The 144,179-nt window shown below is 39.5% G+C and overlaps 1 protein-coding gene across 50 annotated transcripts; it reads left to right on the forward strand.

Annotated features, from left to right (window-relative positions):
* The first annotated feature begins 25,685 nt into the window (after nt 1–25,685).
* Nucleotides 25,686–119,437, forward strand: adgrl2a (adhesion G protein-coupled receptor L2a). Of its 50 annotated transcripts, none has more exons than XM_044201145.1 (28): nt 25,686–26,528; nt 46,960–47,144; nt 64,925–65,138; nt 76,443–76,552; nt 78,102–78,161; nt 82,172–82,186; nt 83,291–84,091; nt 94,460–94,759; nt 95,498–95,601; nt 96,269–96,454; nt 97,064–97,102; nt 99,082–99,265; nt 100,021–100,143; nt 100,675–100,880; nt 101,527–101,703; nt 102,646–102,852; nt 103,621–103,841; nt 104,478–104,544; nt 108,401–108,492; nt 109,826–109,870; nt 110,178–110,204; nt 110,972–111,140; nt 111,348–111,476; nt 112,277–112,373; nt 114,012–114,140; nt 114,962–115,013; nt 116,203–116,241; nt 116,870–116,979. In XM_044201145.1, the coding sequence occupies exons 2-27, from the start codon at nt 47,069–47,071 to the stop codon at nt 116,210–116,212; spliced, it is 3,840 nt and encodes a 1,279-aa protein (XP_044057080.1). In that variant the 5' UTR covers nt 25,686–26,528; nt 46,960–47,068; the 3' UTR covers nt 116,213–116,241; nt 116,870–116,979. The 50 variants fall into 50 exon arrangements, with proteins under 50 accessions (XP_044057080.1, XP_044057081.1, XP_044057079.1 ...); XM_044201146.1 differs by having other exon boundaries at nt 116,203–116,255; nt 116,870–116,929; XM_044201149.1 differs by having other exon boundaries at nt 25,687–26,528; nt 114,962–114,979; nt 116,870–117,010.
* Nucleotides 119,438–144,179: the final 24,742 nt, after the last annotated feature.

Here is a 144,179-nt window from a genome sequence, read left to right on the forward strand (position 1 = left end):
TTCAACAGAGGGATCAGAAGATATGGTCAGCCAGAAACCTGCACAGCTGTAGTTCGAAGGGCTTCAGTGTGTTAGCTGAACTACACTGTGACAGGGCTCGTTTGCAGGGAGCTGTCACTTCCCAGTTAGAGAATTGTGTTTCAAAGAACAAAGTCGCAGTAAAGCTCAGTTTTTCCCTTCTGTATTTTCAGTATTTCTACCTCAGATCTAGGACCTACATTTCTAAAACTTTTACTAAACTAAGCTACTACTATTTCAAGTAGTAAATGTGTGATGAACTTGTTTCTCTTGCATAAGTTTAACAAAGTTTGGGTTTTAAATCTCTGGAGTCACAATGCACCTTGGAAGATCATAATAGTATAGCCATATTAATTGCAAATATTTTTTGTATTCATCTTTTTCTTTATCCCTACTGGACTTCTTTGCATTTAGTTTGTTTTTTTTCAAACCCAAAAAAACCCATATTGTTTTGCCTATTGGTATCTATTAACATATACAGTAGAATGCAAAACAATTATTTTTATTGATACACTGATTTTAATTCATCTACAGATTTTTCTACAGTTAATCATTAAATGTCAGTTTCATCACAGTTTCCTAAAGCCCAAGGTGGCGTCTTCAAATAGCTAACCAGAGAATGTTTGATATTTGTGATAAAAAAAAATGTAAACAATTAATGGAATGATCAAAATAGCAGATTCATTTTCTGTCGATTAACCAATCAATTAATTGACTAATTGTTTAAGTCCTAATTTCAAGACATAATTTGAATATGGTAAAGAACTGTTACTGGTGTTATAGAAACAAAAACATTTCAAACACACATCAGTTTCTAGTTAATAGTAGCTAATAAGCCAACAAGAGATCAATAGTCATTCACTGAAAGTTTAAGTATTGCAAGCTTTCTGTTAGATGAAGTGGGTCACACATGAAGCATATTATTCACTCTGACGAGGCCATTAGTATGCATGGGACAGCACTTAATCATTGTTAATCAATTTAAATTTTTTGACTATCCACGTTGCAAATGTGAAACAAACGGTAATGGTTTCATTGTGGAAAATGCAGGTGATGTGATGTGATATCTATTTATCTAATGTTAATTGTATGATTGTTTGAATTTTCTTTTACCTAGGTCTTGCCAGTTTGTATCATGCACCATCTGTTCAGCGTATGCTGGGAAAAGCGCAACTATCACTGTGAAGGAGTAGGCAGGTATAGGAAATTATTCAAATAGCAGCTTTATTTGAATTAGTGTGTGTGTGTGAGAGAGAGAGAGTGAGAGAGAGAGAGACTATACAAATTTACATACATCAGGATGGAGCCTGTTGGCATATCTTGTCTGCAGACAAAGAGTTTAAGTCTTTATGCTTGTTTGTCCATCCATCCATTTTCTACCGCTTAGTCCCGTTAGGGGTGACTGGAGCCTATCCTGGTTTGGGCCTTAGGCAGGGTACACCCTGGACAGTGGCCAACTCGTCGCAGGGCTAACACAGACACAGACAAGGACAGACAACCATTCACTCTCACATTCATTCAATACGGGCAATTTAGAGTTATCAATTAACCTACACATGCATGTCTTTGGACGGTGGGAGGAAGCCGGAGAACCCGGAGAGAACCCACGGTAACACGGGGAGGACATGCAGACTCCACCCAGAGAGATTGTGTGATGTTGGTCCGGTCCGGGGATCGAACCCACGAACCCACGATCTCCTTATTGGGAGGCAGGAGCTTTAGCCGCTCTGCCACCGTGCACCCCCTATGCTTGTTTGTGATTTGTGTAAACTTTTTTTCACCATGGGCTCAAGCGGGAAGTGTCATGTCCACAACACGTCCAGCAAAGTACATCTCATGTTAATTTCCACTTATTTTCAACCATTGACCACTAATCAATAGAGGTTTGCCATTTTTTTATGGAAGTGGCAGCAGTTTCTTTTGAGGATGCAGTTGAGGCATTCAGAAAATCAGCACTCTGTTTGTTTAACAATTTGTGGGCAGCCTCTCTTTATATGCACTCGTGTGAGTAAGGCAGCCGTTTGCTACTGTGATTGGTCTGGATCAGTTTAGACCGACTGGTCCAGGCAACAATGAAGTTTAGAAAGCTGCCTCAAAGACAAACATACCAGTCCAATGAATCACAGCTCACAAATGGCTTGCTAAGGTAAATGAGTGAAAAACAATTACTTAGGAGGGAAAATAGAAATAGGAGATTCATGAGACTTGGATCCAGTCTACCGCTTCCACCCTGCTCTACCTCAGCATCTCTCCTGTCTCCACTTAGCCACCGTCCTGTTGTTCCTCTGCCACTCTGCTGCAGTTCCAGTTTCAGTGCCATCCTACATTGTGCCTCTTTCCATTTCTCTGTCAGTGAGGTAATTATAACCAGAGAAGGTGGGAGAGAGTCAGTGCTGGAGGGTTAGCCTTGGACCGGCCCTCTGAATTGTGAGCCACACCATCATCTCCATGTCCATCTTCTGGGATGGCTAGCAAGCTTTACAGATGACCGTGCCACTGGTCTTTCAGAAATGACAGAACAAGCCAAATGTGAGCCAAAGTGCCACTTCACAAGTTGACATTTGTGAACAGCAGTAAAATGAGTAAAATTTCTCTCAGCACCAAGCTTAAATGGTGTAACTGGCTCGAGTAGTAAGTCATTTGTGATTTATAATTTCAGCAACTGCTGTTAGTAAAAACAAACTAAAATGCAATATTGTGCAGTTTTCCCAAGAAAGACCAGTTTTAAACCTGGGTGTTTAAAACTGCAAATGAAAAAGCTTTCCTTAACTGGAGATATGTAGGTGGAATTACTAATATGTTGTGCCATTTCCTGATAGACTGTAGCTAAATTCATTGATATGAGAATGTCACAAATTATGACTGTTTGTTTGCCTTGCCACTCAGGTGATTGTGGGTGTTAATAATTTTCCATAAACTTTGTAGTGCTACGATTAATGATATCCATTCAACACTACGTTGATTTTTTTTATCAGCATTTTTATGTGCAAAGAACATTCTTGGTAGTGCAGGCAAAGTGGCAGATACTTCAACAAAAAGTAAAGACTTGCACATACTGAGTCCTTCCACTATTTATGAGACATCCTTTAACTCATCCAAAATAGATTTATATATAAAACATCTTTCATGAACATTAACAATACAATAATAGGAATAAACAAAAATAGCAGGCAACTTATTGCTGCAACAAGCTGCTCAGTGGCAGATATATTCAATTTTGTGTGAATGTGATACTTTGTTATGGTCGAGCAGTCACGGGATTTAGTTACATAGCGAATTGGACAAAACCAGGGTAATCGTGTTAAGGTAAAATAATATTAGAGAAAGAATCAGTATTTTGTAATAATTTTAAAATATTTGAGTAGTAAAATGAAACAGTAAGGAGGGGAATGTTTACCTGTTTCAACTTTAATTGAGGACAAAATGCATTAATTCTTGTCCCCACAGAACCAAGGTGCTATAATGTTCTGCTATTCTCATGACAAGTTTAGATCCAGGGCCTCTAGATCTTAAACCAATATATAGCTTATTAATAGAATTTATGTGCCATATACCATCTTCTCAGGGATGGGCTGCCTAATTATCCCACAAGCTGAATGATATTGGTGTGCTTTATTAATGTTCCATGGTATTGCCAGGCACAACCAATAAATACGGCACTGGGGATTCCACCAAATGAAAAGGGAATATTTCAGTCTTTTAATAAAGCACTGTCTATGTGCACCACATATACCCTTATTTAAATATGCACGTGATCCTTCAAAGACATTTTATACAAAGGATGGGTAAGTGATGGTAGCTGACTTGCCTTTTACAACCGAAGAGCTGCTTTGAGCCGCCTTGGGTCCTTCCTCATAAGAAAAACAACAGCATTGCATACAGATAAAATTCACTGCATCTTTTTTTATGTTGATGATATTGTTCACTAGGTGGACTTAATGAGCACCTTGGGGCCCTGACATGACTTAACTATCTTTTTCAGGGTGTCTAATACTATTGGAATTAATGGGGAAAGTTTACATTATGGACATTTACAGCAATAGGTCAGGACATCAAAGTACCAGCCATGGGTTTCTCTCACCTTTCATTGGAACATAATGGAAAATCAAACATCATTATCAGTACATCGAGCCATAAAAGACAAATGTGTGTGTTACTGCTCACACTCTGTTTTCCTCAGTGTTTTATGTGCTCCCTTAGGAGATGTTAAGGCCTGTTGCAGATCGGCCATAAATCCCAAACTTAGTCTTTTTTTTATCGCAAAGGGAGGTTGCTGTCTGGCTGAAGATTGACCATGGCTCAGGGCTGGATAGAGACCTATATGACAGGCCCCACTGAGGACTGAATGGACAGCAGTGTCTGATGAATGACCTGCCTCCTTCTTAATCACAAAGCACTCACACCAAGTGAGACACCAACAAAGACGAGTGTGGTAGCACTAGTCCAAGGTTCTCAATATACCTTTGGTGACACGCTCTGACTTTTTGTTGTATTTCAACGCTGTGCCTCTTTCATGACTGGTCCTACTCAAGTCAGTTCAACAACTGGCAAAGTTGCTATTGGAGTATGGCCAAAGCCAACAATGAACTGATCCTACTAACAAGTACTGTCTGTCTATCCAAAGCCTGACATAGCTTATTCCTCTGTGCTATAGGCCTCCATCATTGTCTAAAATATATATTTTTGTAATAAAACGTAATGAGCCACACTGTTCCCTTGCGATGAAGATGGGTGCTGTAGTCTCTTTTGAGTCAGTTCAGCATTCACCGTCCTGCAGCTGTAAATACTCACTAGAGCACCAAATGTGGATTAATCCACAGTTGAAAATATTCCTCAACAAATGCATGTTTTACTCTTGTTTGGGAAATGTTTGCTATAAGCTGCAGTGACCTGCTACTTTAGGAAATCAATGTTCAACTAACGTTTTTTTATTTATAAAACTGTATTTGTTTACGTCTTGGAAAGAAAGGAGTGAGCTCACAGATGAGTATTGAAATGCGGGCTAACACATTGTTGGTTTTGGTCTTTTCACAAGGTTTGTTAACATTAAGAAATATATAGAATAACTGTCTTACACTGTATAATGCTAATGTCTGGGTTTGCTTATAAATTTAAAGAAAGTTTTACAAATACCGTGTGCATTGTGTTTTCAAGAAAAGCTTTTCTGTACTTGAAATCATGCTATTCTGAGTCCTATTTAACACTGAATTGCAAAATGTAAATTTTAATAGTCAGAAAAAAGGCTTGTGTCAGTGGAAAAAGGTGACCCTAAATACAACCTTCACTGTCTGCACATTGATGAGCAGAAGGAAGCAAAATTGTCCTTCAGAGCCTGTTATTATTTGAGCAAGCTATTGCAATGCACAGTACACAGTGAGCCTGGAGCATGGGTTACATTTGCTGTACACTCCACTGCAAAATGAGACTAGTCAAGCCCTAATGTAACCAGAAAAAGCTGGATAAAAATCTTTACAAACTCAATTATGAATCAATTTGAGTTTGTGTCAGACAGTCTGGTGCCAACAGAGTGGATTTTTTATTAACTTATGGTCTGGGAAGAATGAAACACTTTTCATTTGTGTACTTCAGTATGTTGCTTCATGATTCAGAGTATGGGTGTTCACACTTCGTCTTGGGGGGACTTATCTCTCATGGTGGACCGAGTTGAGAGGTACAGCGTGTCCTAATTATGAAATCAAAATGGTTTATTTTCCGTTTGTCACTTCACTGCTCAAGATTGTCATATTATAAAGATGTGAGGAGATAGAGAACCCCTTTTGCAAAGCAGAAGGTAGTTTAACAGTTGATTGAGTAATTAAAATTAAATCCCTCCCACACTGATTCATATTACCACATTGCTGTAGTACATTTGAGTTCAGATGGATTTTTACCCTGCACCCCACTGTCCTGCTCTAGCATATCAAAGTAGGTCACAGGCTTGAATATTCATGATCCTCTATGACAACTCCTTACTATTCCATGTCAAGACCTATGTTAATTCTGAGATTTGCACATTTGAGTCTACTTGAAACCCTTTAACTTCACTACCTCAGATTTTGAGTACTCTGACAACTGTAGCACCTCTGAAAAGAAAATATTGTGGTGCACAAGACTCATTTAATGTTCCTAACATCCAGTGTTTAGTGCAGATGTAAGCAAGTTATTTCTTTGCTTTACTGGACATATGGCTGCCATTTTGGAGGGTCACTCAGGCAACAGCTGTGATAGCTTGAGATGTTATTGATTTGAACAAGATTTGGCCAGGTGGCCAATGGGATTTCCAGAGAATGTGGTTGTTTTGCACATAGATAGATTGTGCTCTAATTCTCATGTGTCACTGGAGAAATGACAGTTGAGACTTGAATATTATGAAATGTAGTAGTCAGTTAGACCCACAGCTCATCAACATTACAATCCATCTGTCAATCATTGTCCATCACGTCGTTATCATCAGCAAGTTGCCTTCTCTATTATATTGTAGTGTGTGTGTGCACATACAGGGACAAAGCATTCTCACCTGCACACAAACACACACAGGTCCCATTGGTTCCATTAAAAGTTGCCCTATAGTAGTTTGTCCTTTTTTGTCCCTAACTCATACACCTGCCACTTGCCAGGAATACCTGGTCTGTCCCTTAAGGTCAATAAAGCACTAAAGAATTGCCCAACAGAAATGACAGCATTTTCTCCTGACATTTATACTCAGTGTGTGATGACCTCTCATTAGTAAGAAAGTAGGTCATATAGGATCTAGTGGTTATCAGTTCTTGAGTGAGAAACGGAAGCTGTGTATACTTCATCTTGGGAAATAAAACAACCCTCTTGGTAGTCATTTACTACTTTGCTGCCAAGAGCAGAATCATTAATTGGAAATGGTGTGGAATGCTTGGCATGGTCCTTTTCTAACAAGTTGACTGAGAACTGAGGCTTTCACAGCCAAACTGTGGGTGTGTTCAGCACAGAAACAGTAGGGCGGAAAGCAAATGTGATGGGAACGTGCAATGTTAGATGAAAAAAAGGAACCATTTTAAGAGGAAATGTAGTTAGGAGAACCATAATTCTACATGCAGTAGCTCGCTGTAAATATACTGTCCTGTTGGGTTTTGTCACTTCTCTACCTTGGTTTTTTTTTCCTGTCGTTGCTGTTTTCGTTGTTTGTTTTTTTTAAGTCGTTAAAAATTACAACCGCCCTGTTGATGTATCTTGAAGATGATTATCCGCTGAGATTGGGCTTCTGTAGCTGAACATGCCCAGGGGAGCCTCATCACCCCCGCTGTAATAGACAAGAACAAAAGGAGTGGAGAGGGAAGGAGAGGAGAGAGGCAAGAATTCCACTGAGCTACAACAAAGAACACAGTCAAATCTTCACCCCCACCCCCATCACACCGTCTACGGCAGCCGTCCAACCTGCTTGCCGTGAAGATAGCTCGATCCTCATCTCACCCTGGGAGAGAGATATACTGAGGCATATTGATCATAGTCTGCTTACAGCTGTCATTAATTCAGACAACTCAGAGCTTAATGAGAACTTTTATTTCTGCCTCTCAGTTCCTTTGTTACTCTGTTGCATTAGATGCCAGCCCCACCCCCACCCCCACTTAGTGTGACATAGATGCTGCCCCTCTCCACCTCCCCCTGCCAAATCCAACATTTAAAGATTTATCTCTTAAATGAGAACCTGTGGTAAACAGGCTAATCTGTTTGGCAGCACTCACGGTCATGGCTGAATAAAACATTTGACAACGCTAAGCTCCTGAATCTTCCTATCTCTCTCTGGCAAAAGGCCTCTCGCTGCCTCCCTTCAGGGCTCCTTCATTGTTAATCCTGCCGATCGCATTCTTCTAGCTTTTTGCCGTGCTGCAGGGGTGTGGCCGGACTTTTGTCTCGTCTGACAGAGAGTTCATTATGTGATTGGCGAGGAGCTAATGCAATAACGCTCCTCACGTGCCGCTACCGGGGCCAAGTCCAGCCATTCATGCAGCACTCTGTTCTTCTTCCTCTCCTCTCTCCCCCTGTCTTGTGGAGGCAGCCTGCCACCTCTCCTGTGGTGACAGGTTCCCTCTGAGGTATTTAACCACTTGTCTTGCAAAACCCCTTTTAATTGAAATTACCCATTGGCTGATAAGCTTCTGGAGCCTTATCAGGGAGGAGATATAGTGGTTAGGTTGTTTCATGCTGGAAGGTTTTGCTGTAGCTTGGTCTTCTTGCTCTTTTTCTAATTGTCTTTTTCTGTCTTTAGTTCTCAACTCCGGTCTATCTCCTTTTTCCCCCCAAATGGACGATTGTTTATTTCTGTTTATTTGTTGCTCACTTTGTTTCCTTCTTTTTGCTTCTCCTCCACTTTTTCCACGCTTGAAAGTTGCCCAGTCAAGCATCCTGTCCTGTCTCTTTGGTGATACAGGTGCTGTTGTTGAGGCCTCGCAGCGTGCAATATACTACATGATCCAGTGAGCACTTTCGTTTTTATCTGACATACCTATGAACCACAATGACACACCTCCCCTGTTGGGAGCTGTCAGGAGTCACCAGTTAACAAAGCTAATGCTGCTCCAGCCAATGTCACTAGCCTTGTGTGTTTTCACATCAAATAGCTTTGCAGCGGTCTCATCAGTCAGCACACATTCAGCTGGTTCAGGCACATTACACACTAATGCAGAAGTACCATAATTAGGTCAGTAACAATCTGTTATTTAAATTCTGTCACAGTCAGAACTTGACAACCTCCCTCCCACACACACATACACACTCCTAGAGAGACAGCACAATCAGTGGCAGAATTAGTCTTTTTTGAAAGTGACAGTGGAAATTTAGTGATGACATCATTTTGTTTTAAACAACTCACCCTGTTTTTCTCAGTCAGCTTCTGCCTAGCTGAAACCGTGTGTATAGAATGATCTTGGATTTGGTACCCTGGAGCATGCAGACTTCTTTTGTAAAACACTGAAAGAAGAATGATGTTATCAAGTCAAAGATGTCTACAGTGCATTGGTTTGCCAATAGAAATGCACATTAGCTTGGTTCACTATCCCCTCTTTCTAGATGCAGTACAGCACACTGCACTTTTGAATGGGCTCCAACTCAGCAGGCTAAATTCAATATGAAAATGCAATCAGCATAAGGCAAGGTAAACAACCTCAACCGTATCCTCACTTTTCCAAAGATGATATGAATACAAGCACAGTAGGAAGGGCTCATGAGTACACACAGCTCAAAAGGCTGCTTGTATGTTTAACAAAACACATCGCTGCTACCTGGAAAGATAGAGCCAGGGATTTTTTTTTGTTGTTTTGTTTGATATTCAAATACTTTTCTTGTGAGTCAGTAAATAAACTTCAGCCTCTGCCCTGTTGAATTTAATTTGAAGGCTATGCCCTGCCGAATATAATTTGATGAGTACTTACTATGCTGAAACCCACATCACTCTTCAGGCATGACACAAATGAGCAATTCAGTGGTCATTTATAATGAAGAGGCTGTTTTTATCACAAGTCTTGGTATGAACAAATCAATGTGACACCAGTGTTACATCTGAATAATTCATCAGCAGTTATAAGGCCCTTTCATTTACATGTACTAATTGGAACAACTGCTGCACACGCGCCTGTGTGATAATAGTCATGCTTAAGCTGTCAAATGCATACAATGGCCAATAGATCTCTCATACTTTGTGCTTTATATGTATGTGCTGTAACTATTTGATTGCTGAAATGATGTGAAGGGGATGTTTGATTAGCAAGCAGCACATGGCTAATATTGACCTTAACAACTACGATGGAATTCAGTTTGATGTGTTGTGATGTTTAGTTTTATACTTGACTTTTACTGTCTTGAACATATTCTTATTGAGACTTTTTACATGTATATATGTCTTGTTTTATTTGTATGTTTGTTGTGTGTGGACCCCAGGAAGAGTAGCTGCTACCTTAGTGGCAGCTAATGGGGATCCAAATAAAGAATAGAATAAAGAATATGAGCCACAAATGAGTTTTTTCCCCCTCTTTCTTTCAGAACATTAAATACAGACTTAATTCAACTTATGTTAAGTGAACCTTATGACCACTCTTGAAACGAATTAGCATATATTCAAATTGAAATATTTAGCTAAAACCTGACAAAATCAATACAATGCATGATTAGCACAATTTAAATGTAGAGACATTTATTTATTACAACCTCCAGTTTTTCACAAAACACATTGCAGCCCTGTATCATAGAACTTACAACATAATACTAATTTTCAATAGCAAATACGTTTTGACAGAAACATAATGAAAAATTTTTTATATATATTTTAACAACCTTCTCCGTCTATCAGCATAAGGAGGAAATGTTGTTAAATAACATATTTGCCAAATTGCAAACTGCTGATACTGAATTTATCAGCCAAATGTTCACTGACAACGTAATTCAGTTTTTTTCCCTACAATTTCCACACCAGCAACTAAAGCGTGATTTTAAATGTTTTTAATGGTAATGCTAAGGCACTCACAGCACTTGGCTATGGTTAAGCAAAGATTGTGGTCTCGGTTAAATACTGAAAAATTAATTGATTTGAAGAACAAGACACAACGTGTTTACTTTGTTAAAATTTAACAAAAAACAAAACAAAACAAGATATTTATTAGCCTTAACTAATGTGCGTTTTTTTGCCTAAATCTAACCTAGATCCAGTAATGGAAAGTAAATAAGTACATTTACTCAATTACTACACTTAAAGGTCCAGTGTGTAGGATTTAGTGGCAACTAGTGCTGAAATTGCATTTTGCAACCATTTGAATTCCGCTCCGATCATCCTCCTGTTCCAAGCGTGTAGGAGATACTACGGTGGCCGCGAAACTCAATCTAGAGCCAGTGTTTGGTTTGTCCGTTCTGGGCTACTGTAGAAATATTGCTTTGCAACATGGTGGCCTCCATGGAAGGGGACCCGCTCCCTCTGTAGATATAAACGACTAATTCTAAGGTAATGAAAACACAACGATTCTTATTTTCAGGCGATTATACACTAATGAAAACATACTTAAATATACATATATATACATACAATAAATAGTATATTCCATTTCTGCCAATAACTCCTGCTAAATGTTACATACTGGACCTTTAAGTACAGTTTTAAGGTACTATATGAGTATGTCCATTGCATGCTAATTTATATTCTATTTAAGTTAAATATTCAACTTTTTACTCCACTACATTTATCAGACAGCTATCATTACTAGTTGCTTTTCAGTTTAAGATTTTAATTTTAAAAAGTTCATAAGCTTATAAAATGTATTATCGATGAAATCAGTGGTCCAACCTTTTTGGCTTGTGTCTAGCCCTTTGTCATGTTTCAGATGTCTATGAGTTGTTTGCAGTTCCAGCATAGAGACAGTTCCACTCTAAACTTCTCACATGGTTTCATTTAAATTACTGTTTGAGGCCCAAAGAGGTAAATATTTGACATTTTTACATATTTAACAAAAAAGCAAAGATTAGAGAAAAGACCAAGAAACTTTGTGTCACAGAACTTTTTTCTTTCTTTCCTTTCCTTTCCAAATTAATCATCTCACGATCCCCCAGATTTATCTTGACCCTTTGGAGGGGGCCCGACCCCTAGGATGGGAACCACTGAACTAAACTGTATATAAAGTAGTTAAAACTACTGTAGCCCCACCTCGACCAGCTACAACAGTAACAACAGTACTTAAACATTGATGCATCAGACAAAATCTAATAATGTCATTTATAATAATATATCAGTCACAGGGGCCATTTTTCTGCCGAAATACGTTTGATACTTTAAGTACACTTTCACTTGTAATGGAGTATTTTTACTTTGTCATATTCTTTCTTTTACTTAAGAAAAGAATCTGAATACTTCGTCTACCACTAAACATATCACACCACATACTGTATACAAAAAGCACATAGAGTGTTTTCTACCTGTGTGCATTCCAACAGACTAGCATACAGCTGTAGTGGAAGAAGGTATTTTTGAGTGTGACCAACAAGCTAAATGAAAGCCTTGGCCATTCATATTTGAGATTTATTCAAGCGTATTGCAATGAAACTAACTCAGGGGTTTAGGTGGTAAAATGAGCAGAAAAAAGATAGTAAAGACAGGGAAAGAGAAGGAGCAATGTGCTGCAGATGGAGAGGAGTGTGGAAAAGTGCCAGTGCTCCAGACGGGCGTGACCTGAGAAACACCATGTGGAGGTAGAAGGGCCCACTGGAGCCACCTGAGCCTTGACTCTGTCTGAAACAGGAGTGCTTCGTTGACAAGCCATCATTCAGAGACTCTGACAGGGCTTTCAACAGACCCCCGTCCTCCCTGGCCCTTTTCCCCACACCAGCCCCCTGACACACGCTCGAACCCTACACCACAATGTATGTCAGCACTATCATTAAGGTAAATGCTGATTACATCCGCAATTGTCTCACCCAAGTCTGGCAAAAGTGCATCAATCCACAACTAAGTTTTCTTACATTTGTGATGACTGGTCTGAAAGGAGATTGTTCTTGATGTTGACTTCTTTTTCTATAACAAATAACATTCCTCTGGTGAAAATGGAGGGACTTTTCTTTTTATGGACAGAATTTGTTTTACTTTGACCAGTTTTAGTGTAATATTCACACCCTTCCCTCTCTTGCAGACAGAAGAGTCGTGTGAGATATGACTGGCCAGACGTCACAGGCACAAGATGAAAACTCACAGCAAATGCTTTCGTTTTGAGGCCTGCTGATGGATAAGTGGACAATGTGTCACAGACAGGTAGCTGTGAAAAATTGCCCTTGTTATGCATGTAGACAGTCAGGGTATCGGTGGAATTCAAAGCGATGAAAGTCCTTGCAGGCTTTTTTGACAGTCTGTCTTCCTTAGTGGTAACAATAGCATATATTAAGTTTGTTGTTTTTTTGTTTGTTTTTTACGTGGTCTATCATAGCCGACAGTCTCTCCATTTGAATTGTCAGAGATTAGTCAACTGCCCAATCAAAAATTAATCTGTTTTTTACACCCTTAATATCTAGTCAAATTGGTCAAATTACAATTTAATTATATCTTAATTTTCTTCCTGTATCCATTTTAAAATGTTTAAACTGGAGCTTTGGCAAGCTTAGTGTTGAATGTTTGGGATTAAAATCATGACCAAAGACTCCCTGTTCAATCAAACTACAGTGTCTGAGTCAATTTACATGTACATTTTAGACTGATGCTTACAGAGGGGCTTACAGTGAAAAGGCAAGTAGATATTCTGTGCCTTGCTGATGGAAACTTTTTTTAACTGAAGTTGTTGTTTTTGCACATGTGACCTTTCTGTTACAGGACAGCCTCTTTCTTTTACAGGACAGCCTCTTTCTGTTACAGGACAGCCTCTTTCTGTTACAGGACAGCCTCCTTTGATGGAGTGCCTGAACAGGTGTGCCTGTCGAAGTAAAGCAGCAGCCTCTTACACTCTGTCCAAAACATCGGTTTAATCAGCATTTTCTTTAGGCTAGCGCAGTCACACTAATGAATATTGTATTTGGAGACTAAAATCAGGTCCCCTTGTTAAAAATATATGATTTCATAACAGCTCCATGATAACAATATTAACCCATTCAAACAAAGGTTCATGTTTGCAATTACACCAATCGGGTGTGATATCAAAGGGAGGGCATGCTGATCTGGCCTTCTGTATTCAGGCAACCATTTCCTTATCATGTTGATTTCAGGTGATCACTCTGAGTTGCCTTCAAATGTGTTATTTACGGCTGTTTGTGATCATCACTTGAGTAGAAAATTGCTCCTGCCTCATACCTTTGTGCTCGCCTGTGTGGTAAGGGCAGAAACTGGTGGAGGTGGTGAGGGCAGAGGGAAAGAGATGGCGGTTGAGGTGAGTGGTCCTCCATCAATACCAGATGATGAGTTTATGCGTCCTCACTCCCCAGAGGCCCTGAGGCCATGACCTTCCATCCATCCCCTTACGCTCTCATTCATTTCACTTTCATAAGGACCAGTAATGACTTCCCTCCAATGAAAGGCAGAGAGCAAGGAGGCTGAAACACTTGTTGGGGAGAAGTGGAATCGTCTTTCTGCAATGGCAATTGGTTGTGCTCTTAGCCCTTAAAACGCTGCAAGGGGATATATAGCCATTACTGAGGTCAGGAAGGACAGGAACAACAATCATGTACACACACGGCTTTATGCAACTGGCACTCAAACAGATTGACACATGCCTAAACGTGCACATGTATGCACATAGACTGGTAATTCTCACACTCACACAGTGGCTGATGGACCGATGGCTCTATGCATTGTAATATGCTTGGGAGCCTGTACACGGATTAGCAGCTCATTTCAGTGGCTGCACAGTTGGCCTTCACAGTCTCCCAGAGGAGGGAGACAGCTGGGTGCGGGTGCTGTTTAGAGAGTGGTTAGCAGTGTGTGTGTATGTGTGTATGTTGAAGGGGAGGGGGGCACGGCGTATGCTTATCTGACACCAAGGGGCAAATTTGAGATGGTCCAATACCAGCTTAACCAATACACACCACTGCACTTAACTGAAACGGAACCAAGCAAGTGACTCCCGCCTCTCAGGAGACGTCTTATCATATTGCTCCTCACTTTAAACAAACTACAAGTTTGTGAGGATTTAGAAAGGCTTCAGCACAGGCATGTGGTGAAGCATGAACGCATGTGTTAGAGAGGATTTGTGATGATTAAAAAAAAAAGACCCTCAGAGATCCAACTTAATTTTAAAGTAGGTTCCAGCTAATGCGAAAAGATAAACACAAACATTGGTTTCTTTTTTCAACAAAGTACTCAGGGCGCACAAGGCCCAGGCTTTGTTGTGATAATTACAAGTGAAACCACTAACTTTAATTACATTTTGCCCAGACAAACTGCTCTGGTGACTTCTGGTGATGGAATCCAGGTGGACCTTATTATGAAAGTGCGAGAAAGGTCTTGAGTGACGAGGGGTCATGTGAAGATGTGCAGTCATGATCTCACACAAAAAACTTGTCTGGAAAGAAACAGGAGGTATCTGCAGACACCTAAACACAAATAAATATTTAAGTTGAAGTTAGCTCCTCTGTCAACTGGAGACTAAGTTTCTTGACCTATGGCTTTTGAAGTGACAAGGTGTGAATTATTAGATTTGATGACCTGCACTTGAGCCTCTTTGACTCTTCCTGCACCCATTCTCTGTTAATGTAGCCTTTTTTGCAATATTTCCATGTCTCCGTGCTGTTTTTAAAGCCATGCATTAGAGAAATACTGCTGCAAAACACTTTCCTGATGAGGATTAAAGTTTACACTTTAACATGCCAACATGTTTTTAGCATTTATGGCTGAGGTTGTCCTTGTTGCCTGTAGTATAAATGCTGGATCGTAGAAACTTTGTTGTTACAGGTTAATGTTTCATGCTTGCTGGTGGGCCAGCTTCTGCTATCCTAAAACGTCAACATTAGCTCCAAAGCAAACACTGCCGACTCCAGGACAGAAAGGAAAAAGGAAACAGAACAAATCCAGAGTTCAGCACTCCAAGAAAACCTCTAGCAGAGTAATACACTATGACATGAGTCAGGGACTCACTCCTCTGGTTATTTCCCAGGCGCTCTGAGAGTTTTACAAAAGTGAACAACAATGATCCTCACCAACTGATGTCACCGTCTGTAATTTTGCAGACAAAGGAACCTTTTACTGTGTTGTATCCATTCTATTATGTCGGGCACCATGAACTGTTGTGGCATTTACATGAGAAATGGGACTGGTGGTGAGCCTGGGCTCCATCTCACAGTTAGTTGTCTCTCTAATCCGATCTAGTGCAATGGTGTTGGCATTGCGGTACCAAGGCTGCAGCAGCAGGGGACTGCTTTGTGAAGAGAGGAAGGGTGTTATAATTTTGAGACCCCCAAACCATGGAGAGGTCACTGGCTTTGCTTCTCTGGCTTCCTCTTACTGTGTCGACATGAGGCGTGAGATCGAGTGGGGATTGTGAATTCAAAGGCAAGGTTTTCTTTGAATCACTTAAGACATCCAGATGGGAAAGAAGACTAAGAAATAAAAATGTAGTATAAGAAATATTTTCTCCATTGATTGTGTGCTTTGTGCAGCAAGAAGGAAATTGTCAACAGACATGTTCATCTATTGGACAAGAGGAAGCCTATTCAAATACGACCTTCCAGTTTTTATGCCTCTCAAACTTGGATGCAAAACCCATAAATATTTACTAAGTTAAGATACAATTGCTTGCCGTCAGACCTCCACCTATTGTAGTGCTTCCCCACTCTACAGCACATCTTCTGCTGAGGTTTCACTGTTTGGGTGCTGGAGAGGTTTGAGAAGAGTCCTGGCCTCATTGTTCCGAACACAACAGCTGTGACTTAATGAGTCCATTCCAAAGTGCTCACCCTTTGCTCAAGTCTGAGCTGCTTCCAATGCTGCCTCCTCATTGACCACATGACCATTGTCACCAAGGTATTCACTGGGTCTTAATGGTAAGACACACAAGAATGCAGCAGTGGCTGAGCCTTTGCCACCTCAGAGCGATGGTGGGAAAGCTGCTGAACTCAATTCCAACGGCTTATGTTTACCATGACAAACCAGTGACCTATGGGTTGACTCTAATTTGGGGAGAACCTCCCACATGAACACGCATACATACTCACCCATTTCTCTCTCTCTCTCTCACTCTACAGCTCCATTTATTCTGCCTCACTGTGTTTTTGTATCATAACAAGGACATTTACAAAAAATCTGACACAAATGCTGGTTTAAAACTGTGTTTCTTACTTTCATTTTGAGAGCTAATAGTGTCTGAAATGGAAAATTCAACATTCTCCTTAAACATTAACAAAATAACAAGGATGAAATTCTTGGCTCTGTTTCTGTCAACAACATAATATCATTACCCATAAAAATGCGCTAGTTTCTAACTGAAACTGGGTCCTCTGTGATCTTCGTGGCTGCAGTTTGTGTAAAGCTGAAAAGGAGCAAGACGTGATGTAGTACAAACCTGCTGCCTGGCAAGGGAAGTTAGGATGTTGCCATAGCAATTGAGATGAAATGCACAAGTAGTGTTTTAATTAAATCCAGCCTCCTTTGTAGATTTGACAGTGAGTAGAGTGGTGACAATAGGCAGCCATAATAATAAGTCCATCATTAGACAGTTCTTGTGGAACCATGCAAGTAAATTCATTTTACTTCCACACTGAGGCGATTTGACTGGGACTGCTGGAAACAAGCTTTTTACGAATGAATTATTCACACAGATGTGGTGATCTTGGCTCATAACAGAGTTGCAAAACAGAGGCTTACATGACCATAAACCCTTCTTGTTGTCTTTTATTCCACATTCCCTTCAGCTGAGTTATACTTACTGTATGTTACAAGGCTAGCCATGTTGAGTGTTTGGTAATCGTTTATCCTTGAGGAGGGAAAGAGCGCCTGTCAGTGCATCGTGTACAAAGAGGTGTGCTTCTTTATTAAGGACTATACAAACAAGACTGTATTAAGAGCCAGGGGCAAAGATGATGCCTGGAGTTACACACCCTTAACCCCAGGAATAACACAGCATGGATCTGTCATCTGAGTCAGGTATCATTATCGCGGCAGGTCTGAATTCTTAGTGAAGGCTGACAGCTTTATGATTTGACTGACTTGTGCTGTGAAGTAATTAAAAAGACGGTAGCACTAGAAAGTCGAATATGAAAAGTAGACACCTGAACTGGTATTTGTGAATTCTATACAAGGTATTACTGCATTTCAGTGTTTTTAAATGATCTGTGGTTGCAAGTGAATGCATGCAACCTGTTAACAGTAAATCCATGTGTTTCAAATCATTCTGCATATACAGTAAAAGATGCATGTCATGACACATTTGTGGATTAATGAAAATCAATCACGTGAACGGTATGCCTTGAGTCTCTTCTCTTACAGCCACCTAAGAGCATGCTTAAAAGACATTCATAATGACCTTTTTAAAGGCATTTTAATTAACCTTACCCCTTTTCTATCACGCCACCATCATTGCAGATCATGTTGTGAATTGAATTCCAGTCATGTGTCCTCCAAACATACTCTGAATCAGCTGGGGCAAAACTCAGTGTGTTTGATCCAGGACATGAACTTCAGGGAGAAAAAAGCTTGTTGAAAGCCAGATGGGCCAAATCCATGATAACCTTTCCCCCTCCTGAGGTTGTGCTGGAGAGGTTCTTCTCCCCGTCTCTCTTCCACTTGTCTCCTGGACATGCCATGCAAAGTGAATGACATGATATTAAAGCACTTCCTCATCAAGACTGAAAGGCGTACATTCTTTTTTTTTTTGCCTTCAAGCAGTCAATTATTTGACAAGTACACATAATGAACAATGCAAGACTAGTCGGAATTTAATCAAAAGGCAGAGACAGGGACCCAGTGCAGATGGGAAATGATTAACACAGTTAATCAAACATCCCAGCGTTAGGTTAAACATGGCAAGCCTGTCCCATCATCTGAAAAAAGGATGGGATCCGTTGCAAATTTCCATTTTTCCATTTCCTTTTGCCTGTGAAACATTTATTGCATTTAATATGTTGACCCCTATTTGTTCTGCTTCTCTCATAAAGGTATTTATGTTAGTCCTGACTAATTTCCTCTCTTTGGTGAACCCTAATGCAGACAAATGTGAGGTAGCAAGCTTTGGAGTCTAAACCAAGTGGTATTTATGTAAAGGTTATTTGATTGTGCTTCTCAGAGGGCTGCTATTGAGAACGTTTTTTGAAAAACACCCACACAGAGTTTATAACGCAAGCTCTCCAGTGAAAATCCAATGGATCAAGCAGGTCAAAGCATAATAGGTGAGAAACTGAACAGACATTTCTCTTTGATCCATAGTTTTTCTTTTGCATCAGATTGACAGAAATTCATAACAAAAAAGGTGCCAACTTTGTCAGATGGACCATAAACTTGTATATTATCACAATTTCACACTGACAGTAATACATATACATCACCATATACTCAAGTACCATACTTAAGTACAAATTGGAGTTACTTTACTCGAGTGTTTCCATTTCATTGCTACTTTATACTTTTACTCCACTAAATTATTGTACTTTTTACTTAATCTATTTCACAGCTTTAGTAACTTGTTTGGCAACTTTACAGATTGTGATGACATGTGATGATCTTAAAAAATATGATAAAAAAAAGTTTTATATAATAGTATATAAAACCATACAACCAAAACAAAGTAGTCCTTTGAATAATATCCAACACCTCATCCAACTACAACAATAAATGCTGCTTGCACATTAATGGATCAGTAATTGTAATCCATTGATATATTATAACACCTGCAGGGGCAGATCCTGAATTATGAGTCATTTTACTTTTGATACTTGAAGTATATTTTGCTATTAATACTTGCGCACTTTTACTTAAGGGATATTTTCAATGCAGGACCTTTACATGTAATGAAGTGTTTTTATATTGCAGTATTGCTACTTTTACTTAAGTAGAGAATCTTAATACTTCCTCCACCACTGCACAGTGGTATATTTGGTCTATACCAGTTAATTAGTATCTGTCAAACTCCTGAGGTAGAACTGTGTGCAGTGTGGAATATAAAACATTGAGACAAATTAAACAGTAAGTAGGCATTTGTTTTTATTTTGTCCTCTGCAGTGTTGAACTTGAGAGACAGTCTCAGGTGTGCAGTAATGGAACTTTTGTAAATCTTCAAAATATCTCTATTTTGCACCCTCGTGGAAAGTCTGGAACAACGACTATTGTTCCTTTCCCACTTTACCATGTAACAATAATTAGCCATGATTACAAAGTATCTCTTGAGAAATTGGGACAGAACAATTTAGTTCATTGTCCTCAGAAATTGGAGTTGCCTTTCCTTTCCTTGTCTTTTTCCCCTATTGGATTCATCTGTTCTTCAGTGTGCCAGGAGGAACACACCACTAATCAAGCAAACTATTTGATTGGCTTGGAAAGATTTCATTCAGACTAATTTGGCTTAATAAACAGTTGTGTCAAATGATTTGGACGGGTGCAATTCCAAACCTATTAACGAATGCGTATTTAAGAATGTGCTTTTGGTATTGGCAGCATTTGCATACGACCTTGCACATTTGCAAAAGCTTGTGCTTCCTGAGGCATGTGGTTGGAAACACACCTCTAAAAAAGTAATCAGCCCTCAAGAACAAGTTGTTTAGTCATATGTGCAAGTTTTGACAAATTGAAAAACCTTCAAAGATTGTTGTTGACTTAGTAATGCATTTAAGCATTTACAGCAATAGCCAGCATAATTTTGGCCATTTTTTTATGCCTTGGTGAGCAGCCTCTGTATTTAGAACAGTAATGTTTTATGGAAATAAGCTATATGTATTTAAAACTTATAATTGTGTTCCTTTATGCTGGCACAAAGCAGTTACTTTTAAATTAGTAGAATTAATCGGAATGCAAAATTGAAGGGAGGAATGTCTGTCCACAATGATGAATGCTTAAGTAAGATTTTGCTTCAATTAAAATTTCAGGCAATTATTCTAAAAGATTATTGACCTCTAAAGGGACTGGTGAGGTCACATGTTTTCCTCTGTCTTTGCAGTATAGTATTCATCTTCATTAGAGAGAACAATTGAAGGCGTTTTCCTGTATTAACACAGACAGATTATCCCCTGCACACTTCACTAATAAAGTTGATTTCTATTATTGTCTGTCCAGGTAAAGGCAGATTTTGAAGCATTGTCTTCTTCACACTGACCTACTCCTCCTCTTAATCAAACTTTCTTGTCCTTTCAGCAGGCATAGGAAGGTCATTTTTGTTATGGTGTCAATATGAAGAAAACTGTATACTGGTTGTTTTGTTCTGTCAGAAAGTCATTCCTACTTGGGTTTTAGACTGGGAACTTTGTTAGAGGCAAAATACATTCAAATACTGTCTAGGTTTAATGGAAGTTAATGTAGGGCTCCTTTGAAAATAATTATGCTATGAACGCTGAACTGAAGAACCAGACATATTTTTCTTTTTACTACATCTGATTGATGCATTATTGCAACATGCATAACACGTTTGGAGTCCTACACTTTTCTCAGTGCTGTGGGAATATTTGGGGATATATTAACTTTAAATCTGTGGGAGACAGTTGAAGAATAACTACGTTGCAAAAAAGCAGTTAGCTTATTATTTCAGAGTTCCTTGAAAAATGTAACAGTGAAAAACATATCACAGATGTTCTTGGTTGCTGAACAACTCTGTTTTTAAATTATAATATATCAACTTGATTAATTATAATTGTGATAACATTGTGCTTGACAGAAAACCTGCAGTGTCAAATGTGTTCATGAATAAATGGGTCTTTCTTTCAACCCAGTCATTTCAAAGTATACAGAGAATTCACTTGGTTTACAGTGAAAATGCCACATCTTTTGTTTGAAAAATACGTCCACATTTACACAACACAGAGCACAACACAGCAAAGTGAAGCTAATTGGAACCGTTGGCCTCTGCTGAACCATATTACTGGTGACCATATATCATTTTTTTATAGGTCACAAGTGAAGCACATCTGTTTCCACTTGGCTAAGTTTCCATACAAAACATTTGAATAGAGATTCTTCACCTATGTCTGATGCTCCCCTATGCTTGTTTAAACCAACATGTGTCTCATACATCAAACCTCAGAAAGAGCAAAAGGCAGTTTTGTGCCAGAAAGTGTATTTCTGAAAAGGTTTGATTATAGCACACAGTTTAAAAAGCGCTAAGATTCTTTAATGTTTACACCGCGACACAGTTTGCTTTAAACGATTTGTTTATGTAGTGTGGTCTTTTAACACCAAACTTATTTGACAGTTGTGCAAGCCAGAGCCCAACATGCCCACACTGGACCTTGCTTTTTTCTAATTTGATCTCAAAGCCCCTCGTGTGTTTGACTTCTTTTTAATTGCTTCCTGTCTGCTGGGTCAATTATAAGTCCTGGGCCCTTTTAGGGGGGACTGACTATAGCTGCATTTTTGAACAGACGCAGTGATTAAATAACTGAAATTCGAGCAGAATGATGAGGTCACTCATTGGGACTTGATTTGATAATATTTTACTTGGTGTGCCAGCTCACAGCATACACATGTTGATTTACGTTTAGACAGAAGTTGATTGCTTGGGATGGCTTTCTTCAGTCTGTTTAGTGAAAAAAAGGGAGGGAGTCAAAGACAGTGTTAGTCTTCTATCCATTATTGATTTTGGGTCAGGTGCATGCCTGTGTAAATACCCCATTGGTATTGTATTTAAAACAAAATATGAGCCTTGAGAAAAACCCTCAAAAGATTAACCAGTAGTCAGAAGGCGAATTAAAAACACATAAAAACAGGTTTTCAGTAACATATGGTAATCAATTCATTTTTAATTAACCCCAGCAGCAAAGTAAAAGCAAAATAATGTCTGTGTCAAGCTGTACTCTCACTGTCAAATACTTGTGAAAATAACGGTGGTTGATGATAATGCATTTTTTCAAGATTTCTGGCAACAGTTAGATAAAGTGTGCAATCTTAAGATATGACTTCAAAAGGAAATTTGTAATAAAACTGATAACATATTCATGTCAAAGTATTGGTAAAAGTCTCCATAAATAAAGCCTGTTGAATGAACTTCGTATTCAGCTGTCCTCTCGCGCCAAAATCCATATTTACAAGCAAGACTAACAACCTATTTTCAGTAGAGAGCTTTGAATTATATATTATTTATTGTATCACCAGCCACAGGCTGAAATTTAACATCCTCATACACAACTTACAGAAAAGCTTTGTAAGTATTCAAACTTACAAAATTAACATTATACACAACGAAACCTCCATTTTTTTGTTTTCGGGTTGTCCATCCGTCCGAAGTTCATTGTGACCTGAAAATAGGTTTTTAGCTCTAAATTAAGAATGAATTGGGCGATTTCACACACATGTTGACTGGGACAATACAATGAGTAAACAATAACTAGCACAGTACGGGCTTTCCTCCATCTCATCATTCTGCCTTTCACTTCCTGCCTCATTCTGATTTTCAAGCGTCATCAGAAACACGTGACTGCAAACAACGTTGGAGCGCGCCTAGCTAATCATGATCCTATGAGTGAGTGAGTTCCAGTTTAGCCAAAAAATACACTTTTTACCTTGTATTCAATTCCTTCCAAGTATTCACTACATATATTGACAGACATGGATGTAAACTGCAACTTGACAGTGCGGTAATTGTAGTTTTTTTATCAGCCTATACAAGCCCTGTTGCTTCCCTAAATAAGTTCTGTGTCTTGTTCAACCAGTGCATACACATGGCAGCTCTTCAAGGTGCTGCAGCAGTGAGGTCAAAACTCCAAGCTGAATGGTTGCCAATGGCTACATAAATATTAACTGAGTCTCCACTGTGTAGAGAGGCCTTCTTTGATTATGAGTCTACTCCGAGTTTGATATCCAAGGAGACTACTAAAGCCAGCTTGACAAAATTGATGAGAGAATACGGAGAGAGTCGGTGTAGTTGTGAGTTTCACTTGGTTTGGAACAGATCAAGCTGCTGGATTTCATGCAAACTAAGCAGGGAAGGAAATATCACTAGTTTGCAGTTCACATACTTGAAGCTTCACTTTGAACTTTATGCTCTCGTGGTTTGGAGGGATGTAGCGTGAAGAAAATAGGAAACCCCTTTCAGTATCCTAAAGCTGATTCCTTTATCAGTACAATTAGTAAACTGTAGTAAACTTAAATGATGTCTCAATTACAGGAGCAGTTCAGCACATTTAGTACATGACACAAGCAAACTCTGTTGATGTCTTGGTCAAGCCCAAAAAAATTAAATAAAAGGACAAAATGAAGAAGGTCAAAAAAGTGATCAAGGTTTGACGTGGCTTTGTTAATTGTGTTCTGAAGCATATAACCTGGCCAAATCTTTGTCCGTCATCAGCGAAAGGACACTGATTTGTTGGGGTCAGCAGCAGTCATGTGACTGGTCATATGCACCTGAAATGTCAATCATGTGCAAATATTTTGGGAAGGAACCAATAAGCATTGTTAGGTTAACAATAGAAGGTTAAGAGGCAGGCTTGGAGCCACATGGGAAATAGGGAGACATGTTTGTTCTCACCATGGATGACTGAGGTCTGTCTAAAGCATCTGTCATCATTTTCAACGGGAAAACATATGAAAACAGACAAACATTGCAGTTACATCTTTACTATCCTACAAATGTACAATTACATTTTTACTTTTATTGGAGTGTATATATACTTGATATTTTAAAATGATGTCATAATTCCTGTCCTTGTTTTTCACCTTCTGAATGTTTTTTGGGCTGCGTAAAAGAGCCAGTACTTATCATGCGCCATTTGGTGAGTGATTATGTGCAATATTGTGCCGCCTTTGCAAGATATGATTATATCACAGTTTATCATAAACACTTGCACATAAACAATTTATGTGCAACCGCTGTGACTCGTCAAAGAAATGACTGCACAAGCTGGGGTCACACACACAAGGTGGTCTATAATTAGCAAAATAAATTGTAATTACTGTGTGATTCAAACTGATATCTCTGTTCACCTGTTTATCTGGTTGTGAATTTTACAGTTCTATGAATTATGTTCATTCAGAAGAACAGCAATAAGTCTAATGCCCTCTGTTGACAATCTGAGGAAGCAGATTGAAATGAATTCATGCAAAATGGTAGTTTAAGCTGTTCAACACTGCAGCCATAGAGACACCACATGTGTTTTTAGTCTTGGCTTATAAATAAACATTTCTCCAGATATGGATGCCTGCCACTGGGTGACCTTTTATTACATCTGTTTTCTCTTTTTTGTCCCTTGCAAAAAAAATTGGCTGTATTATTATGTAAAATTATGCTTATGAAAACACAAGTCTGCCCCTCTCCTGCGTTCACCTTCACCTGGTAAGCATGACTCAACTTCACATTTCCCCATAGTGGGTGAAAGACAGTTTCTATTGAAGCCAGGTGTGCACCCACATCTTGCCTGATAATATTTCTGGACAGAATTCCTCAACCAGATCATAACATGCGTCCAAGTCTTCACCAAATGCAGAAATAAACATGAAACCATTATGACCTGCACGTTTGATTTATATATTTTTTAGATATTCTGATTCAAAGATAGAGGCCATGATGAAAATATGGAAAATAACAGCTGCATTGGAAATTAGATTTTCTAACTTGTAGAAATCTTGTACAGAATGAAAAAAAAATACTGCATTATACAGTGAATACAAATTCTGGATCAACTACATAACATGCAGCATACAGTAAGAGGAAAGAGGTGCAAGGGTCAAGGCCACAGCAGCCTGACAAAATTCCCTTCACTGCCAAATGGTGTCATGAATCATGTAAAAGAAAAGTGTAGGGGGGGGGGAAACCACACACTCACATTTGAGTAGAGATTTTTGGTTTGAAAAACTACTTGGTTCCACACACACACACACACTTAGCTCTACACACCACCAGCAGCAGCTTGACCACTGCTGCCCGGGCCAGTGTGTTATCATGTGAGGCCAGTTGGAGTGAGGGGAGAAAAAAAAAGTCTGCCTGTGCTTCCATGTTCCTTTTGATGCTTGGTAGTATTACAGTAGAATAAGTCCTCTGCCATTGGTTGAATAGGCTGGACTGCCTACTGTGACAGAGCGTGGGCCTCTAGTGCCCAAAAGGAAGCCAGTGTTGTATCTCTAAACAGAAAAAAGGGGCCAGAAATTAGGGGAAATATATTGATAACCTCCTTCCTTTCAGTATGACGTAGCTGAATCTTCTCTTGAAAAAAAAGCTGAGCTGATTTCTGCAGGGCATAATAATAAGTTGATGTGATTAGTGCCTTGCACCGCTCCAGACTCCGAGTCAGCGCGGATGTGGAGTCCATGTCAGGTTTTAGTGGAGTCCTCAGCTCAGACAGCTCCTGCAGACGGCAGCCTGCTCTCCACTGCACTGGCGCTGTTTACTGGAAGCCCGCTCCGCGCTGCTTCCACCAAGTGTCTCAACACTGTGAGCGGGATCTTTTCCAGAGGCGAGCCGCTGAAACTTGCCCACTCTTCACACTCTCATTCAGAGGAGCCAGGAGAGCAGCGTCGGCGGCTAAAGTAGCGGAGAGTGGGAGTCTCTTATCCCCCTTCATCAGACACTGAAAGCCCCACACTCTTGTCTGTCCCTCTCAGTCACTGGGTCCCCGAGCTCCGCTTCTCCTCCTCTTGTTTATTGTTGCTGCTCCGGGAGTGAAGGCGCGACAGGAGAGCCGCATTAGGTGTTGATGAGTCAGGACTGAGCGTAGAGCAACACCTTGCTTGCCATGGAAGTGTGTGTCCGGTACAGGGGAATGTACGGGCTGAGAGGGGGACCTGCCGCCTGATAGCCAGCCTCTGTCCCAGATAAGGGGAGCATGCCTCAGACCTGCAGACTCACTCTCTTCGCTGCAGACTGTCTTTCCACAATCTGACTTTTTTAATTTATTTATTTTTATAATTCACATCCCTACTCACTTCATTTCATCCTGTTTGGCTTCACTGCTTTTCAAGAAAGGTAAGTTTTGTTTTTTTCTTTAGTCTCATCACCACTTTATAAATCAGACCCTAAGCAGTATTTTGACAAGTTGATGTGGAGTGTAGTAACTTTTCTTTCTTTGCTCGGTCACTTCAGAGCCTTGCATTCGCTTTCGGGACTTGATTTGAAATAACAACACATTAGTGTCTTACAGTGCATTTGAGCTACTTTATAAAAGTAAAAGTAAAAGGTCAGGTTTTACTAGGAGAAACATAGTTTGGTTTGAACAATGAATGAGTCTTTAAAGCAGGACACCTCGTTTAGTAGTGATTGAAATTGTCTGAGGTGTACCGTGGTTAATTGAGAAATGGTTAATCAAAACATAACCAGATGTGGATTGAGTGGATTGCCGAGTTTGCCTGAGTGGAAACTATTAAAAAGTGGGGGAGCAGCTCATTTATGTGAACCAGAACATGTAAAGCACCATTTAATTGGAATTTATGCCTCCAGAGTTGAAGTGTAGCTTGCTGGTGGTACTGGTCACCGAGGCTTTTAAATCCACTGATGGTCTTGTTGGTTTGAATAGGGATTTATGTTGGGAGCTGTGACCTGAGAAACGATGTCGCTGCGATTCTAGAGAGCATTCACAGGCTAATCCATTATAATTGGGACTGGGCTATTTGTCCAAAGAAAGAAAAAATCAGTCAAGCCTCGCCTACCAATGTAATAATTAGTTTTGGCCAGAAAGTGCCAATGATGCAATGGGCTACAAGCGTAGAAAATGTCATGGAAATCCATCACAGGGAGAAATAAAAATGAAAACATACATAAAAGGGGACGGATTTGGCTGCTTAGACTTAACTCAAACCCAGTGGCGCAGAGTAGCAGTAAAATTAGATCCTCTTACTGCACATTTATTATTTAGGCCTACCGATTCCGAACGCGTCTTGTCAACCATGTGTTAGGCAGCAGAAGCGCACATGCGGTGCGGTGTGTGCCTCTCCTGGCCCGAGAAACACACACAGCGGCCAGCCGGTGATGCATGGCAGCCTGGAGCAGAGCGCCAATCTTCAGTGATCGATCAGTGGATTGGGATAAATTTAGCTCCAGTCTTCACATGCCCTCATCTTCTTCTTCTTTTTTTTTTTTTTTTTTTTTTTTGGTTGTGCGCCTGATCTTAAGAGAGAGGGAGCTACGAAATCCTGCCTGGATTTGATTCCACGAATGTGTATCATTCCTGTGTTTGATCTCTTAACATCTCTGTAGACCACATTCATCATAGCTGTCTTATAGAGGAATATATAATTCCTGTAAAATGTGACATCTGTTGAGTATTTAGTCAAATGTGCATTTGTATGATCTAACCCAACAATCCTGATTGAATAGGCACAACCTTTTTGTGAGGTTTTATTCTTGAAATGATAGAAAATAAAAGAATAAACCAAGTGTTTGGAGGATGAAGTGGTTTTATCTCCCTCGTCATACATAACAAAGTGGCATTCAGTTAAATACAAAGGCAGCCTATTTGTGAATGAGTACTGAGTTTTCAGGAATGTGTAAGAAATAAGATAATACACTCTTTTATCAGGCTCCAGAAGCTACACTTCTTATTCAAGCCTCTCTATTGGGAAACTCTATTTTCACATGTTTGTGCATAAAAATGTTTGAATTAATGCAATTGAAAATTCCAGCTGTTTGGAAGGAACATATTAGCATTTCAAAGTGGCCAGAGCCCTTACACAATGGAAGGAGTCGTATTTTCTGCCACTGGTTTTTTGGCTGAGCCTGAAAGGCTTGAGAATGAGTGTGTGAGCTGGTAAAACTGAAAGACTTGTGTATCTCCCCCCTTTCTTGTAAGTAGGTCCACATGACATCTTGTGTATAACATAATCTCACTTGTACTTGTTTTTGTGTTGGTGTGAGAGAATATGTCAAAGCTTTCGCACAACAGGGTAATTGTACAGTGACTCACAAAGCAGTGTAACATTGGGAAAAAAACATTTGGTTCTTAGAAAAATAATATGAGCTTTACTTCTCTGAATTCTTAATTAATACAGAGCAACATATTTATGCTCACTGGAAATAATACAAACTTCTTGTGAATGTGGATTAAAGAGGGAAACTATCTTCTTGGATGTCTCAGTGCTTAATATCTTTGACTCAAGCCTTTCATTATGAGCATTTTCCCGTTGAATCCAGCGTGAGAGAGAGTGCCTTTTTCAGTCTATAGCTTTGTTTCAGTGGAAGTGCGTCCGGTTTCAAAGAACTACAGCTGCTCTTGATCTGCCAGAACACCAGATTGCCCCTCTTTGCTCGTGCGTTCATCTCTTCTCACAGATCAATACAGCCCAGCACACTTCTATATGGGTTTGGGGGAGACAAAGTGCTACATATCGCTCTATTCTCAACTCTTTATATCACGCTCTCTGTGGCACATGAGACTCTTACAACTCAGGGAGTGTGAGTGGGTGAGTGGGTGTGAACGCATCAAAATTTGTGACATTACGGACTGTTGCTTCATTTTGTGCTGGCACATATTTCCCCCCAGAACAGCAGCTGAGGTTTTGTACTATCCACGGATATTTGACTGGTGCATTCAACAGATCATAACGCAGCTATCAGAGCCTCTCCAGTTTTTAAATTATCACAACAAGCCAGGCACTTCCACTCTGGCTTTATTAAGGTAATTTGTTATTGATTTAATTCAGTATAAGCGCGCACACACTGACCAGTGGCAACATTTGCTCACTTTGCTTTTGTGTCGTACTCTCTCACAAGCCTGTTGTCTTTGTCTGAGCAGCGATTGGCGAATCCATATGATTCATTTAAAGGTTACGTTGTAGCTGAATGGATTGTTTGTGCTAGCGGTACGCTACAGGGATGTCGTGCTTTTATTCGCGGTGAACACCACCAAAATTTAAGCTCATCTTTTTTTTTCTTTTTCTTGAGCCATCACTGTCTTTGTTGCCAAACAGTGTGTAAGGAACAATGACCAATTTCAAGTTGCAATTCTTACAAATGATGTGTTAGCTACAAAAGCAAGCAAATGATGGAGGTTGTGAATGCGTCAGAAGTGGAGGGATTGCAGGGAGTTAAATAATTTAGATTTACATCCCAGTGCTTATTTGGCGTGTAAATTGTGGGTTTGTGTTTTCAGATGCAATCTTTTCTGTTGCTAAACCACCTACATGGAGCCATACTGTGCGGATAACTGCTCACCATTAAAGGGAAGAAACACGGCTGTAAAAGAAAGCTATGGCAAATTTGATGTAACGTGCAGGCCTTTGGTGGGCCAAGATACCTCCCCTTTCATGACTGATTTTATTTTACGATTGGCAATCAGTAAAACGCTGTGCGCCAGTGTGTTCCCCTCCCTGCCATTTTGTGAAACATTTGTTTCCACTTGCCAAAGGCCTCTGGTGCGGCAGGGGATTCGGTGCCCCTGAAATGGCAGGTGAAACTTTCTGCTTGCCTAAATAATTTCCTAGCAGAACATTACACAGCAAGGACATAGTGGGGGAAAGTAAAGGATCAATTCAAACTCTGGTGACAAGAAACAACATGGATATTAGCCAATGGCTCTCATATAGCTCTCTGTGCTCTGGTTAAGTGGCAGCCTCCCCGAGCTTATCTGGCATCTCTTTTTTTCATTGCTTCACTCATTTTGTGCTTCTCTGAAAGGTATTTAGAAGAAAAGGAAGTGCAAAGTGCAAAACGGAGTCGTAAAAACTGTCCACTGGTCATAAAACGATTGGGCGTAACACTTTGGCCTGGTTTCTGATCGTAGCTTATGTATTTCACATCATGTTGAAAACACTACGGTGGGTTTCGGATAAGATATGCTGTGTGCTATTAGCAGTGTGTGTTTAGGTCACTCCCAATACGAGAGAAAGAAATGTCTGTAAATATAGAGTTGTGCAAGAAAACTTCAAGGATTTTTTTTTTTTTACATATTATGTTAGAGATTCAAATTAGGGCCGCCATATCAGTAATAATTAGTCTGTATCACTTGGATAATTTTTAAGTTAATAAGGCCATTATAAGCAAATTTGTAATTGTTGAAAACTGTAATTAAATAATTACATTTTATACATGATAGTTGTTTTTGTTACATTTATTCTTTTTATAATTTAAAGAAGACTAAGACACAAACACACACACACACACACACTGACCCTATTCTTTGTGCTATGTGAACATGACTTGTCCTTATCTGTGCACAGCTGCAACACTATTTGGGAAAATATTCAATTTCTGTGTGACAGAGGAGAACCTGGGAGGCAAGGCTCTAAGCAAACAGCAGTTATTGCGGCTCTGCCATAGCAGCCGAGAGCAAGGCCTGGCTGGGAGAGAGGGGGGATCTGCGGACGTCTGCCAGGGGAAGGAGTAATGTCTCGGCTGGATTATAGGAGAGGGAAGCACATCCACACTTAAAAGCCCCTTTTCCAACAAGACAGGGCTGTTATTTAGGGATGGTGTGGGTAAACACGCCAAAGCAATATATTTCCTGCATATAGGCTGCTGTTGTCCTTGAGAGTTGAGACTCATTGCAAGTGAGAAGTTTTGCTCTCTGTGCCTTTTTTCTTCTTTTCAAAAATAATTTCATGTTGGGATGTGGGCGTTCTTCAGTATATTCAGATTCACATTATTCCAGCGAAGTGCAAAACTGGTAAGCAGTGTTGAACAATAGAATATCATTTTACTTTTGTTCAAATGGCTGTTTTTTTATTTATGTTTTTTTTGTTCTGGTGGTGTACTTTAGATGTAGCTGTGGCTGTCTGTAAAATGATTTACATACCTATTGTGTTGAGTTACATACTATTGAGGAATTAAGTGAACTACGATACTGAATGCAAAATTGAAAACAGTCTGAGAGATGGCACCAGTAGGAAGTAGCAACAACCCACTAAAACTATCTAAAAAAAACACCAATAGTATGTCTTCCAATGGGTGAAAATGGAACTAAGAGCAGTAAAAAATATGTGTTTCGTTCTTCTTATGTGTGTGTATTTTGATATACTGATAGCGCTTTACTTCAGAAAACTACAGTAGACGCTCACCTAGATTGAAGTCTGTATGTTGGAATGCCAGTTTTCAAAGCAATGTTGATTTTGGATGATCAAAAACACCAAACAGTAAAGTCAAACTGTGAAAAATATGAGGCATGTAAGTAAATGCACTCTAAAACACTGTGTACTGGCTAATTTGCAGTTTAAATCCTACCAGATACATATTACATCTAATGTTTGTGCTCACTGTAAGTATATGCACCGCCGCATGTTTCATTCTATATGCTTATTTGGTTATCTGGTTGGTTTGGAAGTCTGAGGCTTTGATAAAGGATATTTTACTGTACAGTATTTAGTTGGGGAGTGTGGAAGCTTTGTTCTTGTAATGTAGTTGCCAAGTCAGATGGAGTTGAGCGTCTGGTCTGGGAGTTTCAGAGGAATATCACAGGCATGGGAAGTTGCTAAAAACTAAGCTAATCAACAAAATAATTGTCTGTTCAATTGCTAGCATGCCAGAGACATCAAACACAGCCGAGGTTGAAAAAACAATCAAATTATCTCTTAATGATTGCTCACGCTGACAGATGAGCGCTTGTGAGTTGGTTTTGTTTGTAGGAGACATATGTGAGGAAGAATGAAGTTTGTGGTTGCTTACTTATAAATCCTGTGTACATTTTCATAATCTACATAGATATCCATCATCACCTGTAATGAAAACAATTTTATCTTATTATGTGGTTTTTGGCATTGAAACAGAGAGAAGTGTATTAGTCTATTAATTTCCTGCAGTGAATCATGAATCCTGCTGCTTTTATCCTTGCAGTACCCTCCATGTGTGGTCCACAAAAAAATTTCTGTTTCCTCTTCAGACTAAAGTTTGGCCCCTATGTCTGCTCTCCTCTCTCTCTCTCTCTCTCTCTCTCTCTCTCTCTCTCTCTCTCTCTCTCTCTCTCTCTCTCCCTCCCTCCCTCTCTCTCTTTCTCTGTCTTTCTCTGCGTAGATAATGTCTCTGCAAATGATTTAACCGCCCTCGTTGAGGCTCCTTCCAGTAATTGAACAAGCAGAGACAGGAAAACAATAGTCATATTATCTCAGATCAACAAAACACTACCTTGGATTGGACTTGGCGGACTACTTCGAGGGTCTGAATTGAAGAAAAAAGGAAACAGGTTTGCTTTCTCTCCACACAGGGAAGAAAAAAAAAGTCATGGCAAAATGGATGCCATTCATTTTCTGTAGGCGCGATATATTGAAAGTGTTGCATGATTGGAATGCATGTCTTGCAAGATCCACCTGGGGGTAAAGTGCAGCCTTGGGTGGTACTTGGTTGACTTAGGAAGCATGCGCGTGAGAGAGGCTTGGTAATAATTCATCAGAAATGTGTTTGGACAAACAGTGACAATGCTTGTAGCAATAATTAGCAGAAAATGTGTGCTAATTATATAATTATATATCATTAGAATTATAACATTGTAAATAAAAATATTTACATTTATGCATAAATTACACACATTATTATTATTCTTTTATTTTTTTTTAAATTGCTTTAGACACACAAATCGCTTGACAAGAAAATATGGCTCAAACCCCCATATTTCAGTATGATTGCTTCAGGTTGGAATTTGTTTTGTTTTTGGCAGAGCGGGGGGCACTTTGATTGTGTTGCTGTGGAGCAGATTTGACCTTGTGTGTCAGAATGAGGTTTTTCTACGCCTTGTTTCATACAGAACACTCTTAGACTGAAATGGCCTTAGGAGGAGTTGTTCTTGACAGAGATGCATTGTTTCAGGCAGCCAATAAACCACTACACTGAGTGGCTACATCTGTGAACCTCATCTTGACTACAGTGTGGGGCTAGCAACAACACGGCAACTGTCACAGCTGCACCTGCTGCTGTCTCAGTACAGAGCCTCCCTCTCTGTTGCCCACAGAACCGCATCACTCTTCTCTCCGTGACAAGCCAGAGGCAATGGTCTCCGCTTGGGTCAACTGGAGAGAAGCTTCTTGGGAAAACATTTGAAAACAGAGGACAAAATGTCAGTCCCGAAAAGAGATGTTAAAATAAAATTTCTGCCCTGAGGGCCAGGATTTGGTTCCGTTGGAGCTTGGGTATAAAATCCCTGTCTGTAAAACATAGTGGGGTTTAAGAGCGCTGGCTTAGTAACACCTGACCACCACTTGAGTGTTCATTCTTCAGTGCATTTGTCCAGTTACAGTAACAGTCTGGGGTATGATATGAAAGTTGTCTCTCCCTGATATTGTAAATGATGAATACAGATAAATGGAGCTGACTCTTCTGTACACACACCGCCCTGCTTGTGTATTGAGGCTATTCAGAAGATGATCTGATCAGCTAAGAAGAGATTCAGGAGCATTAAAGGCTTTTAAATCTCATATGTACTCATATTTGCTACGCTGCAGTTAAAAGTCACAGAGCTAGCAGCTAGTATTGAATAACATTACCTCCATTTTTTGCATACACTTTATTTGGTTCAGTGAATATCTGAAAGAGAAAACAAGAAGTAAGAAATATCTTGCAGAAAATGACTATTGGATTATCATGCTGTCTCAGAAAAAGATTATTGGTGGGGAACAATGCCGAGAAGATTTTCAGCCAGGAGAAGTGATGCAACATGTCCACTTTGCTGCCAAATTGAACTTAGGAGTGTGAAAAACAATGCAGGGACATGAGGAGAGGGGCTGACGTGAATGCAGATAGTGTGGGATTAACACAGGGGAAGATTGAGCGACAGTGGCCGGTGACGTCTCTTTACAGCTTTGCTTGTACAGCTGTGCCAGGCCTGGCATTCACTGCTGCCTGTTGGATCCTACTCCTCCTCCACTGCCAGGGGGTTAGGTAATGAACATCTTAAATACTGCAGATAAGTTGAGCTCCTGAATGTATGTGTATGTACATGGAGACATCAAATTATTCATGTATTTATAATGAAAATTGGAATGCTTAATATTGACACCTCAGTGTGTCTCTGTCCGATTTGATCTTTTTGGCATTTGCACAGGAAAAATATACATACAGGCTGCCCTAATAATTCATCATGCCTCCTTCTAAATGAGGTGTGAGGCGGCTCTGCTGGTGTGAATTCTGCTATAAATCACACATACCCTGACTGTTTTATCCATTAGCCCGACCTGTTTGTCTCATTCAGCCATTCTGTCCTTAGCAAGCTGGTTTTGGAAATTAAGACGAGTGTGAGAAAAGCAGCTTCTACTTCCCACCTGGTATGTTACCGCTGGAAGCGACACACAGATGTGGAGAACCAAAAAAAATGCTATTAGCCACAAAATGACAATCCAGTTGAGTAGGCTTCATTATAGATTCATGGATAGATACATGGATACTATATGCATCTTTTGATGGCGTAAATAAAGTCGTTTTTTTAGGACTAATATCTAGATGGTTATTATTTTTACTCGCTGGTCACCTTTCTTTAACGAAAGTCATGCTAAGAATTTAAAAGACATTCAATATCATTATTGCGTCGCTGTCTTATGAAAACCACATATCTCCAAAACATCAACTTTTATTTTAAGAAAAACAGCCTTATTTCCAGCTTTGTGACAATGCATTTTTCAGCTAAACCAATTGATTTTTAAATGTTTTTTTAGCTGAAGAAATAGGAGTATTTTTTTACAGTCCATAAAGGAAAACATGATCCTTCAGTTTATCTGAAAAAGTCAAAATCCCCAATTATGGAAATACATGGTGTGTTTCTGGTTTCTTTGGACAGCAAAAAAATGGACATTTTAGCTCCTAACTGGATGTCAAAAAGTTTTTAGAATAATTTTAGCTGTGTAATTAGCCCTGTTACGCTGTGACTGCGAAAGTGTAATTGTATTTCGTTTTTTTAAAAGTCAGGTTTCAGGTTTTACAGACTGTTTTACGTAGCCGACTGCAACTACATAAAAACACTTTATAAATCCTGAAATTACCTTTTGAGGAACCTTCCTTATTTGGAGATAGATCACACTGATTGGTCGTCATCATCTACTTAATTAATAGCCGAAATCGGCAAGCAAATATAATATTTTTAACCTTAATCTACAATATACCTCTGTTTGTGCTCTCATAAGAAACACCAACTAGGAGCATTAAGCCAAACATGTTTTTATCCTTATGAATCACCCAGTGATACAATCAAGCAAGGTTAAATGATGACAGAAAGTTCTGAGCAACGTGCACAAATTCTCGAGTATTGCATCTGTGCCCGGCAACACACGTTTCATTTTTAGCTTCAGCATCAGCAGCTGAACCAGTGTGATGAGTGCTATTCTTTAGTAGTTGATGGAAATGGGGGGAAAAAGCAGTGTAAAGAGGACAGTCAAATGGGGGGCAGAAACGGGTGCATTTTGTCATTGCAGTGGAGCCAGTGGCATTTCCGTCATTCATCAGCCTGAGCTGATTACTAGTGAGTCTGGAGTGAGCTGACAGGATGCAGCTCCTGCAGCCATTACCATCAGAAATAGGTCCAGCAGGCCCGGGGGTAGGCGAGTAGCTGCAGCTCAAAGAGGCCGAGACCTGCCTGAAGGATGGAAAAGTTTGCCATGTTTTGCCCGATAACATCTATCTAGTATAAAGGTGAGGTAGTACATTTTGTTTCGATATTTAGCTTGGCTTTAAAAGATCTGCCGATGATGAACCCCAGGACTTTTGCTCTGTAAATTGTGGTGTTGAAATGTAGCTACCAGAAACTGAAGTTGAGTCTAACAGTGAGAGATGGTGAATGTTGCAGACACTGCAACGCCTACTCACTTTACTGCAAGGGCCAAAAGAGGGATCTTTTATTCTCTCACCTGAAAAGGCTCGTAGGCTCCTGTGCGTAATGGAAGCAGTGTAGCAAAGGGAGGGGTGTGCAGACATTACTCGGGGACAGTGCAAAAATATTCTGAAGTCACTGCCACAAGACTCTCTCAGCTGCACACTTGGTATTTAAACTTTAACAGAAGTTAAACTTTTTGCGCCAAGGCAAAAATGTGTAATGAAGCTTTCATAACACAATTCATACAACTGGAGCATGCAGTTATAGCCCCAAACAAAAGTGCTAATTGACGCCGTGGATATTTTGGTGTATAAAACATAGAAGGATGACAGAGATGGAAAATATTCACAGGACAGGGCTGAATATATATTAGCTAGACAAGAATTTCTCCTTTTGAAGTTACAGTGTATCACTGCTTTTAACCTGTGGTTGTTAATCGAACACTTTGTCACATTTTAGTCAACTTCATGGAATGCAGCTCAAGACATTGCTTATAAAGCCGAGATTTGTAAATTTTTTCTTTTCATTTTTTAAATCAGTAAATCATTAATATATCCATTTGTGTTTGAGTATTGTCAAACACATAAGATGCTCTCCACATGAGAAGTGTTGATCGGCTTTTCATGGATTGTTAGGTCATTGACAATAAAGTATAAAAATGTGTTTGTGATTAAGCATAAACCCAGTCTTATCACACTTAACTAGCTGGTGCTTTTCCGTGTTTTGCAATGAATGATTTTCTAACATGTTCCCGCCGCTGCAGAGGGCGGTGATGGCGAAAGGTTCAACTCTAACTGTATGTGTGAATTCAAGGAAGTGTCGTACATCTAAGGCAGCAGATTTCACTGTTATTTAACAAGAACACATTAATTGTGTAAAATGCAAAACTCTTTGGGCATAAGTAAGTGCGTCTCATTCTCATATGTCTCTTTTATGTTGATTCGTATTCATCAGATCAAACAACTGTTGATTATGCCTTGAAACCGGTCATGAAAAGGTAAAACTTATTCTGTGATATAATCAACCAGCCATTTTAGTCAAATAAAACATAATCTTTCATCTACACGGCTAAGTGCATTATGTTGCTCTGAATGGTGTGTAGTGTTGAGAAACCACCTCACAGATGTTTCTTGTTGTTCAGAGGAGAATTTTCCTCCCCAGCAAGAACCCTTGTCGAAATATTACCTTCTCTCCCAACATGGGCCTTTGTTATCACACTCACTTCATATTCATAGTGAGTCTTTTTTTCCTGTCATTATTTTGTATAACTTAGAGCTGTAGCAATTACACTTCAGTGGATTACCTATGCAGAGATACAGAGATTAAAATCTCTGCTTCATACTACCTTCAGCGCGGCAGTTCAAAGGTGCGACCTGTACTGCAATCCACTATCGTTTGGTAGAGCACGAAATTGGTCAACCTTTCAGTGTTTGTTTGGGAATTTGAATCCCTTTGGTATTCAAAACAGGAGGGCCTTATGACAGGGAGATAATTTCCTAGTGAATGTTTTATCGCAGTCGGCTTGACAGTCTCCTATATCTGCCTGCTCTCTCTCTCCTTGTGTCTTTAGATTCCCTGACTTTGGTCCAGTTATTCAGAGAGAAAAAAAAGACCAAAAAAAGAAACCCCTGTTTGTTTCCCCCCTTTTGTTATCACAAAAGAGCAAACACATATTAAACATACACAAGGTGCAGACGCAGTGATTGCTGTAGCTGCTTTCCCACTGTGGGTGGCAGGGGACGATAAAATAAGCCACAGAACCATTTACATATTTTTTTAATCATGTCAAGCCTGAATCATGGCCAGTTGGAAGCGGGACAAATTCTTCTACCTATAACAAACATGATTTTTTTTTTTAGTTTTTGTCATCTTTCACAGCAGCTCCACTGTCATATATTGAATGTAAGCCAATTGTTTGCTTGCTTGATGACATCTCTTACATCCAAATTGAAGTTGAAACTTTTCTCAAATTTAAAAATCTACTCTTTCTCTCTCCCTCAGTCCCAAAGAAACTGATCCATTGTACAGTGAGCAGGCAGGAGTAAGATCCTATAACACCTTAGTTATTAAAAGAGGGGGTTGGACTGAGCCAATCTGAGCTTGTTTGCATCACAATCCCCCACACAGTGCTGATGTTATGCTAATGAACACTGTGGAGAAGGCTCAGCCCCAAAACTGTCCTCTCTTTCACGGCTGAAAGTGGGGAGAGGGCAAGGAGTAGTGACACTAAAAGTGCACATGGAAATCTAATGATGCAGCCTGAAAATTCAATGCAACCTAAATGACTCTATTTTGTCATGCTACTGTGTATAAATGTGGTTTTAAAAAAATGCTAGATGCTTTTTTTTTTTTTACTATTCTTTCATTTTTTGTTGAGAATACGTTTCATGTTATTGTGCTGCCAAGCGTGTAAAGCATTCATTTCTGAGCAGCAGCTAAATGCCTTTTAGACATTTTCTGTCTTTGAAAAAAAAAACCACACCAATATACCTTCATCAGTTCTTAACAAGCACCATTACCTGTCAGGGCAGTACTGAGTGAAGATTTAGGGCTGACAAGTGATTGCATTCAGTAGAGACTACACCCATTTCTTTTGTCTGAGCTTCCTGACGAGACACAGTGCTATACCTTGTTTTAGGTTGACATATACCATTTCCCCTGTCTGACAAATGCATTCATGCCATATTTTTGAATTTGAATAGATTGAAAATAGATACAGCAGCACTGGGATAGAAATGTGCTAGGATAAAGTAGGCTACAGTAGATCCACTCCACTGCTGAAGTAATTTGTATAGTATTACTTCTGCTATAAGGGTTAGGTCCTTGTGCTGTTTTCTATTTTAGTGAGGACTGAGATTATGCGGTGTCCCTTATTTTGGCTGTGTTTGTCCTTCCTCTGAGCCGCAGAAAGGTTAAAAGCCTCAATTAGACACTGAGCCAAGGTCGGCCACACTATGCACAATGCCTCTAATCTGAAAGAATTAGCACCCTTCAAAAATCAAAATATCCACCACTCTAGAAACATAAACCCTGCTTTCCAAGCATTTCTAGGATTTATTGAGTCATTTTAGAAATATTCAAAGACAGACCATCTTTCTTGATGCTTTCTTGAACAAATGTGTACTGAGAAAAAAATATATGACGCATGCTCAAGTGCAATGATGGGGTGAATCCAGGTAAATGCTGTTTTTAAGCCATTTTTAAATATACCAGTCACAAAGGAGGAGATGTAGCTCAACAAGCAAAGCAAACACAGAAGAGAAGGATTTGGGAGCTTTTAGACCATTGAGATGTGGATTGTGCAAAATGGGCTATGACTCAATATCAGGATTGTACATTCAGTGTAAGCCAAGGATTTACTTAATGACACATCTTTTATTCAAGGTGGAGTTAAAACGTTCCTATTTTGGTCCCAAAGATAATTGCTCAGTTTCTTTTTTTTTTCTCATCGCTTAAATGAGTAAAGACATGGATAAATGGCTTATTTTCCTACTTGCTCCACTTCCATTTTAAATGTGTCTTTCACAAGTCATCTTCTCCATTACCTTCATCATGTTTTGTGTTGCTGCCCACTACCTTAAAAATTAATCATCATGTTTAATAACGCCTCGCGACCACAGTGCATTATTGATGGCGAGGTCCTTAAGAGAACAACGGATTGGGGTTTTTAACCATTCATCTGCTCATTTTGAAGGGGGAGGGAGGAGGGTCACAAAAGCTGCTTACTGGTGCATATCTGAGTAAATACAGCACATTATTATCATAGACTAAAACCAGGTCCTGTGCATCCCAAAAGGGCTTGGTCCCCTTTCTACAAACAAACATGTTGTGTTAGATGAGTGGCAACACAAAAAATAAATAAGTTACACAAGCTGCCAAACCCAATAATAGTTTTTCAGAGAATTTGACCCCAATGAGCAAATCTCTGACCTCAGCTGTTAATTTGTTCACCATAGTTCAGTTTCAAGCAAGCAAGGAACATGAATGACTCAGGCACTTTTTACCTGACACTAACCATAGTTGTGTGTTGCTGTGAATGTGTGTAGTTGCATTGTATTATTTTTGCATGAACACAACAATGATCTCATGCTGAGAAGATGAGTCTGGAAGAGTGTCTTGGCCAACTGCCGAACTCAGTTTGTATAATCCTTGATTTGTTTTAACTAATATAGCCATGGCAAACTGGATCACACAACAAATGTTTCTTTTATGGTGTCCTAATGTGCTCTCTAAGCAACAACTCTTCAAAGTCTTTATGTGCAAATACTAATTAGATTGAATTTATGGACAGGGGAGTATAAACTACATATTTCATACACCGTGTATTCCAAGGTGAATCATGCCGTGTCAAGGACTTATTGGACTTGATTGGCAGGTACTATCACCATGAGATGCCCATATAATGGCAGGTCTCCCATTCCTGACCTTCCTATTTATCTTGCTGTATTAATGTCAGCCTATTAATTCCTAAGCGGAGGAACATTTGGCAAAGACACCATTTAACGGCCCTGGCTGAATCATTCTTATCTCAACAAACCTGAAAGGAATAGTTTTGTGCTATCAGCAAGTGGAAATGACATTTTGAAATTTCATTTGAGATAATCCACTTCACTTCCCAGTAAAACATCAAAATTACAACTAGAAAATGTATGGAACCTGTATTAAAACTTTGTTACCGTGGCAAATCATCTGGCTATAATCCATGTGGACAGACAGGTGTAGGTATCTTTCAGCACTAATAGGATTTTTGTTGCATTGCTAAAGTGATTATGAGGCTATGGATTTAATATATATTCAGGCAGAGGGCAATGTAGCACTTAGTGCCTAGGGATACAGTTGAAAAATAACATGTGAGACTAATAAAAAAACATATTATATATTTTAAATTAGGGAGTATTCACTGATAAACATGGGTTTCTCACATTTAAAACTACACCTAAAATAGATATTTTATAGAAAATAGAATTGTTTTTTGACAATGCTTCCATTTTTGTCTCCATAAATGTATTGATGAGTTGGAGCGTTCCACAGTTTGGCGCACGATTGCTTTATTTAGTAGCCATATGTCCTGACCAGTGGGAAGTACTCTAATTGGTTAATTGAGTGGCCCATAAAAATGATCAATGATGTAAACACTAAGAGAAATGAGCATGACAAGCACCACGCTTATGTCACACGCTCTGGCTCTCTCTTGCATGGTACTGTATTTTCTGTGGACGTGTGGCTTGCATAAGAGCTAGGTAAAGATTCATTTAATCCAAACATTATGATCCACAGATTCAAAAACAATTGTTTTTATGTACTCTCAGATGATGAAATGGGTTATGTAATATCTGAAAATGATAAGTGACTATGCAACACAGTGTAACTGCAAGGGATGTGAAAAAATAGCCATTCTAATCAGACATCTCTGGCCATAATATCAGATTTTTTTACTATGTTCTGATAAAATGTTATATAACAGCTTTATCAGAGAACCCTCCAACCAAAAAAACCCATTATCACCCCCAAAAGAAGCCGAGCTGTCCTGTTGCGCAGAATGCGTGTTTGACCTGGTATGTCACTGGCTGAGCTCCTGTCAGTGTCAGGGCCTGCGTTTGGGGCACCAGCAGTCACACAGTGTTTAGTTGGGTGTCATTCAGCTCCTCTGGCACTGTGCTGCTCTCAATCATTCCCTTAGCAGAGGGGTCAGCGTCTGATTCCTCTCTGCCCCATATCTGACTCAGTGGGGCTCCAGACTCATCAGATGACCAGCCCAATCTCTCCCCTCTGGAGTGCGAATTTTCTGATTTACGCTTGCAAATTGTACATCTTCAGCAGTGTCAAAGCAGGAACACAATCTCTTTTGGGAATACATTTCTTCCACAGCTGTGGCTGAGTGTTCTGTGACTGTGTGCTCCCCAGGTATTTCAGTTTTTCCCTCAAAGTGGGTAAGAGAAACAGAGATAAGAGGAGTCTTATAGTATGCATGAATTCATGTATGAGGATGCTGTCCCAATAGAAACCAAATGTGCACCCCTCATTCAACATGTGGTGGTCTGTTGGTTCTGATTTACATTTCAGTGAATCGCCGGCCCCATATTTCCCTTCCTTTGCATCCCTGTGATGTTCCGTGACAATTAACATCCCAACTCTTTCTTGAGGTTTGTTGAAAGCTCAGGGGCTAATTTAAGGGTCAAGCAAGACTTGCAAGCTGTCAATCTTTCATTGTAACTCAAGCCCCCTCCCCCACTCAGGTTCTTTATTCTGGGTCCCCCCTCCATTCTCCCAGACCTCATTTATTGAATGGCCCAACTCTTCTTCTATTTCCCTGTGGCCCTCTAACAGCTAGAGAGGGACAACCAGGAGCTTTGTCTAAGGAGCCCGGCATTCTTTCACATCTGCCTCTTGTTTTCAGACCCCCGCTGCATTCAAATTTCAAATTCAAACTGTCCTTTCCTTTTCAATCAACCCTCCTCCCCTCCCTTCTAATAACCCCCTTCCTGCCAGTTACTAAGCCTTTTTTTTCTTAAGAAGGCCAACTGAGCTCCTGCAATTCACAATTTTGTCACTCAGTTGTCAATTATAAAGCATTCTGTTATATTGCAAATATATCAAGTACACATATGTTCAAAGCCTCTGGGCCAATGCCCCTGTGGCTTCTCCATTTCTCAGAGTACTTAAACATCTGTCTGCAATGACTTCATATTTAGCCAAAACAGTGTGATGCCTGTTGACATTTTAGCAATCTGTGCTTAACAATCACGGAAAATTGCCTCGATCATGTGTCTTATGCGTTAGAAACAGCCATGTTGATGATGATGCTCTTCATCGTCTGTCCATCCCCCGTATAAACTCCAAACATCCGCCCCACAACACATTGTGGCAGATGCTAAAACCTGTTCTGAGATCACACCCAAGTCGAGGGCTATTTAAAAAAACAGTCAAGGTATGATCACCGGCGGTTTCTGTTTCAAGGCGGAGAGAGAAAAGAAACCCCCAGCTGAGAGGGGAGACCTCAGCACGTTTAATGAGGAGAACGGCAGTCAAGCAGTCTCCCTCCAGTCTGCACCTTTGGTGTCTCAGCATGTTAAACACTCACAGCATGATACAAAATATATTAAAGTATAGGACTGTTATCATCGATTTACCGAACACCCGTCCCCATGTACTAGGGATTTACATTCTGCATTTTTTCTTCGTGCCAGGGGGTCTCGACTGCCTTGGAGGCAAAACTGTTTAAAGGCATTTTGTCTTTGTCTTCACATTCTGACACAGGAGGTCTGTTGAGCGCACTGCCTCTTTTTTTTACACTAAGCAATGATGACAATGGAGCAAGAATAATCATATTGATTCAACCCTGTTATCTCAGGCTGAGACGTATAATAGTTTGTTTACATATGTAAACACAAGCACCCGCAGCCACCAAAGAGACACAAATATACTGAACTGCACGCTTTTAACCTGTTCCAGATTTAATTCATGTTGTACTAAGATATCTTATTTAATTTGCAAAAGTGAATAAGAAAAGAATACATTTAGTTTTGAGGGTTAAGGAGCCAATGTGATTTGACAGAAAACTTTTCAGTGTTGTCCAGATAGATTTAAACAAGTTTTAGGTATGGCACTTAATCCACTACATTAATCTCAACTGTGATGAGAAAATCAGTGTGTTTACATGCACTCTAATAATTCACTTACAACCAAGGTAAGGCAATGCACCAGTTATTGCAACTATCATGTAAGGACCTTAACCAGGTTATCTTACTTCTGTCAAGGTCGTAAGCCGAGTAGGCATAGCAGTCTCATCAGTCTTTGAAATTGCACTTGGCACGTTTATCCCATAGTGTCTGTGTTTTGATTCTGCACACGCACCACAGAGGTCACGGAGTGAACCAGATGCATAGTGGGTCTATATGATAAAAGAGTGACAAGGCTAAGGATGGTGGAGAAAAAACTTTTTTTGTGAAACGAATATAATGCTACAACTAACACCTCAAGTGATAGAGCCTGTATGAATCAACTCTGTAAAATGTTATGTTAAAAACAATTATCACCAAAGATGTCTCTCCATTTTCCTATTATATTACTATTTTCTGTTGGCCTGTATATACATTTAGATATCAAACAACTCATGTAAACTTACTGTATTATTACTGGGGAAACTGGGTTATTGTGAACCATGTAAACACCTTAGTCAAACTGTTACTTTAATCTGAGCTTTCACAGTAAATTATTTTGTGCATGACAATATAATGATTGAATGGGATTATCATCACTCCGATCTCAACACATGTAAATGTGAGTGTGATCTAAGTATTGTCTGTCTCACTAAGTGGACAAAACAGTAAGAGCTAAGACTTCGTGTGCACAGATGAAGATCCTTAAGCCTATATGCTCACTATGCAGCTTTATTGTTGAGGCAATCTGCTTAAGGCCTCATTGTACTGTATGGACCTTGAGAGGCTGATTAGCCACCCTGATAAATTTAATTGGTGCCACATGCACTGATCAGCTAAATGACAAGGGTTAGGGTTTTGTTGGAATCCAATATGTTTGGTCTCTGTAATCAACTTTCATTTGTCGAGTCTCATGCCTGCATATTATTCCATTGAAACTATATACACTGTGGCTGTGTGTACTCAGCTCCTGTTAACCTCTTTTAAATGGCTCCAAAATTAGAGTTCTCAGGTGAGGCGTAATGTCATACTAGATGAGCTGATTATGGCAGGCTTAATTATAACTTTGTTGGCTAATGTTTGCGCTCAGCATGTTTTCTCAGTGATGAATTATTACACTGTCTGAGAACTCAGACAAAATAGATCAAAGACTCTTCAGGCCGTGGATATTCTCCAGTGTGGAGGAGCCAGCCGAAGCTGATTTGTGCAGCTCTGACTGTACATGACAAACAGGATTCCTCACCGTCTTCTCAGTTGAGTTCTCTTGTTAGCTGCTAGTATGATGGATAACATTCAGTCCCTTGAATCTTAACAAACAATTGCAGGCTGTAGACACAGAAAAAAATGGAATGTTGTTTTTGAATGTGCTAAAAAAGAAGAAAAAAACAGTTTCTAATGGGGCCCTATGTGCCTTGTTGCCAGAGTGATGCCATATCCCATGGTGAATGTGCTAATGGTTCATGGGAGTGAGAGGACTGAGCTTAGCCGAGCAGTGTAAACACACAGACAAAAGGGAGCCGTTAGTAGTGTGAAACGCATGCCTGGGCACGCAGGTGGGCATTAGGTTTCACCCTACACAGCTCCGGCACTGTATCCATGACAGGGAGGAGGCCATTTGCTTTTGTAGCGAAAGAGGAAAAAAAACAAACATTCAAACAGACTAGTACTAGAGGGACAGGTATGGATGAGGTGGGGAGAGAGGAATTCTGGTTTGGAGAGATGTAAGGGAGAGGGAGGGGGTGTGGAGGGAAAGGGCTGGAGAGATAAGGTGGTTTGTGGTCACTCACTATAGAGAGAAGTGACCATTTGCTTGATAGTGTTTCTTTATTTGTTTGTTTGTCTAGGGTGCGGGGGTGGAAAGAACCACAAAATATCAGTCAATTAGAAGTATTGTTACTTTTGAACCTCTGCTTAAGTAGAAGTGAAATTCCTATAGTAGGAAATTCTACTTAAATAACACTATAATGTAGCTAATTTAAAATGTCCTTGAGTAAATGCGAGTGAGCAGTTACACACAATCTTTTCCACATTTTGTAAAATATGTGATGCTGGATGTTTAATTGGCCATGTAGAAATTCTAAAAATAACTCCATGTTAAAATAACATCAGCATTTGACCAAACAAGACATAGTATATATCCACCTCTATTATGAAATAGAGTTTTTCCATTGAATTCTCAGACACCAACCAAGCTAATGCAAACCAATATGACTGTAGCAGGATGAAAAGCTTTTTGGCTAATGTTCACCAAGCTATTACCATGGATAATTTTAGCATTTAATGTTACTTGTCAGTGAATTTTAACATTTCCGCCGTGTAGGTTGTAGACTTTTGATGCCAAGTCAATTTACAGTTGGTCAGTTCCTGATGCAACTCTTCTGGTGAGTCGACAGACTCTTTTACTCTATAGGACTGATTTGAAATTTCAATCTCTTGAAAGCTTTTGTTCCATAATACTGTAAATTTCAGAAATGGGAAGTCAAGGCACAAGGTGAAGTTGCTGCTATCAATCAGCATCACTTTAATATCCCTACTGATATGTCACTTTTTTTATGGGAAAGTAAAAATCTTACATAATTTAAATATTTGAAAATGCTCAGAAAGGTATGTTCTTTGCAAAAGGTACAAAAAATATAATTTGACATAGCAATGATAAGGTTAGCATCACTTGCTAATAGGTCCCAAGGAGATGGACAGGGTGGTACTTATCTGTTTGATGACAGCGCTGGTCCCACCCCACTCCCCCTCCCTGCCAGTGAAATGGTTAGCATTCAGCTACCATAACGGGTTTCCCTTCTCAGGATTATTGACCATCTGGGCTTATTTTAGTGGCTTGCATGAGTTTGTAGCATTTCACAGCTTAAGTTTTGTCACATTTCTGCAGTGGAATGTAAATGTAGCATCAAGTGCCTTGTAATAAGAGTGTGACAGGGTGAATTCCTATGTAAAATCACACAGGGACAGAGCTTGCATGTGGAATAAATTTCATCCCTGAACTGAACATCTCTCTCGGTCTGCTCCACAGGTGAGAGGATCAATGATGAGCATCTCTGAGACCAGTTGGCTTGGACTTTTTTAATCAGAACCTTTTAGTCACAACACAGACCTGCCACAAACCATCAACACCAGGCGCCATGGCATGCTCCCTGTGGAAACTACACACCTTCTGCTGGTTTCTCATCACACTAGCCCAAGTACACTCCACAGAGGGTAAGTACATATGAAACAGTCGTCTTTGTTTTCTCTAAAACATGAGATGACATGCATGAGAACAAATTTCTAGTGGTTTGTTCTCATGCAAGTATTTTTATAGAAACTTTTGAATGAGTATTATTTCAGGCTCAATGACAGTCAGTGCTAGAAAATATTTTTTGCTATTGTCTTGTTTAGGAGTATAGCATGAGCAGTGAAATTGTGGCTCAAGCCAAAGCTGCTCCTCTGAGTGCAGGCAGTGCTTGTGTAATGCAGCTCTGAGGACAGTGGGCACAGGCGGATGGGGGATAATCTTGAGTGGTTTCATTAGTTGGTAAATTGTGATTTGTCTGAGATTTTCTGCTTGAAAGCGCCAGTTGTTCCCAGTGGCATCAGAGCTGGATCCATTTGTAAATTCCACGCTAAAATGTTCTGTCTCATGGCAGGCACACACAGATTTCACACCTCGAAAAATATAAACCTTGAATGTGTTTTAATCATAGTGCATTTAGCTTTGATTAAATCACTCTCAGCTGTATCGTAATTACAAGATTTATGCATCCAAACCATATCTCATAAACTGTATCCTTAACATGTTAGTGTTTAATCACAAGAATAGAGGTGCAGTATTTTAGACATTTGATGATTTTGAATAAACCAAAGTTGGCATCTTTTCAGTGCAATATATCAGAAGAGCCATTACAAATTTGGTTCATTGGTGCCAACTGTTGAAACTCTAGCCAACTGTTCACTATACCTGCTTTATTGATTTTTCAAAAAACTCAAGAATGTAGGATTATTGATTCAAGTTTGGAAGGTAATGATTTCTCAAGATGCTTAATTTACACTGTAGCAAGTCACACTGCCACGTTATGTTACCATATGTGTTTCTCATGTATCATCTGGCTTAGATTTGATCTTTCATAGAAGAAGTGTGAAATTTGAGAAGTGTGTGGTCTCTATAGGTTTCAGTGTATTAAGGAAACACAGAGAGTCATGGAAATCACGTAAAAGTGGCTGTACATAATTATATGTGTCCCATATATGTCAGCACTCTGACATATTGTTTTAGAAACCTCATGCAAAGATAAGAGCTTCCAATTTCAAGGCCAAGTAAACCTATGTAGGGGGCTGGAAAGATAGTCACCACCCCAGTGAGTTTCTGTCCCCAGTGGCCTCGCCTCTGGTTTCACCTGACTCTCCATAGAACTCAGTTGGCAGTGTTTGAAAGGTGGGAAGCCAGTGAGGGATCTTGACACTACACTATTAACTTCTAATGGTTGGTCAGGGTGCATCTGCCAAAGGGGATGCGATAGGGTGAACTTTCGTACATATTATGAGACTCCATGCTAATATGTGATTCGGAGGCGACACATGGAAGTCTAAACACACAAGTAGTAAGTAGTGACTGTAGTAGGAAATGCTTATTCCAAATCAGGGGAAAGAAGGACTAAACGCAACTTAAAAATAAGCCCATTTATTGATGACATTTATCATTCACCTTTTCCTCTTGTTGGTTCCCCTCCGCCCTCACCTCCTTCCCATTTCCCATCTCAGCTGCAGAGATCAGCCAAGAAACAGTTCATTACAAACAATATCCCCAAGTAAACATGCTTCATTAAACTGCGTCTACCCCTAATATCTTTTTAATGCATTTTTATAATTGAATTAAATGGGTTAGTGGAATGCTGTAAATAGTTTAAAGTTAGTTTTTATTTCCTCGTTTTTTGCATTTGAAGGAAGAGATACACACAGCCAAGATTGAAACTGTAGCTCTGGGGGGGTTGTGTTCCTCTCTGACCTCCTTCTATACAATACATTTCTCATCCTCCACATTTGACTCCATCGGTTGGATTTATGTCCACAAGTATACATGTCTTTGATCTGTATTTGCTCAGCTGACTCACTGCTATTCAAAGCCTTTCATCTCCCATTTTCCTTATTTTCTTCACATCTTAAACATGAAAAATTGCTTGTATGCATCCACAACCCCAGCAGCCTGTCAGTTTCTGAAATTGATTTGGTTTTTTATTTTAATTATGCTATATATATAGTGTAATGTATATCAAAGGAAACCTGGAGCCTAGAGCTTTTGAACCTAATGATATGGAATTAACTATGTTATACTCTGCTGTGTTTTATTACAGTCAGTACAAAAAAAAAAATAACTAGCACTGTAGAGATATCTTTTTGTCCCCGTCCCTTTTGTGAACAGCTACTCTCTAAGTGCAGTATTGTTTACAGTCACGTACAACTGCTAAAACTATTATTATTTAATAATTATTTTGTTGTAATACAGGTAGTAGTACAGAGGTAGTTTTATACACTGATGATTGTTTGACAATCCTGGAACATAAATTTGAGCCAGTGCTCTTGCAGTATGTCTGTAATAACGCCCCAGAGGGCCTTGTTGTGACACAGATACTATAATCAATATCAGTATCAGTATGGACATAATGATATGAGACAAAATATCATCTGGGATTTTGATTTTAACATAGAACTCAAACATTTTTCCAGTTTTAAAAGGTCATCATGTGTAAATTCTACAATTTAATTCTACAAGTTCAGTTTACAAAATACATTATTGAGTTGCGGAGTCTGCATGTCCTCCCCGTGTTACCGTGGGTTCTCTCCGGGTTCTCCGGCTTCCTCCCACCGTCCAAAGACATGCATGTGTAGGTTAATTGATAACTCTAAATTGCCCGTATTGAATGAATGTGAGAGTGAATGGTTGTCTGTCCTTGTCTGTGTCTGTGTTAGCCCTGCGACGAGTTGGCCACTGTCCAGGGTGTACCCTGCCTAAGGCCCAAAGTCACTGGGATAGGCTCCAGTCACCCGCGACCCCTAACGGGACCAAGCGGTAGAAAATGGATGGATGGATGGATGGATTATTGAGTTGCATTACGGAAGGGGTAGGAACCAGTTTCTTAGGAGCTTGACCCATATTAGGGACTAAAATACAGGATATCTTGAGCCTCATTTCCATTGCATGGTATGGCTCAGCTCGACTTGACTCAGCTCCAAGGCACTGGCTTAGAACTGGAGTTTGTCTCCGGGCACTGCACAGTGGCTGCCCACTGATTGTGTATGTGACAATAAAACTTTACTTGACTCGACTCGCTTTTGGTACCAGGTACTTTTCTCGATTTCTTTTTCCACTGCAGATACTGCCCACTAAATATAGTCAGGATTCTTAGCTGATCATCATAGCGACGCCTCGTGAAACGAAGAGATGGTGTTCTTGTGACTGTTTGTCACAGCAAGGAGACAAACTTTGTTTCAGAAAAGGCTGAAGGCAGCAGGTTTGTGCACAATGTCCCGTGTCGTGCAAGTGGCAATTCCAGTGACGATTCTCTCTGACCAGTCAGTTGTCTGCAGTGTTTTAACTCCACCTTTTAGTATCGGCTCAGTTTGCTTGGCCGAGGTGCCAGGTACTATCCATAACCTTTACCGATGGAAAACCAAAAAAGAACAGTTTAAAGTGAATTGAGTCGAGTCGAGGTGTGCCTTACCATGCAGTGGAAATGAGGCATAAGTGTCTGCTGCATCAATTTTAACTTTTTTTTATCTGTCTCGCAAGATTCTCAAATTTGTTGAAATACTGAATTGCTGGAGTGCCCTTTTAAACCTCATTACTTATGAGAAAACCCATAGTTTAGATTAAACAGTCTATGACAAAAAAAGTGTCTTATTTGATTTTCTCAATATTTTGTATGTCAAAGTAGTGAGCAGTATTCTTATATTCATTACCCCAACACAGCATTTATTTATTGTGTAATTTTCAACACAGATGACCATTTTAAGGTAGGTAAGGAAGTCGAGGACACCTCTGTCTATCACTTTAATCAGCATGCTTTACTCTGACCTGCTTTGATATTGTTTTGCATCAACACCAGTTTGCCCTCTGGCATTCAGAGTGATCTTCTTTGAAGCAGCAGGTTTATTTCCTTTTGTCCTACTGGTGTCCTCTGCGGATGTCACCATAGCAACACACCAGAAATGAGGTGAAGGTGTAATTTATGGAGTAATAATGTTTTTTTTTGTAAAATGTAAAAACTGTGGTGATTTTCCCTTGCAACACATGGTTAAATCGGATCACATTTCTTCCAAAATAATTTAGTCAAGTCTGGTGGGGTTGAAAGGATTTGTCTGTATCAGCGACAGAATAACAATTCACATCAAGCTCAGCCACACGCTCTCTTCAAAGGCTTTCTTGAAGATTGTTAGAATTACGGTGATACCGAATTAGAGAGCAGAGCAAGGAGTCTGTGTCAAGAGGTAGGGAGGGCGAAGTATGCAACATGCAAGCCAGAGTGCCAAGAATATATCAGGGCAAAACATCTGTCTCTGTTACATTTCTCTGGTATTTATCTTGATACATCTCGCCTTATTGTTCTCAACTTTACTGTTTTGAAATGGTCAGTGATCAGAAAAATATGACCAACTGATAAATAAAATCACTGTATCACTGTAAATGATCAACAATTTTTTTCTCTAGATTGCATGTTGTCCTTCCATTACTACGGGGCCTGTGCTGGTTCTGTCTGTGAGGTTAAGGGCACATAAAGAGTTTCCCATGATATTAAAGCTGCGTTTCAGTGGCAGAACTTGTGTGAACAAGTCTGACACAGAGAATTTCTTTTCCCTCCACACACTCTGAAACCACACGATTGTTTCTTCTCAAAGCCTGAGATTTCTCAAGGGCAACAGGAAAGGGCACCTTTAAACGTCCTGTTTTTGTACCATGTGAAAGGAAAAGAGAAGAGACTTAAAGCCTTCATCTCAAAGTGAATGGAGTGAAATAGACAATCAAGGTGTTTTTGAAATGTAATTACTGGAAGTAAAAGCCCAGGGCTTAATGTGAGCCAGAACCTGCAAGAACAGGATCCAGCACCTCCCAGTGCTGTGCCGCCAACTATTTGCTCTGGTTAGCCTTTTCTTGTAACCATGAAAGCATATTTCCATAACTTGAAGATAGCCATTCCTTTATTTTTTTTACACTCTGTGAACTTTTCCTTTGGCTTGCCCTCATGCCACACCTAACTATATTAGGGCAGGGTGATAGTGGTCATGGAAAGCAGATTAGTATCAAACAGGTAAATCCAATCAGGTAAAGTATACATCCAGATATCATAAAACTATTCTTCAGAGGCAAAGATACTGTATCTGTTTTTACCAGTGATCTGCTTTTCATTCCACTAGGGGCCTCTTTTTCAGCAGCTTTGCTTTTGCATGTTATCTTAAAAAAAAACATTTAAATACTGTCTGACAAGTAAGCATTTATGGAACCATGGGCAGTAGGCCTGTTCTTTTGAAGTACTAATTTGTGGCAGAGTTGTGTCCTTGGAAAAGAATAGTACCCCACTGCGTTGCCATACTCCTGTTCCCTGACCACTTAATCTGGTATTTAAGGTACTTTGAAAAGGCTGGCCCATAGCTAATTTGTTAATAGAAACAAATAATTTCTCAAGTAGTTATTTTATGAAACACTTATTTGCCTATTAAGCTAAGTTTTTACAGCTTCCAATTTATTTCATATTGGAAACAGCACTAAAGCAGTTAAGGCTAAAGGGGTGAATTTTTCCTTTGTCTCGTGTGTCTTTAGTAAACAACTTCTGTTGGTTTTGTCTTTCTACCTCCTGCTTGATGTCATCCTGGTTGTTTGCGGCAGACTGTGGAATCTGGCTTCCTGTGGAGCCAGGCAGGCGTGGGGCCTGTGCACGAAGGCCCACCATGCTGTCATGTCTCTTTCATCGCCAGCCAGGCTTGGCCAATAAGGAGATAAGGAGACAATGACTGGGAGAGCAAGCAGTGGCAAGGTGTAACCAGCCCCTGGGTCTCCTCCCTGCCGAGCACTTCAAATCCTCATTAGGATTTTCAGCAAAGGAAGGAGGGATTTTCTGGATTAGGGCTTTGTCACTGCAGGCTCCAGGTTGGTGTTTGTCATGCAAGAGCATGGCGGGGCTCTTGACATCTTGCCACCCTCCTCCCTCCCACCCAAACACAGACCCTACCCTTCACCTGGCTACTGAGGCAGTTCAAAGATGTTCCACTAACCCAAAATGTATGAAACTCATAATTATTAACTCACTGCCCTTGCCAAAGGTTTTTAATGCCATTCTAGTGGCCTATGTTAGGTGTCTGTGGGTTTGGGCTGCTGCATCAGCATTCTTCTTAATGGTTATTTATGCAGAAATAACCTTGGGAAATATCCTTAGTTTGTTGTGTGCTGTCGTCGTCCATAACTCATGCTGAGATCTCGGCCATGACACCGATGTGGCAGTTCAGACAGGAGACAGGGTGCCTTGTTTCAACTCCAGTTACTCTCCTCCATGTGTTAGTTATGGCAGGGACACTGTAAGTGGTATTTTATGAAGCTTTTTATCCCCCAACTTCTTACTTATTTCAAGCTTCCTGAGTTGTATGTTTTTTCCTTTATAAACCTAAACAAAGAGTTTTTCTCTTGCAAGGATGTGGCTCTTTGTTTAATTAAGTCGTGAGTCTTGTGGACTTTTCACACAAAACAACAGGACTGTGTTTCTCAACATGGTGCTCAACCTCTAACATGGTCCTTAATTGGGTTTCAGACTTGTCTAGGAGAGTGGTTCAGCATGACAGAGCCTCAGACTTAGTGTGAAACCTACCTTCTCCCATCATTCTCGGTGCTGATCTTTGTGGATAATGGGCATTCATACAGGTCCCACAAGGCCCTCACTGGGTGGGATCTCATGCACCATAGATTAGTCATCTACCCACATGTCCCTATCTGCCTTGGATTTTACCGTCATGCTTTGTCTCATTTTGTTCTTGCCCAGGTAGAAACATGTGGGCCCCTAACAAGTATATCCCAAACAATTTACAAAACATCTTCTGATAAGCCATCGAGTCTCCTCTCTGGATCCCACATACAGACAAAAACAAATATGACTTATCAGTCTCCAGTGCAGTGGTCTATAACCAAAGACCTATTATTCATGGAACATTTATTGTTTTGTGCTTTTGTTGGTTGTCTCTGATCTGGCCGTGGCAGATGTGACTAGCAGTATATGGGCATCTTTGTATAAGCAGGAGTCAATTTGTCAGAGATACGCCTTCATTTTAAAAGTTGTCTTTTTGTTTGCTCCTGTGTTCTATATTTGTTACTTGCTGTGATAGAATGAAAAAGTGGCTTTAACTTGGGTTGGTTGCAGGATTTGATTTTAAAGGTTCTGGTGTATGTAGCGCAAAAGGCATGTGTATTAAGAAAACACCTAAAGCTACCCATATGATAACAGAAGTAGCACAAGATATTTAGTTCTTTAATATTTTTATGTTCCTAGAGCCTCACGCAATGCTGATGAAGTGCTGTCTGGAAGGGGCAGATGAGGAGAATGTTTTTGATTATTCAGTGTAGATGGTATTTCAAACAGGAACCAGCATTTACACCTTGTGCCAGACAAATGAAACAGCTCAGCTGGTCAAAGAGTAAATGTAGCTTGGTTTCCTGTTTGCTACTGTAATGCTATGGAATTTAAAGGTGATTAGACTGCAGCGTTCAGGTCACATGGAGTGAGGCTGTTGCCAACTGTTATGAATGAACTGTTAATGTGCATGCTGTGCAGTTTTCCTTTATACAGTGAATTACATGTATTTATCAATCAATGTGAGCAATTCAGTCCCTCTGCACCTTCTGATTTCAGCAAAAAGAGCAACTGAGGGATGAATGCATTGAAGTGGTCTTATGAGAACTGCTATTTATGCAACCATTGACTCATGCCTGTGAGTTTTCCATTCCATATAAGCTGAAATACCTAATGTAAACAACAACAATCTGCAGGTGTTCAAGGGGTATGTAATCACGTTTTCATTGTGAGGATGCTGTTCACTGAAGCACGGGGAAGTGTGGTTACGGTTTGGATGTCATGCAATGAAAACTGATTGCAGAACATGTAATGACATATTCTGTTAAAGATAACATAATACATCCAAAGGCTTATGATTTCACAGTTCACTCTCAAGAGTCAGATGCGAGATATTCCTGCTTGCCCTTAGTGGAATCCTCTTTGTCCTCTTGCTTTCAGTCCTGATTTAGAGCAGCTATAAATCCTGAAGAGGCTCCTGTAAACGGGGGGTGGTGAAACTACGCCCATAAATATAAAGGATTTAGATCCAGGGCCTTTTGAAGGAACCCTGAGTGCACATTTATGAAGCTTGTTAACTTACAGAGTTTCACTGGTATATTCAGCATTTTCCCCTTTTGTTCAAAGTTCTTATAGCCTTTTCTTTATAGTAAAGTTCATCCAAAAACCTGCTTGACCAAAGGCAGGCTGCTAAAATATATTGTGAGTCAGTAAATTAAGTTGTTGTAGCTCATTGTTCCATTTTTGTCGGCCATTATTATAGTGTCATGAAGTGCTGGTTTACTTGTTGTCCAACATAACACAAGTCAGGTCGGGCCATTTGTGCTCTGGCAGATCACTACGACTTGATCGTGTGTGACTCAGCCTTTGACCTTTTGAGTCATAATGACCCCTGAGTGCGTTCTTATGTCAAGGGCTTGGGCCTCTGCTCTCTGCCCCCCTCTCAAGTAAATGATGGGCTGACGAAAATAGTCATCAAAGACAGATTTGCCCTGTGGAAACATTACAAATCAATATAAAATGAAATAAGTAATTTTGAATCAACCCCTCTTAGTATATAAGGGTGTCTTTTATAATACTGACTCAGCTCAGCTGGACCATTGCCTCTTGCTTAATAGTTGCTCTTGTACCCTAATTTCCATCACACACAAGTCCCCAAATTATTTTTAAATAGCCAACAAGCAATAATTAAGGCCGATAAGCATGAGAGACATCTGATAAATCCTTAAATGAGAACTTCAAAGTGCCCCTGCTGAGATGTGTGAGGGCTGGAAACAGATGGAGGAGTGAGAATGTTAGGAAGAAGGCTTAGTCTGTAGACTTGATTCAAATGAGGTTAATCCAAATCTGAAAGTTTCTAATAAAATATATTGGGGGGGACCTTCTTTTGAACATTATAATAATCAGTTCACTGAAGGGAAAAAATACATGTGGGATGGAAGGTCATCAAGATAATATTCAGCCTCTGTATTATAATGAATAGCAGCCAATAAATCCTTGAAGAATTGAAACAAGAGTAAAATTCAATTTTAGCTTGGCCAGCTATTTCTTCAAGTGTTATGAGATGGAATCCTTGAACTGCAGGAAATCTAAAGATAATAGTCCCTTGATTTAAAAAAAAAAAATCATCAAAAATAAATAAATAAATACTATTGTTTCCCTTGTGTTTGTCAGATAAGTACTCTGTAGGTGTGCAGAATATGTGCATAACCTTGAATGAGTCAAGTCAGGAGACAAAAGCCTAGGAGGCCAATGTAGCTGAGTGAAATAGCATTGTGTCACATAACAAACTGCCTAACCTAGAAGTCTGCAGTCTAGTCTGAATAAGAGCTGCATAAAGAATTCAGTTGGAGCAGCAGTCATGTCATCAGGGCATGACTACCCGTTGGTCAGGGAATTTAAATGCCAGGTGGGGGTCAGTTGAAGCACTAGCTGAATAATGTGGCACAAATGCATACACATGAGAGCCGAGTCTCAGGAAGAGGAACTACTGCTGTGGTCTGCTTGAGGAAGTGCACTTTGGGAATGCAAACCAAGCAGATGGACCCTTCTCATTTGTGTGTACTGCCACTGGTGACCCATTGGGAAATGCTTCCTTATTGAATGGAGGAGCATCAAACGCTTCATTGGAGCAGAGAAGGGAGTTTGGCTACCCAATGTATCTGAGTCCATTTTTTTCATCATTTGTAATGGAATCTGTGGAAATAATATAGACCAGAGGAAGAACTGAGAAACACATAGCAAATCAAGTCTGAAAGATCTTTTTTTTTTAAATATGACTCACATCCTTATCACATCTAAACTCTGGATCATTTGATATCGTCACTGATAAGGCTAAGTAATGAGGTCCAAAGAGCTTGCTAAAAGGCACCATAACTCTTAGCAGCGACTGCACTAACCCTATATCAGTTCTCATCGGGATGACTCATAGGATCCGTCCACCACTAATCAAACAAAACACATTTAAAGTGCAATCAGCTCACTTTCAATTTGTAAAATTTTAAAATTTAAGAAATCACAGCTCATCTAATACTGAAAAAGCATTCATTCTGTGTCATTTCTTAATTTAGTGTAGGTTTGAAGAATTTTTACGTCCTGAATTTTTAAAATTGCTCCAAATTTACCTCAACACTGTCATAGTAATGACAGCCTTGACCTATCCTTGATAATCTGAAAATGTGTTGTAATTAAAGGCACAAATCTACCAGTGACCATTTGTTAAGGACCATGGGACAAAATTTACAGTTTGATGGTCATCGCAGCCATTTCATTACCAGAAGATGTCCTTGCTTTTTTTGTGTGACCTAAAAGCACTCCCCTCTTCTCTCTCACACACACACAAATGCACACACACACATACACTGCCTGGCCCCAGGGCCATCCGATATTAGACAGTGGGATGACATTGTGTGCTTGTGCGAGTGCAGTCAGCCGACATGTGCAGATGACGTGAAGTCAATAATGCATTATGAAAAAAGGGGATTTATGACCTTGATGAGCCCCATAGAGCTTAATTAGGCCTTAAGGTTGATTTACATACAAGTGTACATGGAATTTGATGAGGCTGTGTTTTCCTGCTGGTGCAGTGCATTTTCATTTTGTCTGGCAGCAACACTTGATGCCTTGTATCTGTTCAAATTCTTCTAGATTAGAAAAAGAAACATAAACCTGTCTTGGCTACCAGACTTTGTTAGTGTCCATGTTTTGTCTGAACACCGTAAAATCATCAAGTACTAAGCTACAGGATCATGTTTCTTTTCTGTGCAATGATGGCATTTCCTGTGCAGGCTCATGCGTCTACAAGTGCTGGTTGGGGTTGAGGTATAGAGTAAATCTCTGACAGGGTAAATTTCTGCTTAGAGAAGTGCACCGTAACACCAAAAAGGGGAGGGGGAGGGAGCAGAGTCTTTTTTTTAAGGTGTCTATTCATAGAGAAATGACAAGATCTTTTACAGAGTCATGTACCTATATCAAAGATGCTCCTGATAGCCCCCCTGCTGTTGCTATGGAAGTAGCGGAGATGTAAATGAACTGGAGTGAATTGGATGGCGGAGAATACAAATGAGGCTGAAATGCTCGTTCCCCTGCTGCTCTTTGCCTCTTCTTCTTCTCCCAATATCTTTCTCTGTTCCCGTCTCATTCTCTCTGTGCAAGTAGCTTTCAAAGACCTAACATGAACCAGTATTCCACATATTTTGACACTACATAGTGTGATACGGGATCTTCTCCTTTTTTATGGCTTTTTTAGAAAATGGCTTCAGATCTGTTTTACTGTTAAAATATTTTTTAAGGCAAGACCACTATGGCTTTGTGCAAATTCCTTTTTTTTCAGTCTGGCACTGTGCATCATGCTGTTGGATGGATGAAATAAGAACAGAAAAATCAATAGTTTTCCCTCTACAGAATAACTTTGGGTTGTCACTGATCATCTCTGATATAAACATGAGCTAAGATGTTGTGTCAGTGTATTTTGTGCCACATAAGTCATAGTTTCAACATCAGTTGTCAACGAGTTTAATAATCTACAGATGTTATGGGCTGAATTACAGAGGAGAAAAAACCTCTGCATAAGTGACTGTCGTTTGCTGTTAGCCAGGCCCAAAAAATGACATCAGCTTTCAACACAGAAAGCGAAAAAATAGAAACACAGTCTTGAGTTAAAGTTAATGTTAAGAAATTCAAAAGAATGTTAATATCTGTCAAACCAGTAGTGTAATTCCTTTTTACGATGGCCACACAAAGTCAGCAGTCTACCTCATACCCTGCTGTTTGCAGGATATATGCAATATTTTCTTTCTTCTCCTCGCCTGTGTGGACCTGACTTCTTAAGAATACATGCTGTTGTAAAGGATATCTCTGGATTATAGAATCAGCACTGTGGGAAGAGTCTTGACTTAAAGGTTTCTTTTCCTTTGCTTGTACAATAGAGAAGAGGGGGAAGGGGTGGAGTGCAGAACCTGCAGGATTCAAGCTGTGTTTCCTGTGGCTCCAAGCTAATGCTATAGGCCATACTTTTCTTTCACCCCAAATCGCCCCAGCAAGCGACCTTGTCGGCTCAGGAGTGGAGAATAATGGCAGGCCAAGCAGAGATGCTAGCTCATTTAAAAGCAGCTGTTTAGCTCTCATCAGAACAGAGAGGAAAATCAAAGGGCTGCGTTAACGGTAGACGACAAGCATCGGGAGCGTCCCCGTCACACTTCTCATTGGCTCTTGACAGAAAAATTATCTGGTTTCACATCAAAATAATCTGGAGACCTCTTTTGTGCGTTGGCCACAATGATAGCAGCGTGAGTGGCTGAATAGGCCTTTTGATCAGGCTCTCCTTTGCCCCTGGACTAACTCTGGAAGCATGTGTAACTCAAGTTACAAAGGGTCATTTTAATATGAAAACCATTTACTGGAAGCAAGATAGTCCTGATGAAAAGCAGAATAGTTCCTCTGTCATTTATGCTGCATAATCAGCGCTAGGCAATAATGGAATAATTTTATTTAATTGAAAGGGGCTCATGTTTGTTGCCCTCATTAAACGTACAGCTGTTTCAGAAGTTACATTTTAGCTGTGTATACTTTTCATGTTCTTTATGTCCATTGTACGTACTGTATGTCCCTTTGGGTTTGATCATGGTAATGTGTAGTTTCATGGGACTACATGGTAGAAGGTCCCTACATGGCTGATGATCCTAATGACTCCTCGTTTGTGTGAAATAGGAAGACATTTTGTTCATTACCTCTGCTTCAGTGGCACTCATATCCTACCAGATGGTCACTTTCCAATTGATTTGGCTCATCTGTAGGAAAAAAAATGAATTAAAACATTACAGCACCAAAGAGACGGTGTATAATGGGTCCCCATCACATACGGGAGTTTCTCACAGTTCTTCAGCTGCAGATTCTGTATGGGCCTAATGTAATGGCAAAGGTTACACATGGCAGTAAATTCCAGCCTGGGAAGCTTTAAATAGAGGTTCCTCATTGGTGTAATAAAGTGCCATAACCCATGGAAATAGAGTTCCTGTACACCAGTCAAAATCAATTACTAGCATGTGAAAACAACATGTACAATAAGCACATGTCAAAAGGTTGAGTGATCATGTGCTTTAAAAAAAACAAGCAGCTGTTTTCTAGTGGACAAAATTAATTTGAACTTGTTGGATGTAAAATATGCAGTATTTTCATGTCTTACAATTTAATTTCAGTCTGTGGAAAGAAAGAGTAGGGCCCCAACTCAATGCTTCGCTATTGTACACTGGCACTGATAATTTCTCAGATCAATGCTTGAACATAGCTGATGTAGAGGATTTGAAATGCTTTTATAGTGGTGGTGGTGGTGGAGATAGTGGGGTGGGTGACCAGAATGCCTGATTAGGAAGAGTGCCAACAAGGCCGTGATAAGGATCTGACCAGTAATGTATCTGCTGCACCGTGTTGCCATGGTCACAAGATTGAGCTTTCCACATAAAAATATTATTGACTATGCCTTGATCCTTTGCTTCCTGGTGTTCAATTAGTGCAGAGAATGTAAAACACCTGCTTTTACTGTAAGTGTTTTCCAGCAAACCCTGTATAGGTTTGGATGCACTATCGCAGAGTAGAAGTACATCAAAGCTAGTAAAATAACATCTCATATTTTGAGGTGTCTGAAGTGTGTGCTACCTGAAGAGGAGGGTGCTAAGTTTCCCTTTGAATCTGAACAGTGTGTGTATGTGTGTGACAACTTCTCAGTTGCGTTGTCATTTGGCTCTGTTTCTGAACCTGTGCACCAGTGGTGTGCGCTATGTGTGGCGCCATTTTGTTTGCTCAGCAGCCTTTTCCCGATCATAGAAAGGTCAGTAAAGTCAAAAGGCCCCTGAAACACAATATAGCAACAAGTGCTCTCACCTCCCCCAATAAACTGTTGAGATCTTTCTAGATGAGATTTTAGAAGACTTATCAGGAAGAGTGCAAAGAAAAAAGAATGTAGGTATCTTATATAGTCAATATTTTAACATCCAGCACATATTAATATTCTTGACATGGTTTACTGTTAACAGATGGAAAGTAAATAATTTTCATATCATACATTCCCTGAATAATTATGCTAATGACCCCATGGGCAAAATAATGATTACTTTTCTGGCTCATTTAAATAATGACATTATTTAGTTAAGTGAGACAGTAAGCATTGGATTTTGTTTATGTTAGATTCACTGTGATCATATTATTCTGTTGTAATTGCAATGCATTGTCGTGCCAGAGCATGATCGATGGTGTTTTGGTGTCTTCATATTATCTGTATGAAAGCAGAGAAAAAGGATTTAGTCATATAAACTCTCCACTATACAATATAAAATAACTTGTACAAAACAATTATACCAGGATCAGATTTTGATACGTCAGTATAGCAGTGTAAGTTATTTTTTCTTCAGCTTATTATTGACCAGTGGATATTTCTGTATATGAATGCTGTAGTTGAAAATGATTTTGCTGGATCGCACCATCACAGTGTGAAATTTGTATTTCAAGAGGAGATTTTTTTCTGAGGAATCTCATTTTAAACAGAATAAAAAAGGTAGCGAACCAAAATTAAACAAAATAATTTTACAAAGCATCAGAGCATACTGACTTAATTGTAATAAGGACGTTCATCTATTGTGTTGAAATTTGTTTGCTGGACTATTGAGTTTCCCCGTATTGATGTGTCTGTGTCACTCATCTCCCCATGTACCAAAAATACCATTCGACACCAGGGTGAGAAAGTAGTTCAGCCTCAGGCCTAATCAATGGAGAGAGGCTTTTTGAGGTTGTTTACGACCACGCTTTTGGTCCATGATGCACAAACCCAGCTGGCAAATAAAGTGCGCTTAGAGGACGGCAATTTTGTTTGATTTCCAGAGATTTGAACACGAAAATGTACCGTTATTACTGGGCCTGTCATCAGCATGGTTGAAAAGTTGCTAGTGTATTTCAGGAGGAGCCTTACAGTATTCTTGAGCACAAATTTATCTCCTCATTGCTCCAGTCTCCATTTTCCTACTTAAACAGAGAGACTCCATCAGTTCTAAATCATAAAACCAGAAGCTGAGATTGTAAAGGCTCTGTAGAGTGATTTAAGTGTTATAACAGCGTTCAGTGGGTTTGGCTATGGATTTGGAGATCAAACTCAGAGGTCTTGCACATGGCCAAAGAACCAGTTCAGTTCCAACCACAAAGTAGGCCAATGCAATGTATCCCACCCAGCCATACGTAACTGCTGCCCAAGTGATCCATGTGAGGTCTATATGACCTCTATTGTAAGACAAGCTAGGATTCAGTCAATTTAATAGAGAGAAATGTGTTGTTCGTTTGAAGTATTGAAGATACTCATATATGATTACAGTGCTGTATATTTATATACTGGATTATTAGATAAATTGAGGTATAGGCTTAATATGTAATTTTCTTCTGCTTGTGTAGTGGTATAGATTACATAGTCATTTCAGTTCTTCAACTTATATATTTTTAAAAGCTTTTAAATATCTCAGTTGCACCATATGCGGACACTATGAAGTCTTTTTCTTTGATAAGACTAAGTGGTAGGAGAAAAGCAATAGAAGTGTCTCCATTATACATCTGCCATTTTCAAGTCATGGTTTGAGTATAAAAATTGTAATGTGGCATTGACGGATGTTTTACATAGGTTCTTATGGTTACTACACATTGTATTGCTGACTTTTGATGGAGCTATGCTGGAGTGCATTGACATGAACTCAAGATTGGCTGTCAAGTCCTGTTTCTAACATGCTGTGTTTCATTTTTTCCACCTGGGCTTTTTCTCTCAAGCCAACATCTCTGATAAATTGTTTATCACCTTAAGCGTTTCTTTTTGACTCCAGAGAGAAAAGGGGCTGCAAAAATGAAATATGGCAGAAACCTATCATATCTGAAAGCCTTTTTTTATGCCTATTGGTCACATGAGAAAGTTTGCTGTCAAAAAGAGCAAGTACAGGAAAAAAGATCCTTCCCTGATGATTGTATGCTCCCAAACAAATAAAGTCTTATAGGCCAGCTGCCCTCCTCCATACAGATATATTCTTTTGTTTACCCTGAGCTCTTCACTGAGCACCTTAGAAGTAGTACTTTCACCTGATTGGTGTACAAATGGAGGATCAGGCTATACAAACTGACATTTATCTTCCTTTGTAATATACCACAGTAGTATTTCCTGGCGAGGGGCACAATACAGAATGCTAATCTCCTGCTATTGTAGCATAGTATTTAATCAGACAAAGATAATTGTATTGGTAGTTAATTGATGAAGCATCCAATAGGGTAAAATGAACTCAGCCTTTCAAGGTCAATATAGCAGAGCTGAAATCAGTGGCTTCAAGTAAACTGTTGCCACACAAATAACTTTTCACAGTATGAAAAAAAAGTGCTGTGTAATTATAAACAGCGGCACATATGGATCGGTCCGACTTGTCCAGGTGCCAAACAATTTAGTGCACGAGAAGTAGTAACGACATTCTTTTTTTCTTTCTCCTGTGACTGTGAACTAGACCTCATTAGGGAAATAGAGGCTTTGGAAACACTAACAGCATAGCCATCAACCAAGTTGCAGGTAACAACATCATTATTCAAAGAGGTGACAAAGTCACCACTGTATGCAAGGAAGCTGTAGTTATTATTCAGTGCCGCCAGTGTTAGTTAAAGTCAACAGAGGGGCAATCTCTTTAAGCTCTATGCCACTCTCCTCTAATACTTGATCAAAAATATCCCATATTTTGATTGGTATAGTTTATGTATGTAGTTCACTTTTAGTTTAAGTATGGCTCTTGTCATTGTTCACATTTGCAGAGCAAAAAGCCACAATATTGATTTCTTTTCTATTTTTCCCTACCCCCTCACCCTCGCTGACAGAAACACACACACACATAGACACACAAACATTTCTTTATTCCCAGCCTCCCAATAGCCTGCCCTTCGATTGTCAGCACTGCAAAGTAGATTAAATTACACTCATGTTGCACTGATGCTTGTTGTACTTTTTCATTTTGGATAGAAAAATGAGCTTTGCAAGTAAACCACAAGTCTCTTGTGATAGACTCTGCGATGACAGTGTGTTCCCATATTGAAAGGAAACACAGGACAGAAGGATGACAAAGAAAAGACTGTGGTGTCAGACTCTTTAAAAAACAAAAATACATTACAAAATAAATTCTTAATGGAGTTATATTTTTTTACAATCACATCAGCTGCCAGATTTGGTTATTAGTGTTGTATCAGTGTGCTTACTGAGCATAGACGGTCGTAGGGGATTACAATGCTCTAGACATTTTAGCCGACAAACTAGACTTTGCTGACAATTATCGATTTTCAGGACCAGTTAGGCATGGGGATGACATACTAGCACCATTAGCTCACTGGCGAGGTTGAGATCTGAAATGTTCACTCAATATACTGATGTATGTCAGGCTAGTAGTCCAGTGCATGGTTCACTATCCACATATCAGCATGATTCATCTCGCTAAACAGTTATAGCCTTTTGATTAAAAAAGAATGAACGTGCTCAAAAATGCTGCTTTTGTGTATATCCAACACATCCAGCTCTGATATCCTGTGTCTTCTGTCTTTCATACCGTCTTTCTCTGTGTCAGCCCAATTACACATCTCCCTTCGATTTGCACTGATAGAGCTCTTTCTCTCTCTCTTCTCCCTCAGGATTTAGTCGAGCTGCCCTGCCATTTGGCTTAGTACGGAGAGAGCTGTCATGTGAGGGTTACCCCATCGATCTGCGGTGTCCAGGAAGTGATGTCATAATGATCGAAAGTGCAAACTATGGCCGGACAGATGACAAGATCTGTGATGCCGACCCTTTCCAGATGGAAAACATCAACTGTTATCTTCCAGATGCCTTCAAGATCATGTCACAAAGGTAAAACTGCAGACATATCTGTGCAAAAAATGTTATCCCAAAATGAGGTATCTGCTAAAGTGACAGGATCCTTTGAAAATAATTACAGGGCTCAACAGTAACAGCAGCCTTGTTGCCCTGAGCAACAACATGGACCACTGTCAACCATTTAATTTTGTCTGGTTGCCCCTGTTGGCATCCATTTTTCCTGTGCTTAAAAAATCCTCCACATCCCTTGCCTTCGGAGTAAAATCTTCCGCCAAGGAGAATAACAGGGCTGCCGTCAGATTGATTTACTCCATTGAAAATAGCAAAACTGAATGCAAGTGTGGAGTAAAAAAAGAAAAAGGCATGGCCTGTCAGCATCAATAACCTACAAGACATTAATGTTAGCACCAACACTGAGACAGCTGAACCTGATCGAAAGAGAATAAGCAACTTCCATCAGAACTTGTGAGGTGAAGCAAGAAATCAGTCAGAGAGCACAGCAAAAAAAATCACAAAATTCACATTTCAAAATATGAACAAATTAACTTTTCAACAGCATTCTCAAAAATAAAAAGCTATTTTCAGTCTTTCCTTACTTGACACGATTGACAAACTGCAGATCTTACCCGGCTTGCAAGAGCTAATTATTCTGTGTATTGTAATTTACTCTGTTAAATACATTACCTTGCAATTGTGCACTCTAGATTAAGTGTGCTAACGTATCACTGTTAGCTTTGTTTTGCCGTATTAGTGAAGCTGAGCCACTTGCTCTTAGTGAAATCCATGTAATATGTGTGTGTGTGGGGGGGACGACGCAGTGTGTGTGTTACACAAAGAGACAGAGAGAAAATAAAGACATTTGTGTTATATAAAATATGTGTAATTTTTTAAAAATAAATATCAAATATTTGGACTCCATTTGGAGCCATTATTTCATTATATCATTATTTACCTACATCTGGCAGTTTAGCATTAGATGTGCTTCATTCGGAGTAGCAAGTACATTTCCTCAAATACTGTAGATGAGTCAAATTTTTAGGTACTTGTACTTTATCTGACTATTTCCATTTTGCTACTTAATACCTTACTCCACTACAATTGAGTGACAGATATTTAACATTTTCCTACACTACAATTATTTAACAGCTATAGTTAATAGTTCATTTTCATATTTAGATTTTACTGACAGAATATATGATCAGTTTATAAAAAATAATGCACTGTAAAACTGTAGATTAAACTACCCGACAGTATATAAAATGGTTAAATGTGCACCAGCTCGACCAACTACAACATTAAATTACTGCTTACATGTAAATGCATAAATTATATAATAGAATCAGTACTTTCACTTGAGTCAGATTTTGATTGCAGGACTTTTACTTGTAATGGAGTATTTTTATAGTGTGGTATTGCTACTTTTACTTAAGTAAATGATCTGAATATATCTTCCGCCACTGGCATTTCCTTAACTTTAAGACACTGACCTTCTGTGTTGGTCCTTTGGTAAATCCTGTTGGTCAGACTAAGGGCTGGTTCTTGGCAGGACTGACTTACAGATTGATCACTGACCACAGCGATGTCCCACATTTTAAAGTCACCGTCATTGTAGCTATCACTCATGTGCAAAGACGGATGATTTAGTGTGGAAAACAAACCCACGGAGGTGCATGGACTTGCGGGCACACACGCAATTCAGTAGGGTTCCACTGGTAACACCGTGTGCATGAGACCTTATACATGAGACCAGTTGTCACATAGGGATGCCATCTGAGCCAAAGTGCTCAGGATGGAATGACATATGAGTGTCACAGAGAGAGATATTGGACGGTATGAGACCGTCAGCAACTCTGGCAAGCTGCCTTGGGAAATAAAAAAAATAATGAAATAAAACAGTAGAGCCCTTGTATTCAGGAGGTTTATTGTCAAGCCCTATTTGATGAAGTCAGATAGCTGACTCACATTGTCTGTCTTGAAATGCTACAGCCTGCCTGCTCCCTGCTTGTGGCCCTGTACATTATGCTGCCCTCAGCCTCGCTCCTACAAAAACAGTCCACTGAAGCACAAATACTGACCCAGCAGGAGCCACCTGACAACAAATCCCAAACTGTTTTGTCGAAACGCTCTCCAGCGTCTGCAGAGGACTCTGGTTCATGCCTCATATGCATATCCTGAGAGTGCCAGAGGGCCGTAGTTCAGATGTTATTTTAAATGCGTTTTTAGCATTTCAATGTCACTGCTGAGCTATTGTACTCAGAGCAAAGAGAGAAATATGTGCATTCTAAGAAAAAGTCCTGTGATACAAAAGGTCTCTCTCAGGTGCATGGGTTCAAAAATCACACAAAAAGAACCTCAAAAAAGTTTACATCTGATACCGCAGGAAGAAATCCAAGAGAGATAAAACGATGCTAAAAAGTGATATACTTACATAAAGTGCCATACATAGATATTTTTTTTGTCAGTGTGCAAGATATCACCATGGCAAGTGTGAGAGCAGATTTATGTTTATGTGAAAATGAGCCATAGATTTTAAGATGCACAGTTTAATATCTATGTAGGTCTATATCATCAAAGCAATATATGCGTAATCAGTGCAGAAACTTAAAACAGTCCACTGTCATGAAAATAGATCCAAGGACAGCTTGACAAACACCCAAGATTGCATATGGGACTAATTAGTGATTTGTTTTCTCTTGTCCATTTATTTACAGGAACAGACTAAAATAAGAAGGAAATCTAATGAAACAGTGCCTCTGCTGCCAAAAATAATTATCCTCAATCGAGAAATGTGGTGAATTTTCTGCCTATTTGGAATGCAATGTTTGTTTCATCGCTACAAGGTCTGAGCCCTTCACTTCTCCACAAGTCAAAACTCTGGTCTGCACTCTGGCTCCTGCTGAGGCTAACCCAGCTGAAATTTTCCATATGTGGGGCAATCCACTGCACACACTGTGTATGGAAAGAAATAGTATTTCCTACTCTACAGTCTCAATCAGTAAAGGATTGAAGAGCCAAAAATATTTGTTGCCATAATTACCCTGGCCTACTAATTTAAGTGTGTGGGACAAAATTACATTAGCACTTAGCACAAAACTGTATTCACTTTTAAACATCCGAAATTGATGTGGTCCTGAAGTGTGGAGAATTGGATTGAGGCTTCACTGAGTTTGATAGATCCTGTTGGCACTCCAAGTTGTTTTTATATCTGGCTGGCATATTATATTCATGAGCACAATGATTTTATGAAAATAGCCTTAGGACTGTTGTGGCTCAATTAGAACATTCAGCTGCAAGCAATTAGTCGACTCAAGTGGGTGATAATCTGTACAGGAATTTTTCACATGGACACCTCCCCAGCAGATGTGAAACTGCATGGCAGTACAGTTTGAAATAATTAATTCATTGATAATAATATTCAGTGCGGTGGTTTTTCATGTTCTTCTTTTCATTATTTTAGTTTTTAATAATTACATTTCCTCATCTGCACTGATGATAATGATAATGATTGCAACCACAACACATTCTTACCACACAGATAACATCTACTAGATTAAAACTGTAATTTAAATGTATTTGAATATTATTTTGGAACTTGTACTAAACATCTGGTGCTTAGTTATTATTGATTTAAATCTGACCACCAGTTCTTATCACAGTAGCTTGAGGAGTAGTAAAGATTACAATGACACATCATGACTAATGATTTTCATGAAATGAGCATATTAAAATATACAGTCTGAATAAGTGGCTTACATGTATTGATTTCTTTTTAACTAATGAGTATTCGACAACAAGGTCATTGATTGCTGTAACATATCATGGCTGGGTCCTGCCGTGCCTGTGGATCATGGGTTTTCCACGGAGCGTATCATTGACGAGAATGATCAAAGCAGATACCTCTCTAACAGAAGTATTAAAATAAAAATGAATGGTAATTATCATTACCATTCATTTTTATTTTGAAATGACATATCAACGGCTTGAATGTGGCAAATTTTATTAGGTTAATAGGGTTGGTAACAGTTGCCTTGTAATGTTCAAATGACCCAATAATCAGTTGTATTTTTCAAGTTCTTGTCAATAAATGTAAGGCAGTTCTGGAGACTAAATAATGCTGCTTACACTATTTATATCAGTCACAGGACTGCTTGCAGGGCTCTCCAAGGAGCTCCACTGTTGCCGCCCGACAGCACACTGCCTTGTTCTTCCTCTCTGTACATACAGTGTCAGTGTTTATTTAAAGCACGGCAGATTAAGATTTCATAAAGATCCAGATTCAGCTTGGGCGTTTCAGAGTGGTGTACACAAGTTCATGAGCCATGAAACTGCTCTCTACTCAAGACTATATTGGTGATGATGTGCTAAATTAAAAAGTCTAGATCACCAATGATCCTCATTAGCCAAACAACTGCTTATACCAACAAATAACGATTAATGAAATAATAAATAATATAAATAAAAACCTTTTTACATATTAAAATGTGGGGAAATGGATTTTGGTTAGCTTAAAAACAAACATGTTATATTATGTTGTATTACTATGACAATAAGGTTGGACAATATGACAATATGTATATACGGTCAAAAGTCATGCCATATTTGCCATACTGTTTTTACCATGGTAGCTATCACTTTAACTTTTCTGAATGTATTAGACTATTGTGGACAATGTTGGAACCCAGTGAGCAGGACTGCTTTATGGTCATATTATTGTTGTTCTTTTAGCATCAATGTGATAATGTACTTAGATTTGTTCTAGATTTTTTCAGATATTTAATTGGCTGGATGTGCTAAAAACATTCCTGTCTGGTTATTTTATCCATAAACAGGCAATTTACTATACCATGATATATCAATCAATCAACATCACACTATAAAATTACATGTACTATATATTTTTTTCTTTTATCCATATGGCCCACACCTATTTGACTAAATGAATAGTATTAATAATGTATATGAGATGCATTTTATTCCAACAATGTTTAAATGATATCCTTTAAAACGTACAATTTGTAAATATTAATCTGTCATGGTATCTACATTTTATGAATTTTCAGATGAATCAGACATCTAAAATCAGTATTCAATGAGAAAAATGTCTTCAACAGCATTGCATTCTGCTTGTGTAGAAAAAAAAGGTCACATACAGCAGTGCCTATAAAACGTATTCACCCCTCTTGGAAGTTTGCATGTTTTATTGTTTCACAGTAGATTTAATTTGGCTTTTTTTTTTAATTACTTCTGATCAACAGAAAAATACCCATTCATGTCAAAGTGAAAACAGGTGATCTGAATTAATAACAAATATAAAGTGCAAAATACGTGTTTGCACAAGTATTCAGCCCTTCCATGTCAGTTTTTAATAGATGCACCTTTGGCAGCAATTAAAGTCTTTGAGTCTTTGTGGATAAGTCTCCATCAGCTTTGCTCATCTAGACACTGCAATTTTTGCCCATTCTTCTTCGCAAAACTGCTCAAGCTCTGTCAGGTCGCACAGGGATCATGAGTGAACAAATTCTTGATCTGGACTCTGACCCGGCCACTCCAGGACAGTAACATTCCTGTGTTGCTTTGGCTTTATGCTTGGGTGTGCTAGCATTGCATTCTGCCATCTTGTAAAGGTCAGATTTAGACCTACAGAATGTCACAATAGTTTTACCGTTGACTTGAGTGGCATGGTGGTTTAAAAATCAATAGGTGAGATGGAAGGATGTGAGTCAGACAGCCTTCCTCCTGACTCTGTAAGAGTTTGGACCCCCCCCCGTTGAGTACCATTGGCAGCTCCAGTAAATATAGCATAAACACAAGCATATGACAGTAATTACAAGTTTTATCCGGATATTGGGTCAGACCTCAAGTTGAAAGCAGGATGCTAATGGTTAATTTCTAACAACCTATTTCCTGAAACATTATTGGGCCACCCCCTTAGAAAATGTTCTAAATATACAGATATTGGAGGTGATTATACGTCTAGCGTGTGTGTTTTGTGTCCTGTCTGCAACAGATTGTTTCTTTAGCTGCCATTTTGTGGCCCTGGAAATAATTTAATTTTTCAATGGCCTGTCTGCTATCAACAGGCTTGCCTCTTGAGAGAGATGTCTGCCTTGATAATTGTGCCATGAACCTCATCAGCATTTCAGATGAAATGGAGCTAGACGGGTCACTTTGAGTTTAAGAGACGCTAATTTGATTGAAATTCAAACTGGGAGCACCAGGAAGTAGATTGTGTCTTTTTCTGTAATGTGCTCCCCTCACTCATGTCGCCTTTCTCCTCCTGTTACACAGCGATTGTTTTCGCTGCTGATGCTATTTTTTATATTGTGAATTCCAAATGGCTGTTTAGGCTTCCTGAACGCTGTGGAGTGTTGAGGGAAAGAAAATTGAGCAGTGGAGGCAAAACAATCTAGGATTCAGCAATTAAGGAGCATCTTGCCCTTAGTCTAAACTGGTCGTGTGACCATGGCATGTCACATGAGTAGCTTTAAATGGTTATGAGAGACCTCCATGTCTTTCCTCACTGGTTCGATTTAAAAGCAGTCAAAGGCATAAAGACTATTAACAATAATTTTTTAATAATTATTGATGTATGCGATCAAAGCTGTGAAGTCATACTTTACATGTGAACTAGAGAGTGAGGTATATACAAATGTTGTGCTACATTTCTTTTTATGCAAAAGCAACCTGTGGCTTGGTAGACCAAGCCTTTTACCTACTGAATAATATTTAGTCTGACCGATACTGGATTTTTGAGGCCAAAACCGATATTGATTATTGAGAGGTTTAAAAATCCAATATTTACATGTTTATATTGTCCAATGTTCATGTTTGTTTAATTGACACATTGACATAAACAAACTTTTTGAAAAGAATCCCTTAAATTACATTTTTAAAGAATCTTGACCAAGATTTGTACTGAGCAGGACATTTTACAGTTAAGAAATAAAAACATTGTAATCTTGATACTGTTTGTAAATTGACCTCAAACATATGTTTGACATTTCTGTACTGTAATTTTTTTGGTTAGTTTTTGGCTGAGATATCAGCTGATAACAGTATATTTGTGATAAGCTAATATCAGCCAGTATTCACTGCTTCACTAAATGCAGTACATTCGTTCATTATACTAAAAGTAGCGGAGTGCATATAAATAAATTGTAAATAAAATATACATAAAGCTTAAATTTACACAGGTAAGAGTAGTGCACCTAAGGTAGCCAAGTTGCAAGCTTATGCTGATCTACTGCACACAGCAACATTGATTAAAATGACATTGTATCTGTTCCTTAAGGTGGATTAGTGAAAAACAGATCTGAACTACTCTCTTTTATGATTTATGCAAGTTTTAGACCTAAGTATGCCTTTTCCCTACATTTGTTAGTGGGGTTTTTCATACTCAAGGCAATGTATTATTCATTTAGCACATTATCTTCATGTCCAATTATTCCTCTGACATGCTTTATGATGGCAGTGGAAAAGGTTAAATTGCATGTGGATACATGGTATCAGGAGTGCTATCAGTTACACCTAGTTGGCATCTTATTGTACCCCTTCACGTTGTCAGCAGGGAGTGCTCATTTTTGAAGGAGATTTGCATCAAATCCATGCAACATTTTCTATGATACTCTAATTGTTCTGATGTCTGCCTCTCCCAAAAGGTCAGAGATGTGATGGGATTACATTTGGAATACTTCAGTGTGATTAGCAGGCTGGTAGGAGAAATGGAGGTAATCAAAGCAGAAAGTAGCTCCATCCTCCCTTATTTTAGTTTTACTTCAAGAAAAAAAAATATGTTAGGACTATTTTTGACACTTTGAAAAAATTCTGACTGTTGTTTATTTCAGAGTATTTTTAAATACATAAAAATATCATAAGGTAATTGATCGATAGATACAGCTTTGAGATTTTAGCTAATGTGGTATGTAAACCTCTAGTCATATTCTAGGTGTGGAGATCTGTAACCATGTTACAGATTAGTTTGACATTGTTGCAGCAATTTGTCAAAAAAAAAATAAATAAGGCAATGCATGTTTTTCTTGATATAAGCTAATACAGAAATATTATCAAACAACTGGGTAACAGACCTTTAAAAAAAGGTAACTTTCAACCTCTTTCCCACAAAAGTACTTTATATTGAGCTCCTTTTCCAGCTGGCTAATTATTCTTTCTCTTGCATTACAGGATAAAAGAAATGAGTACTCTTTCCACTTTTGCTTCAATAAAATCCTGTTGAGCAGTCACGGTATTTATAGAAATAGAATGTTTCACTCTGGAGAAAAGTGGAGAAAAGCTTCCTTTGACTTAATATTCATTATGTACATGATTAATTACTATATAGCCTCAGACTATCAAAAGATAGTCAGAGATATCATATTTTACATGTATTTAATTAGTGTGCACTTTGAGACCTGTGCTCTGGCAGGCCCAAATGCTGAACTTTTTATAGGAGGAATTTCATTTACATGCTCTCTGTCAAATTGAGGGCTAGGACTATGCATAGAAGAAGCCATTAGGGCATTTTCAGTTGTTCTCAGGAGATGCCCAAGGTTGAGATGAGAAGGAGTCACACAATCCCGTAGATCAGGGCGCCCCTGCTCCACAGCTCTAAAATTAGGGCAATATATCAGAAAGAGCTATCAGCGTTTATGTCAACATTGTTTCAAAAGAAATATGAGGATTTTTTCTTTTCCAGTGCTTATGTGTTGTTGTTTAATACATTTGCCTGAGAAATGATGGCAGGTCTATGTCTCATTAGTGTCATGAATTTTAGTTTTGATATCATTCTGTTTCATATGCCTAATATAAACCAGGCATTCATTTCCCGGTCTCATTGGAATCTGCTAGATAAAGCACTGTAATTTATATTGCTCCTGCATGATATGCTTATGCATGAGCAAAGGGGACAGAATCGTCAAAGTGACCATATAATATATGGAAAGTGCTGCAGAGTCATGAAATATTACCCACAAAAACAAGCAGCATATTATGGGCCCAGCATGAGGTGCATGTTTTAATTCCAAAACAGTAATTCATTTCTATAAAAACAAAAACAATATGCTGATATTCTCATCTGTTATCACACGTTAAGGTCATTAATAAAGTGAAATTCCCCTTGAGACCTTCACTAAACACAGATACACACACACACACACACACACACACACACACACACACACACACACACACACACAGATGGCTCTGTGATATAATACACTGCTTTAACATAGCGAAAAGCAAAAAAAGCTTATTTTATTTTATTTTTTTGGTGAAATAAAAAAAGTGCTCTCTATTAAATGTATTTGAAAAAAATGTGTGAACTATTTTAATTGGCATGCCAGCTGATTGGGAGAAATATAACAGGAGGAAGAGGAAGATGAATTGCTTTTGTGCTTGAAAAAAAGAAGAAAAATGTAATGGCTAATGCCGTTCCCTGCCGTTATTGTGATTTAGTGGGTTTTTTATTTGAACACAGGAGCCGTTTGTTTAAGTTGCTGAATATTTTTTTGTGCTGTAAACCGTAATACACTGCATGCATTCATGGTATGCAGCTAAAATGTGGTTGTGTTCAATCTGAAAACTAAACAGTGCCAATTTCCAGCCCCCTGTGTCTGTTCAATGCTATACACCATAACAGTAAGCAACTCTCCACTGTTTCACTGCGCTACCTAATATTATATTAATAACATTTGGACACAGAGCAGTGATTACCTCAGCAGCCCAAAACAAAGGCAAAACCCAAAGCACAATACAATGCAACTAGTAATACATTTTCCAATGATCTCCTGTAGATGGGCGCACTGGTCCATGATAAGAAGAAACAAATATTATCTCTGGTCCCTGCTAAATCAGCAGAACAGAGTTATTGATCTGGCTCCTCACATTGCCAATAGAATTTTAAGTTCCCTTGGTAGCAAAGATGGCTTGCTCAGGGTATTGATGTCATTATCATGATTTCAGTACAGCAAAAGGGTGGTCACCTGCAATTCCCCGGGCTTCAGAGCACAAAACAGGCTCAGTTAGAATGTCTGCTCTCCAGATGTTAAAGGCAGTGACCAAAATTAACTTTGGACAATGGCTTGTGAAATGAAAAACAAAATGTGTGTGTATATATATATATATATATATATATATATATATATATATAGTATATGATAGTATAGTATATGATAGCTAAAACATCATTTTGTTTTCATAAAAAAATCTAATTTTATGTCCTGTTTTCACCAGAGTATAACCTTAGGTCCTGCATTTGATTTTAAAAAGTGCCATAAATTACACACATAAACACAGAACTCATTATAATCTTTTTTTGTTGTAGTTATTATTATTATTATTTTATTTTTTTTTGGAAAGATGCCTTTATGAGTATTTTGGTATTTTCTGTTCTTCTGGATCGAAAATTGCAGTAGAAATCATTAATGAGACCTTTTATGGCATTTTGGGTGTAAATTCAAGAGCCTCATCTAGCTACTCAGCATGTAGACCCATTCAGGCAAGCTCAAATCAATAAGTCGGGACATTTGAGTGCAACACACAGACTTTGTTTATCCCGTGCAAATGCACCCCACCAAACACCCATGTGGGGGGTAAATTCCAAAGTCACATGAGATCCCCATGCAATTGTAGTCCAGTGTGACTAAGGCTTTATTTGTTGCATTTGGGCTGTTCATGTACATTTAATTTAATTCCAAATTGTATTTTATTTTAGTTCTAATTGCAGGAGAGCAGTAATATGTATAATAACACCACACACACACACACACACACACACACACACACACACACAGTAGCCAGTTGGGATTTGGTTTGATCACAACTAGCAGGCACAAAGTTAAAGAACAAACGAAGCACCAAACTGTGTGTAACTGCAAGATTTAGAAAACCAGGAATGTAATACACTGTTGGCTGGTTACTGGCAAGGCAGGTAATATAGCATTATAAAAATGCCGCAGAGCCTTTTTGGATTCTTTCATTGGCCTATACACATTCAGACAGATTATCCAAGCTCTTGAAAAAGACATACAGAATAGTATGGCACACAAAGGACCTCTTTTACACCATACACATAGCGGAGAAGACCCAATAGGCAAGCGCTGAGTGAAAAGCAATGGTGTTGCTGACTTTATTGCTAACAGACTAAATAGCATTGCTAGCATAGCATCTATTTCTGCATTTTTGAGGAGCCTGTGCTCCACTTGTATACAGTGTTTATACATTTATTCATTTAATTCCTTTGACTATTTACTTTAGCTTGAAAAGGCTAGCATGAATGTATTTAGGCACAAGAGTTATTGTTGCTAAATCTGTTTCCGTTTATTTGTTTTTTTCCCTTATCAGATGCAACAATCGGACCCAATGCATTGTGATCACGGGTTCAGATGTCTTCCCTGACCCCTGCCCAGGGACCTACAAGTACCTGGAGGTCCAGTATGAGTGTGTGCCCTACAGTAAGTATGACCCTTCTGTCATGAATTTAAAACTCTCCCTCCTCCCCTTTCCCCCACCCTCCCATCCTCAGTTTGTCTCTTCTTCTGTGCCATCTCTCTCTTTTCTGTGTCATAACATATCCTGTCCCATTTCTTTCTCCTGCCTTGTCCAGACAGTCTGCTCTCTTCGTATGCAACACCCTCCAGCACCCTTTTCCTCTGTCTCTTCTTCCATCTGTGTCACACCATGAAGTTTTCATGAAATATGACCTGTAAAACCCTTTGGTCCTCTTCTGTACTGCCTTTATTATTGATGTGCTCACCGTGTTTCCAGCGGATCGACGAGCCTGGTTATGAGGTAGCAGAATAAAGTTGTGAGAATAAAGGTAGAGGAAGTCATGCTGACTCTCCGTGATGGCAAACGAGTGTTTCATTACTCAAGTCTTGTACAGAGAAGTCTATCAGGCGCAAAACACAGCTCACCTTGATGGCTTAATATACATCCAGACAACAGGTGTTGAAATATGTTAACAGATGTTTCATTATGTAACAGAACAGAATGGCCCCACTCGTAAGTCAACAACGTAATATTTCATCTAAAGAGATAGTGTTAACATTTTGTCTCCTCCTTGGATGCTAAAATATTCATTGCCATTCAGCTCCCAAAGTATCTTTAGATTGCCCTTTGTCCTTTAAACTTACCATGTTCATTTGCAGTTTGTGAAGGTAATTCCCCCATGAAACCTTTAGAAACTGATTAATGACAAAGATTTAGATGAATTGCCAGAATCACTAATCAGGTGAAACTGAAATAATTAGAGTGGGAGTGATAGGAAGTTAGTATTTGCCAGCTCTTGTAGATTCAAATGAGTATTTTGTACACCGATGTCTTTAGATGCTATTCAGTTTTGAATCAACTGAAAAGGAAAATTGAGCCCAAATACGTAGAAATAATGCACCTTTATTCTGCAGTAATTTTTAAAAAATATATTTAACACATTTCTTCTACAATGCTCATTACAGTATACCTGTCCAAGCTGTTCCCCTCAGTGTTGAATCAGAACGCATTAGTGAACATCATTAGGTGGTGAAACTCATTACAACTTAAAGGTTAACCTCTCCAAGGCTTTGAGGACCTGTAATTAAAAATGGAATAAGCAATAATGAGTAGTTGAGTCTACATTATTGAGCAAAGCCAAATCCTGTAGCTTTTACCTTAAACACCTAACTGCTTGTCTTTTTGTTTTGTTTTGTTTTTTGTTTTGCTATTTTTTTACTCGCCTAGTTAAGTGAATTATTGATCCTATGTCTTGCTGTGTTACCTCAAACCTTAATAGTAGGATTAGCCTCAAGGTGCACTCATGTCCACCCACTGTTATGATTGTCTTTTGCCTCCTTCTTGCACCAAGGAAACAGTCAAGACCGCTGTAGTGTGGTGAAAAATAAACTTCTGCCCAAGGACTCTTAGTCCTGGCAAAGTCTGTCTAACAAAAGTCCCAAACAGGTCCTCACTTCACTCTAAGCAGTTTCAAACATGCATGTCTGTAGCCCAATTTTTTTGCTTCTCAAGGTCCATGCCCAACCAGAATAGGACCAAGAACACAGAATGTATCCTATCGCAACTGCCCTGGTAAGTGCTTAGTGTTCTCCCAGTCTGATCCAGTCCACACAAGCCCAGTCCAGCCTTTCCCACTCAAGCCCTGTTGTAAACTGTGATAGATTGTGATTTACAGGCAAGTTCCGTGCTATGTTTCTTCCCTCTTACCAGTCCTCTGTCTCCTCCCAAAATAAAATACATATACCCCAGATCATTTTGGAGAGTCACCCTAATGCAGAGAAGGGCAATCATAGGGGACGATTTACTGAGCTTTTCCACACCAGAGCAAACACTCACTACAGTTTTCAGATGGGATAGCAAAGACCTTACTCCAGTTTTACAGTTTTCAGACGAAATTGATCATATGCCAAACACCAAGATTTGTGATTAAAAACATTTGCAGTAGTTCAGGAGCTTAGGATCCCTGGATTTGCTGGGATACAAGACTTGAGAAGTTGTTTTGCAAGAAAATGTATTAAATCCCTATTAAGCTGATCAACGACGGGACCGCAGACAGTGTCCTCATTTTGACTAGTAACTGCTGCCCCTCAAAGTCTATCTGTCCCATGAAATATAACCAGCAGTTTAATAACATAATATGATACAAATAAAACAGTTGTTTTTTTGTCTCGCTCACTGACTGAATGTAATGTGCTACTTAATTCATTCTATTTGCATAATCACACAGGCAATTTTGGATTTTTCCCTTCTGTGCAAGTGGCCTTTGCAACAAGTTGCCCACATTTCCACCATTTTCATCCTTTTGGCTTCATAATTTGGTTCTTGTCATGAACTGCCCTCATTAGCAACATTATCTTCATGTTCCAGCCAAGGATGTAAATTTTGCCTTCACCTGGCACTGAATTGCCCTCTGAATTGGCTCTAGTAATTGCTTGAATCAGGCAACATAAAAGCCAAGATGTTTTTTTTATTAAGACTGCTCTGTGCAAGCTATTTTGAAATGGAGAAAAAAAAAGAAAAAAGTTGCCATTCCCATATTCCCATTCTACCCTTGCAAAACTGGGCATAAACAGTCCTCAATGATAATATTTTAATTTTTCAATTTATTCAATTTAATTTACATGATGCTTTAATTTAGATTAAACACTGGAGCCTGAGTATGCAGTTGACAACAGACATCCATCCATCTAGATGGAACACCAGATTATTAGCAGTGATTATTAATAGTCATTGTAATTTAGTGATAGTTCATAATAAGCAGGAATTCTCTAGAAAGTATGTAATGTCTAGTGGAGAAAGTTTAAGGTCTTTGGGTTTAGTGTGGGTTGGGATGTGTCTCATGTTTGTTTGTTTGTTTTAATGTTGCTATATTTAAAGTGACTGACTCTCTTCCCTTCCCCTGTGCAATCTGCAGGAAACTTCCCCGGCTATCTGACTCACTCTCTTCATCCACTGACCAATTTCTGATCACACTGATTGCTTTATTTCTTTTTTTTTTCATTTCTACTAACGTCATCAGGTCTTCCGTCATGTGTTCTCCTTTTCTTTCCAGGCTTCCTACACATCATCTCTCTCTGTCCTCTTCTCGCTCCTCTGTTTTATGCGGCTGAGGTGGCTTCTGAGAACTCAACTGCTTCCTATCCGTGTTTTACCTCTTAGTTAGCTGCAACACACATTTCCTCTGCAGAATGGCGTGCATTAATTTACAGATCCTTCTGAACCTCTAGTTTCCACTGCTTTTTTTGCCACTGAAGCCTAGGTCAGACTCACTGAAGCCTAGGTCAGAGGGTTGCAGGATTCAAGGGAAATCTATTGTATGATTGGTCACATTATTCCACAGTGCAAACTGGCCCAAAATGTGTACAATTAGCATTTCAACATTGATCCTCGCAGGCCTTCTGTGGTTGAGCCTTTGTATTGTGAATCCATCCGAGACTGAAATCAGAGAAAGACACAGCCAAAAAGCAATAGAAGTGTAGAACTGACGCATGCAGTCTGTACTGGGGAGACTGACATGTAATAGCATAGCAATGTGCCTGAATCAGTCTACATTAGTAGATATTACTTTTTAAGTCAAAGAGGTTTCATAACAATAAAATTAGATAAACTAAATTCTCTGTTAAACAGAAACTGTAGCAATGTAATAAGAAGTGGTTGAGCATTGTTTTATATTTTTCCTGAGCTTTTCTGTACACATAGAAAGAGGTCAAGTGTCATTGAATGACGCAATCAAATCAAAAAACATCTGTGATCCACATCTTTGTCCCCTCACATTTTGTCAACAACTTCCTAATTGACATAACTTGAACAGTCTAGTCTGACCTGGCTTCAGAATAACCTGAGAAATGTCATAAATAATTTTCTAGAAATGTTCAGTCTTGTTGCAGTTAAAAATAGGCTGTTTATTTTCATGCAATGCTAACTCATATGGCGTTCTTTTTTACGCTTTAAGTATCATGATATGTTTTATAAATCAGTCATTGACATCACAGATTAATGGAGTGGGTAATGCTTCTTAGCACAGTGCCTTGTCTTAATGTGCCCATGTTGGCTAATTTATAGTGGACTTGTATCTGAAAGCACAAAATAACTCAACAAATTAGGTGCAGTGTTGTACTGTGGAATTAAATATATGTTTCAACAGTGAGTGCATATAAGCTATATTAATGTACTTGCTCCACTGATTACCTGCTTCCTTGATAAGGCCACAATTAGTTTGTTTTTTCTGTGTACATATGGCTTCATAATTGTAAAAGTGATAAAGTAAGATTAGAATGTTATGCAGTGTTAAGTATTAGTCAGGTGTTACATTGTCCAGAATAGTAAAATGACATCTTTATTGTATTCAAATACATTTCCACTTTAAAAAATTACACTTTTTCATTTTCTCAGAATTAGGCTTGGTTTATTGTGGTGGGTGGATTAAAACAGACAATTTGAAAGCAACATGTTTTGGTTTTTCAACAAAACCAGAGTCATGTTCAGTGAAATTATACTGAACATAAATCTATAAAATGATGGAATAAATGTATCCACAGGATGGCTTTGAGTCTCAGAAAATGTTTTTTATTAACCTATAATCATTTTTACAATATTTATAACTAAAAGGAGATTATTCTCTTGACTTGTCTGTGATTTTCAACGTGAATCCCAAAATTGTTTGCCTATGTATCAAACTAAAAACAAAGATCTTTTATCTGCAAATGTCGGAAGTTGACCCAGATTAAAGGTGAAAATTTGCCATTATTTATATGGATGTCCAGTCAGTGTTGATGGTAAATGCAGTCAATTGAACTGATAAATTCAGTGTGTGCTATATTGACAGAGAAAGCTGAGTTCTCCTCAGCAGCTGGCAGTGCCTACATGTACCAGGATGCATTGCGCATGAGCTTCTGATGCCCACGCTTACCCAGCAGGCTTCTGTATAACAACAAAGCTAACAGAGTCTAGCTGCAATTCTACCGTGAATATCACCACAATAACCACTTCTAAACCAAAAATGTCCCCACTGCAGGCAGAGACTAGAAATCCAAGCTGAAATAGCCTGTAGTTCTTCCTTGCCTCCAATGATGTCACTATCTTGTTAAATGACATCACTGGGTGCAGGAAGAAGTACTTGGTAAACTCAGTTTTCTCTGTCAATATAGCACTCACTGAGGAATTGATTGCTTCAATTAACTACCTTAACAATCAACACTGATTGGACATGAAAATAAAAAATGGCAAATTTTCCCTTTAAAGTTATGCCATTAGTGATAGCACTGCCACTGGCAGTTGGCAGCCTGTCAAACATAAAATCCATCCACCACTGTGCTATAAACCAATTGATTGGTCATGATCACAAACACGATCAGACCATTTTCGATGTTCTAATCAAATCCTTTTTCTAAGACAGGACCTTGTCGGCTGTGTGTGGCCTTTCTCACAACTTTCCTGCTTTCTCTGAATAGGTCCACCCATCTTTGTCCATGTCTCATAACGTGTTTCTGCATTTGTAATCGTAGCGATGACAGTTAATTCATATTAATCTCTTTTTTTTCCCCTTGCACCCCTTTCATTCTCTCTTCCAACGCTTAAAATAGAAGTGGAGCAAAAAGGTAAATAACAGACACGACCCAAACCCTAGCTCCTTGTTTTGTGGCATCTGGTTGTAAAATACCTATTTTCCCATGGTGGCCCCTACAAACCCATCACAAACGTTATCTTCAGAATCCCCCAATTGTAATGTTAACGGCCAGTGTAGTGCAACAAGGGAAGTGAGGCTGGCCATAAAAAGAGACAGCACACAAATAGATGATGTAAATAGGGGCGCATTGGCTGCAGTCCATAGGGGCTTCCGCTCCTCATTCTCCCTGGGTGCTTTTGCTACTCAGCAGAATCTCATATTGCCTGGCTTCCAAACCCTTTTCCATAGCATGCCATGGTAACAGTGTTTCTTGGCCCTATTTTCAAGCTATTGCTTTCTACTGTCCCTTTTCTCTCTGAGCCCCCCTCTTATTCACTTTTCTCCCCATTATTCTCACCTGACCACTTGCTGCTCTTTTCTCTGTTGATTCTTATGCCTCCTATGCCTCAGAGCAACAACCAAAACACCTCAAGAGACCCTTAATGAAAGTTTTTTAAATCTTAATGTTTGTGACATTTGCACCACTTCGTAATGACAGGCCTCTCAGGTATATACCATATAAAAGATGGTCTAACTGAGACACATCTAAGTACACACAAACATTTTGCAGACTCTGCTGAATCCCGCTCTCTCATAACCTCTCCCGTCTGTTACCAAGTGACTTTAGTTGGCTGCATTTTTTTTGTTTACAGGACCAATTGTTTTGTTAAGTTTTGTTTCTGTTCTATTTCCCCTCATTTGTGTTCTACTCCCAACAGTAAATGTCTATGAGGCCAAGCTTCTTTTTGTTTCAGACTACTTTATATATTTAAACATTATGCTTAATAACTTTCCTATTCCTTTTTTTTCTTTCTATGCACACAACCAAAATCCTTATACTGCTTGTGAATATTGGCTATAGCTGTTAGTTGTGTTTTGGCCACTCTTTAATGTGTGTCTGTCCCCACTCCTCGTGGACAACCTGTAAAACAAAATGAAGGCATTAGAGATTATATGGATGTTACATATAGTTTTGTATGGATTAATTTATGTTAACCGGTGTCTGTTTCTTATTCTACTCTTCTCCCATTACTAGTTTTTCTTTGTCCTGGGACTCTGAAAGCTGTCGGTGATCCTTCCTTTCTATTTGAAGCGGAGCAACAAGCTGGTGCCTGGTGCAAAGACCCACTGCAAGCCGGCGACAAAATCTACTTCATGCCTTGGACTCCTTATAGGACAGACACTCTCATTGAGTATTCCTCCCTGGATGACTTCCAAAATGCCCGACAAACCATCACCTATAAGCTGCCCCACCGGGTGGATGGGACTGGATTTGTGGTCTATGATGGGGCCGTTTTTTTCAACAAGGAGCGTACTCGCAACATTGTGAAGTTTGACCTGCGGACTCGAATCAAAAGCGGTGAGGCGATCATCAATAATGCCAACTACCACGACACGTCGCCCTACAAGTGGGGTGGTAAAACAGACATTGACCTGGCGGTAGATGAGAATGGGCTGTGGGTGATCTACGCCACAGAGCAGAACAACGGCATGATGGTAATCAGCCAGTTGAACCCCTACACGTTACGCTTTGAGGCTACCTGGGACACGACCTATGATAAACGCTCAGCCTCCAATGCCTTCATGGTTTGTGGAGTACTCTATGTGGTCCGTTCCACCTATGAAGACAATGAAAGTGAGGTCAGCAAGAGCCTGATTGATTACATTTACAATACCAAACAGAACCGTGGGGAATACGTTGATATCCACTTTCCCAACCAGTACCAGTACATTGCAGCTGTGGATTACAATCCGCGAGATAACCAGCTCTATGTGTGGAATAATTTTTACATCCTGAGATACAATCTGGAGTTTGGCCCACCTGATCCAGCACATGGTAAGAACCCAGCCCCCCAATCATTTCTTTTGCAGACAGTATTGTTAAATTGCATTGCTGGAATCATGATTTCAGTTGCTGTCAAGTGCGCTTTGATATTCCTTTGGTATTCCTCATATATGTATCAAGTGTCACAGCTGACTGATTTTTAATTTAGAATCTAATATGTGCTGGATATGTTACGGAAGCTTTGGAGTGTAGGAAAGCATCTCAGGGGGTGAAGTGAGTGGGGTTCTGTGGTAAACAACACCTCGAAGCCAGTTACCATATCATAAGGGATCAGTATCTAGGGGATTTGGGGAGGTTTACCATCCGGGCGTTCCCTGAGTCCCTGGTGCTAAGGCTCAAGGGACCCCTGCTAGCATATCCCTTTTTTTTTGAGAGAGAGTAAGACAGGGAGGGAGAGATATATTTTCACCTTTGGAAAAATACATGCCCGGACAGGTGCAAAGTCTGGCCTGGGGCAAGGTTAGATCATTCCCCAAGTGATGCTTAAAATCCAAATCTCCATCGGCCATTAAAAAAAAAAAAATTCACACTTTGTAGGTAGAGTGTAAGGATTCAAGGTTCTGCGTAAGAGAGAAAGAGATGGTAGACACAAGGGAGAGGGATCAATCATCCAGGGTCGCATCAGCAGCGTATGTTTTTAATTTAGCTGTCAAGAGCTGAGGGGAGGCTAGCCTAGGCCTGCGATAGTCTTTACACTGTGAATATAATAACAGTAATTATCCTAATCCCCTCCACACCAAGAATCCTAAATCCACATAATGCTCAATGCAGTCAGTGATGAGCCACAGAGGTCAAGCAACTTTTCTACAGATTATCCAAGAGCTCAATATTTATTATATGTGTTTGCTCGTCCACTTTTGGATTGATAGGACATGGGCTAGGGCAGCTAAATTGGGTTCAGCTAGTGGAACAGCATCAATCTAGCCAAACCAACGCTTTACTGTAACAAAGAATGTAGCCCAGGTTGGAAAGCAAAATTAATATGCAGAGGGAGCCTTGAGTAGAATACTGCAACAATCAGATGAAAAAATATCTATATTTTTATTTTTCCAACTCTGAATAACATGTTTGAAGTTTCTCCACTGCCAATAAGACAGATACTAAGGGATTTTTTTAAATTAAGTATTTGCTTATTACAAGCACATTTAGAGTTAGAATTGATGAATATGCTACAGTCAAAAGGTGTGTCCTTATTTTAGTCATGTCCAAAACATAATGTCACACACCGATACAGAGAATTCAAATGAGCTAATTTTAAGCAGTGCCTTGCATTTGCAGACAGCTGCTGTAAACGTGGTCATAATATCACCTGTTCTGCTATCTAATAAAAATAAATTGGAGCATGTCTTTACATGCCATGATGTGTTTATATACAGTAAACTGATTATGAAGCAGTCAAGCAACAGCCTCCACAACAGCCTTTATTTTCAGCTTAGCTGTTATGGATTCTTGAAATAAGCTGTGTATAGTCAGGCTGCACGCTCAATTGATTTATTCATTTTCTGAATGGACATTGATTACTGATAGAGAAATCAAAGGCTTTAACAGGATCCTCCCTGAAATCAACTCCTTTACAGTTATTTGTGTTGTGCACCTGTGTGTGTGTGTGTGTGTGTGTGAGAAACATACTTAGTGCTTTTCCACATACAAGTCAGAACTTACAAGCACCCAAAGCAACCCACTTCCTTTCCTGTAGATTATGTTTAGAAGCACATACTACATGATATATTGTTTTTGCTCCTCAGGGCTTCTGTATTCACACATCTTTATTTTAATGTCAACGAGGACTCTGTTCTCTCCTCTTGACAAATGAGACAGGAGCCTGGCCCTGCCACTGACTAATGTATGTTGAGTTGCAGTCGATGAGTGCAGGGAGAATGGTCCAGGATGATCATCAAGATGTCAATAAACTTGTCCTCCCACATGGCTGATGTTGACACATAAATGATGGCACTTTTTTCTGGCTGTCACTGGATGGCCTCTCTGTGATATCTTGATGCTTGTTTCAGTGCCTGCTTCGCTAGGCACTGAAATAAGCTATCAGGATGCTTTTGTGGTGTTAAAAGTTGAAGGTAGATGTGTTTCAAGCAGCGCCAAAGAATGTTCTTTGGTGCTGCTCAAATCATCCCAAGCACATGTGAAAGCTTAGCACATGCAGAAAGCATTTATATAGCAGAGCATGGCTAATAATTAATGTAGATGCTACTGCATTAATTGTTTGACTTATTTCTTCAAAAACAAAAAACAGATTTTTCTTCTTCAAGAGAATTTCAAAGCATGTAGAAAGAATTAGTCAATGCAGGGGGTGAGGTTGATACTATATGCATTTGCCACTGTAGACTGCACGTCCTACTCCCTCTTTTCCCGGTATTTAAAGTGCACAAACAACTCTGTCACATGATTTGCTTCGTCATGGAATGCAGTCACATCGAAGTGATGTTGAGACCCTGCATGGCAGACAGTTGGGTTCTTGTCAAGTCCAATAACGTTGCTCGTGTCGAGGCAAGATCATCTCTTGTAGGATTATGGGGGAGTGGATGGGGTCACATCCAACAAGCGGCTCCACTGGAAGTGGACATTAAATGGGTCAGTAAGTCCCTCTCTTGGCTTTGACCAGCAGCGCCATAATCCACTCATTTAACCATGGCTCCATGCCTATTTTCCTTTTTGCATATAGGAGCTCATAAAAAGGCATATTCCTATGTCGCATCTTGTAACTAAGATGATTAAATTGATTTAAATGAGGTATTCCCAGAGAAAACTCATTATGCACCCATTTCTAAGGACCGTTTATTCATGCCAAGCTCTGATATGTGGCCTCAAACCACTGAATAAGCATATCAAAAGCTATTTTTTAGTAGAAGTATGCACAAACAGACTCTCTTCACTGCCTCAATGGGACACAGGTGAGCCTCGGAAACCTTTTATTTATCCCTTGTCGTAAAATTGATTCTGAATCACTTCCGTATAAAAGCCCCCGGCGCTGCAGTTAACACCCACACAATTCAAGACCTCCTCTTTAATTGTTCAAATGTCAATACATTTGCATACAGTTTCAATCTTTGCTGCACCCTCAAATTATGCATTTGCAAGTGGGGATAGTAAGGAAGAGAATGACCCAATTTGTTTGAAATTATGGCTCACAGACGTGACTTGCCAATTAGCTTACAAAACTCTGCATGTGGTCAAAACAATGCCCTGTAGTTTGTGTGTTATGAAAGTGCTTTACAATGCAAAAATGCTCAGCTATTACAGATGCTAGTGAGTCATATGCATTAACAGTCACCCCAGAGAGCCCACCTCTTATAGTCTGATGAATATACAGCTCTCTAATAAGCACCACTATGATTCATTCCTGTCTTCTGCAGTGCTTACATAGAGGTCAGCTTGTGCATGGCATCATTTAGAGAGAAAGCAGGGAAAACAGAGAGACTTAGCGACCCCCCCCCATCAGCTGCCCAAGTGGACAGAGTGATGCGAAGGGAGAGGATATCGATGTGGAAAATCACCCTTTTTTTTGTTTTTTGGTCCTCCTGTCATATTCTCATTCTCATTTATTTCTGTCTGCTTCCATCTTATTGTCTCTCTTATTTAATCTCTTTCATCTCTCTGTTGGGTTCAGTCTTGCTGTTTCTGTCTGTCTTTCTTTCTTTTGCTCGCCCTCCCTCTTTCATTTTTCTTTTACCCTTCTTCTGCTTGTAGACTCCCATTGTTCTTCTTACTCCTCCTCCTCCATGATCATCTATGAACTGTGCCCTACATCTGGATATTTGCATTTCTGTGCATGCATGTCTACACATATATGCGTCTGTTTGGCTTCTCTCCTGAAGGCAGGCTAAAGCCTTGTTCAGACTGTTCACATCATGCCCAATGAGAGCAGTGCACACTAAATGACAGGATTTAAGTAAATCCTTAGCTGTGCCTTCTGGGAAACTGTACACACAACAACAGGACAAAGACGTCCATCATGCACATGGAGATCAGGGATCACACACTACACAGTTTTGTCATTCATAAATATTTATCCACCGAAGGAAACAGTTTATAACAGTGTTTAGATTTAAGTGACATTATTCCGTTGAAAAAACAATTCATGAAACTTATTTTGCCTAAGTTGTGATTGCACACATTTTGATTGATCCAGACTTTTTGCCAAGTGAGGCTGGGAACTGCTAAACTGCTATTGATGGAACTACCTATTTAAGTGAAAGTTGTTGTTATAAGCAACTTATTTCTGGTTCTTTCTCACGTTCTTTCCTGTCGACCTGAACTCCTGTTGGTTGTCAGGATCACACCAATGTTGACTGACTACACAAGCCCGGCCAGCCAGGACCAGACCAAGTCAAACACCTCACTGTACACAATAATCTGCAGAAAACAGCCCAGACACTGTGTAAAACAATCTGCTAAAGGCACCTGTAGCCTTAACCCTGTGTGTTGGTAGCAGTGACAGGTTAATTTAACAAGCTCCTTATTTTGTTTCAGAATTTTGCTTACTGATAATGTTTTGAGCTGTATTCTGTGTAAACTGGGAAGAATTTCTGGGATGTTAGGGCACTTATTCCTCCCATGTAGCTTTTTTTAACCACTGTTTTATGACATACTGTGGCGTTATTCTGTCTACATCGTGACCCACTGGTCTCATTCTTGATTACGATGTAGAGGTGAATTTAACTGGGGCGATAAAAGGGGGAAAATCCTACGATGGGGGATTTATAGTCTTGTTCACAATGTCTCTGATATTACATCCTGGGATAATACCTAACCATCCAGTGTCTGGTGGCAGTAGGCTATTCAGCACATGAGGTCAGGAGGTCACCTGTTCCCTGTTCATGAAATCTGATCATGATCGCAGCCGCTCCTCCAGCACTGAACTTTGTGAGACATGAGGGCCAGTTGTCGCCAGAGAAGGAAGAACATTTCACCTCTTATCCAAAAACACACTTCAAGATAATGTTTTCTCATATTCCTAGCCAGTCACTTCTCCTGGAATGTTTTAGTTCAGACTGATGTTAAACGACTGTATGCAGTGTATGGCTTGTGTGCTGACAGCATACAAGTATGTGGGCAACAGCAAACCCGGGGTTATGATTTAGAATGTCACAAAGAGTTGTTTTACATAAAAGAGAGAGGAGGGTGGTGTGATTATGGTTACACTGAGCCCTATAGCCAAGGGGATCCACAGTCTCTTGTTTGATTACAGTCTGACTGTGAAACAAGGCGTATTAAAAGAATTATTACTCAGACATCACAATGGTCCCCCATCACTCCCTGACACACGCCTTTGAGGAGATTTATTTCACACAGGCCTGATTATTGTGTCTATATGTGTCTGTGTTTCTCAAATCGGGTTTGCGTGTTACACAGCTGTGTTAATGTGTGCGTGTGCTTGCATGGTTATGTATGTGCTTCTGTTTGGAAGTGTATCTGCATGTGTGTGTATATGAACACCTTTAAAATAGACACCCTCCTGTGTGCACGGCATTCAATATCAGTCTGCTCGGCACACTTAGAGTTAATGCTTGAAATTTGAGGCACGTACAGTACAGAGAAAGCTGCAAGGAGAAAAAGAAAGCTGGCTGTAGTCTAGCAGCTGCTATGTCTGTTCTCTATACTTTGGTGTCATTTCATGTGTGAGAGTGTATATGAGTGTGTACATGTGTATATAAGCGTGTGTGTGTGTGTGTGTGTGTGTGTGTGTGTGTGTGTGTGTGTGTGTAGGAGTGCATTTTGCCAGCCTGTGTCCGTATAAATCAATGCGCTTGTATTGTGAGAAAGAGAAATATTGGAGACAGCAGTAAATAACATAATCCAGCTATTAGGTTTTGTTCAATAAAACATGGACGTATACTGTACACACCCTCACAAGGACATGACTCATGGGAAATTATACGAATTTCACTCAGCTTTCTTCATATTTACTGCTGATACACAAGCAATCATGCGTCGTGTTCCCCTCCACAGCTACAAATGCAGCGCAGAGTGAAAGACGTGTAATCCAATTTCCTTTGTGTATTATTGTTATTATTGGTAGATATCAAAATGCATCACAAATGTATTATAAATCATCACACTATTTCATACACAAGAACAGCTCCATTTCCATATGAACTTAGAAGCAATGGTGCATCTTGAGAGGACTGACTGAAATGCATGTTTGAAACAGATACTTTATTTGTTCACAGTTCAACACCTTATTTCAATTAACCTACGCTCTGAGCCGAATTATTTGAAATCTGATGGGTTATTAATTTCTTTTCCATCCACTAGATTCTCTTGGTCCCCTCACAAAGACTGAGCGTGGTGCCCTTCTGATGGCAGAAACAGACTTTGAATTGTTTGAGGTTCCACTGACTTGTTAACTTCTGCTGTTCATCTTCCATTAGGAGGTGATTACCACCCAGGAGCCACATTTCACAGTGTACAAAAGACATGATTCTTTTACCTTAGCAAGGAGTAAGTCTCCCACAAGATGGGAACAAAGAGGTAAATCTCCTAAACAGCTTTGCTTCACATCATCATGAGATTATTCCATAGCAGAGCAGGGGATAGAGGAGGGGACGAGTGAGATCTAATGATTCTTTTAACTTTTTATGTGGCAAATTAGCTGAAACAAATGCTAAATGTGTGTTCCCTTACCATTTTCCCCCTCCTTTGCAAGATAAACAGCACCTGGTAATGTGTATGAAACATTACCCTGATGAACAACCATGCGGTGCCTACTGAAAGTGAAGCCATTAAACATAATATAAAAGACACACACGCTGTCGGTTTTCATTTGTCACCCCGGCATGACTAGAGTCCTGGTAAAGTCTCATCTGTACTTCGTGTGTGTGTGTGTGTGTGTGTGTGGGTGTGGGTGTTGTGTGTGTTCCTGAGTGCTTGCATGTATGCATATGCTCTGACAACACTCAGCAAGCCGTGCTCCTCTTGTCTTTTCCTCTCCTGGATTACCATCACATTGTCTGTCATCAATCCCAGACCTATAACCCCAGCGGTAATAACAGACCCACTGAGATACATTCAAGTGCAACAATGTGTGGGCGTCGAATCACACAAAGAGGTTATGAATAAGTCTGACTATTGAAGGTACTTTGGAGAATATCACTCTATGCGCTCACACTCTATGACAGCTAATTGAAGGTTCCCCTTGGGCTGAGTGCAGCAGAGACATAATAATCAAGGATCTTGTCCTGGTTTCACTATATAGCCCAAACGTAGGATTTGCTTCTTTTGTCATAATCAAAAGAAGATTGCACAGGGAAGGTATTCAGTGGTGTCGGGCATGTGTTGCCACAGTGGAAAGCAGAAATTTGGTCCATGTTATGAATCACAAAAGGTATGGAAAAGGCTGCTACAGCACAGAACAGATCAATACCCATCCCTCACAGTGACTGCTTATAAACTTATCCACTTAGACATCTCTGTGAAGAAGTGACTACCTGAGAGGAGTGTGTATTTTAATACCTATGGGTTAATTCCTCCCAGCTTTCATTGGATCAAATTAAAACAAGCTATGGCATAAAGGTAATAAGATTATTGTGTTGCTGGCAGGATTACTGGCTGACACGCTATGTACACAGGAACAGCAGTGGTCAGAGGCTGCATTGTTTATGCACGAATCTCCCTGGGAAGTGTAGCCTTCATTCACATTAACCTCTTTTTCACACATGAGAGAGGATTAGTTTGCATCATAAACATGAAACAGGATTATTTTATTTCATAATATCTCTTGTTAATGAAGCTCTTTAATGTACAGTTGTATTCTGTGATGGTGCACACTGAAAACAACAATTTTTAGCAATGCCAGCACAGCTTTTCTGTCCCGTGCAGCACAGATATTGGCTCAGCAAATCCACCCCACACCCCTTAGGCAAAGCTAAAGCTATCCAGTTTGCTATGGGGCTATCCCTCTCCAATGGAACGAGCCAAGAGAGTCAAACCCATTAGATGGTATTAACCAAGTCTAACATTAATTACCCTCACAGTTTTACTGCTGATAGCAGGTAGCAACGAAAAACGGGGAGGAAAAAAAACTTCAAAGAGATGTGTACAAACTGTACATATTGTAACTAGAGCACGGAGCTCAACATCCCAGCGAGCCATGACAAGCAGCCCTCTTGAGTGAGGGGTGTAGACAAGATACAGTTGTTAGTTGACATGCTAAAGGAATGTGCTTGGATTACAGCAGATGCCTTTTTGATTTATTGGCCGTGGTTGCGAGCCTTTTATCTTAAATCATGCTGCCGAACAGCGATTCATTTTCATTTTATTTCTGTCTGGATTCTAAACTCCCCACCCATGGAGGCTGGGATCTTATCATTATCATCTTTCATACTTTGGAAATGAGAAACCTATAAAGGGCCCCACAGTTTCTTGGGAATCTTCGGGAAGTTTGCCAAGCAACCCTGACCCAGATGTTTAAAAAGAAACAACGATAATAATTTACACACTCACATTCATTTTCTTTAAACAGAGCTGCAGCATTACATGCTGTAGTGTGTAAACCAAAAATTTGCAAAGGGTTTTTTTTGTGACTATTGCTTTCACCTCTGTGAGTCAAGAAAAAACAAGGGATATAGCAATAAAAGGGTATTGGTGCAGAATAGAGACAGGCATTTCTCCCAGCCAGCTAAATGCTAGTGCTGAAAGGACACTAAGCACAGGTTGTCTCTCAACCGCTGTGACAGGCCGTGCAGACGAGAATTTCACTGTGTTGAGTAAAAGGATACAGGTAGGGGAGGAGGGACAAGAGAAGAGGAGGCTAAGGTGAAGCCAGCCAGCCAAATCTGCCTTCAGCTCAGTGTCAAAACAGCCAGTCAGCTATGTACACCTTCATGTCACCTGCTTGTGTGTGCATGTGTGTGTTTGTGTGTATGGAGTTCTATACCTCCATCACCAGAAGGGAGCACACACAGTCATCTCCTCTGGTCAATAGAGCCTAATTCGCTACTGGTAGCAGCCAGCCTCAAAGACGATTTCCCTTCAGCTCAACTGTGCTGAAGCCTCTCCTCCAATCCACTGGAAGACAGAAACTGTCTTCTCGTTCTCCAACTTGGCCCCATTGTTTCTGAATTTTCCTGTCATCGTCTTCTATGTGTGCCTCTATCCATCCTCTGACTCCCTTCTCCCTTTGACTCGCTCTGTCGCTACGATGTTTTCACTACTGGTTGTACTACTGAGAACGAATGTACTCAGCTCAGGTAGTGTAACAGCACCTCTTCACATTATCTGCATGCTCTACAGGCAGCCTAATGGAGGAAATCAAAGTACTCAAATGCGATTCGATTCAGTATGCACATTGCATTCCAATCAGAGCTCCTTTGATTGATAGCTTATCCTTTTAAATTCAACCAACAAATACTTATTCGGGGGGGGGGTCATGCTTTCTTTTTGTACTTGGAGATGTGGAGCAGATTTATATCAAATAGTTAGTGTTTATCAACATTTCATCTATGAAACTCCCTTATGTTCGACTTTTATGAAATGTAATTACAGTGCTACTCACACTTCTCTAGTGTATCACATGAAAAATGTCTTCATAGTTTTTCCTTAGTGGCTCATGTTAAATGTAAGGAGTGCACTATTTTCTCCTTTCCCGGGACTGAAATATATTGTTTTTGCCTGAGGCATTGCATGAGTTACTGCACACCTGCTTTATCAGAGTATGAGTTGTAGCTAGAAACAACTGTAAAATGAATGTTCAGGCACCATGGCTACACATACAGGTTCTGTGTTGCCGTAGTGAAATTTAATCAGCCATGCCACAAAATCTCCCAGGCAAGAATGATTGCCAGGCAGGAGGATGTTACTGTAATTATTGTCTTGTTCACTGCAGACTGAGTGCCTTGGATAAGCCATAGTCAACGGGAAGGCAAATACGCTTGTTGCACAAAGCACTTAGCAGCAATTTACACAACAGGATACTTGGATGTATAAGCATTACAGTGTTGAACATGTTGAGGGAAAAAAATTAGGAATGTTGCTTACAGGAGGCACTGTTAAGGTTTAGTGGTACATGAGGGCATCTGCGCACCAGTAGGTCAAGATTTGAATACCTGCCAAAATATTCTTAGCAAAATAATTGATATAGTCCACATTATGTGCCTCAGGAGTGACACACTAATGAGCTGACCTCACACTGTAGCCACAGATCAAACTACCATTTGGTTTTTATTTTTAGATTTTTGTCCACTGTGCTGCATCATGCTTTCATAAAGACTGATAAATATGTGTCCCAGTGAGAATCAAACACCATACATCATGGAAGCGATAATGTTTTGCCCACTGGGCTGCACACCATCACATAACCGTGCTCCACCTAAACATAATGCCTCTGTAACCTCTGTCTCTTCACAGCTCCACCACTGTCAGAAGTCACCACATCCCCTCAGCCTCAGAGAACTACAACCACCACCACCACAACAACCACAGTGCACTGGGGTGTGGCCAACACTACCACCACAACAGGGCTCAAGGAGGGCAGCAGGGGAGCGCCCAAGCCGCCTCCTGTGATTCCACAAACTACTTCCCCTCCACCCCTCGAGTCCTTCCCTTTACCTCAGCGCTTCTGCGAGGCCACCGAGAAAAGAGACATAATGTGGCCTCAGACCCAGAGGGGCATGCTCGTGGAGCGACCTTGCCCCAAGGGAACACGAGGTAAACAGGGCTCCCTCTCACCTCAGGGCCTTGTGCTTACTGCTTTCAATATGACCTGAGGCGTCCCAATAGAACATCCCTGAGTTTGTTAGATTTGTCTGATATTCTTGCATACACAGATCTTTTTAATGGCGTTAGGTTTTGACTGTGTCATTCCAGGTCGAAACATGATTTAGCAATCTGTAACGGTTGTGTTGCAGAGGAGCAGGCTCAGCTGTTTCTCCTGCAGCTTACGTGGAGACGTGCATCCCTCGTTGGGTTGTGTGTGAAATCATGTTAGCGCTCCGAGTTCATCAGACACAGGGCTAATTAGGACAGGGCAAAAAATAGTTAGCACTTTGTAGCAAAAACAGGAGCAAGCTGTTGAAAATATTTTCAGAAAAATAATTCTGCAGAAACAAAATTGGTGACTTTACATGTTTGGAGTTTACTGTATCCAACAATTTCTGTTTAATTTGTCCTTTGACAGAATTCAACAGCTTACCAGACTAGCACAGTGAAAAAACTAAATATACTCCAGAGCTAATATTTCTGTGTGCACACACAAGCAGACATTCTCTGGCTTCAGATTTGTATAAAACCTATGAATTTGCATGTTTGTACATTTCTTGTTTGTGTGCAGTTTCCTCTTTTTATCTGTATCCTTGTCCTATGTTGTCCTGTAAAGGACTTCATGGGAAAATACATTTGATTTGACTTGATTGAACTTGACTATTCTGTTCTTGTTTTCCCTGTCAGGCACAGCCTCTTATTTATGTGTCCTTTCCACTGGGGCCTGGCACCCAAAGGGCCCTGATCTCAGCAACTGTACCTCCCACTGGGTCAACCAAGTAGCCCAAAAGGTTTGTATGAGCTCTGCCTGTTTTCCTTCTAAGTGGAATGTGTTTCTTAAAAACATAGGGTGTAGACAAAATAATGTAAACACGTCCTTGTAAAGGATTTCAACACTGATGTAACTTAATCACAGTTACAAAGATGGCAGCAAAACTGTGTCAGATTATCTTGAAAGCTGCATTTGTCAGCTGTAAAACAGGTCTGGAAATGAGGACAAAAAACTGCAAAAGTGAAGGCTGCAAAGGCTTACAGTATATGTTAAGGACAATTATGACAGACAAACTGCATCAGCGATATGACAGGCATGAACTGTATATATTAGTATACATGTAATAATATTACCAATTGACGTGCCTTTAAATTAGTAGGAATCATTACATTTGCCTCCAAGTTAAATGCCTTTTACATGAAATGTTAACAATATTTTCTCTACCCTCTGCATAATGTATGCTGTAGATGTAATAGCAGATATAGCAAGCAGTTCTCTGCGTACCTATTATTTTACTGCCACCGTGGCAGCTCCTACGTGAAGAAAACATTAAATCCTCTTTTCATAACTGGCATTTCAAAGACTCATTCAAGTGTGACTTGATGTCAGAAACAGGGCTGGAAAGAACCCTCCAAGTCTGTCTTCTTGCATTCTTGCGAACATTATTCACTCTCTCCCCCCTGCAGATCCGCAGCGGTGAAAATGCAGCAAACTTGGCCAACGAGTTAGCCAAGCACACGAAAGGCCCCATCTTTGCCGGGGATGTCAGCTCCTCTGTGCGCCTGATGGAGCAGCTGGTGGACATCCTGGATGCTCAGCTGCAGGAGCTCAGACCCAGCGAGAAGGATTCTGCAGGGCGGAGCTTCAACAAGGTAACCACATCCACCAGAAAAAATCCTCAAACAAAAATGCCTCTCTTGCTGCATCAGTCTTCACTGACAAGTTAATACTTTTAAATGACAAATACGGAAGGGGATACAGTGCTTCCCAGAATAATACAGTAATATATACAGTAATTGTTATTGTTTATCACATGCATTCTTTCTCTTTCTTTTCAAGTTCAGCAAAGCTGTGAGACAGACAAAACAAAAACAAAAAAGTTATGCTATTTTAGACTCTTTACTGACATGTAGCAGAGATCTGTATTCATGGCAGTATTTGTACTTTTGTGGTAATGGCCATAATTTGGCTCTGCCAAGAGTGATACTTCTATGTGTCAGGAGGCTTTGAGAGGAAAATACAGCATGTCATGAATGTGAGCTAAAGCACTTTTACTCCAACCTCCAGGTAAGCAGGACAGCAGCACAGGAAACAGTGTGGCAGGCAATGGGGAGTGGCTGGATCAGTCATTCAGTAGTTACTTTGTATATCGACCACTCAGTCAGGGCCTTTTTTCTACAAAGCCTTTTACTCAAGCTCATGAACTTGCAAATTATGTGTCTCTATTTTTTATCTGTTCTTTTTCTTTTCTAATAAAAAAGCTTCAAAAACGAGAAAGGACATGCAGGGCATACATGAAGGTACTGAAGCAATGCTTCTGCCCACTCTGCTTGCTGCCGTCCCTTACTCTATTCCTGTGCTACTGTATATGCCCCAGCCCCAGTTCAGCAGCATGTACCCTCTGCACTGTCATGTAATCCCTCCTCCCTGTGCTTCCTGCTTCTTTGAGTAACTGCCTTACACACAATTGTACCCAAAGTGCTTTCTAAGTCAAAGAGAAGTCAATCTCCAATTCCCGAGGTGGCTTCTTTACATGGATGTGTATGTGTCTCTGTGTTTTTCCCTCTCTATGCATTGACAGCGATGGTGTATTTTGTTTTTCATTCTCTTTTTCCCGATTGTATGTTTTAAGTGTTTAGTCAAGATTGCACGTCTGGATGCATAACACCATGACTCAGGCAAACATCCTGTTCTTACATTCCTCTCATTATTCATTTGCTGAAGGATTTGCTGCTTTGTTGCAATTTCTGCTTTTATATGAGAGCTGCCTTCAATATAAAACACTCCTGAATATTGCATCAAACACAGTTCACTTGTGATTTATTCAAACCTTTTTTCAAGGACCATAACCTGACCTTTCGCCGCATGTTAAGTAAAGATTGTGGCTCTTGTTTCACAAGGACATAAGTTTTCGGTCATAGAAGTCATTTGTTTCATAAATTAAAGGTGCAAATCTTCAGCTCTTTCTGGTTAATAGGGTTAGCCAGGTCAAACAATTTTTTCCCTTTTTCCTTGAATGCTATCAGGTTGGGTTCATACATCAAAGTATTTTGGCCATATATATCTCTCAACCATTAGGGAGATCTGTGTCCTCCACCTGCCACCAAAGTCACCCCCCTCAATTCAGATCTCTCCTTTGGGAGAGTATTAAAATGGATCGAGCTAATTAGCCATTCAATGGCCATGCGCCCGTAAAAAGAAAGGCAGGAAAGGGAAAAAAATACATGTATGTAGTCACACCAACCTCCCTAAAAATGTCACATCATCATTTTGGTTTTTAATGTTACAACATGTAGATTTGAAGTCAAATTTAGTGACAGTGTTAGAGAGGTAGTGTCGATGTAAATGACAGCATTTATTTGACTAATGACAGCCTGAGAGGATCTGGGACAGCAATCGTCGAGTCAGCGGTATCTGACATCTGCCATACTTGATGCAACATCAGTATAGCTGCCCTCCACCCTTCCCACCAGCCGTCACTGGCATTGATTACCTGATTAGACACATTGATTTGATTATTTCCTGAAGAAAACCCAGCATCGTCTGGATGCTACGCCCAATTTACTCGCTGTCTGTCCTGAGCTGTTCAGAAAGTGGGAGGCTGGAAAAATGTTTGCATGAAGGATACAGTTCAATTAAACACTTTTAACATATCATACTTTGTTTTGTTTTACACACATTTCCTTGTTCTTTTTTAGTGCTTTTTGCAGGGTGACTTAATGACTTTTTTTGCACTTGAGTACAAGTTGACTGCAGGTCAAAGTTAAAGAAAAAGAAAGTTTCTACATGCTGAACGCTGAACTTTTGCAATTAGAGAATTTTAATTGAGGACAGCTTTTGGTTTCATCCGACCATCTCTTAATATCCTGCTACTGGACCTGATAGGCTCAACACACTGTGACCCTAAGTGTCCGCCCTGATGCACCGTCCTTGAAAAAGAAACCATCTCCAATGATACTCTTGTTTTCCCTCCCTCTTCAGTTTCTCCTTCATATTCAATACATTTGCAAAAATTATGTATTTCTTATTCAGTAAATATCTGTAATTAACTGATCTCGTCATATCTACAATCAAAAAAATAAATGTCCTTTCAGCTTCTTTTTTTTCCCATCACGTTCATTTTAATCCTTACAGATGTGATGCTTCAGCACACCATTTCATCCATTTCATTTCAGTGTCTGCATGTTACTGCTTATGCTTGCAAATATACATTTTTACCAGTTACTCAAGTATCTTTGTTTTTGTTTGTGTGCGTATTTGTTTGTCTGGTTTGACACAGGCCATTGTGGACACAGTAGATAACCTACTGCGACCAGAGGCCTTGAAGTCCTGGCAAGACATGAACAGCACGGAGCAAACACACGCAGCCACCATGTTACTAGATACTTTGGAGGAAGGGGCCTTTGTCCTTGCCGACAACCTCATGGAACCTGCCATTGTCAAAGTTCCTGCAGACAATATAAGTAAGTAAAACAAGAGTTTGTGGTAAGCAAATGACAAGTGTTCTCGATTGATGTGAGCTCAGTTAATTTGATTACTTTCAATTCATTGAGAGAGTAACTCTTGTGATAGGAAAACAAGGCCACCACATAAAAAAGGACTTTGTTTTCATAATAAGCCTTTAAACCTCGGGGGAACAGAAAAACAACGCATATTAGGTTTAACGAGTCACTTACTGACAAAGTGATGAATATCAGACAATTAAATAGACTGGATTCTCTGATTGCACACAGTTTATAAATGTATGCGTCTAGACCTTGTAACTCTATACATTAATGTGAACATTAGCCTGCTGTGGAGTCAGAAAACGTACGTTGTTTATCCACAGCCTCCTCCTCCTTCTCTCATTTTCTTCTGCTGTTAGACCATATAAGGAAGGCTTCTCCTTAGTTGTTTTTTTTTCTCTGCAGTGTTGTTTTATTCATATTAGTAAGAGTCTCACTGGGCTGAAATGATCACTTTGTGATTGACGTTTTTATTGTGTAGCTCAGTGTCATCAAGATTTAGTGTTTGAGTCGTTGATATGTCCTTTGGTCTGTGCCAACATTTCAGCTTGTGTAGAAATGTCAGGAAGAAAGCTTTGGCTTTTGGTATTCTCTGCTGTTTCATTTTAATGCCCTTGGGTCTAAGTCAAACAGTCTGAAATGACCAATATCTCATCCTCTTGTCCTTTCATCTTTCTTCTCTAACCCGTCCTCTGCCTTTCTGCACATGGCAGTCCTGGATGTGTATGTACTCAGCACGGATGGCCAGGTCCAGGATTTTAAATTTCCACAATCCAGCAAGGACGGTATCTCAATCCAGCTGTCAGCCAACACTGTCAAGCTCAACAGTCGGAATGGTAAGCTCTCTTAAACATACCAAAATAAGTAATTAAGTAAGCAACTAAAGTTATTTAGTATAGCACCTTTCACAGAGCAAGGTCGCAAAGTGCTTCAACAGAAAGAGTGAGAACCTTGGTTAAGATAGTTCTGTGTCTCTAAGAGCAATGAAGTGCTTATTCAATGTGTGAGAAACTGGGAAATGTATGCATGTGTGTTTGATTTCTGTGAAAAAGCGAAGAGTCTGTCTGTATTAGTGTAGGAGCACAACAAAGGTTTTTATTAGTCCTGTGATTTTGGCTGAAAAATTTAACTTTTAAAAGCTTTCTGTCTCCATCTCTCACTCATCTTTCTCTCATTCTTGCCGTTCCTTTGTTGAATATTTTCAATTGAATTACATTGAAATAAACTGAAATTTAGTGATTAAATGTTATTAGTCGTCTTTTTGTGCATATTTTGTCACCACAGTTATTACATTGTCTAAATTCTCCAGGAAGCTTGATTTTTTTTTTCTCTTCCGCTGATGTCTGTCTACATCTTTCGCTCCACAGGAGTTGCCAAGCTGGTTTTTGTGCTCTACAAAAATCTGAGCCAGTTCCTCAGCGCAGAAAATGCCACCATCAAGATGGCCAACGAGGCTTACGGCCGCAACGTGTCAGTGGCCGTCAACTCCGACATAATCGCTGCCTCAATCAACAAAGAGTCCAGCCGTGTATTCATTAATGACCCGGTGATTTTTACCCTGAAGCACAGTAATGTGAGTCTCCCTGCTGGAGTGAATGGAGAGGTCATATTAAAAAACACCAGGAGGGAACATCCAGAGTAGACAGAGATCTGCAATTTGAATTGTAAATGTCTGGCTAGGTCAGTTGGCAGTTTATTTAAGTCACTGAACATCAAATTAAAGGAGTCTTTAGAACCTAAGTGAATTCTTAATGAAAACTAATTCTTTAATCAACATTGGGATATAAATGATACCCATTTTCTTTTATAGTGGGGGAAATTAACTCCTAGATTAGCCGTACAATCTAGGATGAAATTACTGGAGCACCAATTATCTTTCGTCTTTTAAAGTTGTCACTAGAGTTCCCAGAGGGCCATGCGGGACTCCATTCTTTATCAGAGAAATTGTGCAATTCCAAAGACATGCCGTCAAACAATTATGCTTCTCTGTTATTAAGGCCTCATATACCCAGCTATGCTTGATTTGGCAAGCATGTGCCAAATGAGATACAACATATGAATTGCTTCATAAGAGCTGTGAAGTGAAAAATCCTTATCCATATCAGTGCAGAAAAATACTTTGTATGAGTAGGGGGTAAATGGCCTCTGTGTTCTACATGTACTTCAATTTCAGGCAGTCAATTATTTGGACACTTAACCATATCTCTTGTTATCTGCAGATGACAGCAGACTACTTCAATGCCAATTGCTCCTTTTGGAATTACTCTGAGAGGAGTATGATGGGCTACTGGTCCACCCAAGGCTGCAAACTCCTGGACTCCAATAAAACACACACCACCTGCTCCTGCAGTCATCTCACCAACTTTGCCATCCTCATGGCTCACCGTGAAATCTCAGTATGTCACACTGATTTGTTATATCTACCTCTGTCTTTTCTTTCAAATTCACCTGTAGTATTTTAGACTTTTTTTCTATTTCATAAGCAAACACCAAACATTCTTGTTACTAGGTTTAAATAGCAATCTTTCAAGATTACAGTGATCACAGCGAGGTTCAGAGAGAAGTCGTGCATACTCTTGTTTGCTGTGTATGCAGTCACTCTACTGCTTTCTTCATTAGCAGTTTAATTTTGTAAAACCCTGTTTTACACACATCACATTATCTGCTAGAGCCATTTCCTAAACATTACAAAACCCTACCAAATCCTACCATTTACAAAAAGGTCCTACAAAAAAGTGTGCACACTTCATTAAAATGTAAAGACTTAAAGTAACGTTCTGTAGCTCAATAGTTCCCAATACTAATGATTCCCTAAAATTAAGCAATGTCTACTTTTGACCCTCCATCACAGAAAATGGCCTCCGTATAAACATGAGTTGAAAACAGTGATTTTTGCTCCTCTGGCCTTTTATTTTGAAGGATTTTTAAAGGCCTGAAGAGGTGAAAATATCGAGTACTTCACAAGAAAACAAATTTGAGAAAAAGTCAAAATAAAATCAACAAATTCTGTTTATTTTATTCTGACTTTTTCTCAAATTTTTTTGTGTAAGAGAAATATGTTATTTTTTATCACTTTAATTGTCTCGTGGCTCCCTCAGATATCTATATATCTATATAGATATATAGATATATAGTGGCCAATATTACTTTCCCCAGTTGTTCTTAATCACTCATTAAATATAATATATAAAGGAAGTTTAGTGTTTCTAATTAGGTCACATGATTTGAGGCATAAAATGTTTCAAACATTAATCACAGAACTGAAAGAAAAGCATGTTCTTTTCTTTCTTTTCACAAACATATTTTGTAATTCGCCATTTATCTTTTATTTCTTCCAGGGTATCGTCCTGCATGGGCCAATTCTGAGGGTCATCACTTGCGTTGGGATCGTGGTGTCCCTCATCTGCCTCACCATCAGCATCTTCACCTTCTGCTTCTTCCGGGGCCTTCAGAGTGATCGCAACACCATCCACAAGAACTTGTGCATCAATCTCTTCATCGCAGAGTTAATATTCCTAATTGGTATTGATATGACGGAACCCACGGTAAGCCGGAACGATTGCACCCTATTGATTTGGTTTTGATATATTCCCTCTCAATTTATCTCCTCACACCCCCAAAACAAAACAAAAGACCCTTTCAGAAGGAAATGGATGAGACTTTAAGCATTGTTTGTTTTTAGTCTTCTGTGCTTGTCCCTGACATGACATGAGTGGGACAGCACCATTAATATAGATTACTAAAGGGCCATGTCTTCCACTTGACAGGTCTTTTTTCCTCTTTCACTTAAAGCCACAGTTGCCATGGCTGAGCCTGTATCCATACCATTTTTCACTTCTTTTCACCTACATTTTCTCTTCGATCTCTTTTCCTGCATACAACGGTGAATCAAAGCTTCAAATGCTGAGCTGGATGATTAAATCTACTAACTCTAACCTTACAATACGAATGCCATTTAAATTTCTACTGTGCTGATGGAAAGTTAAACCTGTGCATAGTCAGAGCCCATGTGGTGAATGAATATTCATTACCTTTTTTCATCAGTTTCGCTGATATGTGTTTCACTGAATGGGTGAGGCCGCAGCGCTGAATGTCGTCTTTTCAGTGGGTTTTAATAAAAAAAGGGGAATATGATATACAATTTTCAATAAAGAAAGTGCTATGCAGATCCCTCTTGTCATGTTTAAATCATTTTTGTAAGTTAATCTAAAAAAATCCCCATTTTATGGAAATTGATTGTATTGTTTAGTCTTGTTTTTCCTTGAATACTTATTATTATTTGATTGTCTAAATCACTTATTGTTTTGACTCAGATTGGATGCTCCATCATTGCGGGTATCCTTCACTTCTTCTTCCTGGCTTCCTTCTCCTGGATGTGTCTTGAGGGGGTCCAGCTGTACCTCATGCTTGTGGAGGTCTTTGAGAGCGAATACTCCCGTAAAAAGTACTACTACGTGTCTGGTTACCTCTTCCCTGCCATCGTGGTCGGTGTCTCCGCAGCTATTGACTACAGGAGCTACGGGACAGAGAAAGCGTAAGTGCAGCTTTCTGAACAAATCCCTGGAAATGCACAACATACACGCTGGATGCTACACTGTGTGTGCTTACCTGCTGTGTCTGTATGTGGCAGCTTTTGAAAAGAAAATCTAGTCATCATTTTTGCCAGCGCCTTATGTGCATCCCTGGAGACCAAAACACCAAAACATTTGCGCTCCTTATGCCAGGGATGGGCAGCTGTTCAATTTTTTATGTCATTTGAAAGTGGCTGACAGACTCAACACTGTGGTTTCAGGGGGGCCGCAGCTACATTAATGCCTTTCTGCTTAAAGACCCTCCTGTGACCTCTTGTTTGTAAATGCTCTCTTAAAGAGAAGAGCACTGTGCAGAAAAAGCCTTTTACGTAGATTAATGGCCATATATCAGCTAAGACCCAGTGATCAAGAGGGGCTACTTGGGGTCTTCCCTCTGTTTAGTATTAACAGTATTAATGTTCAACCTGTGAAAGGAGTGATTGAAAGTTAAATATTGACAAGAAATTACACACTCAGCCCAAGTAACCAAAGATGTTTTTCTTTCCATTATTATTTGGCTACAGGAGCATGAAGACAAGGCTGATATTGTTTTTGTCGTGTGTACTGCCCCAAGTAAAGCGTGCGTTTCTTTGTCATAGGTGCTGGCTACGTGTGGATAATCATTTCATATGGAGTTTTATAGGACCTGTCACCTTTATCATCATGGTAAGCTGTTTTTATTTTTCTTTGAATACTGAGACTGACAGAGTGAGGAAGGGACTAAGAGGGTGAGATGAAAGAGACGAAGGAGAGAGATAAAGGAAGTGAGATGGCTGAAGTGAAGGAAAAGTCAGCCAGATTTTTGCTCCTCACTCTCTTCGGTGATGACAGGTTAATTTTTCACCAAAGACAGATTTCAAGGCATCCAACAATTCTCTCTGCCTCTCACCACCTGACAAGGATCAAGATTTGATAGTGTAGTTTAACCTCGCATTCATACAACTCCAATGAAATCTCACATTATAGACATCACCAAATGGCCTTAAAGTTCTACTTTTTATGATGAAGGAATAGAAAAAGATTAAAAATGGCCTCAAGGTGTGCATTTTGCAGCACGTGCTGTAACTGTAAGATGCCATTGTTAGATTTTATAGCTCCTTTTTTCCTCCTCTGCATCAGCCTCCTTGTGTGTCTGTCTGCCTTTAGTAAATAGCAGATGACAGCAAAGGGGGGAAGGAGAAACGCAAGTCACCTCTCTGTTTGGTCAAGGACCGTCAGGGTGAAGGACATATAGCATATTATAATGACATATGTCCCATTGAGGCATGCAATTATTTACTGGTCATGACATTATTATCTCCCGCTCCATCAGAGAGGCTCAGAAGAATGAGACCTTAGGGAGTCTTACCTCCCTGCGCCAAAAAAAAAAAATAGCAGGTGATATTCCTCCGATATATCCTCCACACCATGTATTGCTTTGCCCTCGTGCACACCAAGGGATGAGGAAGCTCTGCAAACTTGTCTTGCTGCTGTGCAGGGAGGACGGGTTGTATTTGTTCAGTATCCAGCATAATGGTTGGTACTGTATCTACAGATGCAGTGACCTCTGTTGAACATCAAACTGACACTTAAAATATACTGGGGAGAGGGGGCACCCATGTCAAATTCCAGTGAGTCTCTGCAAACTATTGGCAGCCCACTAGGAGCTTTCCGAGTAAAGATATAGTGCAGCTCTTTGTCTGTGTGGTAACAGAATAAATAAAAGACACATCTGCTCACTAGACTGCATTTCACAGTGTTCTCAAAGAGAGACATCTGAACTCGATGTAGCATTTAAAAATGGAAGAAGGGCACAGAAGACCTGACGAAGGTCTGTGTCTGATTGAAATGTCTTTGAGTAAATGGTGAAATGCCTGTTCCTTTTTTGTTTTCATTGATTTTTTCTTCTTTTTTTGTCTCAGCACCTGCTTTAAATGTGTGAGCTTATAATTGGGGAAAAGCTAACATTGTATTAAAACAAATATACATTTCTCCCTGTCTCAGCAAATGCTCCGTCAGCCACACAGGAATATGTTTCCTTTCCTTAAATTGGGCCCTCATTGTTGCTTCTATCATGATTTGCATGAAAAATGCATCTGCAGTGGAAATGATGATCAGGATCCCGGTGGTGATGACCGGAGAGATAGAATCATGACCCTGTGAGGAGCTAATGTATTGTAGCAGGGCTAGTGTGTGACGGGAATGAGGTTTTGCAGTACTGGCTCTGGCATTGCACACTGCTCCTCTGATACTGTGCAACAATTGACTCAAAAAGACAAAGTACTGTGGAAAGGGGCATCTCAGGGGAGCATGCAGGAGCAAGGTTTGTCTACACCATCCGTGACCCTGGTTTCTCTACAAATTGGCTTTGTCCTTGTCAATGAGGGAGAAGGAGAGGAGGAGTAGAGGCACATGAACAAGAGATCCCTATGTCTGGATCCCTACCCACCACCCAAGCCATGTTTGTGCCAAATAACATTGGTTTTGACCTAGGGTGGTCATGCTTTTTTCTCATCCTTTTGTTTCTCCTCCTTCTTTTCTTGCTTTTCCTGTTTGTTTTTATTTTTCCTCCTGGCTGAAACAGGCTCAAAATTCTGACTGAAAACAAACGCCGGTGGAAGGCATTTAGATCCTTGTTCTTAGGCAGAGGTTACTCTGTCTCTGGGCACAGGGGGTATTAGCTCCATAAAAGGGGAACACAGAAGTAATGAGTGGTGGGGGGATCCATTAGTATGCTTGAGATGGCTTCAACACAAGGCCTCTTGGATCATGACACGTCGCAAGCAGTTCTTATCATCTGGACAGCTCCATCTGCACCTTTAATATTTTATCCCCAGCAGTTCATTTGGAGTTCAGTGTGTACACACACAGTCCACTTCAGAAAGAGCTTTCTCTTCAGTCCCAGTGTGGCGAGGTGCTTCTGCATGGCTTGCAGTGATGATTCAGAGAGACAGAGTGAAGGATAGGGGCAAGGCAGCTCCGCTTTAGCAAAGGGGGATCCCCCCCAGGAAGGACTGCGAAAGCATGTCAGTGGGGGTGGGAACATGTGCCGTGCTGCTAGGTTACTTTAAAGTACTGTGTCCCTCTCCTCTGTCTCATTGGATCCATGTCACCACTCCAGGCTGTGTGAAAGGGTTTTTCAAAAGTCCTCGCCCTCCTGTCGCTCCCCCCACCCCCTCCCCCACTGCCTGACTCATGCAGGCGGCTGATAGAAATAATGGCTGATAACTGCGAAACAAAACATAGTCTCAGTGCCATGATATAAAAGAAGGTTCACGATTCAGGATTTTTTTTCTCTATTTTTTTTTTTTTTTTTCCCAGTTGTCCCTCTCTTTTACTGCCTGGGTTATTGTGAGCGCCTCCATGAGTTGATTGCATGTGGAGGGTTGATGTATTGATCACAGACCGGTCTTTTGATAGCAGTGTGCGCCAGAACACGTAGAATTTCTGTTCAAGAGTGAATGGCTGTGGTCTGACTCCAGCTCACAAAGGTCATACATTTATTTCATGCCGTCACACTGGCAATGCTTCTCCATTGTTGTCTTGCCAATTTGTATGTTGTATTTTTGTTACTCACATGCCAGTGATACAGTAGCTTACATGTAAGCTTACATATATTTGTCTGCTGTATTTTTGTAGTTCTCTGATCCTTTGATATGATATATTGGAGACACACATTTAAATTTTTCTTTTTTAGATATTCCTTGACATTATTTATACATGCCTGGCTTGCAGTGCAAACACAGTCTAGTTCCTCTGCTGTGAGTGCATGTACATGCTGTGTCAGGGACTAGTTTGCCCCAGAATAAATGTTTTTGAAGTAAATTATTTGGAGCGGCTCCTTGCTGGCCTATCCAGCCTTTGTGTCTCTAAATCACGGTATTGATTTTTAAGGTGCTGAATAAATGCGCTCAGAAACACAGCACATAGTATCCTTGTCTCAACCTGATATGTGCCACAGGCTCCCCTAAGATTTAATACATTAAAACAAGCAAGCAAACGCCGTCTCCCTCATTTTCTTTCTCTCTCTTTTGCCTCTCATCTGCCCACATACAAGTATCGAACAAAATATACCATGTTCCCTCAAGCCTTTTGTAGCTGGTTATACATTATAATATTTCACTATGTGCATAAAATGATATGCAGTTGTTTTGTACAACACGAGGGTCTCTTATTTCTCCTGCTACTTTTCATTCCCTTCTGACTTTGCCAGACTGCTGCTGTGTGGCTGTTCCTTTCTTTCTTTCTTTCTTTCTTTCTTTCTTTCTTTCTTTCTTTCTTTCTTTTTTTAGTGCGATGGATTTTAATGCATTTCCATGCTCTTATTGATATAGAATGACACTAAATTTGGCGCCAGTCGGCCCGTCTGAGCCCGGCTGGAAGGATAGATGTTTATTGGATTAGTCTGTGGACATGCAGATATTTGAAGGCTCTCCTCTTTTAATACTTACAGACAAATTAACAGGGTTTTTTTCTCTCTGTCTGCTGTATCTTGAGTCATACATCTTCATGTATTAACACTGCCATTACTCTGTTTTGACAGCTCAATCTCATCTTCCTGGTCATCACAATGTACAAAATGGTGAAGCACTCTACCACCCTGAAACCAGACTCTAGCCGACTGGAGAATATAAAGTAAGTAAAGGGTCATATGCGGAACCCCTGCATTCTCCTGCTTATTAGCAATGTAAAACTTGTGCTATTCTGCCACTAACCCCGGGAAAACTAAGGCTCTTTTACTCTTGAGGTAATGATATATTTTTTTTACTTAATAATGTTTCATGGGAAAATGCATTACCTCCCCTACCTCCAAGCCAAGTTTCAGTACTGAACTAACAAGTGACATTAGAATATAAGAATATATTTATTTATTTTTTGAAAGGATCCAGATAAGATGGAACATTTACCAGAAGAATTCATTATTTTGAATCTAGAGATTTCAAATGTTACACAGTTTTTCACTGAGACTTTTGGCATGACTTAGCTGTCATGATGACTACGCAGACTTTGTGAGTCGTCTTTTCTTCCTTTGTTGTTTTACTCCAAGCCACTCGCCGCAGAATTGCACTGGCATGACACGCATCACTCTAAGGCAGCAACTTAACTATGCACTGTTAGCTCTGCTAGGGTGGGGTACAGTGTAACAGCTACCATGTGTGTTTGCCGCTGGAACATGTAAAACTTTTTTTTATAGATCCCAGCGTCTAATCCCAGAGAAAAAAAAATTCCTTCCCTACACAACCGCCACCACCCGACCACCACCCCACCCCACTGATCCCCTTCTAGTCTAGGCTTTCTGTGTCGCCTGAACATTTATGACGTGTTTCGCTTTGGGAAGGAAAGCAATGTTTTCTGAAGCACTAATTGTTTTGTTTTGTTTTTTTGCACTTGTTTGAAAACAATATTTATTGCTGTTTACTGCAGCCTGAATTTCAAGGCCTCTTCCTTTTGGCGTTATATGGTTTTGTTGCTCGCAGTAGCACAGCCCCATATTAGTTTGCACCAATATATTACGTATTTCCACTCTGTGTAGGAGCAGCAGTGTTGCTATTTTCATCCAGTGTTTGTTATTTTTCATTTTTCCTTAATGAATGTGTGCAACATTACTTCACTGTGGTAAAACTGCAATCAGGAAGAACAGCCAGAAAAGGGCTTATTTAGACTTTTTGGTTTATTTGAGATAGACTACTCCCTTATCAAGGAAACCACAACAGAACACATTTACCGAACATGGTGGCACTCAGATTGGTGTGCATTTGTACTTGGATGTTAAAAATTATTTCTTTTAAGCTTGTTTACACTGCAGAAATATATTGCGTATTTATAGCTGTTTCCTTGTGGTCGTTTTCTTTGTGTTTTTTATGCCAAAGCCAGTGTCATTGCATGTTGCATGGGAAGTTAACGCACACCCTCTCCTTTCTCTTCTTCTATCATTCTTTTCCTCTCTCTGTTCTGCGATCCACACCAGTAATTATCGCGTTTGTGACGGCTACTATAATGCAGATTTGCCTGGGTAAGCTTTTACTATACACCTCAGATAATTTTACCCACACAACACCACCCACACATACAGTAGCATAAATGCAAATTCAACCACAGACAATGTGCTCTGACCAAATGCTTTACACAGAGTGTTGTAATTGAATCATCAACAGCAAAACATACAACTCTCAGTTCTTGTTAGACCCTTAATTTCATTGCCTCTCGTGATTTCCCTTGGATCAAAATTGAAGATATCTTACTCAAATGCCGACTAACCCACGCTGTTATGCGCTCTGATCTAATTGTGTTTCTCTCTTCCTGCTTATCATGCTCTCTAGCTATGAAGATAATAAACGGTTTATCAAGTAAGGACATGTTGCCCAGAAGTCTCCTCCTCAGCTTGTAGTTTATTCTCTCTCCTCGTTTATTCTTTCTTTCCTTTTCTTTCTTTCTTTCTTTTTCTGTCCTTCGCCGGTTTATCCTCTCCCAAACTGCAGCTTCAAAGCCACTCATCCACTGTCTTTGTGACTGTTCACTTTCACCATGTCCATCATCTTGAAATCCAGTGTTGTTGTTGTTGTGTGTTTGAGCGCTGAACTGTGACCGCTGCTGGTGTCTGAAGGCTCCACAGGACCTTCACACACGAGGCAGGGAACCTCCTTTTTTCCTTGAACTCTTTCCACATCTGCCTCGTTCTCCAGTTCTGATAACACACACACTAGATAAATATTTAGTATATGATTGTGTTAAATGCTTTTTTTTTTTTAGCTTATTTTCAAACACGCCGTGCTTTCTGATTCTGCTGTTCTGTATGTTCTAACATAAAAAGTTATTTACAGAAAACCAGATCAGTTTTGCGTCCTTCTTGTCTGTTTGACAGCAGGAACTGCATTCCAGTTTGGCCTGAGAGTGTGTGGATGGAGGGGTGGGGACAGTGGGGAAAGGGGTTGCGAGGATGGCATAGGTGTTGTCTGTCATTTTATTGTTTTCCTCTCACCTGGTTTACAGCTTTTTTTCCTAGTTTTTCATAGTTATGGTGATTGCAAAGCCCATTCATTATCCTCTCAGATCACGAAATGCCTCTCATGCTGGATTTGTCCTCTTCTTGTGTTTGTTATTTGCTATCCTTCAGATCCTGGGTCATGGGTGCCTTCGCTTTGCTGTTTCTGCTGGGTCTCACGTGGTCCTTCGGTCTCTTCTTCATCAGCGAGGCCTCGATTGTCATGGCATACCTCTTCACCATATTCAACACCTTCCAAGGAATGTTTATCTTCATCTTCCACTGCCTTCTCCAGAAAAAAGTAAGTTTCTTGTCGTCCGCAGTGCTCAAACAGAGTGATTTTTCTTTCAAGATGAATCGCTCCTGAGTTTGAACAGACCTTTGCACCGGCAAGTCACAGAGCACCATGTGCTGATATAAAGAACAAACACTCCTTGCTGCAAGATTTTGGCTAAGTCATATGTAAAGTCAATAATGTATGTAAACACTCTGCTGTTTGCTCACGCAGGTCCGCAAAGAGTACAGCAAGTGCTTCCGCCACACCTACTGCTGCGGAGGGCTGCCAACAGAGAGTTCACACGGTTCTGCAAAGACTTCCACCACACGGACCAGCGCACGCTACTCCTCTGGTACACAGGTAGACCAGCAGCTTCATACAGTCAAAGACTCACCGTGTGTCAGGAGCAAAGAAGAACACAGTGTTTTCTGCACACACACACACACACACACACACACATACATACACACACACATTCATTGTACAGCTCATTTACATTGTTATGAAGCCCAAAGTTTAAATAATTGCTCATGAGAATGTACTTTCTTCATAAGCATGTAGGTATTGCACAAAATAAATGCACATCATGCATTTTAGCTTCAGAAGTACATCAAGAGACACAAACATTATGCCACATTTTACAAGCAGCGTCTGCTATATTGCATGAGTACCTTTCTTCTGTTCTGCCCCCTTTAGCACTTGCTTTTATCTTTTTTTCTCACTAACGTCATGTGCATGGGAAATAGTACTGCACTGTTTCAAGAGCATTGCAAGCACATTTTACTGTGGGGAAAGCCGAAATTGCAAATAAACATATTTGCTTTATCCCTTTCTTATTAAAGGCTAATATGCCTTATTAGATAATACCTCCAGATGTACTGTGCTTATAGAGAAACCTTCCTATCATACTTTAACCTCCAGCCTTATTAAAGGTACTCGTGACTGGAGCTGAAGTCGTTCAAAAGTTGACTCACGTAAAATTAGTTTTGAAAGACACATACAGAGAAAGTGAGCATTACTACTGTCCTTGCCTCACTGCGTACTAGTAGGTGAGGAGTGATAAAGTCATTAGTATGTACATAGAAAATAAATGAAAGTTGATCTGAAAGGTGAGCGGGCTTGTTTAAAGTCCTAATGACTGTCCCTTGTTGACCTGACAGAGTCGTATCAGGAGAATGTGGAATGACACCGTAAGAAAGCAATCTGAGTCCTCCTTTATCTCAGGTGACATCAACAGCACCTCCACCCTTAACCAAGGTCAGTTCACACCTCATTTCTCTCCACATGCACACCTATGCACACATTTCATCATCCAGCTTAAAATACCTCCTTCAAGTTCCAATGATCTCACACCGCCACAGAGGATCCTACTCTGGTAATCGTAATAAATGCCATCAGCTTGAAAAGACAGAGCAGTATGGTTAAAAAAAAGAGGGAAAAAAAGATCTAGGCCTTTAGTCTAGTCTCGCTGTTCTGCCAGCGAAGGATTACAAAAATCCGTCCTCAAATACTGTGCGCTGTCATTCTGGCAGGTAACGTCACTCTCAAATTGGGGCAAGGCTAGAAGAACGTTTTTTATTTAAGTGCTGGCTGTCCAAAGTTCATACCCAGGCTCAGGGGAAACATAGATAAAACTAAAAACAGGGTTGAAAAAAAAAAGTATTTTAGGAAAATTTTAACACGCAGAGAGAGGCCATTTGTTCCCTGGTATGTAAGGTGACCTCCGTTACTTTACAGCGGGATATATGAGGGAGGGAGGGAAAAAAAACTGTCATTTATTATTTAGCTTGAGCACAAATATGATGATGAGAAGATGATGTTCAACTCTGGCTGACCTGGAGTGCTTAGTGTGTTGTTAGGCTTTCTGCTGCCTCTGAAATGGCTTTCCAAGCATGCGAGGGAAGAGAGGGTTTACACCAAGGTAGTTTAACTTAACTCCCTCCTCTGACTCTTGTCGCTGCCGCTCTATACCTTCTCTTTCTTTTTTGCTGTCTCTTCCCACAAGGTAAAACCTTAAACCTAGGGCTTTGAAGCACATTTTGACTTGCCAATACATCGGTGACAATATAGAAAAGGACTTCTTTTTGCAGCAGTACCATTTCCTGTTAATGTAAAGGTTGGATAGTGATCACTCCAGGGTGTAGTAGCCTAGTTACCCCGTAGAGTCAGTTCACTAAAGGAGGGTTCTATCTTCTGGAAGCACTTCCCTGTCATTAATAACATCCCAGGAGACTTCCCAACATGACAGATGGCATTTAACACAGGTGATAAATGGCAGTGGAAATACCTCAAATCCTTAAAACATCCCGCAAGCTAGGGGAAAAAACTTAAAAGGAAGATGAGGTTTGGAAGGAAATGGCCAAATGTGAGTCTAAATAAAGATTTTGATACCAAAACCTGGAATGATTCTGGTCTATATTTGGACCTGGTTCAAACAGTACAACATTTTCCCAATCAGAGAGATACAGGGTGCTATGTTTGAAAAATTATATGTGCTCAAAATAATAAGTACATATGACGTATAAAAAGCGCTGATGACAGGATGCAATAATGAAAATTGGTTTATAAATTAATGGGTTATGAATGCATAACACACAACAAATTAACTTGACAGTTGAAACCACTGCTACCTAAAGTTGTTAAATGTGAGCACGGCCTGCAACAATTGAATATTTTTGGCACATGCAGAAGTAGCTGCTTTGTAGCTTCTCCCTGGTTGCCTCTCAAACTTTAGTCTTCATTCTCAACTTCAAAATAAACACCCTAGTTTCAGATGTTGGCAGGCACCACATACCTCAAAAGACAAACTTGCTGAAAATTTCCTTCATTTCTTTTCAATCACTGTCAGCTGACTGCGCCAAACTTATCTGCTCCTCTTCTGTCTTGCCACTCCAGGAATGACCGGGAATTATCTACTAACAAATCCTCTTCTTCGACCACAAGGCACTAACAACCCTTATAACACCTTACTGGCTGAGACAGTCGTATGTAACACCCCCACGGCTCCAGTGTTTAACTCGCCAGGTGTGCTTACTTAATACTTTCACCTGAATTCAGGCTTTTATTCTTTTCTTCTCTCTTCGCCTCCTTTCTTTCTCTCCCTCTTTGTCTCTTCAGTTGAGTATACAGCAGGTCAATTGAAAAGCAGGGTGTTCTGCAGTATCGCCTTTCCTTCTGAATCATTCTCTCCCAAATACTTCATACCGTACACACTGTACTGTGTGTGTGTGTGTGTCGCACGTAGACAGTATACATTGTGTGTGTGTGTGTGTGTGTGTGTGTGTGTGTGTGTGTGTGTGTGTGAGAGAAAATGTGCACGTGTTTTCATGCAGGACAGAGATTTCTGTGGTTCGTCTCGATCCACCCTCTGTGTTTTCATATTCCTCTTATCCAGACTCTGAACGGGACATAATGATTAAGATGGGAAAGGGATACTACATGTTCTGCCTTGAGATAATGTAAACAGCGGTGTAGACCTGAAGCTGTAATATAAACTGCATGATTATGAAGATTTATGCTCCTGAATTTATCAGCTGATTTGTTTTTTGTTTTATGTGTTTTAGAGGGAGCTTTCCCCTTAAATCTTGTTAAACTGCAAGCAAAATCTACTTAATACAGATCTACTTAATGCAAATGTTGCATTGAGTTGTCTATGTATAGACCTATTTGATAATAGCTGATACCCATAAAAACATTTTAAAAAATCACTATATCTCAATTGCACATGGCATTCAAGCATATATCACATTGTAAAGACTGTGCTGCGATTTTGTGTGCTATTCTATTTTAAACTGAAATGGCATCTTTTGTCATGTTTTGTGCTTTTCCCTTGTGCTTCCCTCTAGTGACCTACAGAGAGACAAGTATGGGAGTAAAACTTAACTTTGCCTATCAAATGTAAATTTTTTTCAGCATGCTTATTAAAAACAACCAAAACCCTGGCACAATCACTGGTTTACTTTAGGCCATTAACACACACTCAGTGAGCAAGTGGTTCACAAAATTATCTACCCAAATTCTACTCTAATCTGAAAAGAAATAAAAGATTTCTCTAGTCATTTGGAGTCATCTTCAAGATCTGACAGCTTTATCGCAAAAGCCCATTACTCTGCTTCTCTCTCTTCTGCTTAATTTGTGATTTTAACCGACCAAAAATGTGTTGCTTTTTTCTGGCAGAAAGGAGCATTTTATAAGAGAGGTTTCTTTTTCTTTCTTTTTTCTTTTCTTTTCTCCCAAAATGTCTGTCCTCCTGCGGCATTCGGCAGTCTCAGTGTCCAGTAGTATTTCCCCTCACACCTTTCCAGACAACACCTGTCTGGACACTAAATTGCCTCCTAGCAGGCATAAACACATGGATGTCATGGCAGCAGCTGTTTAATTTTCCCTTATTCTCTTTTTTTTTCAGAACTTTCTTGTCATTTTCCCTAATTTCCAATAGGCTATGCAAAAACTGCACTTTTAACATGCCTCCAACAACCACACTGACTCCCCTTTTTTTGGACAAAGACAAACATTGTTGTAAAATATCCCATTAGTCTTTATCTTCATTTTTACATCTGTTGTTCTACAAGGAGGCATGTTAGCCATAGCAGAGCACATTTTTTCTGCTATCTCCTCTCTCAATCATGGCATAACTAATATTTATCCTTTTTGCCGCTGTTTTCCATGACCTCCATGCTTTGAGAAATTCCTAACATGACTGCGTCTGACCTCTGCAGCGGCTGTGTTATTCTTGAGCTGTTCTGCTAGTGACCGGGGTCTCATTGGGAACTGTCACTGTGATGGATGCCAAGTGCTGGGCTGCGGGCAAGCTCTGACCTTTGCCAGCTTTGGGTACACAACCTGCCCACTAATGGACAGAAAGTGTACCAACACAAACAATCAAAAATGTTTTAATCTACAAAAAAATGTAGCTGTTGGCATTTAATTCATAAAAGTAAAAGCTATTTAATGCTTGTTTATTTCATTTGCTGAACCCTTGCTCTTGCTAAGTTGCAGTTAAGACTTTTACTTTATGTTTTGTTGTTCTTTTGAGTGATTCTTCTTCATGTTACAATAAATCATTTTACTTTCTTTTGTACATCAGCTGCTCTTAGACCAGATAGCCTGAGCAGACAGACATGATGTGAGTTGTCTAAAGTGAGTCTTTTCACCTGCTGTGTGTGGTGATGGTGGAGTGCTGCTTGTGGGCTCCCCTTGTAGTGAGAACAAAGATGGCTGTCCCATGTTGATACATGACTACTTTCCCTTTCTGTCTATGTCATCTTTTCCCATCTCTGTCCTTTTCTTTCCCTCGGCACATCCAACCTATTAGTTGCTAGAAAACCTGTAATTGTTGTAGCTTGCCCGTTTGTGGCTTCATACTTGTGGACATCTACTTTTGCCCGGTGTGTTGTGATGGTGATTACTGTTCAGTTTGTTTTTTAATGTTGTTTGGGATCTTTTTCATTGCTTTAGTCACTTATGTGGCAGACTAAAACGCACAGTGCTCTGCTTGTTATAAAGCATTTTTAAAAGGGAAAGTTAAAATGTATATGTGAGAAAGTAAAATGATTTCTCATTGCAAATGATGCATGCATATATATTGTATGTTAAGGATTGTGCCTAACTAACAGATTTACGGCATGGCTTAATTTGACTGGAGTCTTCTATGTGAAACTGCATCCTAAACAGCATTAAACTTTAGTTTCGTTATTTAATGGTCATTGGTGTTGACTAATGTACAATCCCCTCACATGTTCCTCTCTTTCCAGGGCACTCACTGAACAATGCGGTGAGGGATACAAGTGCAATGGATACTCTACCGCTAAATGGTAACTTTAACAATAGCTACTCACTCCGCAATGGGGACTTTGGCGACAGTGTGCAGGTAGTAGACTGTGGCCTCAGTCTGGACGATGCTGCCTTCGAGAAAATGATCATCTCTGAGCTAGTACACAACAACCTGCGTGCCTGTAACAAAAGCCACCAACAGCAACAGCAGCAGCACCCCAGTTTACATCATCCGCCCCACCACCAGCAGCCCCCGCAGTACCACCATCACCACCACACGGAGCGGGCTCCGCCCAAGGTGACGGTAATAGGCGGCAGCAGCAGCGAAGACGATGCTATTGTCGCTGATGCTTCGTCTTTGGTGCACATGGGTGACACAGTGGGCCTTGAGCTGCACCATCAGCAGGAGCTGGAGGCGCCGCTCATCCCCCAGCGGACTCACTCGCTTCTGTACGCACCCCAGAAGAAGGTGAGGACCGATGGGGGCGTTGATACCTTAGTCAGCCAGTTGACACCCACCAACCCTAATGATAGTCTGCAGTCCCCAAACAGAGACTCCTTGTACACTAGTATGCCTAATCTGAGGGACTCTCCATACCCCGAGAGCAGCCCCGATGTGGTGGAGGACCTGTCCCCCTCCAAGGGGAGCGAGAATGAGGACGTTTACTATAAGAGCATGCCTAATTTAGGGGCTGGCCACCAGCTCCAAGCCTATTACCAGATAGGCCGAGGGAGCAGTGATGGTTACATTATTCCTATTACTACAGAGGGCTGCATCCCTGAAGGTGATGTACGGGAAGGACAGATGCAGTTAGTGACAAGCCTTTAAATGTATTTAAATAATCCCCAAACCTCTTCCTGCCCTTTTGCAACCCTGACCTCTTGGAGGACACACTAGTAAAGGGAAGGGAAGTGTTTGTTTTATTTTTGAAGAGAGCTTAATAGCCCCGTCATACACACTAGCCATTTACAAACCCTCCCCCTCCAGCTGCATTTTCTCCTTTTCCTCAAACATGCCACTCTTCCTACCTTCCCTGCAGACCAACAGACTTGGTGCACAGCAATGGCAGTGCAAAGTTTCAGTGAGACTGTACATAAAATGCAGAATTGAATTTTCAATTTTAAGAGACAAGCCAACTATGTATTTAAATGTGCTGCTGCTGTTGAATAATTGAGAAAAATTTAAGGTACGAAAATAAAAAAAGACAAAAAAAAAAAACATTACCGGCTACATCAGATCAGCAATTTCCCAGTCAAAAGGTTGTACATACACTCCCCTACATCCTCGTTGAAGCCTGTTTTTTTATTGTAAACAAAACAACACCCCTGGACCAGGATTATGGACTGTTTGTAAAATGTTCCTGATCAGACTGTTAGAAAAGGAATATAAGGTCCTGGTTGCCCAGAGTCGCTCTTCATCACCATGAAGTCTGGATTGTATAACCACTAGCAATCAAGCCCCTGGCCTTATATTTTCTCAACTGTACATTAAACTGTTGTCAAGGAAAATGGCTAAAATATATATTTTGTTGTATTGCTAGTGTAAAATAAAAAATCATGGGAAACCGTAAATATGAAAAAAACTTTTAATTGCAAAATTTAACGTTTGAGAGACTATTGTGTAGAAGTTGCACATATGTTATACAGTGTGTTTATGGTCCAACACTTCATTCATGGTAGTATGTTTGAACGTAAAGGCTTATGAAAAGAATGGAGGATTCAACAAATTACAAAGATGCATTATCACTTTTTCCACTTGTGAACAGTGTTTTTTGCTTATTGAGTTCCATTGATATCGCCCATTGAAATATGTCTATTTGATTTTGCCAAAGTATCATTACTTTAGTAGAATGGGAATGCTAAAACCCAGTTAAAGTGATTTATGCATTGCACAGTTTTTTGTGTAATTCTGAATAAAATAGATCTTTTAACAGTCACGGCAGAGTGATGGGCAAGCGCAAATTAAACCAACTTTTGACAATAAAGTTTCTATCATAAATGTAGTTCTTCCTACTGGGTTTGGACATTTTATTTATTGAAATCTTTCCAAAAAATATATGGGAAATGTGTGAATATTTTCCAGCACTGGTATACATGCTGTTCTGTAGCTCATGTTTTCTATGTAAACATGTTACCAAGGGGCTCATCACTTAAGACTGATGTAAAGTTCAACACTTGTTTAACAAATAAAATAAATGTGAGATTTTTTGTCAAATGCCAGTTGCTTTTTAATGGTTTGTGGTTTTGGTACTATTTGAGAAAGCAGGTTTAATTATTTTGCTATGGACAAAATACACTTTTGACTCAGGTTATAAGTAAGTCCCGAGCACCTTGAAAGGTAAATTGGTGAATTTGTTTTCTAGGGGATTTATTTGCTTTTTGTTCTGCTTTTTCTTCAATCGCTACAGAGTAGAGAGAGCTCATTTCACCGTATGTGTTAGAGAAGCCAAATCTTTCCATGTGATTCAAAGCTGAGAAACTCAGGTAGGAAAATTGCATTGTAAATGTTCCTCTGTGTGGTTGTAACACTAATAAAGGTTCGAAAATTACACTGGTTCACAGCATTGTCAACTTAGTATATTATTGAATGAGCACTAGTCCTGGCACCATTATAAAGCCCGGTGCTACAGAAATCTTGTAAGATGTTGGCTTTAATGCCGTGTGGGAGTGGAAACAAGTCCATGGGCCTAACAAGGGGTCAATGTTACACTTGGCTGCGGTTGTAGAAATATATTACACATAATATGTCCGAGTATGACACATATTTACTCTAATTAATGTCTGCTTCTGCTGCTAAAGCCCATAGTCAGTTCTTGTACGGTTTATGCCTCAGGTAATGCTAATTTACGAAGCATTTTGTTATAACAGCAGTTGAGGCAGAATGACAGCTCTCAGCAGGGTAGCTGGAAATTGCACTGTTTACCATTTGGCATTGAAGGAAATGACTCAGAACTTACTTTATGTCAGACCCGTTGCACATAATGCTGCGTGGGCTGCGTGTTGTTTTGACTTTTTCCACAATTATGTGACATTTTGTGCAATTATCTGAGGCTACAAATTGTCATAGAAGAAATTTTTTGTGATCTCTTGTACGGACCCATTGAATGTCAGTTAGCAATCAAGTGTTGAGGTGATTGTTGACTGTTGAAATGGCAGACATGATGACGTGCATAATAATGAGGGGAAAAAATCATATTGATTTCCATCCTGCATTGTAAAACGTGCAGAACCATTTTATCTGTGAATGAGAGCTCAAAGTTTGATTATATAATTTAAAAGAATCCTTTTTAATAATTACAAATATAAATTAGAAAAAATATGTTAGAAAGTAAGAAATTGTACTGTCAATTGTAACATACATTGTAATTATAAAGAGAGAATTCATGTTAACAAAAAACCTGAGATGGCTCATCCCACACTTAGAGGAAAAATCTGCGTTTTTGTGTACAGAATGCCATGTTAAACTTCAACAATTTCACTGCTATAAACACTAAAAGCAATGTCTGCTTGTCAAAAGTTATTCTAACCTGAGAGTTTGTCTTTGTTCATTGTTTTTGAGAGCATACATCACATAAGTCAATTCTTATTTTCTGTTTGCTTACCTGAAATAGAAAAGACAACTCTTCAGTGCAGGGTTCTGTCTAAACTGTAAAATACAAAGTCCACGTTAACCATAATAATGTAGGTAGCCGCTCTCCTCCAATACAGACAAACAAATAATTGCTAATCCTTTCCTCACCCCTCTCTCTAACTGCAGTTTGTTTATCCTAACACAGTGACCTTAGATGTGGATAAACTCAGCTGGTAAGCAGGTTTATTTTCTTTATTGAGGGCAGGGAAATATGATCTTGGATTGGCTATTTGTCTGACAGGGAATGTGGACTGGGCACCCTCTAGCTTTGCGTGTGGCCTTCTCACCATGCAAGAGCCTCTCTAATTCCCCATCTTTTGCTCAGGGAGAGACTCGCCCTTTGTCAAACATTGATTCAGAAGTAGGCCAGGAGCCGAGGGGCTGAGAGCTCGGCTGCTCCCACAGAGGAGCGAGTGGGCCCCTGGAAACCGAGGTAGAGAGTACTGTGAAACTGCTAAGGATGGATGTGTTATTGACTGTAACAGAGGTGTGAGACTAATGTGTGACCAAACATGGATATTTGTGATTGTCGAGTCAGAGGTAATTTTCAGGATCCAAGGAACTTCCATAGGATATGATGCAATCGCATGAAAGAGATTTTCCTGTTGATGAAAGACTTTATGTGTGTGTGTGTGTGTGTGTGTGTGTGTGTGTGTGTGTGTGTGTTCGAAATCACAGAATGCACTGAAGGTCTCCTGCATGTGTCTGTGTCCTCTCTGGGAGACCGAAAACAACTTTTCCAAAAAGCACTTGGTATTTTGGTCACACAGGGATTTAATAAACATTTAATTAACTAATCATTTGTTTAATATCTGTGAAAAGCTTCATCAACTTAAATGAAATAAAAACTATGTGCATATCATCACCACTTTGGTGACTTTTTGATTCTACATCCCCACATTAACAAACAAAAAAGGAATGTTTATATATATATTGGTATATATATATATTGGAAGCCTCCAGCCCAAATAATTCAACATTTCATTGTATTAATGTATAGAACTGAGGCCATTTTTGCAAGTCTACATTCATGTATTTGTTGAAAGTTCAGTTTAAGAAGTTCCATTTCAAACCCTTGGGGATATCGATAGTGGCTGCAATAGCAACTGCTGCAGTAACTCCTGTGAACGGAAAACACAGTGCCAATTATAGATGCCATCAACGTGGATGAAAGCGATTGTGTACAAGCAAAGGAAAACCTCTCAAGCCACAAACATTAACTGGCAGCACAAAAGTAACTTCCCAAACTCTTGAAGTCAAAGGGGACCCTTTAACTGCTCACTCTTTTCTTCCCCCAGCCTCTTTTGTCCTGTCCCCAACTTCAAATGTGCAGATTTGCGGCCCATGGGCGACTTAGATCCGGTCCCGTCGAGGTGAAAAATCCAATTAACCTGCAGCTCCAGCTGCCTTCGTTATAATTCCCTCCCATAATTATGAAATTACCAGATGCAGGATTTCAAATGAAAAAAGGATGAGAGCGACTTGCTCTGAAAAAAAAGATGAAAAAAAACATTCCCTGCCAGTATACAGAGTTCCAATTTACCTCAAGGGGGGACAGCTAATTCTTATGACTGGGTTTGAAGGTGAGACCTGCAAAAGCCCTTGTAATCAGAATAAGAAATAGCCTAACAAAAACATGAGGATGGTTGGATCTTGAAATAGCCATTGAGATTAATGGATAGACCCTTGCATGTTATGCACTTAGACTTTTGAAGTATAAATGCACCATGCAAGACTAGACTACTCACAGAAATGTATCATAAAACAGTGGCACTGTGAGCGCTTTGGGATCTCTGGTGGTACAGACACTTATTTCTGAAGGACTGTGAGTATTAAATCTCTTTATTTGAGATATCAAGATGAAATAAAAAAAAACACCTACATGTTCCAGCTTCCTTCTGCCTTTGTCAGGGACTTCAAACTACAATAGAGCCAGGCAATAAGCAGCAGTTAGGTACAGTACTCTATTTGGAAATGCATATGTAATGTTTAAAGTTTCTTTATTGCATTTAAGTAACTTAAACTGTGAAAAATGTATGAGGTTTGATGCACTATGTGCTCATCCATTTAAAAGTAATTATGAATGTTGCACCAGCTTTTCAGCATAAGTACTGAAACCAAAACTCCATCTTTTCTGCAAAACAACACACATAACATGGCGGTGTCTCATTCATCCCCAGACTTTTATATTTTTCAAAGAGCTACTGTGTCTTGCCTTGCCCTTAGTGCAGGCCCTTTCATCTCAATACTCAATGAGATTTGAGCCATGAGCTACTGTAGCACACAACACAAAAGCCACTGATTCCTCTACTATTAATTCAGGTTCTGGTTTCCTTCAAACACAAAAATAAACCATTCAAATCATCCTGTAAGACAAACACATTTTCGTGGCTAATTGAGATACATGATGATGCGGCTGTACTGTCTGACAGGAACGAAACAGAAAATATTTATATATAACCAATATTTATTTATAACCATAATTTACCATTTATTTTTAGATCAAATAATTAATTAGAATACTTTTTTTTTTAAATATCCCCTTCTGTATAATATTGTTCATTTTGTCAGGAATATTTCTGACTAATGCATGCAGTACATTACACATCAGAAACATCCAATAGTGTTTAACAAATAGAAACACAATTCTAATAGTATGAGTTATCACACTGTTTCTCAGTTAACAGGGACAACACTCTTTACTTTTTGTGTTCAGTTCCTTCGCAGCAGAGAAATCTCATCAGTAAATCTACCATTCATCTGATAAACTCATTTGCACTTGTTGGAGGGAAGCCTCGAGCAATAACTATGCGATCTCCTGCCATGTACAAGCTTCTGCTGGCTAATATAACTCACTACACTCACATTACACATACTGTATGCTGAGACTCATGCAAACTCATCCATTATGCTGCTGTATCATACAGCATCAACATCTCTATTCATCATTCAGCAAGAAGAGAAGGAACACGTAACAACTTAATGGCCGCTCACCTACGCTATTTGCTTCTTAAGGGTAACTACTTCCATCTTTGCAAAAAAAGTGCTGTTCTTATTGTAATAAACAGGTTCAGAGATATGAGAAAACATACTTTAATTCAAATTGGAGTGGGCTAGCAATCTCTGCTATGTACACTTGAACAAAACCTATCACGACACAACAGAAGTTTGTTACTTCTCCTCGTGACTGAGAAGGAAATAGATGAAATGTAAGAAGGACTTTCCTGTAACTGAAAAATCAAAGGCTCAATAATCAATGTGTATCCATCAGCAGCCATTTCTCTCATCAGAGAAGTGCGCTGAAAACATTCACAAGAGCGGGTAATGCTTAAAATATTTATAAAATACTCATATGGGGGATTGTGAACGAAGCAACCACACTGTAGAGTTCTGACTACCAGACATTGCCCACCATTTGTTTATTCCTCAGAAATGGAAGAAAAAGTCCTAGTTGAAGGTCAGTTTCTAAATTTAAAGCATCAGGGAAACACTTCAGATTTTTCCTGTTCTCTACAGTACATCTTCTCTATGCTTTAGACAGAATTAATGAAATGTAAAACCTGCTCATATGCTCAAATCATAAATTATTTGAAACTCAAAGATATTTTTATTTCTATGAAGAACATACTAGTAACTGCATGCTAATATAAGACTCTATTGAAAACATTTAATTATATTTGTTAATTTGTGAATTGTAAATGTTGGTGGAATGTATATGCAAAAATATGAATTAGATTTTCTATTCAAGATGATTAAGGCATCAAGATCTATTGATTTGACATTGGCCATGTATTATCAAAAACACCTTGTCCGAAAACCGCAGTCATTCGCAGTGGGACATAAATGGGATCCATAAAGCAGCCGATGGGCCCAGTACTGTGTTATAATTGATAAGTAGAGGGAAAACTGTTGCAACCTTGAGTATATGTGTGCATTGCAACTGAATATTGATTCCGAGTTTCCTTGCTGGTGGCGAAGGTGCAAGGAGACTATGAAGACAAGATATAAAATATATTATGAATGTCTCTGTTGGACTGTAGTTTCTCATTAAGATTCAGAAGGGCCTTTGCAGAGGAACCTTGTCATGCTAATCCTGGCCAAGTGGTCCCACAGGGTCCCGGCAACTGTGAGCGAGCATACATCTCGAAGAACATTTTCTGCCTGTGATCTTTGTCATATTACTTTCCTTGCCTTTGTGATGTCATTGTCCTATTTGTATAGTAGTTTGTCTTAGTCAAATAATTGGTTAAGACACCAAAATGCACAGTTTGCTCCACTTCTCTTCTCAGATAAAAGAGCACAGAAACAGAAAGGATTGTCCATGTGAGTACATTAGAAATGATTCATCAAGGGTTAAAAATTAAAAACAACTCTTCTTGTTTATGAAATAACTTGGGTTTGGGTCCTTTTTTGTTAATGAAAATCATCTAGTTCACATGCTCAAATACAATTATACCTCTATCTAACCATATGACACAGGAACCCATCTGAGAAACCTAGAATGTACAGTATAATTTAATGTCTACTGAACTGCAGGTCATTTTCAATATAGCATGAGTGAAGTGTTGTAAGATCTAATCTCATTTCATTTTATTAAAATGAGAATGCATTTCAAGGTATTAATTGCACTTTTTTGATTCATATCAACAGTTTATTTCACCCATGGCCAGCAGTACCAGCACACAGCATCGCTTTGTCGGTTGAATATTTGTAAATGTACATCTGATTGAAGGTCTGCAAATTTAACTTAAATAACCAATTTGGAAAATATAGAAACAAGAAGTAAGTATGTTTGATGGTGTTTAAAAAAAATACCAACACAGTTTGTGCATGCTAAATCCTCCTGAAAATATGACTGTAAAACCTTATTTTGGAAGTGGATAGTTGGTGCTACAGAAGAGTATGACAGTGAAATAGCGCCATAGTTTCAATCTTAAAGGAAAACCCTGAAATCAATCCACAGTCAATTTCTCAGCTGATGAAATTACTGGCATGACCTTTTAAAGCTTCCTCTTTAAACATTTTTTTGTCTGATTTCGTACAAATGACAATAAGATGTCTTGCCAATCATGTAGATTACATCTCAGATTCAATGGATCACATTGCAGATAGGAAGCGGAGAAAGCATTATGTTGACTGAAAAAGGGAGGACAAGCAATTAATGATATCTGAGCTGGGGTTTCATATCTCCAACAATCAAAAATAGATTTAAATGATCAGATGGTCTAATGTCAGGCATGCTTTTGCCTTCCCAGCTGTATCTCTGTTAATAAGAAGGGTAAATTGCTTTGAGCTTATTTGTGATAATCGTAATATTGACACTCAGCACTATGAATGGTGCCTATTACATGTTCTAGCAGAAGCCGTGGAAATGGACTTTTAATTTGAATGTATTTCAATAACGTTGAGTGTAATGGATTACGGTAGCGCTGCTGCCTGATTGATTAGTTTCACCTTTTATGTACAGCACAAGTCTGGCCGCCACTGCAGATGTCCTTCCTGGGATAGCATTTTAATGACAGACTGTGGCCTGACTTTGCAATTCAATGCTTAAGCCTACAGTGCAGTGCAATCATTATGGTAAATTCTCATTGTGCTGTCTGTCTTGTGGGGACCTACAATATTTCCTCCCCGCATATGCTCTGTTCAAATGCATTAAAGCAGAGCCAGGGGGATCCCAACAGATGTTGAATGGTTGTTTTGTCTTGAGTACATCGGGGGCTTTTCAGCTTGAAGGTGATATTAAGTAGGAGCCACATTACGACTCACTTTGATGTTATAGCTTACAGCTGTGGCTGGCAGATCAGCAAAATTCGATCTTCAGTATAATATTTGGAAGGAACATAGGGTGGCCATATTTTTCTGTGTTTTGAAATTCTGGTGGTTCAGTGCAACTTGGGAAAAACTAAGTTTGGAATCAAAGATTCATATCAAAACTGTAGGTCGTTTTAAAGGAGTTAAGTGGGGTAGGGCAGGAACAAAGCATGAAGAAAAGACTAACACAGCTTTTTAGCTTAGTAGGCATGCAGGGTTAAGTGCCTAAATTCCACAGGCTACGAAGGCCAAAAACCAGATGCTGTCACTGCCAACACTGAAAGGTGTTTTGGTATAAAAGTAATGATTGATGGACATACATAGACTGTTTATGTGCAAACTGTGCTTTAAATGGGGTAATTTCATAGCACAACTGCCAATCCTCCTTTTGCATTAAGTTTGTAGCGCTGCTGATGCCATGTTGAGATTTGTTCTGGGATGGAAAAGCCACTTACATTTGTATTCACAGAGCAGCTCCAGTATCTGCAGGGTCTGTCTTTATGTGGCCAGTGTGCCAGCAGCATTGGAGGACAACCAGATGCAGAGAATCACAAGTTGAACTGAGGCCACAGCCAAAGTATCAACATGTGTCATCTGGATGCAAGTGTCAATTTAAGTGTGCCGCCTGCAATGTGTTGTGCCTTGAGCTGCTCTCCTTGCATTAATTTCCTGTTGTCTGAGTTCAAAGTGTTTGTCACCCGCTGTCAGTCACATTGCCGGTTTCTCTCTCGCTGCTCGGGGACCTCGCCGCGGTTGCAGGAAATGTTGTTTTCCCTTAACAGTACACTGGGTCACTTGGTCGATAGTGGCAGAGGCCCTCTGGGGTCAGGGCAGCTGACAGGGGTGCCCACTGTCGCCACTGCATGATAAAATGCTCAGAGGATTTACAGCTAGACTCTGAATGCTCCTGGAGGAAGGAAATATGCAGAGACAGATGAGTGAGGGAGGAGATAAAAACCAGTCAAGTCTAACAGAATTTCTTCTCTGCAGAATTTCTCACTCTGCTGTGATCAACACATAATGACCGTGTGAAAGTGCAAGGCTGGTGGACAAACTAGACGGCTGGACAAAACAAAAGGTCCACTCGATTAAAACAGCACTGCAGATTAACCAGACCCTATGTACATATTTGCTCACAGGCATTAATCAACAGTGGATAGACCACTCTGAATAATGAGCAAGGTGATTATAAAGCATTGAAATGTCGCTCTTGTTCGTGATTCTTGGCATGAGCTCGTTTACAAACCACTTGTTGGTTGAAAGTGATATAACAACACCAATTGTGAAACACAATAGTAAATCAGTGAGCAATCAGTGTGTTTTATTTATACCTTCCACGAAAACACGATTTGATTAATCGCTTAATTTAGCATCTGCGAGATATCAGAGACTGCTAAAAAATGATGCTAAAGAACGACATGTTAGTATTTGATTCAGAGTATGCTGAATTTTAATTTAATCAACAAATGTGTGCCATTCACTTAGATTTTTTACAAATACATCTCTTGAGTGTGCCACTAAATTTGATATCAATAATATCTCAGATACAAAAACAAATTCTGTGACAGAATGTATTAGCAGCATTACTGTGCCCTGCAAACTCTGATTATTATTGCATGATTTATGAAATATGCTATTTTCTTAAGTACTCATTGTATAAATGATTTCATGCCTGATAAAAAAGGAGGCTCTTCCTACTGTTATTCAGTCCTGGTTACCACTGAAAAATGCTCTACAGTTGACAGTCAGTATCATGAATTACTGTGTATTCACCTTTATCCAACAGCTGTCCCCACACCTCATTTTATCTTTTAACACCCAATGCAAGCTGATTCACAGTGGAGGTAACAAACAGTAAATAAAAACACACTGACATCAGACTCAAAACAATTTAGTGTGCTTTAGTGTGCTGTACAACAGCACAAAGCTAAGAAAAAGTATTGACTCATAATATCTATATAATTGGCACTGATTTGGAATCTGACACCTTTCAGTGCTAGTTGCTATTTGACAATGGGCATGGTAATGAAAAGGTATCATTTTAGCACATCCTGTAATTAACCTCATGAATATATATTGGTTTGTTAGTTTTTCCAGCATCTTAGATTTTCACCTTTGCATCTAATCAACACCCTCAGCAGCAACTCAGTTTTATGAAGCAACAACCCAGTAAAATAAACTGCTGACTTATCCTTTCGTGACTTTTTATAACGAATAAGCCACATCTCTCAAGATAAAGTTGACGAACTGAGACATTCTCAAAGTTCTTGAATGTCTCATACAGACTGACAATGATCATTTAAAATCCGCCTCACGGGATTGCAGCGCTTCAAGTAATGGAGATAAGTACTAATTGGGGTCATATTCTCCATGCTTAATTCCCCAGCCTTTACAATATCATGTACATGGTATCATGAGTCTGCTCCGAGTCAATCTGGAGAATCCATTACATCATTTACAAAAAGTTGACAGCAGTCAATTAATATTAGGACAGCCGTGCCGTGTGCTCACTACTTGTCTGTCTTAAAAATGTGTGCAAGTGAAAGTATTAGTAGGGATTAGGAAATTAATCTTGTAACAGTGCAAGCAGGTGACAGGGAGCTTCCACAACCCATTCCTAGAAAATTTTAACTGGTCATTGCGGATTAAAAGAAAAGTTATACATTACAGGCCTAATTCAGTGTTTCAGTGTAATTGGCATATAACCTTGCTGCATGTTATCCTGTCTTTCTTATCCATTTTTACTGTGATGTACAAATGTATGATGAACATTTACTTTAGACAAAAGGGATAAGAGGGGCAAAAGTTTCCATGTTTGGGAATCCAGCCATCTCTGGAGTAAGCGCTTTTGTTTTGGAAACTTTTTGTATTTTATTTTATACATTTCAATTTGAAGCTTCTGGTGGGTGGAGAGTTATCAATACCTGGCACCGGAACAATGTTCTGACCAATGGGGCCAATATATACAACATCTCAACTATAGAAGATTAATGTAGAGGCTGATTAAGATGACTGCTTGTTCCCAACGAGGGTTAAAAATGTCAAACCTGGCTGTGTTAGTGTGTTTTCCTGTCCTATCTTTTTGAGGACCAATGAGTTTTAGACCATTTTTAGACAAATTTTACTGTTTTTGTGCTAAAACTTTATTTGGACTCAGTATTTACATAGAAAACCATCCAGATGTTTTTTCTACTTTGTGATTTCACCCTGTGATTTTGTTTTTGTGTGCTTGTTGGTTCCTTGAATGTGGACAAAAGAAGGCTGGAGGCCTTTTTTGGCTATCAATGACCTCTCTATGGATTCTGATTCTATGTTGACGTTGATTGCTCATTGATTTCACTCACCTGTCCTACACAATATAGGCTACTCAGATGGTAAGTAGCTTTTTGTCCTGAAGAAAGTGAAGTGAAACTTTGAATCCTAGAATTAAAACAGTTCTCTCCCTTCCTTGGATGTCTATATGCAAGCCAGCACCTTACTAGAAGAGGTATGCAGTCTGCTTTAGGTCTTCATTCAATTCTCAATTCAGCATCAACTCTTCTGTCAGTTAAATTTTACATTTGAGTTCACATGTTCTTATGGCCGTATTCAATGTTAAGTTTCACTTGTTCCATATTTATAACATCAAATGATTACCTTTTGCTACAGTCACAGCAGTGCTACTCCTAAACCAAAGTATTAACATTGACACAACAATAAAATCCAACCTTTTCAGTCAACATCAGTTGACTTTCTCCACACTTGCACTATCAGTTTCCTTCAGATTTAGCAGTCTCATCTGCCCCAGGTAGCTCCTCTGGGTCATCTCTGCCCTATCAGTGTCCAAAACCTCCAGATTCTCCTTTGTGTCGTTCAATCATGTCTTATCATGTTATCATAAACCCATGGATATGTGGATCCTACAGCTCCAAGCAAGTTCTCTCTTCATAAGTAGAGAAGCAGAATCTAAAATAAAACAGGCCAGGGATGAGGATGAGGGCAAGACATTTGGAATGATAAATTAATAGACAAATGAGTAACTTTAATTTAAGAATGTATTTTAGTGAGAGGAACCATTCATCTTTGTTTTAAAGGGTGAGTCTGGTAATATTTTAGATTTTTCATATGAGCAAATCCCATGACAAGACCCAAACCAACAATGAATTGATCCTACTTGCATGAAGCCTGATATAGCTTATTCCTCTGTGCCATAGATGTCCTTTGTTGTCCAAAAACGATTAAAAACACATCAGTGAGCCACAATGTTGCACTGTGTGACAAAGTTCCTTCATTATGATGAACAACATTATGATGAGCACTGTAGTTTTAGCGAGTCAATCCCGTCATAAATTGTCCTGCTGCCATAAATACTCACTAAAACACCACATATGTGGCTGAAAATAGTCCCCATCAATGCACTTTTTAAAAGATTAAAGTACATACTGTATATTCATGACCTGTTCTTAAAGATGTATGCATTCAGTAGGAACACATGGGCTTAGGACTGAGTGCCACAGACAGGCTGGGGAAGTCAGAAAGTATTAATTCATTCATGGGATTTGTTGACAATAACAAAACAATATAGAGCATCACCAGCCTTGACCTTTAAGGTGTATAGTACTACGTTGAGAGGAGCTGCTAATTAGATAGACATCCAGACTAATCACACCATTCAGTGTACCTTCAAAATGTACACAGAGACATAAAAAACACTGCCAATTATGTGTCACAATTGTCCAAAATCAAAACTACCTCTTTAAGGTTAAAGTTAGTATTGGTTAAGGTCAAGGGTTAGAATTGAGGTCAGGTGTGTAGTGCTAATGGCACAAGTTAATGTACCTTCAGACATTTGTAGTAGAAACACATAGCAAATCACAAGTCAAAGCAATCATCATTGATTTTCATTTGAATTTTAAAAATATCACGCATTGGATGCACTTTGCCGCTTCAAGTTAAATTGCAGCTAGAAAATAGCTGTTTTATTTTCTTCTGTATTGCACTGTTACACTGCCACAAGCCAATCACAGCACAACCTGAAACCAAAGGTTATGCTATTTTTAAAATTCAAGAGAAAGTCATTGACGGTTAAAGGATGTGACTTGTTGTTCACAGTGTATTTCGGCTGCAAATGTCTGCACGATGCTGGATAAAGAATATATCCAGTCCTCGTAAATATATTAATAAATACATGAGTGTGTGTGTTTGGAGCCATCACCGAACACAGATGAGCGGGGAGGATTGGGTCACTGTGAGAGAAAAGTGAGGAGGGGAAAGGGGGAGGCTAATGTGGAAATAAAGTGTCATTGTGTTTCACCTTCATTAGCCAGAGTCACCACACGTTCTCACCCGGCCTTAGTGTAGTTAACCATCTCAGCTGCTGCCTTGCATAATGACAAAGTGCTGTAAATGAAGAGAGAAACAGGGTGACACTCGCCTTGGGAGGGAGTCACTGTTGGAGAATATCGTCCCTCATCAGTCATCTATTAGCCATTTCATCACTGCTGTCACAGGGAAAAAACTCAGACTTCAGACTCGAGGATTAAGGTCACAGTGTACTTGAAGCAGTAAAATATTTGTTGAAATAATAAAGCAGCACTTTGGTTTGGACTAAGATCAAAAATATATAGGTGTTACATTGGTGGCTCACTGGTAAACACTGTCACCTCACAAAGGTCCAGGGTTTGAATATTTTGTGCGTGTGTGTGTGTGTGTGTGTGTGTGTGTGTGTGTGTGTGTGTGTGTGTGTGAGTTCACACATTTATACATTTGAAAGTGAGTTTCCTCTGGGTCCACTTATACTCCAAAGACATGAAGTCCTGCTGAAATGTGTACCTGTAGGTATGATTTTGAATGGGTTTGCCTGTTTTAGGTGTAGATGGTTGTGGTTTTGTCTTCACTTTCTGTTCATTTCTTTTCCTCAAAGTGCCTCATATTCATGCTTTTCCTCATGACCAACAAAATGCTTGCAAGATTCTCGAATTCCTTCATCCTTCCTTGTAATCCTTTCACTACAGCTTTGTCACTACTGTATATTTCTGCCTTTGGACAGTGGTCCTTGACAGGAAGGCTGTTATAGGCAACATGTTGTACTGTTAGTGTGCATCAATACTGAGCCAGTGGAACCCAAAAGCCATCGTTAAATTTCAAAAAGCACATGACAGGGATCTTTCTTGCATGTCATTCCCCTGCGACGCCACGCCATTTATAAAAATGTCATCATTATTAAAATATGTCACTTTATGACACCTGTATTCTTGAGAAATATGAATCTGTCACATAGTTGCAGTGCATATTCTTGACTGACCAACATCAAGATGCTCAAGAAAAACTCTTCAGTCACTTTAGGTTGTACATCACCACAAGGCAAGCTAAAATCACTTCTCAGGAGTTTGAGAAAGTGCTTTACTGACAGGAAAACAATAACAATTAAAATCCAATAAGATAAACATAAAGACGACATGAATGAGATAAATGAATTAGACAGCTGACTGTGCAAGACCGAAACAAGCAAATACTACAACAATAAAACAGGCATGAAGTCATTGAGATGACATTGAGATACACGCCGACATGTTTAATGATGAGCCCTGGCTTTTCCTTTTTGTACTTTTATTTATCCATTTTTTTTATTGCAGAGCATTTTATTGTTGCAGCTGCTGTTTTCCATGTCATTTATATTAAGGAATGAGGGAGCATCCTCTCCCATCGTTGGAAACACTGACACCGCTGTGATTTATAATCCCTGTGAATAATTTGCAAAACATTCAATCTCTCTCTCTGTACGAGATAGACTGATATAAAGCTCCTCATTTAAGACGACCCGTGGGATGTTTCGGACAGAATCTCTTTCAACACGGTCGCTGTAGGCTGAAGGCGCGGTCGGCTGCTCTGGACTTGTTAGAGTATTGTCATTAGTTGTTAATTTTAAAGTTATGTTTTCCACAGTTATACAAGTAAGATTTTTTCACTTGCTTCAGTGCTATGCATCATGAAACTGTAATAGGAGGTGTATTTCAAAATGATATGGAAATGTTTGTCTGGACAGATATGCAGACCTCATCCTCAAGCTGCTGGGTATGTTTTTCTTTATTTGCATTGCCGCATAGATAAATCACTTGACACCTTTATAGTTTGTGCTATGGACTACAGAGAGTTGCTTTTTCTGGAGAAATGCAGTACCTTTGTGTACATAACCGCGTGCTAGTCGATTTATCATCAGACAGTAATTTAAGTAATTAGGGCAGATAAATCTAATTTTTAAAAAAGGTTCAGGGACAATGGTGCTATTGAATAGCAGTTCAAATAGTGTTTTATAGAAAGTACAGCAGTATCCACAGGGCGCAAATGCTATTTATCTTTAGCCTTTTAGCTTTTTTTTAATCACGTTTCAGGTGTGGTAATACCATCATTAGAGAAAAATATCCAAATTTGCATAGCTCCCAGCTTTATTTCAAATACATATTACATTTATTTGTGTCTCTTTATGTCTCTTTCTGTTCAAACAAATGAGTAAATATTTTGTTTTCTATACTGAAGCAAGATCAAGCACATCAGCTAAAGGGTTGTGTCAAATGTGCCCTTTTTCCCCTTCCCTAAATTTTGGAAGCAATTCTTACATACAACAGTCCCGATCTCCTCTGAGGCGTGCCCCAGATGAAACAAAGCATATACCTCAATAGGTCTCCATGGGACTGGCGGCTATCTGACTGGCTCTTGGAAGATTGACAAGTGAGCATTATTTTTCACAGGAAAGTGGCAGGCAGTCCCTTATGTGATATGGAGGCATGTGGAGGGCTGCTCTCTATCTTTCTCTCTGTGTGTCTTTCTTTTTTTTAACACCTCTGCTATTCAAGCAGACCTCAGAGCATTTAAATGATCAGAATTCTGCAACATGGCTGTCTGCCCCCGTGCTGTCAAATTTGGACGGATATGTTTCAGCAAGTGAGAGAGGTAGACATGGACGATACACATACACTACACAGACCCATACACACATACACGCACACACATTTGCCCACAAGTCCAACGTCGCTTCTCCAGACATGCAAACGCCTCTCAGCATAACCGGCAGTTGAGCAGGGCAGAAAAGTGGAAAAATGTGCTCCTCAGTGGAGATGCAGTCAGTCATACAGCTGTCCAAAACCAGCAGTGATCTGTTCAGTTAGAGACTAGAGGGCAAAAGGCCAGAGTCTTTTTATTCAACTTTCACTCATTCGTCAAACTTTGAACTGAATAACCTTTTATCATTCAGTGTTTAACTGGAAATAACTATTAACAGCCTAATTTAATAGTCCTAAATAGCTTATAATAGTAAGTCCCACTTCAAGATTTAAGATGAGTACGTTTGAGGATCGCAGACCCAAACATAAAAGATAAAGAAGATAGAAACCAAAAGGATTTGGCAGACAAACTATTTGTGTATTTTGAGGCTGTGTAGTAAGAACTTTGTGATTTGTGACACTTGTCGTTTGTATTGTTTTGCAGTAGGTCAAGACAGAGCCCTAAAAAAACACTCTCAATATACAGTGAAACTCAAGCTCTTTAAGAACATATGTGACTATACCCAAAATTAGATGGTCAATTGTATCTTCAAACACAAATGTCAAATTATACACTACAGCCATATGACACAAAACAACACAAATATGTACATGGATCTTAACTGGTAGCATTTGGATATTGCTGAGCGCAGATGTCACTGTCAACACAGACTGATTAAAGCTGATAAGAAAATAAATAAGCCACAGGCAGTCATTGTTATTGACAACACCATAGTGTGCCTCTAGTGAGCCAGAGCTTGCCAATTTTCAAGGAAAAAAGCACAATTTAGTCAGCGAGGCTAAATCTGTCTACATGCCTGCCTGCTGGCACTGAGGGGTATATCGCTTCCTCCTGTGCGCTTATCGCTCTGCATTTGAATAAAACATGTTTATGTTACTATGCTAAATAGTGGCATGCTCAGGAACTAATTTTAATTGGTGATGATCTGTCTAGATTTAGACTAAATAAGAGACTTGTGGAAAATGAACACTGACAGAGAGAGCTGGACCACGACAAAGGTTCAGCGCAGACATGTCACCTTTCAACATTTAACCATTTTAAGTGATGTGACTAAACAGGGAACACTGCATGTATCCTTTTATTTTAAAGTGAATTTAATGAAACTTGGCACAACAAACAAATTCTAGGAGGCACACTTGTGTCACAAGCAACTGACTTCATTTACAGAGCCAATAAGTCCTGTTTTTTCTCAAGTCACACAGAGGAACAGAGAATGGCTGCATCTGCCTGCCTACTCCCATATACATCAGTCTGAACAGAAATGCCTTGTGAAAAGTAGATACGATCACTGTGTGCTGGGCGGCTGCCAACACTGATCGATCTGGAAATGTTATCGTTTGGGTGATTTATCTGGAGGCAACTAATTTTTTTTTATTATTCTAATACCTTAATGAAATCTGGAACATCTTTCATATCTTGCCTGACTGAATTGAATTTTGGCAAATATAACTGACCTGAGACAGTAGAGTGCATTTCAGTTCATTAGTAAGTCTTTTTTAAATTGTATCTCATGCATATTAATCACAATTAGCATAATATCTAAAATTTGCAGGGGTTTTTTGCTGCAAATCTTATGGCAGGGAGCAGTGCCACGATCAAATTTGCTCCAAATGTGAGCAAGGTCTTGAGCTGACTCTGTCACCTGGACAGGGTGTTAATGAAATGGCCACAGAGCAATCTCTCCCTATCTAGATATGGAGTTTTTGGTGGTCAGTAGAACATGTGTCTGCTTAGGCTCAGAGATGTCAGAACCTGCCTTCCTCGCCCCTTGCAAACAGACTGGAAAAAATTGACATATTGGTCACAAATAGTTTCATCTGCCGGGGAAATCCAATATCCCCAGGATATCTCTGGGAATCATCCATTTCATCGTGTGCATGGGATTCTGAAGAGACCTTAGAGTCCTGAAGCAGGATATGTAAGCATTATGATGGCTATGATACACAACATTGACATTCTGAAAACGGCCTGTTCCTTGGATTTTCACAGGGTGAAATTGAACAAATCAAATATACTGTATCTAGACAGTGATCTAAATCCTCAGAGCCCTTTTCAAACTATTTGGATATGAGATGCATCACTAACTTTCAGCAGAAGTGCCTCCACATGTCATGCTGTTGACTTTGACCCTATTGAAACTGTCTAAAGAGTACGATTGAGTTTCATTTGGTGGAAAAGTTCAATTTTGTGGGTGAACTGCATTTTCTTCTGAAGTTTGGAAGTTAAAATCACACCATTTTAATGGCTCTGTATTTGTTATACTAAAATAAACAAGGAATACATTTTTCTGGCATAAGCCTAATGCAACCAAGTGTTAGGTTTCAGATCCATCGTAATGATTGTTGGCAGGGTTGAGGGTAGGAAACAGCTGTAGACTCCCCATGTGTGCCAAACTAGCAAGCAAAGTATGTGTGTTGGAAATATATGCAAACACGAAGGATCTTTTCACTGCTAGCTGGCAAAAACGTCCTTCACAGAGCCTAATTCACAGATAGCCCACAAAGGAAGCAAGGTTTGACATGACTAATCTCCTAATTCTCTGACAAATAGATAATGTGTGGCACATAGAGGAACAAGGAGGATAGAGTACAGAGGCACTCCGATAGCTTTAGTGTTGCATAGATGAGAACTATAATCAGGCCGAGCACCGGGACTGACTGCCAAATCGGACTGGTCTGGACAGTAAACCAGACAATAGTTGAAACTGTGCAGAAGAAGAGTCAAATAACGCGCCTTTTATGGGAAGGTGCACAGAGTCCGATGAAGAAAACCTGGGTTAACAAAAAAAGTTGATAATCACCGAAGTGATACCCATTATCTCTGCTTGGGGTTTTAAGTTTTGTCAAGCTAACGCAAACAAAGCCTGGCTATGTCGAACTTGCTTCATGGTACACCGCTTAGGTCAGTCAATTGTCTCAAAAACACTAGCTAGCTAAAACTCAACATACCCAGCATGGCTAGCTAATTAGCTAATAGACAACGGCCCGGTAGTACAGTTTGCACGTCTCGCGTCTTGGTGGAGGAATTGTATGATATAGCAATGAGTGCAATAGAGCAATAATATGATATTATAATAAATATGTTTCATTTAGTGAAACTAGTAGATGGCACATACACTGTAACAGCGATACACGCTACAGTAACTTAGCACAGTAACACAAGCAATAACAAAGAACATTATCACCATTTGCAGGTACAATATAACATTACAAGTTACTAAAATAATATAGGGTATTCATGTACTGCACTCAAAAAAAGTGGGGGGTTTTCTGAAAAAAGTGGGAGGTTTTCTTTGCAAAGGTGGAGAAGGAACCAGTAGCACTAGTGCTGCAGGTGCTGCAGGCGCAGGTGCTCTTGCAGCACTGGAGACAGTGGACAGTTCAGACTCAGAGCAGGAACCTTCAGGTACAAGAGCACAAAGCTTAACATGTATCAACAAATAGGGTTAGCCTAAAAAACTAGTGGTCTGGTGATTTGCGTGAACAGGGTGGCCTGTGTTGGAGTCAAATTCCCGGCCTGAATCATTGTTTCAGTCTGAGCCTTACTATAATTGTTTTTTTGTTTTTCTGTAGTGAAAGGTGAAATGCTATCCAAGGACACATTGGCCTATCCAAAATGCAGCAAAACATATTTGGACACAGTTACCAAGAATAGTACAGTCTACAGATGTAACTTAACTCCACGTGCAACACAGAGGAGAGCAGCAACTGCGGTGAGACGGTTTAATTTGGGGAAAATAGCAAAGACCTCAATCCATAAAATGTGGTGTTTTTCTACACTTTATTCAAGACTCTACACTGCATACCTTGTTAGAAGAAGATCAAAGACTTGGTGCTAATTAATATTGTGTTCAGGGGTGTACTTTACCTGGATGAAAGGCCTTGATGATTAGGAATTATCCTTTTTTCATGTGGTGGAGGGATGGAGGTACATTCAAAACATGTTGCACAGCCATGTTTACTGGTAGAAAAAAAAGACATGTTTTCTTGTTTAAAAGGAGCCGTTTGAAGGTAAAAAGTAGAACTGCATTTAAAATCGCTGTGTCATAAGTTCAGTATGGCTGAGAAGTAGGGATGCACCGATTTATCGTCCAAACATCGGTATCAGTCAACATCTGGTTATTTGCGGTCGGACTCGGACAACACTGCTAGCATACTCAGCTGCTAATTCGGCTGGACACGACTCTGGCATGATGGGCCATGTGGGAGTATTACACTGTCTCGGAGAAAGATCAACGATATGCAGTTTGTAAGACATGTTCCAATGACATTTCAAGAGGAGGCATTACAAGCAAGAATTTGAACACATCAAATAGTTGTAGGTAGCTGTATAGCAGGCTATAAAGATTTTGAAGCAGTTATATTTCAAAAAAGAATCTTTTTCAAGTGATAGAAGGTTGTATTAAAGTTTGTTTCATAAATTTGTATGATTGAATTTGTGCTCATTCAAAGATAGTGTAATGAAGGGCTGAATGACATTAAAACAGTTCTGTTATTTTTTTATACTGAAAATGTCTTTGTTTCCCTGGCTCAAAAGGGGAAATAAACAACAACAAAAAAACTCTTTATCACCATCGGCTATCTGCCAAATTGTTATTTTAAACATCAATCAGTGTGACCCTACTGAGAAGTCCTTCTTTTGCATCAAGTATCTGAAGTTACAGTTACAAGCACATAGTTCGAAAGCACTATGACACAAAGATAACAATTATTTACCTTTATTAGCCAAGCTAGCAGTGTGGCTCTAGGGATGGCAATGTCAGTTTGCCGGTCGGTCCATCACTTTGTTCCAGACTGACATTACTCAACAACTATTGGATGGTTTGCCATGACAATTTTAATAACCATTTATGGTCCACAGAGGATTAATCCTACTGACTTTGGTGATCCCAATGACTTTTTTTTTGAGTGCCACCATGTGGTTGATTGACATTTGTGGTGTCAAATGAAATGTCTCGACAACTACTGGATGGACTGGCGTGCAAGAGATTCAATTCAATTCAATTTTATTTATATAACACCAATTCATAACAGATGTTATCTCAGAGAGCGAGAGAGAGAGAGAGAGAGAGAGAGAGAGCAAATAATAATAATGTGATGGTAGTGGTAATATTAATATGAAAAAATAATAATATTAATAATAATGATAAGAATAATAATGATAATGATAGTAATAAGATTAATAATAATAATTGTAGTGGTTTTCGAGCAGGAACAGAAGGTGCCTTGCAATCATAGATCCAGATTCTGCAGCTTTAGAGGCAGAAATACCTGCTGAAAGCAACAGAAGGAGAGAGGAGAGTTAGTAACATGCATTAATGGAATAAGAATGAATACAGATGGAGAGGGAGAGGAGGAGAGAGGTGGATAGAGATGTTCATGCTCCTCTTAGGATAAATTGTAACAATGTTGATGATCCCTCAGTTTCCAACATCAGGTTGAAATTTAATTTGTCCAATACTTTGGTTTATGACCAAATAGCTGTAAAACTGATATCAGCCTCAGCTGTACTTTGTGTTTAGTGCTAATTATAAAATGTTAGCATGTTAACATGCTAGACTAATATGGTTTACATGGTAAACATTATACCTGCTAAACATCAGCATTGTCAATGATCTGTTCGCTTGGCTGTAGATTCTTAAGCTGTGTCCCAGATCCATATTACATACTTATCTTCATAATATGCTGTTTTAACAGTTAGTATACAACATATTTAACATTTTTTACTAACAGGAAATTATACAGTATGTGTGACATTGGATATCAATCAGACTGCAACTTTGCAAATTAAACTTCACAAATCAAAATGTTTTTTCTGAGATTCAATATTTTTTTTCAGCTCTGAGCTGCTCCTTCATTTCCTTTGTGCATTGCATTCTGAGAGAAAGGTGTACATCAACAACACACTCAAAAATCAACCATATTTAGTATGCATACTGTAGGCTTTACTTTACTTTGTCACTTTTCTAGTGTGAACACACTACATACTCAAAACCTGCTTAGAATCGGTATGTATTATGCATTTGAGACACGGTGATAGTCTTGTTTGCAGTTGCTGAATTTTGAGTGATTTCTATAAGGAGTTTGGTGCTTTTCCTCAAGCACGTAAGGAAGTTGATGGAGATAATGACTGCTGTAGAGAGCTTTCAGTTACACGAGAGTCTCTCTAACTATCAGCCCACCCTGTCACACATACAGAGCTACTGTATGTACACTGTCAACAAGCGCACATACAGTGAAAAACATGAAAGATTGCACAGGCTGTGCAGAAGGTGACTTTTCTACATGTCATTAGGCCATGTTGAAAATGTCTTAATACAAGAATATGCTATACGGAGACGCACATTCATCACCCTGACTGTGTTATCTTCTTTGACTGAGTCATGCGCTCATATGCTGTAAGACTCTGCCACACAGAAGCAGGGGGAGAGAAAAACATCCTCAATTTACAGCTGATCGTCTCCCCTGCTGGTTCTGCATGTACAGCATCAATCCATTCACAGTAGGAAAATATTACACAGTCAACACACGTGGAAACAGAGAGACAAACATGCTCAATATACACATCAGAGATTTCAACCAGTCGCTAGTAGAGCTGTGGCTCCCCAGCTCTTTGTCTCCATCTTTCTCTTTTCTTGTTCTTTCTTTCTTTCTTTCTCTCCATGTCGCTCTCCTCATGTGTGATATGTCAAAGTCTTATTTCTATGTCCTGGCGCCACTTATACTCAAGGCAAACACAGGGCGGTATGTGTTGATGATTGTCAGCAGTGGCCATTTATCATCTGTCAAGCTTCTGTCCTCTGAGGAGGTAAATACTCCCAGTGAATTATGGTTGTTTTAGTCTGCAGGCGGAATCCCACATGACAGCCAGCAGAAGGCCGTGACAAAATCGTTTATGAGGAAATAGTTTATCATGGCCATGGTAAACATTGTCCATCACACATGAGAAGAGCAATGGATCTACAACTTTGACGGGGAGAAACTTGGATAGGAGACATTTGAGAGCTGAAGTGGAGGCATGAAAGATGTAATTCAATGTGATGGGGGGGGAAAACAACATAATCATCATGTTTTTGTCGTGTCTCATTTGTTCAATGTTGGATCCATCCATGTGTGTGAATATTGGTGTATCTGTCTTGAAAATAGGGACAGTGTACCGTAGGGATTTTGATTCATATCAAACTCAAAGCTATGTTTTCCTCGTCAAAGGGAGGACTGTTTGTGCAGCTTCAGCATGCCACGAGTTTCCACTTTACATGAATCACAGATTTGAGAGACTTTTATTGTCTCTGATTTTTTTGTTTTTCTATTCAATTTCCTGTGAATTATCTAGCATAAGTCTTACTTAAGTAAAAGTAGAAATACTACAATGTAAAATATACTCCACTACAAGTAAAAGTCCTCTATACAAGTAAAAGTACAGAAGTATTAGCAGAAAAATTTAAAAGTATTCATTATGCAGAATGACTTCAGTGTCATATAATTTATATGTTATTGTATTATTATTATTATTATTATTATTATTGTTGTTGTTGTTATGTGTGCATTAATGTGTAAACAGCATTTTCATGTTGTAGTTGGTCAAAGTGGAGATAATTTTAACTTATTTATTTACTGTTGTGTAGTTAATTTACATCATATTTTTTGAGCTGATTATGTATTTTGTATGTAAAATATTAACCAACACCATAACTAGTAACCATAGCTGTCAAATAGATAATATTTAATAAATAGGTAGCATAAAATGGAAGTACAAATCCCTCAGAATTGTACTTAAGTACAGTACTTGAGTAAATGTACTTATTGTATTTGTAATAGAGTGGTTGAACTTAAAGTAAGCATAATCATTCGTGCGTACATTTATACCTTGTGGTTTTTTAAAACCCTTCTTATACAGCTTGAAAACAAATTACCTATACATTTAGTTATTTTACCCCAACAAAAAGATAGCATTACTCATAAACTGGGTTAAATGATTAACCCATAGTGATGGTTTTACAACCCAACCTGCCATGTCAAAATAACCGATAGTTGGGTTTGTCAATATTTGACCAAAAACTGGGTTGCATAAACAACCCAAGTTGGGTTAATATGTATGTAACTTCATGTTCAAAACTTCAAAGTGTGTCACAGTGTGATTTACATCAACATAGCATCTTATATCATGTATAGAGAAGAAATTATTTCCATTTGCGGATCGCAAAGCAGAGACCTGAACAATGATCCACTGTGTTTCTCACAGAGGTATAAGCCACATTCCTGGTGGAAAGTCTTTGAGTGGTTCAGCCAGATGGACGGCGTATTGAAAAACAGCAGCGTTTGGGGGGCTGCGGGGTCAGTTCCACACCTCGTCTCGCGAAGTGGGCCAATCATTAACAGGTTTGACCCCTCTTTTCCTGACTGTAAGGGAGAGTTCTGGCCGCATTTCTCTAAGAGCCCTCGGGCAAACAGCCCCCACCACATGGAGAGAAGCTTTAAAGCAAAGAGTTTTAAAAAAGACTTTCCTAAAAGCACTAAATGCTGTGAGGTGCAGTTGATGATGGCACATCACATTTGTGGTTTAGGATAGGGCATTTGGAATTTGCAGTTGTCAGATTTGGTAATCTGCTAAATCCAAGTAAGAGCTCACATTGAAATCCTAAACCGTTGCCAGCAACATCTGTATGCTGGCAGGTGCTTGTCATGCTAAGACACAATATGGCCCAGTCTGACATCCAGTCAGCCCACAGTTAAAGTTGCTCATCACTCACCATACAGTGCGGGGCCTCATAAAAAGTTCTGTGAAATGACAAGACCTTGATAGGTTTTGTCCTAATCTCCTGTTAGGCACCAATTCAAAATATCTGGGCTCATATCCAGCGGCTTAAAAATAATGACTCTCTCCTGCAGTCCTTCCTTCACTCACCCAGTCATTTGGGCCTCAAGTCTAACACAACTTGCAGAGCCATTTGCTTTGGTAGAACCGTGAAAGTCGTCCATTTCTGTTTCGACAGTCCCCTTAATAACGTGTTGAAAATTGGTGCACACACTGTCAAAGTCCTGAAATGATATTTCAGATGAAGGGATCATTAATGACGAAAGAAGCTAATCAGGAGGTGACCCGTAAATTTCCAGGTATTGGTAGGAGTGTCTGCTTTGGTGAACAGCAAATGGTGTGTTCAGGCATTTGAGCCACTTTATATTCCATTTAGAGATGAGACCACTCATCCATTAAAGAATATCTTGTTACAGTTGCTATTGAAGTGTCTCCACTGAGAATTGCAGCTAAGTTGAAAGTTAAAAATTATTTCACAATCTGTTTCACTCAATTTAAGAGAATTTCATAATTGTTTTGTCACATTAATTATTTATGATAAATGTAATATCTAGTAAAGAAAAACTGTCTTTTTTTTATATCACTCCTGTCTTCAGTCGTGAAACACACACAATACACTCACACACAAACTAGCACTTTGTGACCAAGAAGTGCAAATGGTACTAAGGGCTCTATTAAGGACTTTATTGTTATGCAAGTGCTAAGCAAGTTCGTTAGTGCAAATTAATTCTTTGCATTTGCATCTATTATTGTCATGGCTCCGAACAAAATAGCTTGTGCTGAGGTACAGTTAAAGTTACATACATGCAGATGGTGCAGCACAATTTCAGTACTCATGCAAAGCAACTGCAGGTGCAAAGAGTTGTTATTGTGGCTTTATGGTGGAGGTACAACCTCTCCAAAATCACAAAACTAACTTTAATCTAAATTATGTTGCATTTTGGCTGTTTTTTACGTTATATCTAGTTATTTAAATGCATATCTAAATACAT

The sequence above is a fragment of the Siniperca chuatsi genome, linkage group LG6 (assembly GCF_020085105.1).
Source record: "Siniperca chuatsi isolate FFG_IHB_CAS linkage group LG6, ASM2008510v1, whole genome shotgun sequence".
NCBI lineage: Eukaryota > Metazoa > Chordata > Actinopteri > Centrarchiformes > Sinipercidae > Siniperca > Siniperca chuatsi.

Bases quoted from the DNA above. Each gene is read 5' to 3' on its own strand.
- adgrl2a (XM_044201127.1), top strand. From the start codon at position 47,069: ATGGCATGCTCCCTGTGGAAACTACACACCTTCTGCTGGTTTCTCATC. The intron at 76,553-78,101 runs GTAAGTATGACC...TTGCTTCTCAAG, and splicing joins GTATGAGTGTGTGCCCTACA to GTCCATGCCCAACCAGAATA. The intron at 111,477-112,276 runs GTAGACCAGCAG...TTGACCTGACAG, and splicing joins GCTACTCCTCTGGTACACAG to AGTCGTATCAGGAGAATGTG.